Source organism: Sander vitreus, chromosome 3 (assembly GCF_031162955.1).
Source record: "Sander vitreus isolate 19-12246 chromosome 3, sanVit1, whole genome shotgun sequence".
NCBI lineage: Eukaryota > Metazoa > Chordata > Actinopteri > Perciformes > Percidae > Sander > Sander vitreus.
Genome location: NC_135857.1, coordinates 2,033,691 through 2,150,321, shown reverse-complemented (window position 1 = coordinate 2,150,321; position 116,631 = coordinate 2,033,691). Strand labels below are relative to the sequence as shown.

General features: G+C 39.9%; 5 protein-coding genes and 2 pseudogenes across 6 annotated transcripts; 2 read left to right on the top strand and 5 right to left on the bottom strand.

Annotated features, from left to right (window-relative positions):
* Window positions 1-14,305: 14,305 nt before the first annotated feature.
* LOC144513678 (cilia- and flagella-associated protein 337-like) lies at window positions 14,306-32,884 on the bottom strand (annotated as a pseudogene).
* Window positions 32,885-33,793: 909 nt separating this feature from the next.
* On the bottom strand, window positions 33,794-36,494 carry LOC144512364 (testis-expressed protein 26-like). The gene is made up of 7 exons (XM_078243075.1): window positions 35,710-36,494; window positions 35,290-35,374; window positions 35,024-35,186; window positions 34,761-34,917; window positions 34,421-34,606; window positions 34,164-34,313; window positions 33,794-34,055 (listed from the first exon to the last, which is right to left on the bottom strand). Exons 1-7 carry the CDS (start codon window positions 35,720-35,722, stop codon window positions 33,922-33,924), a joined length of 888 nt encoding a protein of 295 aa, XP_078099201.1. The 5' UTR covers window positions 35,723-36,494; the 3' UTR covers window positions 33,794-33,921.
* A 1,322-nt stretch (window positions 36,495-37,816) lies between these two features.
* Window positions 37,817-39,640, top strand: LOC144514760 (high mobility group protein B1-like). The gene is given in 6 exon segments (XM_078245632.1): window positions 37,817-37,837; window positions 38,148-38,303; window positions 38,420-38,431; window positions 38,433-38,566; window positions 38,663-38,837; window positions 38,971-39,640. Coding segments are annotated over 6 exon segments (600 nt in total). The 5' UTR covers window positions 37,817-37,831; the 3' UTR covers window positions 39,088-39,640.
* Window positions 39,641-50,195: 10,555 nt separating this feature from the next.
* On the bottom strand, window positions 50,196-68,739 carry LOC144513668 (cilia- and flagella-associated protein 337-like; annotated as a pseudogene).
* Window positions 68,740-69,550: 811 nt separating this feature from the next.
* LOC144512353 (testis-expressed protein 26-like) lies at window positions 69,551-71,881 on the bottom strand. Of its 2 annotated transcripts, none has more exons than XM_078243054.1 (7): window positions 71,525-71,881; window positions 71,120-71,204; window positions 70,854-71,016; window positions 70,591-70,747; window positions 70,251-70,436; window positions 69,994-70,143; window positions 69,551-69,885 (listed from the first exon to the last, which is right to left on the bottom strand). In XM_078243054.1, the coding sequence occupies exons 1-7, from the start codon at window positions 71,535-71,537 to the stop codon at window positions 69,752-69,754; spliced, it is 888 nt and encodes a 295-aa protein (XP_078099180.1). In that variant the 5' UTR covers window positions 71,538-71,881; the 3' UTR covers window positions 69,551-69,751. The 2 variants fall into 2 exon arrangements, with proteins under 2 accessions (XP_078099180.1, XP_078099189.1); XM_078243063.1 differs by having other exon boundaries at window positions 70,854-70,947.
* Window positions 71,882-72,633: 752 nt separating this feature from the next.
* LOC144514747 (high mobility group protein B1-like) lies at window positions 72,634-75,445 on the top strand. The gene is made up of 5 exons (XM_078245630.1): window positions 72,634-72,773; window positions 73,953-74,108; window positions 74,224-74,369; window positions 74,466-74,640; window positions 74,774-75,445. The coding sequence occupies exons 2-5, from the start codon at window positions 73,962-73,964 to the stop codon at window positions 74,888-74,890; spliced, it is 585 nt and encodes a 194-aa protein (XP_078101756.1). The 5' UTR covers window positions 72,634-72,773; window positions 73,953-73,961; the 3' UTR covers window positions 74,891-75,445.
* Window positions 75,446-104,977: 29,532 nt separating this feature from the next.
* On the bottom strand, window positions 104,978-105,940 carry LOC144512346 (olfactory receptor 52E8-like). Its single transcript, XM_078243042.1, has one exon. The coding sequence runs from the start codon at window positions 105,938-105,940 to the stop codon at window positions 104,978-104,980; it is 963 nt and encodes a 320-aa protein (XP_078099168.1).
* Window positions 105,941-116,631: the final 10,691 nt, after the last annotated feature.

Genomic DNA, 116,631 nt, shown 5'->3' with positions numbered 1-116,631 from the left:
TTTGATTAAGCAATACTGTCTGTAAGGATGCTTTACTTACAGTAGTTTATTGAAAACACCAGTGCGATGTGCAACAATTTAAGTTCCAACAAATACTGAAAATGAAAACATGGTCTAATTTTGATTGTATATAGTTGAAAGAATAGCATTAACTTAAGTGACCTCTGTGTTCTGAGCCCCATAAATGCCACATTTGGCAACATGGGCGTTCCACTTTCACAGCTTTTCTGTAATGTGCATTGTAGAAACAGCATCCTGATATCCTGGGAAGGCAGCATTTATTGAAATGCACTTTGACATATCTGTCCAGATTTGTGAGTATAAACAAGTCTCTCCCACAGCTAAAAACAAGAAAAGCAAGTCATCCTTGATTTTTGTCTCCAGAGAAAGTAAATGAAAGGGCACATTTGTGGACAGTGACGGTTACTTTATTTTACAGAAACACAGTCTGCTGGCAAAAGAAGAGATTGTGTCTGCAGTTCGCTGTCACTGAAGCAGCTATGTTTTGTCTGATGAAAGCCTCAACATGGATATGTAGAAAATTGTATGAAAGTTGAATAGTTTTAATGTCCTTTTCATTTTCACTTCAACATCACACTCTTTTTATAGCCTGGGTGTAACTAAAATGTGTGGATTTGTGGATAGCCGTGACCTATAATTAGGATGCTTCCCACTGTTGGAATTTATTCTAAAGTGTGACAGATGACCGGTCTGGCCCTAAAAAGGCCAGACTTAATCTGACTCCAATTGGTCTGTCCCTGGTATCCGCCCCGTGATCCACCTCTTTCTCTACCATGCCCGCAGAACTGATCCTGAGGAGGCTGATAAGCATATTGAGCTGGAGGCTCGTAAAGTGGGGGCTGATGTATTTGGGGAGCCTGCTGCTGAGAGGGAGGTTGCTTCTGAGGCTCCACTAGTGGGGCCTGAATATGTATATTTAGCGCTTTAAGTTTTTGCAGTAACTCATCCTGTTGCTCAGGAGTTTCAGCATTTAAAATGAGTGCGGTCAACATGTCCCAACCTCAAGTGTCTTGAGATAATTCTTGTTATGATTTGATAGTATAAATAAAACTGAATTTTTATTTTTTTTGCCAATTCAAGTTATTAAAAAAAATGATCGTGTGCTGAGCTTCACAGAGACAAAAGGCGTGCAGCAGGCTCCTCCTCGCTGCTGCACCAGTCTGTAATCTGATCCACTCACTCGTTAACTACTGCCTGACAAACTTCTTTCTCTCCAGGCAGCCCACTGTCTTAGATTGTCCCGTAAGCTTTTCACAGTCTTCCTATCTCTCTACACCTTACCAAAAATTGTCCTTCTGTTACAGCGACATATACTTTCTACCGCCAAGCAACCTGACTGACTAACTCACAACAGTCGTTTATTTTATTTATTTATTTATTATATGACAATATAATGTTTAAACGTTACATTATAATGTTTTTATAATGTAAAAACGCTTACTGAGGAATTCATACCAACAAAACACCCAAAAAATCAGCGAACCATGTCACTGAAGACTCTTGATCAGTGATATCGGTTTATTCGTCAATTGAGGCTATAGAAAACACCTTATTGAAGATATTTAACCGTACATTTAACTAAGGTGTCTTATGGCCGTAAAGGACATCTTTATAGCAGTGTTAAACAACGTCTACGGTGTTACCCGTATCACAATGATCATTAATGAGAGTCAGGTGTAAGAGTTATAGAAATGACACTTAGCAGCAGTCTAAAGTAAGTAGATTATTGTATTCTATTAACAGTCATATAGGTATTATTCTATTATATATAAAAATTTGATGATTCGATCAGTAGTGTACCGATCTGAGACGGGGAGTTATCAACCTCTCCCCGGAGTATCTCGTATGATATTATCTACTTAATATGCGCAGTTAACCCCAAACTACAAAACCTCACACGTACACAGAGAAACAGACAAAGACAACCAAAACAGCTCAACCACAATCAGCACATGCAAAACAATCAGATATCACACAAGCAAAACAGATTATAAAAATGACACACAAGAAGAAGCAAAACCGACAAACAGCGCCAGATATTACACAAAACACAGCAAACAACCATAAATCAACACACTGCCACCAGAAAAGGCGTTAGCACCTGGGTTTAGAGACAGGAGTGCCCAGAGCTCCGTTTATAGTTAATTCAACACTCGTACTAATCAATCTGAGTCCTTACTGCGTGTCCACAAATGTTTTTCATGCACTTTGCAAGGGAAAGAAAAAAGGGAAACTGAATGTTCTTGCACAATGTCTAAACACCAGGCACAACAGCAATGTCAGCAGTCATAATAAAAATACAAAGGACTAGAATTTCATTCCACCTAGAATGTCCAATTCCGACAACTAGGATGTTATTCCAGGTCACGGTGCCTAACAACACCTCTGTATTTCCACCTGATAACAGGCAATAGAGAAATCAGCATTGCAATATCAGTCACTGCACATGTTTTTGCTAAATTTGAAATGCTCAGATGATACACACTCACCCAGGTCCAAAAAAAAAAATTAGTGTGAGGGCCAAATATGAGAATTTTTAGCTATGTCAAGCAATAGGTAATTCTCTGACCTGTTTGTCATTTACTGTTTGGACCCTGAGAGGCGAGAGTCTGAGTGGTGGAGGCTGCCAAAAACGTCTGGACAGCTCCAAGAAGCCGATGATCCGATCTAGCCAGCACGTTCGGGGTCACCATGTTGGAATTTATTCTAAAATGTGACCGATGAAAAGCTAAAAAAGGCCAGACTTAATCTGACTCCAATTCTATGGTCACTATACTCTGAATGGTGTTTGTTTACTGGTAGATCAGAGAAATAAGACTCAGGATTCGTCCAGTTAAAGTTAATAACAAGCTTTAGTGAAAAATGATATTGCAAAATACAAGAGTGTATGCATACAGATCAGATACTATACAGGTCTACCTTTCACCTATTAGTCAGTCAAAGATTCCCCCAGCATCAGATGCCCTAACTTAAAATGCTCTCTTATTTATCCAATTCCATCCCATCCTCTGGTGGTGCTGTCATCAGTTGGATCCAGTCCAGATCTTCTGGCTCCAGCCGCCTCCTAACGATTCTGTAACACACTGTATGAAAAATGACCTTGACTTCTCCCATTCTCAGCTCAACAGAGACAAGTCGCTATTATTGGATTTGAACACCTGTGTGTTTTAATCTCCTGCAAACTTTAAGGAGTTTTCATGAGAGCCAGGTTATTTGCATACTTTGTGTCACAAATCCCGCGCTTGCAAAACGTTGACCATTGTTGCCTCGTTCCCTCCCCCGATCAGAGAAGATCTTTCTCACACTCCTTTTATAATATCTAATCACTGTAAAACTAAATGGCCTCTCATAACCCAGGGTGCATAAAAAGGCAGCAAGGTCAACACCATGAACTCTAAAACCTCTTCTTAACACTTTTCACAAAATATATTCTAACACCACTCAGAATATTTCTGTCCTACACTTTCAACATAACCGTTCTCTCCTTCCCTCTATAGATGCTTATATTCACTGAGCATTCCTGAATAATTCAGAGCTCCCACTTTTCTCTTTGAATCTATGAGCTTAATAAAGTTATAGGGTAGTGCTAATAGTTACTGTAATCAAAAAATACATGTGGTGTGTATAACCTACCCTGGGATACTTATTATTACACTTATTGTTTGTTAACATTAAATTGCACAGCTTCATACTTTGTAACTAAGATAAAGAGGGGTTCAGGTGTGTGTGTGTGTGTGTGTGTATGTGTGTGTGTGTGTGTGTGTGTGTGTGTGTGTGTGTGTGTGTGTGTGTGTGTTTGCTTCCTGCTTCTTACAGTCCAGACGCTTTGCTGCTTGCTCCTGCCTCTGCTTGCATATTTCTGCTGATAATCTTGCTTTTCCTCTGAGAGAAACTATGAGCAGCGGCTCTTGGATACTTATAAATCACTGGACTATACATTTTTAGTAGGCTATTGCCATATTTCAACATTTTTCTGCGTGAGCGTGGCCTACCAATAGCTCAAGCATATCCTAAAGTGACTGTAGCTAAAGCTAATTAGCAGCAAGATGCCTCCCTTCTCCATGGAGGACTACTACAAACTCCTTCAGAAGATTGCAGTTCTGGAAACCAAAATGTACCGGTTAGAAGTAAACGTGGAAGTGAACGGATCATGTGGAAATGACACCACTTTACCACTGACCCAAAACAATGGACAAAAGCGTGCCAACACACGGCTAACTAGCACCAGCAAGACTACAAACAAACAGCAGGGCTGTGGAATGGGTAATACATCAACAAGTGGTAGTCCTCCCTGGAACTCTTTTGGTGCAAAGCCTAAGAGTAAATCATTTTCCTGGGAAATGGGAGGACGACTAACAGGCAGGGCACAGCGCCCTGAGATTTGTGATCCGACCGGCTGGCCTGCATTATCATCCAGGCAGAGCGCCTCTTCAACCCCTGTACTCAGTAGGACACAGCCGTGGACAGATGCAAAAGGGAGAATTAGCAACAAAATGCCTCCCCAACAACTGAGTGTGCAGGTGGAGAACAGATTTGCTCCTCTGCTGCAGGACCCTGGACATGACCTGGATTGCGTCTCATCGTCACACAGCAGGGTAAGGACTGAGAGCAATTCAAAAAGTAAAAAGCTACAGGGAAAGCTAATGACTGGGCACCAAACTCTGATTGTGGGTGACTCTGCTGTAAAAGACATAAAAAGCAGCAAAAACACCAAAATACTCGGATATCGTGGCAGCACACCCAACTGTGAAGAACATTATACTGCATATAGGGTCACATGATGTTGTAAAGCAAGAGTCTGAAGTGCTGAATCGTGACTTTATGAATCTGCTGAACACAGTCAGCTCCCTAAACTCAGAGGTGTTTATCAGTGGCCCTATACCGCCAGTCAGAAGAGGAGCTGAGAGATTCAGCAGACTGTTGGCACTGAACAGATGGCTCTCAACTGCATGTACCGTCCACTCTCTGCGGTTCATTGACAATTTTAACATTTTCTGGGACCGCAGACATCTTTTTAAAGCAGATGGACTTTTTATTAACAAGCCAGGAGTAAAGCTGTTCACCTCTAGCCTACTTTACTTTCTACACCACACATCTACTCCCTCGGCCAAGGACACGAGACAAGATAAACAAACAAAACAAGAGGAAGACACAACAAAGTGCGGCAGTGATCCACCACAGCCCCCACCTGAGCAAAGATTTGACCATGGAGGATCACAGAACGGAGACGAGAAATCTCAACCCCCCTTTTCACCCATCCAACACTCCTCAAACCCCCTTACCAACACCGACGCCTTTGAGGATCCATCGCTCTCCCCATCCGCCTGGAGCAGCTGGTAGATGCTGGAATCAAGTTTGCCCCACTACCTTCTCCCATCATTCGCCCCCAGCATCAAACTGACCCTGTTTTGACTGAACCGCTAAAAGTAAAACGCCAGGCACCTCTGCCCCCTCAAGGACGGCAGCGAACTCCTTCTCACCAGACTGACAAGTATGCTTGTGTACAAAATGAAACAAGCTTTAACTGATATGTGCTGGGTCCAGGCTGCATGCCTAGTGGCACTCATGACTCTTTCCAGGACAAGCCTGGGCCCTGTGTATTCAATTCTTCGTCAATCAATGTTGTGATAGGTAATAGAAAAAGAATGGTGAATCCGCTAAGTAAGAAAAAGATCCATTCCTCGTCAGCCACAGCCTGTCCCAAAAAAACGAGACAGATAATTATTTTAACACAGTAACATTAGCCTTACTAAACGCCAGGTATTTGGCGGGTAAATCATTTTTAATCAATGATTTTATTATTAAGCACAATCTTGACCTTATGTTTTTAACTGAAACCTGGTTAGACTATAATAACAGTGATGCTGTTCTTATAGAGTCAGCTCCCCCTAACTTCAGTTTTATGAGTGAGAATAGAGTGAATAAGAAAGGAGGTAGAGTCGCCATTTTGTTTAATGACTCGTTCCAATGTACTCAAATATCTTATGGAAACTTTGCTTCTTTTGAATATGTGGCTCTTCAGCTAAGGTCCCCCTCTCGACCTATATTTCTAATTATCTACAGGCCACCTAAATACTGTGCATCCTTCTTTGACGACTTTAGTGAACTGCTGTCTATAATCTGTATTAACTTTGACTGTGTAGTTATTACTGGTGATTTCAACATTCATGTTGACAACCCCCAGGACAGAGGGACCAAAGAACTGTGTTGTATTTTTTGAGAACTATGGACTGACTCAGCATGTGACGGAGCCCACACACAACAACGGACCACACTCTGGACTTGATTATCTCGAAGGGTTTGAACATTTCCAAGGTTGAGGTGACTGATGCTGCTCTCTCTGATCATTCCTGTGTTTTCTTTAATGGCACTATCTCTGTGCACAAAAGTGTCCAAACAATGTTAATAAGAAAACGGTATATCACTGACAACACCAGTGAAACATTCATTCAGCTTTTCTCGTCCACACCCACCCTCTCAGGGGTCTCAGTCACTGAGCTTGTAGACAATTTCAATTGTAAAATTACAAATGTTATTGATGCCATTGCTCCCATTAAGGTAAAAACTGTCTCTGATAAGAACAGATCTCCATAGAGAAATGCCATATTGGTAAGAACAGAAAAAAAAGAGTGTCGAAAAGCAGAACGCAGGTGGTGAAAAACTAATCTCCAGGTCCACTACAACACCTATAAAGAGGGACTTCGCATTTATAATTTGGAACTGAGGAATGCAAGGCGGTCCTTCTTCTCGGACATTATTGCCAAAAACAATAATAACTCACGTGCTTTGTTTGCTACTGTCGATAGGTTAACAAACCCTCCAGTACCAATAGCATCTGAACTTTCATCCACCAAGGCCTGCAATGATTTTGCCACCTTCTTCAAAGACAACATTCTGAAAATTAGACAAACAATCAGTGCTTCCATATCGAGTACAGGGTATGTGTTGTCACAGTGTCCAGGCAAAACAAATTCCAATATGACCCAATTTCATATGATTAACTGTAAAAACCTGGAGGACATTATGAAAACCTCCTCCTGCTGCCTTGATATTCTACCAACGGGCCTTTTCAAAAATGTTTCGAATTGTTTGGCTACATATCTTCTACAGATTGTAAACACGTCTCTTCTCTCAGGTGTCTTCCCACAGGCCCTGAAAACTGCAGTCATTAAGCCACTCTTAAAAAAGAACAATCTAGACACGTCACTAATGAGCAACTATAGGCCGATATCAAACCTTCCATTTTTAAGTAAAATCATTGAAAAAACGGTTTTTCAACAACTCAACCTTTTCTTGTCACTAAACAACAGTTTTGATGCCTTCCAGTCGGGTTTTCGACCACACCACAGCACTGAGACAGCTCTTGTTAAAGTCTTTAATGACATCCACTTAAACACAGATAGTGGCAAAATTTCAGTCTTGGTATTACTTCATCTCAGTGCTGCATTTGATTCGGTCGACCATGACATATTACTAGACCGATTGGAAAACTGGGTTGGCATTTCTGGCTCAGTACTAAAGTGGTTTGAGTCTTATTTAAAGAATAGGAACTACTTTGTGTCTATAGGGAATTATACATCTGAGCATATAAATATGACGTTCCCCAAGGTTCCGTTCTGGGGCCTCTCCTGTTTAACATCTACATGTTTCCACTGGCTTAAATTATGGAAAACAATAAAATAAGTTACCATAGTTATGTGGATGACACACAAATTTATATGACCTTATCGCCAGGGGACTATAGTCCAATACAACAACTGACTAAGTGCATTGAACAAATTAACGACTGGATGTGCCAGAACTTTCTTAAATTAAATGATGAAAAAAACTGAGGTGGTTGTTTTTGGAGCAAAGGAGGAACGATTAAAAGTCAGCACTCAGCTTCAAACGATAATGTTAAAAACAACAGACAAAGCCAGAAATCTCGGTGTAGTCATGGACTCAGACCTGAATTTTAACAGCCACATTAAGACAATTACAAAGTCAGCCTATTACCACCTTAAAAATATATCAAGGGTTAAAGGACTTATGTCTCAGCAGGATTTGGAAAAACTTGTCCATGCTTTTATCTTCAGTAGACTTGACTACTGTAACGGTGTCTTCACAGGTCTCCCTAAAAAATCAATCAGACAGCTGCAGCTGATTCAGAACGCTGCTGCTCGAGTCCTCACTAAGACCAAGAGAGTGGATCACATCACTCCAGTTCTGAAGTCTCTACACTGGCTTCCAGTGCCTCAAAGAACTGATTTCAAAATACTTTTGCTGGTTTATAAATCACCAAACGGTTTAGGGCCAAAATACATTTCTGATCTGCTACTACACTATGAACCACCCAGACCTCTCAGGTTGTCTGGGACAGGTCTGCTTGTTGTCCCCAGAGTCAGAACTAAACAGGGGGAAACAGCATTTAGTTTTTATGCTCCACATATCTGGAACAAACTCCCAGAAAACTGCAGGTCTGCTGCAACTCTCAGTTCTTCTAAATCAAGGCTGAAGACCTTTCTTTTTGATGTTGCCTTTCTTTAAATAACTGTTCATTTCTTATACTGAGGCTGCATTGTTGACACTGTATAACAATCTATATAAGCATATAAAGAGAAATTCCTATTTTATCTGCTTTAATATATTAACTGTTTTAACTGCTCTTCAATGTTTAATTTCTTATACTGCACTGTAACTTTTTTTCTCGTATTTTATCTGTTTTTAATTTTTTTAATCTGTTTTCATCTAAAGCACTTTGAATTGCCCTGTTGCTGAAATGTGCTCTACAAATAAAGCTGCCTTGCCTTATGTGTGTGTGTGTGTGTGTGTGTGTGTGTGTGTGTGTGTGTGTGTGTGTGTGTGTGTGTAGATGATAAATTGCAGGTTTTTTGTGGGTTTGACTTCTATAAACGGTATCCCATCAAAATAAATGTATAAACATCAAAGTGAAAAATTACATGAGGGACTGCACAAAATGGAATTGTGTGCACGCACTGTACAATATGGCTCATTCCCTTTTTTTGTTATTTATGTCACAGTTTATTTGCTTGCACAAACAAGTCTGCACTCATACAGTATGGCTCACTCCCAACCAACTTATACCTAAAATGCACAGCTAAAAGCCTTGTTCTGTCACTATTTAGTATACACTCTCAATTACCACAAGATACTCTGTCCCTTTTATATATTGGTGTTTAATGTGGCACACTCCAGCCTCAGATAGAGCTCTCACTTCTTGAAAGTTATAAAACAGGTAGAGAATGGCTAAAACAATGGCATTACATAATGTATAAATGAAAAAAAATGTAAGGATGACAAATTTGAAAGTATGCAGACTTTTATTAATTATACAGTGTATGCCAGAGCACCTTCACAAGATCCTTGATGATACATTTAATACACGGATAATACATCATATCTCGAAGAAAAAGATGTATTATGCAAACTAGAAAAAGGATGTGATATGTTTTCTTTTTCCTCTAATTCTCTCATATTTTTCAGATTCAGGTCTAGACAGCTGGATCAGTAATGTTAAATATCTTTATCTCAGTTATTCTTCGATAACAAAAGTAAAAGTTAAAGAATTAATGAAAACAAAAGCTTTTCCGACATTGAAACCTGGGGCCTGTTGCACAAAACTAGAATGAAGAAATCCAGGATAACTGAAAAAGCTCAGCTTGACTTAGTGTGGTCCGCTCATCACAGCTTAATCGGTTGCACGTTTGCCGAGCCAGGATGAGAAGGTGAAGCTGTGTCAGCCAGGTGTAGATAGCTGGGATAAGTGCACGTTCACAGCTTTCTTAACTAGACCACGGTATCGATCACAGATTTACTGATGCAGAAATGGAGAAGACGCTTGCGGCATATCTTTAACCTGCTGAGCAGCAGCTTTTAATGGAAAATTACGAGGCGGTGAAACATTTAATATGCAAAAAGGGAAATACGGCTGTTGTTATCAGACAGAGAGAAAAAGCCCAACAGACAATAGCGGACCAACTGAATGCGTAAGGATTTAAAAAGATCTACTTACTAGTCACTCCACATTTTTACAAAGTTGTACACTGTGTTTTAATTGCTTTTATATATAATAATATATAATATGCCTGTTTTATGTGTTGGTTGTATTGCTGTATCTGTTTGTATGTGCTAAATGTGCTGGTTTTACTGTAAAGTGTCTTTGAGTAGCCTGTAAAGCACTATATAAATAAAATGTTTTATTATTTAGCCTACTTTGCCTTAAAAGTGAGCAGAGGGAGTTCATGTTCCTCGGGAAATTTACCCTATGGACGAGGTTTAATTTCAAACCCGTATTCACAATGCGAGAATATGTTTTACAACAATATGCACAAATCTCTATAAGCTATGTCTAATTCAAAATATCTTTCTACAATAAATGTTCATACAGAACAAACATGACTGGACAAAAACTAGAAAAAGAAGTGACTTCAAAACACATTGTAAGCATATCTGTAAAACAATATAGCCTATTATTATTATTATTATTATTATTATTATTATTATTATTCAGGGTTTTTTTCTCACTCCCAGATGCGTGACAGCACCAAAATAAAAAGATTAAGAAGTTTTGTGGCATTCCAACACATTCCCACTCCCATCTGGTAAAATACAGACGTTTGGTCAGTTGCCATTGACGCTAAAAGTCTCCTTTAGAGTCCGCTGCATGGTGTGGGAGGATCCCCCTGCCTCCCCCCGCCTCTCCACGTTGCATGGGGCAAATTTCATGGTGTCTCCGGTGCCAGTGCAACCATTTCTTACCATGTAAAGAACTGCAATAGTAGGATTTACATCAAACTTGTGACAGCAATAGTGACAAGTAATGCATGTTAATAAAAATAAAGCAGAACACATTCAGAAGACAACAGAATAACTGTTAAACACGTTTATTTCGGATCAGAGCGGCAGCTGATTTAACACATGAGACTCCAGAATTAATCTTAGCCTGGCTCTTAGCCTGGCTCTTAGCCTGGCTCTTAGCCTGTTCTGGAGCAGGCTAGCTGCAAAGAATAAATCTCCATGGTTACTGGGTGATTGCTGGGTTTAATTCAACCTGCTTTTGTGCAACCAAGTCAAAGCTAAATTCATCCAGGATAACTTGAATATCCCGGCTTAATCCCTTATCCTGGTTTTGTGCAACAGGCCCCTGCACTGAACCTGAACTGTTGTTATTGTTGTTGTTATATGTATATGTTTTTAACCACTAGGGGCAACTGAAACAAGATTTAAACAACACAGAAATATTATCATGTTAAAGTTGATACGGCTACATGTTAGCAAACCGTTGCCTATTTACAAATCCAGCAGGCATGGAGCAACATAATCATTTACTTGGAGTCTTGTTTATGTCCACCTGATGAATGAAAGTTCACCTTTTAACTCTGTTTTCGTCTCCACCCCCTCCTAAGGGAAATATATTTGGCTTTTCAGCTGCTAAATGCTCCACTATGTTCACCAGCTAGTCACCAACTTTGTCTGTCTGCTGTTTGGTGCTGAGCAGGTAGTGTGCAAAGGGGGTTTCAGAGATATTTTCACTTAATTTTGGTTTACTTAAAGTGCTCATATTATGCTCATTTTCAGGTTCATAATTGTATTTAGAGGTTGTACCAGAATAGGTTTACATGGTGTAATTTTACACCATATTTTTGTTGTACTGCACATTGCTGCAGCTCCTCTTTTCACCCTGTGTGTTGAGCTCTCTGTTTTAGCTACAGAGTGAGACATCTCACTTCTGTTCCATCTTTGTTGGGAGTCGCACATGCTCAGTACCTAGGTAAGGACTACTAGCCAGTCAGAAGCAGAGTATGAGGGCGTGCCCTGACAGTACCTAGGTAAGGACTACTAGCCAGTCAGAGAAGCAGAGTATGAGGGCGTGCCCTGACAGTACCTAGGTAAGGACTACTAGCCAGTCAGAAGCAGAGTATGAGGCGTGCCTGACAGTACCCTAGGTAAGGACTACTAGCCAGTCAGAAGCAGAGTATGAGGGCGTGCCCTGACAGTACCTAGGTAAGGACTACTGGCCAGTCAGAAGCAGAGTATGAGGCGTGCCCTGACAGTACCCTAGGTAAGGACTACTAGCCAGTCCAGAAAGCAGAGTATGAGGCGTGCCCTGACAGTACCTAGGTAAGGACTACTAGCCAGTCAGAAGCAGAGTATGAGGGCGTGCCCTGACAGTACCTAGGTAAGGACTACTAGCCAGTCAGAAGCAGAGTATCAGGGCGTGCCCTGACAGTACCTAGGTAAGGACTACTAGCCAGTCAGAAGCAGAGTATGAGGGCGTACCCTGACAGTACCTAGGTATGGACTACTAGCCAGTCAGAAGCAGAGTATGAGGGCGTGCCATGCTAGCAGCTAGGTGAGCATTATAACGTGTGTTCCAAAGTGACCACGTTTGTCTCTGAAGTAAAGGCTGGACTACAGTAGAGCTGTTTGGAGCAGTTTGTGAACAGTGTTTTCTGTTGGAGATGGTAAGTCCCTTTGGGGTGGACTTTGGGCTTTTTCACTTTGTAAACCTATAACATGCACAAAAAAGATATATAACACAATAAAGGAAAGGGGAAAAAGACAAAAAGCATAATATGAGCCTTAAAATCTCAGGAATACTGAGTAAAATGTACTTTTTTTCCTCACATTCTGAAGCCTTAATGACAAAGTTATTATTGATTTGTGTAAAAGCACTCTGAAAAAGCTATTTAAATGTCTTTAGTACTCAATTCAATAATTTTCCTCTTCTGTTCAAAGCCCCTTAATGTTGCAATCCACATTTTCACACATTCATTTCATCCATTGATTTACTTCACATGGTCTGTTGTTGAAAAGGACAGTTGGGAATGATTATATAAAGCCCTCATTCTCACTATTATCTCATTCTATCAAAATATTCCTTGCTCTGTCTTTATAAAAGTATATGCTGCAATGATCCAGTTCCCTAATTGTGATCAATACTGTTTCATGTTATTCAGTTGACTGCAGTTCCTCAGTGCTGCTTATAAGAGGCCAGGGGTCCGTTTCAGAAAGCAGGTTTAGTGAAAACTCTGAGTTAGTTAACCCTGAGATGAGGGAAACTCTGGGTTTTCTGTTTCAGAAAGAGAGGGAACTTAACCTCAGAGTCAGTTACTATGGTAACTGAGTCTGTGAACCTAACCTGGTCGGGAGCAGGTTTTCTTCAAGAAACTCGAGGTTTCTTCTCTCTCATTTCCTCATTCATTCATTCAGTCTGTATCAGGCGCATTTTAATGCAGTTTGTTATCTGCATGAATAAACACTTAATATATAAAATGTATTGTTAGGCAGATTATAAAACGTTTTTTTCTCAAACATGTCATGTCCTTTTGTTGACGATCCCGTTGATGAAAAAGCTGGATTACTTCACAGAGAGTTTACGTCGGGAGATTATAGTGAGTCCAGACTAAATGTATTTTCATTTCCACATTTTTTCACCGTCCATCAGCTATGTAGATATTTTATCGTCCTCATATCACTAACATCCACCATCGTGGACAGGCTTTAACATCCCAGCACATTCTTTGTGTCACATTACGTGTTTTGCAATTTTAACAAAATACATGTTCAAACTAGTTGTTTGTGAGTATTTCCATCGACCCGTTTGTTTGTGGTTTGTTACCATGGTGAATCGTAGTATCATGGCTCCATTCATACTGCCTTTTTATTGTGGTGGTGCATGCACGTGAACCTACTCGGAGTTGATTGAACCAACTCATATCAACTGTTCTGGAACCGAAAACTCAGAGTTCCATCTCAGGGTAAATCAACTCAGACATCAGGGTTAGACTCAGAGTTTGTTGAACCTCCTTCCTGAAATGGACCCCTGGTCTTACACCAGTGTTTGGTGGCTCCACAGCATAAAAGCCTTTCAGAGCACAGTGGTTCGATAGCTTGTTAGTATGCCTGACAGTTTCATGACAGAGCCTGAAATGCAAAAGAAGACACATTCACTCTAAATATAAATCTGTCACTTTTTTAAGATGAGTCTGGTGTAAGACTCATATAGAGTAGTCTTTGCTGATGTAATGGTTATAACTCAGCCAGTCTCTGGGTAAAATGTACTTTTAATCTTCTTCAGTGTGTTTTACTGATGGATGTTGGGGGGGGGGAAGTCTCAGCTTACTGTGTGTCTCTGACTGCAATAATGCTGCAAGAGGAGCAGGCAAACATCAGTTCAGTTCATTTTCATTTGGAGGGGGGTAGAGACAGAGAGAGAGGCATATATAATGTAGCTTACACTGCCCAGATAATGATTAGGGAAGAAATGCATCTCACCTTTAGTTCACCTCGTTAATCCCTCAGTCTTGTCAGGATTGATGGCATCAGAAAGATGTGTTTTTACATTCAGAATTTCATGATCAGGCATACTCAGAGGATCAATCAGAACCTGATAGGGGACAGCAGGATGTTTCCATGAAGAGGGGATGTGGACGCTCCAGCTCTCAGGCTGCCCAAAGGTCCCTGGGGACAAAGACCAGCATTTTCCTTTTTCAATGTTTTTCCAAATTGCACGGCATGGTGCTGAAGGAATGTGACAGAGTCAAAGCTGTGGCTTCATAAAATGTCACAATGTCTGAATCCATTTGAAATCATGTATCTGCAGTGCCCTGCAGCACACCTCCTACAGACACACAGGGACACTGAAGCTTTATTTTCAAAGTGTTATGAATCAGTTGAAAAAATAAATGTCAAATTATTATTTTCATTTTAAGATTATTATTATAGCTGGTGGTTATTGTCAGATACAGTCCACATTGGTACATAAAAACAATCTTATTTTTTCCATTTTCGCCAAATAAATATGAATGGCATTTCCTTACATGCAACTATTTCTTAAAAAGGTGTTAAAATATCTAGATAGATGTGAATCTTACTTTTATTCTTCCTGTCTACTTTCTGTCAGTGGGAAAAGCTGAAGATCACTGACTTCTACAAAAAACTGATCATTACTGTACAAAGAAAATAATGTCATACACAAATTTAAATGATCTGCTTTGTGCCCATCTATCTTGTAGAAGCTATGGATGCAGTTTTTCAAAAAGTGGATGTCTCGAAATGGGCTCACACTCTTCCCTTGGCTATTAAAAGGCATTTAGAGAAGAGTTGTAGTGGATGTACGACAAGGCTGGATTACCAACGAGACAGTGACAGCTGATTTAAGGAATAGTTTAACATTTTGGGAAATACAAGAGTTAGATGAGAAGATTGATACCGCTCTCGTTGTGCATTAAATATGAAGCTACAGCCAGCAGCCAGTTAGCTTAGCTTAGCACAAACAGCTGGGCACAGTGGAACTTCCTGTTGAACTATACGGCTCCTGAAATCCCCAGGTTTGCTGTGTCATTGGGTTAGTGGTAATTATTTTAAATGTTTTTTTTGTTTGTTGCTTGCAATGTTACATTTAGCATTTAGGTAGATCCTGCATCACTACCTGATTGAATGGCCTCTTTAAAAAATCTAATCTTAATACATTTACTTATTTATGTAATATTGTGCTTACAATGTCTATATTCCTAACTTTATTTGTGTGATTACCAAAATGTAACTGCCACACTGTAAACCTGGAGCCAGGACGTATAGTAACGTATGAGTAAATGTTTGTTTACCAGCTCTCTAGGCAAATATAACGAAGCTGTAGTCTGCTGTGTGCACTTGTAGCCTACTTGATGGACACTTAAAGGTGACAGGGCACATACACAATGCAGAGTGGGAGGAAGGGGGGTACCATAAGGGGCCCTCAGCGCATTTTTACCCCAGGCCCCTTAGTGAGTTAATCCAGCCATGTGTACCGTCACACTGGAATGAGCATGCCCACAAATAACAGCATTTCCACCTTTAGCACTGCACCATACTCAAGTTAATGTGGTTTGCATGAACATTATTAATGGCTAGAAAGACAGGATTGACAGATGCAAAAATGACACCAACCAATGAATTCTCCATGTGCACTCCAAAGGCGCACAGTGTAGTCTGCGGATGAAGTAAGCACCACTTGATCATTGTCAACAATCTGCAGGCTGGACCAGAATAAAGAGACATGAGATGAAATGAGAGAAGGCATTTCTGGCAGAGAACTCTAAATCATCCACTCCGTTGATATGTCTGATGGCAGATGCACCCCGGGCAGCATCTCGCCTATACTGATCGTCTGTTTAAGACCTTCCCACACACAGTTTCTACTATACTTTGTTTGTCTATATTGCAGCAGAAGGACGTTGTGCTGCTCCTGCTGCCCCGACACCTCAGACTGAGAATGATTGGTTCCACTAAGGAGGTCTTTTAAGTACTATACAAAGCTAAAAGTTAAGGACACAACCCAAAGTCTAATTGCTGTTTGACTGCAGTTACAATTTGAAACTTAAAACAAGATGAATTTGTGACTGTTGTGTATTTTACATACCCAGTAATTCTGCTGGTGTGGGCACGCCAAAAGTGTTCAACTGAATGAATGTGAAAAAAAACAAACAGGACATGTCATTTTGCATGTTCTGATGGCAGTATCTATTCATATATTCTTCATATTTCAGTCAATGGAAAGAAAATAATGTAGCTAACCTCTAGGTGATTTTTGCTCAGGGGCAAACTTCTCCATGTTGTAAATATAGATGTAACCAATACGGTCAGCAGCGTACAGCAGCATGTCCTTGTCTGTTTTAGCCAGTTTTGTAATCTTCTGTTGGTATCGAGACTGCAAAATGAATAATAAATAAATGAAAAAAAATGTTTAAGTGCTTTTCAGTCATAGCACTGATAGTTAACTATTTATATTCATTATTTGGCTATGGCTGACAAACTGCTACCCTCCTGCAGACAGACTTAATACATATCCCCAGATTACACTCCATATAAAATATGTCTGGCAAACAAACTGTAGAAACTAATCATCAAGGAACAATAATACATGAACATAAAAGCACCTTGAAATGGTTAAGAGTCATTGTTGCTAGGTAACAAAACACAAGTGGGTTATAATAGCAAAGCAAAAATGTTGTTTTAAAGGTTTTTTTGTGAAAAATTGAAAAACATTTTATGTTTGATAGCCTCAAAACACAATTATTGCTTTCTTTAGGAGGATTTCAGCACATTTTACAGTATTTCAGCTCATGCCCCCATGTTCACCCACCTCCCAATATTAAGAGTCCCTGCTTTGCATTATGTAGCTGCAAGGAAGGTACCTGCTAGTTGTTAAAAAAAACTAGAACAAAGTAAAGAAACAGTGCGCCACACATTATACTGTTTAATCAGCTATTTTGAAGGTAAAAGTAAGAACAGGGAAACTGGAGTGTTATGCCTTAATATCCAAAAGTGAAACCAAGAAATGTTGTTGAGTTAAATATCTTACAGCTTTGAAGCTGCCCACAAATTTTCCTCCACTGAGCACATTCCAGAGATTTATGCAACCTTAAAAAGAGAAAACATATAATTAACAGTGTACTGAAAGACATTGTGAAAGGTTGTAAAATGCAATCATACGCTGTAATCAGTGCTGTTATTAACACTGACCCATGGCTCCAGACGACAGCAGAGCTGTAGCCGAGGAAAAAGTGCTGTAACTTGGAGTTCTTTAGGAAAATGATGCTTGGAACACTTGTATCCAGTCCTGTGTAACAGACAAAAAAACATCAAACAAATGCAATGTTCTGAACACATCAGAGTTTTTATTGACTATATTCGTCTTTCGCTTTGCTCCAAAAATCACCTTTAACATTTTGGTGTTCAGCTAGAAGAGGGCTGACAAACCGACACTGTATACGTCCAGACACCACATTCCACACTATTATCTCTCCATCATAGCTGCTGGTGGCGATGAGAGATGGAGGACTCTGCGCCACACAAAGGATGTCATCCTTATGGCCATTTTTCTGAGGACAGACAAAGTGTGAGTCTCTCTAAACAACAGAATAAGAAGTTCAATAGTTCAACCACAGTAGTTGTATGTCCATTAACTTCCAATTTATGGAAGATTGTTGTCTTTGTTTTTTATGTAAAAAAGATATAGTGTATTACATGTCTTATCACTTCAGCATGTTTTTAACCAACCGTAGAAATGTGTTCAAAGCTTCAAAGATGACACTGGCAAGGAAAGTGCAAAGTTTCATAACCAAATAGTATTTTCTAACAGATAAAGCCTGATATGGAACTAATGGTACAGAACCTTAAATAAATACTAGATATCTTGTTTCTTTGGTCTCTGGAAAAAGGGAAGTGAAAGCGAAATATCGCATATTTCCCACTATTTTAACCATACCAATTAAAGAAATGATCAAGGAGTTTGCACAACACACAGAATAAGTAAGAAGAGGTGTGCACCAAAACTTCAAAGAGATGTCTATAAAGAGCCAAGGAGTCTTATTCAACAGTTGAGAGATTGGTGGGTGAACAATGTTATGACTGTGTATGAATGTCAAAGAGGTTTCATTGAAGTCTTGCTTTTTCTTACAGCACTGGCAAAGTGTGTCACACATTTTGAATCGACTGATTTGATGTCAAACCCTTGAGCAAACAAGCCAAACATGACTCCTGCCACTGTATTTCACATCGACACAAAGCAATCCATCTTGTGCTTTACAGTATGCGCTTCTTTCACTGAACTCAACAGGAATATGTTACACGGAGCGATGCTGCCAACAAGAAACTGTACACGAATCAGGAAAAGCAGATGGCAATTTTGACATAGGCACTGATAAGTGAAATTACTGTACAATATATTCAAAGACCAGGCACAATATTTAGCTGAACTGGGATGTTTTAAAATATTAATGAGATGCAACACAACACTGACCATCTGGAGAAACAAAAAAAATCACAAAGACACAAATATCTACAGAACAACCCATTGATCTTCCTCCTGCAGGCCATTAATGAAAAAAACAATTCCAAGAGAGGGCTCTGTAGATAATCAAAGGCGTCACGTTTCTTTCTGGCCTCTGTAATGCATTATTTCTGCTCTGTTAATGGGCCTCTTTGGGGGGTGAGTGTACCCTCCAGCCATAATGACAGAGATGGAAGGGGACTCACCTCCTACAATGGATCATACAGCAGTACTTAGAATGAATGTTCCCTCCTACAGCTCATGTAGAGAGAGAACTGCCCTGCTGTCAGAGGTAGTCGGACCACTTTATACTGGTAAAATCAGATAAAGGCACTCTAGTCTGTGTGATATTATTGAGGACTAAAGGGACAGTGTTGAGAGCATTAAGCTGCATTCATTATTGTAGTTGGTGATTTTACCTGAAAGTGTGTTTAGAATAGTAGAAATGTTTAGGAAAATTAGTTTAGTTATTTGTAAAATATCCTAACAATTACTTGATTGATTGCCATGTAATTCGGTCCAGATATCCATGGTGCTCGGACGATAAATCCACATGATTTTTGGTGATCCCCTGACATTTCGACTAGCGCCACCATTAGGACAACATGTTCATTTGTCCCATACTTTGTTCCGTGACCAAGTACCTGCAAAACTAATGACACCCATCTACCTCAGCTGCACTTTATGTTTAGTGATAATGAGCAAATGTTAAAGCTAATGTTAAATGCTAACAACGCTAAACTAAGATGGTAAGTTTTGTAAACATTATACCAGCTAAACGCCAGCATGCTAATGCAGATTAGCATTTAGCTCGAAAGCACCACTGCCTTAGTACAACAAATTGCTGGAGAGTCTTGCTTATTGATACAGCATAGTTGTTATATATATTATAAAATATAATATAATAGTAGTCTAAAGGTTGGGCATTCACATTAAATGAGTGGTTTCTTTCACAATTTACCAAATATAGATCCTCAATGATGAGAAATAGAATGGTGTTAGCAGCTATCTAACGTGCCTTGGATTACTAAACTGTGACATTTTAGAGGCTCTAATCATTTGTATTTATTAAGGTGCTGTTTGAGAAACGTGTGTTGCTTTTTGAATAGACAATAATCATGAGCCTACACTTTTGTTCTGAAACTAATCCTGATATAATTTTAAAAGTGTGCAAGAAAAAACTGCAGGGGATAAAATATTGAGCTAACCCTATAAGACACTGTGGTGGGAGTGCATAGGGCACACCTTGTGTTCTAACTGAGTCAGTGATGAAAGCGTCTTTATATTTCAGTGAGAGCTCAGACTCTCTGGAGCAGAGCCTGCACAAACGACAGGTATACTGACAGGCCAAAGCTCGGCTGCACTGGGAATTAGACAAAGCAAAAAACTATGTGACGTGAGGACATCACCAATGATGTGTTGGGGAAAAGATTCTATATTAAACTATATATATATATATATATATATATATATATATATATATATATATATACACAACATGGGTACAGGAAGATGGCAAGAAATTAAAACATTTCAGTTTGTAATAGAAATTCTGAAAACCGAGAGAAATGGGACACAGGGAGAATAAAAGGGATGGGGTAACTTGCTTGAGTTGAAAAAAAAGGAAATCTGCAGGCGATGCTTCACTGTAGGGCAGAGATCAAGGAGGCTTTGTTACCCATCTCGCTCTGAGATTTCTAGCAAGTCAGCAAAAAGGAATCTTAGGACCAAAGACTACAGTGTCCTCCGTGGGTCTGTGTAATATGAACACGCAGCGGGCAGGCAAGCTTTATCATTACAGGCCTGAAGGTGCACCAGTGACTGAGGCAGAGCCAGAAAGAACTGGTCAAGCACCTCTATATAATACACAATGATGAGCGTTTAAATGGTGTACTGCAGAGCTTTGTTAATTATTTTATATACTACTGGCTTTATAAATGTAGAAATATGGATCCTTGTAACCACTGCTGTCATAAAAATTTAATGGAGTAACAAGCATAATATTTGTCTCTGAAATGTAGTGGAGAGGAACTACAAAGTGACATAAAATGGTAATACTCAGGTGAAGTACCTGAAATACCTCAAAGTTGTACTTAAGTCAAAATACGTCATTATTTTCCATCACTAGCAGATTTTCTAAAAGTATTTTTATAAATAAAAAATACAGAGTAGCAACCAAATGAGATGAATGCAGTGGTAATTGAATAACAGAGCTCTCTTGCCTGATGTGTGTGTGATCATGCATTCAGTTCACAACAAAAACACCCCATTTGTCCTCTTGTCACTTTAAACACGGAGAGCTGTGCTTTTTAGAAATGGAAGAATAACAATTGGATCCATACAATGTTCCTACCGCTGTTATCTCGTCCGCCTGAAATAAATGGCACAGGGGGAATACTAACTCTCAGTAGGAACCCATTGAACTACAGTGGCCTACCTTATTATTTTGGTCTGCCTAAATATCTATTCTCAAAGTTATCATCAAGACAATTGTCTGTTCATTAATCACCAGATCATCCTGCCATGAAGGCTGCGGCCTCTGGACGTGATGAAGGTCCTCAGGTATGTCCTGACAAAATACAGATGCACAGTCAGAAAACATCTCAATATTAATACATTATGTTATGTTTGGATGAGAAACATTGCTGGTAGAAAATCCTCATAGCACATTAAAATTCCTATTAACCAGACAATGACAAGAAGTGTCATGCAGCAAAAAAATGTGCACACTACTCTCTGGTTCTATAATGAAATTCAAAACAGGCTATATACAGCATGAACTCTCAGTAGATTTTTTTTGCTATTTCAGAATGGAGTTCAGCTGGTAATGACAATGTAAACAAATGCAAATGGTATGCAATACGATGGAGGGATGGAGGAATTGGAGAAATAATTGGAATGGGATTTCTGACACACAACTGACAAATAAAACCTAGCAGAACTCATGTCTTTTGTACTCACTGGGTAAATGTCAATCATCCGGTCCCGGCCGACAGACATCACATAGCTTCAAAAAAAGAATTTGCACAAGCTCAACTTGAATTAAAATGTATACTGAGCCAAGAACACTTGGCAAATATCACATCATTACTCACACATTCCTGTGAACTTGCAGAAAGATGCAGTCGCACACTTCGTGACATTCACCATCTACAGGAAAGATTGAAATATTTTTTCACAATTATTAGATAGTATAGTATTTCCAACTTTTTGTTTTGAGGAAGTAATGAAAATGTACAATACATACCCTTCTTTAGTGTCTTTAGGCACTGACCATTGTTGAAGTTCCAGATCTTTAAAGAGCCATCTCTTCCACCTGTGACGAGTCTGCAAACACAAGAACATACTGTAGTGTGATGAAGTAGTGGCTAAATATTATATTCACAAGCTGCTTCATGTACTGTACCTCCTCCCTTTGGGGTCAAAAGTCATGCATGTGATGGCAGAAAGGTTGTGTGTGCCTCCAAACTCGAAAACCTGACGCCCAGTGTCAAAATCCCAGACTTTTACAACCTGAGACAAGGAACGTTTTGAGTTAATTGTACAGTTGTTACACATCAGATAAATATGATTATGTTCCTGTTTTAACGCAGGCTGGATTCATTTTGTCAGTGGAAATGTGAAGTTGGGTCATCTATCTGCGTGTGTGATGTTGTAAAGCACATATTTACTCACAGATCCCTCAGTGCAGCTGACAACTTGACGGAACTCCTCATTGTAGCCACAGCACATTACAGTCTCATTATGTGAAACAGTCAGACGGCTGTGAAGCCGTGACCTTACAGAGGCAAGAGATAATAAAATGAATAAAAGGGAGATGAATGTTGAACTGCTGCAGTCATCTCTGAAGAAACAAAAATCTTAGTTGTTGTATCTTTTGGGTGAAAGTGAGATGTTAATCCCTCAATAGGAAATCTTCAAATGCATCAGCTGTTTTTTTTGTTTTAGAACATCACAAACCATCATTCTTAAATTAGTTCAGTTGAGGAATATGTTTTCAAAATATCTTCAGAGTACATTGGGTTATATGATGAATAAAGCACAAAGGCACGACAGCCAACCTTATCTTCAGGGAGAGCACAGCCATACAGTCTGCTGCAATGTAAAAGGATTCCAGAGCAGAGGAGTACGAGCATGCAGATATGTCACCATGAATCCCGCTGGCTTTGGGGTCTGCTGTAAACAGGCAACACTGATCTTGAATATCCCAAATCTGAAATTGGAACAGTGAACAGCGATAGAAGAAGTATTCACATAATTCACCTAAGCAAAAGCAATACCAAACTATATTACAAGTAGAGGTACAGAAGCATTAGCCATAATGGGTACTTAAAGTATCAAAATACTAAACTTATCATGCAGAATGGCTCCTGTCTGTGTTATATTATACTACGGCATCATTATAATTAACATACGTAAGCAGCATTTCAACAGGTTGGGGTGGAGCTAATTTATTCTGTAGTTTAATCTTCAATTTAAGGTCCTATGACATGCTGCTTTTTGGATGCTTTTATATAGGCCTTAGTGGTCCCCTAACACTGTATCTGAAGTCTCTTTTATATAGACCTTAGTGGTCCCCTAATACTGTATCTGAAGTCTCTTTTATATAGGCCTTAGTGGTCCCCTAATACTGTATCTGAAGTCTCTTTTATATAGACCTTAGTAGTCCCCCTAATACTGTATCTGAAGTCTCTTTTATATAGGCCTTAGTGAGTCCCCCTAATACTGTATCTGAAGTCTCTTTTATATAGGCCTTAGTGGTCCCCTAATACTGTATCTGAAGTCTCTTTTATATAGGCCTTAGTAGTCCCCTAATACTGTATCTGAAGTCTCTTTTATATAGACCTTAGTGGTCCCCTAATACTGTATCTGAAGTCTCTTTTATATAGACCTTAGTGGTCCCCCTAATACTGTATCTGAAGTATCTTTTATATAGGCCTTAGTGGTCCCCTAATACTGTATCTGAAGTCTCTTTTATATAGGCCTTAGTGGTCCCCCTAATACTGTATCTGAAGTCTCTTTTATATAGACCTTAGTGGTCCCCTAATACTGTATCTGAAGTCTCTTTTATATAGGCCTTAGTGGTCCCCTAATACTGTATCTGAAGTCTCTTTTATATAGACCTTAGTGGTCCCCTAATACTGTATCTGAAGTCTCTTTTATATAGACCTTAGTGGTCCCCTAATACTGTATCTGAAGTCTCTTTTATATAGACCTTAGTGGTCCCCTAATACTGTATCTGAAGTCTCTTTTATATAGACCTTAGTGGTCCCCCTAATACTGTATCTGAAGTCTCTTTTATATAGACCTTAGTGGTCCCCTAATACTGTATCTGAAGTCTCTTTCCCCAAAATTCAGCCTTGGTGCAGAATTACAGCCACTAGAGCCAGTCCCACAATGAGCTTTCCTTAGGATGTGCCATTTCTGTGTCTGTAGCTTTAAATACTATTGAGGAGGAGAGGGGGGGGCAAGGTGGAGGATGGGGGTGTGGCCTTGACCAACTGCCATGCTTCACTCGTTTGCAAGCCATGATGTCTCTCTCTTTCTCATGGGTGGGCCAAATTCTCTGGGTGGGCAAAGCAGAGAAAGAGGAGGAAACCTTTCCCCTTATGACGTCATAAAGGGAAGATTCAGATCGGCCCATCTGAGCTTTCATTTTCTCAAAGGCAGAGCAGGATACCCAGGGCTCGGTTTACACCTATCACCATTTCTAGCCACTGGGGGACCATAGGCAGGCTGAGGGGAACTCATGTTAATGTTACAAAACCTCATAAAGTGAAATGTTCATGCCATGGGACCTTCAAACATCAGGTTTTATAAACTGATTATACATGTCTGGGTAAAACCTTAATCTTAAAAGTAACTAATAACTTTAGCCGTCATAGTGGAATGTAAAATGTAAAAACTCAAGTACTGTAAACTCAAACTTGTGTCTCAAACTTTTACTGAAGTACAAAACTTGTGTATGTATTTCCACCACAGCAGTTCAGTAATATAAATGCTGTACTTCTTTGGATCATTTAGAACAGCGATTCCCAAAGTGTGGTGCGCACACCCCTTGGGGTGCTTGAGGTGCCTCTAGGGGGTGGACGAGAGGAAAAATGTAATGGTGTAATAACTACACCAATACTTTTTAGTGGGATTTTTCATGAAATAAAAAGCTAAAATTGAAAACATTGCTTTATAAATTTTGAATTAAAAACTTACATTTTAATAAATAAATACTGTAAATGTACCCAAAATGCACTTCAGTTCCTGCCAGTCAGGCTGTCTTTACATAATGTACGTGTAGGGTAACATTGCTAGCTTTAACGTTGTATGTATGCCTACTAGCTAGCCTACTAGCTGAAATAGTTTATTTACGCAAATATGCACAACTGGCTAAAATCAGGGAAAACTGTAAGGTGGGACATCTAAAGTTATAAGTCATGAAAGAGGAGCTAGAAAGAGAGAGACTGAGGAATCGGAGACGAGAGAAACGGGGAGATGCGTTGGGCCGAAAGGACCGGGACCGGGAGAAGAAACTGAGTGGGAGACAGAGAAAGATGAGATGAGGGAGACTGAAAAGGAGGATCGGAGAGCACAGGCAAATCAAGAGGACATATGCTCATCATCCAGGCAAGTAGGGAAAAGAGGCAATGAGACTGGGCATCAGACTGGAAGAAAACAAAGGAAATATGATGAAACTTATTTGGGTCTGGGCTTCACTTGGACTGGCGATGCAGATTGCCCAAAGCCACAGTGTGTGGTGTGTATGAAGCCCTTATCTACGTTGACCGCCTGAACACAAAGCATGCCAATGTAAGTCAAAAGCCCCTTAATTTAATTTGGCCATAAAAAGAAAAAGATCAGTGGTGCATCAACCCAGTCAGGATGCAGAAGGGGGTGCGTTGCCTAAAAAGTTTGGGAACCGCTGATTTAGAACATACAAAATCAGCAAAACACAAAAAATGAGTCATGAATTACTTTCACGGTTCTGTCTATGGAGACAGAGAAGATCTGACTGTCCTCTGAGAAGATGCAGAGGTAGGTGATGGGAGCAGAGTGTCCTTTCAAAACGCTGGTTGGTTTCCTGAAAAAATAAAAACAGAATCAGGAGGAGAGGCCTTTAAATGTCATGTTAATTGTCTTGAAGAAAGACCACTGACATCTGGCTCCTCACCCCGAAAAATGTGGGTTCCACATGCGTATGAGTCTGTCCATGCCTCCAGTGACCAGCAAGCTGTGCTTCTGACAAAGGTCAAAGGTCTTGACACCTTTGTAGATGGTGAAAACGGTCTGGTCACATGCTGCCCGGAGCTGTGGAGTCCAGCTCAGTTGGACCTTCTTGGTCTTACCTTCATAGCAGGCCTCTCTGATCTCACCCAGCTGCTGCTCAGCATCTGTTAGAGGCAGCACACGGCCTCAAGAAGAAGAAAAAAAAGCATTTTATTGCCAGGCCATGTGTGTAAGCATCCATCAAACATGCTTTGTGGGGAAAGGGTAAGCTATTATCTGAACAAATTACAAAACTGGCAAGTGGACATGGCAAACCACACACACACACACACACACACACACACACACACACACACACACACACACACACACACACACACACACACGTGCTGGCATTGATTGGTGAATTTGTGATAGATGAGTCATCATGAGTCATCCCCCCCAGCTCTCCTACCAGGCTGAGTAATGTTCAACACCCAGTTTAATTAATGCACACTGTAGAGTTAAAGGACTAAATGCCTTTTTTAATCATCATTTTCAATATTCATCACTTTTTATCGGAATCTTAAATCAGTCACGGAGAATATGCATATGTGAGAACAGACATAAGTTTGTGTTTTAGGTCTATTAATTTACCTATAACGAGGGAGGACGATTCTTCATTTGATGAGGAGACAACAGCTTGAAAACCTTGAAAATATTTTGCCTGCAGTTAGAGAGAAGAGTTAGTTGCTTGCTAGTCTGTTTAAGGATGTTAAACGCCACACCATTGAACACAACTTGGTACACAACTTCTGCAGATATTGTAATATGTCATTTGGCTGAACTTAAATTAATTTCTTTGTAAGGGAAGTGGAAAGGTAAAATGTCACCTGTGTTACCCAGTCCTGATGAACCTTCCATCTGACAAATGTCACATTCGGGGAAAGCACTGCATTGTCAACCGCTATGTTGGGCATATTTTCAATCTTAGGTAATTTATTCCATAATCTATAAAAAGAGAAGTTGAGATGTGCAATCAGGCCTGAAACTGTGTCACATTTTCTGAGACACAAAGCCTGTGCAATACATATCATTTATTTGATTGTCGGGGGACATACAGGAAGCAAAGGTATTATTTTCCACCACATTTGGAAGTTCCTGTGATAGTCGACTGCCTACCTGGCTTTCAGTAGTTCACAGAGTCCATAGACTCAGTTATCTACTTTAACCAGAAACAGTGCACAATCCCTACTGTCAAAAACACTCCATCTATCAATCTCACATACATGTGCTTTTATCGGGAATACATTGAAATGTGCCACATTTAACTGAAAAAAGAGAAATACAAAATAGCTTTTTAAATGGAATTGGCCATGATACTGGTGCAATTCAATGACCTACCAGTCAATGAAGTATACTGATTCATTGGAACAACTAATATACTGCATGACACATTCCCAAAGGTTTGTACAGTATAGCCTGGGGGAATTATAAAATCCAATGCATTTTCTTTAATGAAATTTAAAGAAATATGAATTTCACAGCTACAAATCTAATATACAGCGGAATACATTATCTCAGTAATAGCTACTTAATAAATTAACAATATTCTTACTGAATTGGAGACATTTTAGTACTCAATGTGATTGAAGGCAAAAAACATATTTCCTTATACTGCTCCAGAAATCTGCCTATCAAAGCTCAATATTTCATATTTTTTGTGATTTGATCAATACATTGTTATATTTTCAAGAAAACATGACAATTGCATTAGGGAATTCAACGTTGGTGTGATGGCTAATTGAATAAGTGAAATAAGAGTGCATGTGTGTAGTAAGTATTTAGAAAAGCATAAATACCTGAGGGTATCTCCAACAGAGGATATTAAAATGATAGTCACACATCCCTGAAAGAAGTAACCCCCGCCAGTATTAATCTAGTGGAATATAATAAATGATTCTTGTTTGAGAATTGGATCAGGTCTGAACAAAAGGACCTACCTCCATGTCTCCATACAGAACACAACATTTATCAGGGCCAGTGTAGCTATTGAGAAAAAAAAACAAACCATTAATGTGACTTATTGTGACATTTGGAACAAATGTTAACATGCAGTTATGTTGCTCACCCGTAATCTAATGTCAAAGGCACTGTGTCTAGTGCATTGATCTGGCAATAAGGCTCCAGAGTGGAAAGCTCATAAAGTTGGATCTCTCTGTCCCTGGAAGATAACGAAGACACACACACACACACACACACACACACACAATAAACAAAGCTAGAATAGTCTGGAACCTGCAGTAAGAGTAAGCCTAATCAATGTACGCAATAAATCCTTTGGTCTTTAAGTCATTTTTATTTTTCATATTACCCCGTTCCGATCATCAGCTTGTTGAACTCTGTCATCAGAGTAAAATCACTTGCCCACTTTGACTTCCTGTTTGCAGGTCCTTCCTTCTGTAAGATATGAACAAATCAATATGTCACAAACGTCCCACGTTTCATAGGTAGAGGTAGATTTGATGCAATACGATAGAATAGACTATATAGAATATTTGTGAAGATACAGCTGTAGGTTGCCAATTAATATAGTATATAATATAGTATGCTTACTGAATATAGTGAAAAGTGTTATGATCTTTTGTCCTCACTATACATACAGAAGAGTGACAAAATAACACAATCATCATAAACCTTCTATACATATGGACAATATTAGAGGCAAAGTCTGGTTTGGCCTATAGACCTCCATTGTTCCATGTATCAGCTAATTTAAATAGCTCACGCTATTGTATTGTGTCAACAGTTAACCTAATTTAATTTTGTATGTGGCATTTTCTTTTGCGGGGTGCAAATGTTCCACCAAAACAACTTCCTTCCCGAGACTATTTTGCAGAGCCACCGTCACTGTGCCCAAAACGATTGTGATTGGTTTAAAGACCAAGCCAGAGCGTTTTCTTTTCTCCTATCCCAGAATGTGTCTGTGGTGTAGCCAGACATTACTCCACATCGCTGTGGAGATAGGTCTGGCAATGCTAGACTAGGGATTGTTAACAATAAGAAAAATATAGAATGACACCAGACTTATCTTTAAAGTGTTCAGGTAAATGTACAAAAGTTAAAACATACAAACATGTTTTTTGGTCTTCAGGGGTTTAAGTTCAGGGTTCCAGTAGCAAACAACCCCGTCTTCTCGCACTGTTACAACGGTCCCATCATGGGTGGGGTGGATGTTGACGATGGGGATGCCATGACCCAACGCCTTCATAGTGGCTGGCAGGGTGAAAGCCACCTGCTTACTGCGTCTTTCAGTTTCCTGCTTCTCTTTGTACTCCTGCATCATGTGTGTGCTGAACTCGCCCTGCGTCACATGAAAAACAGGTAATGTTCAGGTTGACTATCCTGCATGATGATAGTCAAAACATTTTATCATGGTTAAATGTGCAAGGGTGTTAGGTTTAGTAAAGTACGGGCAACACAAAAGGCTTCAAAAAATAAAATAAAAAATGAAAGCGTGTAGATGATGATATAATTTCCTACATTTTAACTATGCATATCAATCTAGAAATGATCACAACATGCTTTTCAAATTAATAGTAGTCATATAGAAATGGTGGTGACATCAGGGATCATGTTGGAGATAAGTGTTTACACACACTTTTGATTGTCTTCTATAGCCATAGATAAATTCTATCAATCAAAAATAGAAATTCTGTGTAATTGCTGTAGGCTTTTATTAATTTACTAGCCTTATTTAAAGTCAGATTTTTTGTTTTTGTTGAGACCTCATACTTTATGACAGATAGGTCCTTCAGTGTCTTATATTTAATATGTGATTGATGTTCAATTATTGCATAAAAATAGGATTTTAATAAGTGAGGCGGACTATCACCAGGGAAAAAATACACCCTTGCGAGTGCAGTTGTAAAATTAACGATTTTACTCTGCAAATTAAAAAAACAAACCATACTCCAGTGTTACACCAGAGAACTGGAAATATCTTCCAGTCACTTCTTTAAAATTTGCAAACCAGGACATTATGTTTCTGCTTTACAATCCATAAAACCTGTTAAATCGACAAATTATCCAGTTGAAGAAAAAAACACTGACAAGATCATTAAGTTAAGAGTCAAGAGTGAATACAGTGCAGACTATCACTTGGGAAACAATCTCCTTTGAGTCAACACAAGACAAATGTGTTATTGCACCGTCAACTTGGCATTAGAAAAGCTGATGAGTTCCAGTGAGTTCCAGTTAACCTGCTACAAATCCTTACTGCATTACAGTTGTCAAAATAACCCTGTCACATCATAGTGGTCTATTGCAAATTCCTGGTTTTAGCATGCATGAGAAGTGTCATAACTAAGGCAATCTCTTTAATAAAAGGCTGCATGCTCCATAAGAAACAAATACGAATTTCATCTCACCCATGAAATCCTTCCTTGGCCTGAATAATCAATCTTCTTAAATAACCCTTGCATCTGTGCATTGCTCTGTGAAATTCAAAGAACAAAAGAATAAAGAACAATAACATTTATTGTCAATTATTCAGGTAAGCTTGTTGTCAATTGCAAAGAAGTGAGACACAGAGAACGCAGAGATGTGAGAATCTGAGAGAGAGAGAGAGTAAGATATAAAGAGAAATGTCACACTGTCTTACTGTCTTCGGCAAACCCAAACACTTCTTTACTATACGGCCAAAATTCTTCGCATCAATGGATCTCAAGCCACCCGTTTCAAAATCCTTTACAGGGAAAAAATACAATCAAATCTTCCAGAAATGAATAGTCAGACTGTCAGTGTGGTTTTAAAAAGATGTAGTTTATACAGTACCTCAAATGCTAGTTTCAATTTCTGGAGGTTGTCGAGTGATATTGTCTCATCAATCTTATTGGAAAGGAAGAATGGGGACATTATATGATGATGACATCAGCCAATTAATATTACAGGTTGATAATGAATATTCTAAGAAAATAGCACAATAATACCAGTAATAAAGTTTTACTGGCAACAATGCTCCTTCCAATTTTTTTTCAGTCTACTCACCAGGCAGTTCACACAGTCTGAGTGCTAGAGAGGAGATATTAAGACTATGTAATTACCAACACACATGATTAGGGCTCCACCTCTGAGTATTAATAATTATCTGTAAAGGTCACTGCAAGCCATCACCGGCTATGATATGTCTCTGAGATGCTTGATCAAGGCCTGATGATGAGCCATGCTCTCATGGTGTTAATGGCCTCTCTACAATTTGCCCCGGTTTCCTAGCAACGGGTCCTTGATCCATGACACTCTTCAAACTAGACTATCATTAATAAATAACAGGGATAAACAGCCTACTTCCTCACGGATGTAACTAGAGTCAAGGGTTCCCTATGTATCTCTGCTGAATTGCAGAGATAATTATTTTATCAGTCAAAGAGATGGAAGTGCTGAAAGTGTTCACATCACCTTGACTGCTTTCCAAATCCCTTTATTAGAACTGCATAACTCCTGAGCCTGTTCTGTTTAATCTGTCATGGCACATTGCTCATTACATTAAGCAGGAGTGTGACTGACATCTGCAACTGAAACTCCAGCCTCCTATAACAGTCCATCATTCCTGTCAGCTTGAAAGCTTGAATTTGAATATACAGGGGGTCCTTTTAAGTAGTTGGCCCAGCAACTATGTTTGTTTTACTTTGGCCTGAAACATGGGACAGATTGTCCTGCCGGATGCACTGTCATGTAAATTGATCATCAACTTGATTTAAAATGGCACTTTTGACATTACCTTACATTTATTCTGCAGTTCACCTTGTGAGTGAGATATGCTTCAGCTGTAGTTGAGTTTAAGCACTTTGGAGTCTGTAAAATGGTGAGTGTACTAATGTAGCACTCTAGTGACACCTTGAGGCTAAAAGCAGCAACTTTAACAATGTTGACTCAATGGGAAGGGGTTAAAATCCATGGCAGTGAAATAATCCAAATTTACCACAACTTTTCAGATGCAGAGATAGGTTGAAATATTTCACATTTACTTTTCTGATTTCACATTTAAATATATGTTGTATACCTTGAGGCTGCAGAGTCTGAGAGTTAGGTCAATACTGTGTTGTCGTCTAATGATTTGAACCTCATCTCCAAGTGTGACAGAGTGTCTCCGCCTGCTCTGTCTCAGCAGCTCTCGAACCAACCATTCAGGCTGTTCTTGTCTGTCCTCGCTGACACCCCCTCGTCTTGGTGCTGAGCAGTCATCTGTGACTTTCTCACCCCGACAGCCTGGCCCAGAAGTGCTTCTAGTCCTCCCCCCTGCACTCCACAGTTCAGAGAGATGCTGGAGGATTTGAGATGTTTTGATGAAATGCATGCACTGTTCCTATAGTGCATTGTTATTATGGGTAAACATTGTTTCGGCACTTATTAAATGTATATCGGAAGATCATTATTGTTGATCATTATTATTACTTGACGCTAGGGTAGCCAACATGGTTACAGACTACTTTAAAGTGTAAACTATTCATCAATCTATTTCATCTTAGGAGTGAAAGTTCCAGGTAACCAGACTTCCTGTACTACTATGGGAACTGCTCAGTGTTGCCACGGATGCAACTCAAGCACCATGACAACAGTAAACATTGTCTGAATATGACAAGGAAAGGCCTCAACCTATGGTCCCATTATCCCTTATCCAGACATTAAAACTCTAGAAATAAAGATAAAACTGGTACTAACAAAACTCAACAAAGACGTTTGATTTTATACTGGTGGTAAGGAGAGCAACAAAGCAGCAGATTACCTGGTCACATGTTGGGTTTCTAATCTTCCTGAAGCTGAAGAAGAGCGGGTCTTTTTGCCAAATGGCATCCTTGTTAGATGGTGTATCTTAAATGTATCTTGATGTGATGTAAACAGCAGACTTTAGTGCAGCACATTTCCTAGACAGAGCTCACATTAGTCTACCTGACACTCGCTCTAACATTACACCTGAGCAGAGCAGGTGGCCCCATAGTAACTAAGATACCAAGAGTGACATGTGAGACTACAAAACTAAAGACAGAAGGCTGCACGTACAAAGAGAGAAATAGCTTCGTTAAAGCCATATTCAATCTTGTTTAAAATAAAAAAAATAAATTGCACTGTTTACATTATACTTATATTATATTATGTATATTATGTATACATTATACTACATTTATAAAAGGAAGTAGTCCATTCTGATAGATATGTCCTACCTGTTGAGCTACCCTACTTTAAACTACATTTATGGATGAAGTAGTGCATTCTGATGGATATTCCCTACCTGACAGAATGAGCTACTCTACCTTTAACTACATTTATAGAGGAAGTAGTCCATTCTGATAGATATTTCCTACTTACATAATGAGCTACCCTACTTGTAGCAATCTTCAGGTAATCATCGTTTAATTCATCTCATTAATGTTGACACATGTTACATTTGAATTGCAACTACCAAGAGCATGAATACATTATACAAAAAATATAATATTCCTTTCGGAAGGACTTGCAAAACAGTATTTTACAAAGCAAAAGATAACTACGTTTTACTGTTTGTCATATTCTGTGCAGATAGAACCCATTAAATCAATTTGTCTGTCTTGGAAACATACTGCATAATGTCAGATAGCAGAAAAAAACGGGGAGGGGTGAAACATGGCAGACAAATATTTTTTCATCAGGCAGAGATGTTTAATTATCACAACGCACAAGTTCCACAAAAAATGACAGCAATCTAATTCTGCAAGACACTGTTAATTTACATATATTGGTTATATTATGTCATGTTATTTATTACAGTTTTACCCCTACCATGAAAATAAATGACATAAAAACACACAAAATACAAAGACAGATAAAGAAACAACTAATATAAGCCATGAGGCTCAGAGAGGTCCTGGCCAGCTTGATATCCTCTCTGGTGAGCAGGACTTAAGCACAACCGCTGGGAGTTTATACACTTTCTCATTGTTGTTTGGGTACACATCTTTACTCAAAACTGTTCTTACAGCCTCCTTTTCTGCAAAGCCGAAAGACACAAAACATGAACTAGCTGCATGTCCAAATAAAAATCAGTAAGCAACCTGTCAAAATGCTTAAACATTCAAAGGCATTAGTTGATGCTAACCCTCCTCAGGTAGAATTCTGTGTAATTGCTGCAGCTCCTGGGGCAGCAGAGACTTTATCACACATGTGACATCAGTGACTCTCTTTCCACAGTCGTAGTTGGTCAAATCTGATCTTTTCTGCTGAGTGTGCCTTTGCACAACAGTTGGAACTGCAACACACAGAGGATAAGCAATTGATAGAAAGCATTAGGCTTGGTGAATTGCAAGCACTCTTAACTGTGTTTACATCAGTATTTCATTTTTTAGAATACAGTACCTATACCACGACAGGCCATGTTAGGATGTGTGCTGCAGCTGTAGTGTGAGTAGTTGCCCAGCAGTTCAGGTTTTTGCTTTGGCTGGCGGTAATTGTCCCTCATCTCTGTATCAGTAGACAGCGGCATTTCACGCCTGCTGTGCAGAGGTGTAAGTCTTCTTTCTGCTTGTTTAATATGACCATGTCCTGTCAAAGAAGTTCCACAACAAAAGGAAAATGAGCTGTAGAGAGAAATATTATTATTGTTTCATTTGGACACACCTGAGTGCTTGAATGTCAGCAGTTCAGCTGTTCTGACATGCTTTCATATACACAAGACTGAACCAACAGACTTGTCTACCTTGAGGCATACCCATGTAGTCACATCTGTAGATGGAGCTGTACTGTGCTGTCAAGGCCTTACGGATGTTCTCCTCAGATGGGGGACAGTTCCAAGGAAAGCTGACATACTCAGAGCTTTGTGTGGCGTCCCTAGGCAGCCTCCACATGATGAAAGACTTGGGGAAAATAGCTTGACTTAAAGGTTACGATACACTGTGAGAGGTCAAGCATGGCATTCAACTATGAATGTAAAATTGAGGCTAACACAGCCTAAATACCAACCTGACTAGGATGTGGGTTGTTTCTCCTCTGCCTTGAGGCGGTTCCTGTGCGAATGCATTCAGGTTTGCAGGCTGGCTTCCAGCAAAACTCCTTGCTGTACACAGTTGAACCAAAAGGTATAGACTGTGAATTGGAGTCTATAAATGAAGTTGACGTTGGGCACCTAAATATGCATAAACAGAGACATAAAATTACACATACACAGAAACAAGCAAATTCTGCATGCATATTCAGAACTTTATCAGAAGCCCATGAATAGAACTTACAGCAGAATCTCTGCAGCTGAGTTTGGACGGTAGACAAATTGTCTTCTATGAGATGTTTCATATGGATCCCACCACGGTTTTCCCTCTAGAAGAAAATGACTATTAGATTGCAACCCTGAATTCTTGATATGTAGTATTCAACAGTTACTCTGGGCTACAGGTAATCTCACATTGCCAGCCATAAATTCACAGCGCTGTGGCTACAGTCAATGAGCAGGGTGCACAATGAAGTAAAAAAAACTATATCAATCGAGCAAATATCAAATTATGCAAAGATACGTAAACCTCTGTATTGTGACCAAATATAACTTGTTTTGCAATTCAAAACTAAGTTGAATTACTTTTTAAGTTACAAAAATTAAGTTACTTTCAAGTTAGGTAACACATTTCAATCTTTACATATCCTTGGTTTAACATTACCTTTGGTTGTCATTGGTGACCACCTGGCGCTACAGTAGTTGTTCTCGGTGTAATGAAAACCTTTCCATTTCCAGGTGACAGTTCACCTCATTGATGGCTTGCTAAAAAAACGTAATTTACCACTGTGGATCCTAAATGTAAGCCTGTGTGTGTATAAAAATTAGAACGTCTGGCTTCCAGGTTTTGTTCTCATGTGCAGAAGCAGAGCTGATCCCTGATGCAGGCTGTTTCTAGGTGCTGTGGTTATGGAGACCTACAACATTTGAATGGCCACTGTCAGCTCAGTAGGGGAGATGTTGCATTCAAAATTAAACACTGCCCAATATGGTTGACATCGGTTACTGACAGTGCACTACAATTTGATTCTATGCTATAATCTTCAACTCTGGCCATTTCAGAGAGAAATACTGTACATTTACAGCTATACTTTACTGGTTACACTACAAACATCAAATATAAAATATATCATACAATGACGGATTGTATACAGCAGCCTACTTCACATTATTGCACTCAATCTGCTTCTTTATTTCAGGAAACACATCTTTTTGCAATTCATGAAATAAATATCTTACGTTTATATGTACGTTTCTACAAATACATTTTAGAGAAGGCACATTTCACTCCTGACTTACTCTTACTACATAACTAAATAATCTTAATCTTTAAACCTGTCAAAATAAATATAAATCCTAAATTAAAATAAAATAAAATAAGATCCATCTTAACCAGCTACAGCTGCTTATGTTGATTATCCGGTAATATATCATATAGGCCTATAACACTCTAAATTAGTTAGGCCTATGTATATTTGATACTTTACGAGGTAACGTGTGGGTTAATTGCACATTATATATTGTATATTGTAGTATAACTTTTAAGTTAACAATGGGTATTTATTCCACAACACAAGTCTTCACTTGTTTAACGTACCACCTCAATTTGAATATACTTGCTATATACCTGCATAACGTTACGTTAAATCTTTCCCAGGCGCTGGCTATTTGATATTCAAGTTTAGCGCCACCGCCCCGTCGTGTTTTGGACAACCAACTGTACTACTTGCAACAAGCAGGACTGAGCCAGCGAGTGTCCAATAAGGTACTCCAAGGAGTTGACGGCAGCCAATGTTCAACAGCCGGAGCCCGACACACAAGACAAACATAGAGGCATCCTCACAGCCGAGAGACCGCGCACCGACGGACGGTGCTTCTTCTTCCATTGTTTGATACGTACCGACGTAAAGCTGGCTTCAGGGGGTAAGCATAATACATGTTTAACGCTAACGTCACTTATTAACAACGCGACTAGTATGTACTTGTTATGAATGAAGCCGTGGGCTGTGATAAGATTTGCACAGTATACAACGGCGTTGTAACCTTAACGTGCATAAGTTGCATGACTGAGCTGGATAAGATGCTAACATGGTATCAAGCTCTTGCTGATGTTTAACACTATCTTGCTAACGTAGCTGCGTAGTTACCTAACCCTGACATTAGCTTCCAAAAACAAGGTGCGATACAGTAACCCAATGACCAAGTCAACGACTACGCTCGGGTTAGCGTAACGTCCGCTAATGTGTTATGAGCTAGCCGACATAGCTAGCCTGCTATATGTTAGCATGGTAATGGGGGGCTGGTTGGTCTGGCCGTGTTGCTATCATAAAAGCTAACGCTAGCTAGAAGGTGAACGTAGGTTAATACCGCTGACTGGTGCTGAGGCAGTCCGCCGGGTGCAGTGATGCAGGCGGAGCATCTTTCTCCGCCGCCATCGCCACTTTTATTGAAACTTTAAATCATTTAAACTGCATTATCCAGGCAGGCCATTGAGGTTAAATATGAGGCCTGTTAAGAGGCGGGTGGGGTGTGATAGCTGTCCGCTAGCCATTGTTTGCAATCAAATCAGCCATTTTAATAATCGTCTCATGAAATGAGCACTGTGTCACGCCAGCTCGATAAAGCTAGCTAGTCTAGCTAAAAGGCTAACGCGAAAATCAAGAGGACACACAGCAACAGCGGAGCCACAATGGCTAACAGCTAGCGAACAATCAAAGGCGGCGGAAGCTAATTCTTTTTGTATTTATCTACATGGTATTTAAATGGGAGGGTAACGTTACTAAATAATGGAGGTAACGTTAACGCACTGTTTTCACTAACGGTAACTCTGTAATATATCACCATGAATTCATGCTGGAAGTAAAGTACCAGTAAACTAATGTGTTATTGAGTGTAGCTAGTATTAAAGGAAGCATCATGTTGGCCTCTACATACAATAGCTTATTAGTCATCCCGGACACCCCCCCTTCAAACAATAGATGGAACTGACAAAGCAAGACGCATCCAATGGACTAGGGAGATATTTAAATATCGCCAATGCTGCTGTATGATTAGACTTGGAGACATTGATCTCAAAACGTGTTTTCTCTCTTCTCTATTTAGCGATCCAAGATGGGAAAGGATCTGAGGAAGCCGAAAGGCAAAATGTCCTCATATGCCTACTTTGTGCAAACATGCAGAGAGGAGCATAAGAAGAAACATCCTGAAGCATCTGTCAACTTTGCAGAGTTCTCCAAGAAATGCTCTGAGCGATGGAAGGTAAAATAAATAACTCAATATCTGAATCTTCATTTTTTTATTCTCTGAATCATATATTTTCTTTCAAGAAGTGTATGTCTTCAAGATTGTTTGAAACTGTTTTCGTCTTCCCAAAGACAATGTCACAGAAAAGAAAGAGGCAATTTTGAAGATATGGCCAAACAAGACAAGGTGCGTTATGAGAGGGAAATGAAGAATTATGATCCCCCCAAAGGGCCAGAAGAGAAGCGATTCAAGGACCCCAATGCCCCCAAGAGACCACCGTATGTATCATAATCAACTTGCTCCACACCATTTTTTCATGACACTTAAGTGTCAAGTAGATTATGATATCTTATCTGAAACATTTTTCCCCACAGGTCTGCATTCTTCATATTCTGTGCAGACTTTCGCCCCAAGGTAAAAAGTGAGCATCCTGGACTTACGATTGGGGACACGGCAAAGAAGTTGGGAGAGATGTGGAACAGCTCATCAGCAGAGAACAAGCAGCCGTATGAGAGGAAGGCTGCCAAGTTGAAGGAGAAATACGACAAGGTAAATAGACAAAGCTGTTTTTGTAAACATGTAAAAATCACATTTTTTTGTTTTCAAGGTTTTATTTTACGTTGAAGCATGTAAAAGAGTAGGTCTCTCTATTGCTAAAAACACTTTGTTGGGCTCTCTACAGGATATTGTTGCTTACCGTACTAAGGGCACAGTGGAAACGGCATCTGCTGCTGCAGCAGACGATGATGACGACGACGATGAAGAGGAAGATGACGACGATGATGACGACGATGAATAGATTGCCTAGGCATGGGACCTGAAGTTTTGTTTATGCCATATAACCCTAATATACTCCATACACCATCTTGAAATATGAGTCAGACCGACAACAACATGTGTATATTTAATGTTTTTAAGATGTACAGTGTTATTTTTCTTTTTTTGTAAAGTTAACACTACATATCTTAAGTTTGAGATTTTCTAGTGGTAGTTCTTTATCCCCTGCCATATTAGGAGGACTAAACATCGAAATGAAAGAAACTAGTCTTTAGGTGTTACAACTCAAAAATGAGATTTCTGAGTTGGTAGTGTATTTTTCTTCATTTGAAAAATATTTTTTTATGTGCTGTACCAATGTCTTTTTATTGTTCTTTGAATACCACTCTAATATCAAAAACAGCTGTTGACATTTAAGAATGTCTTCAATAAAGGTCGTTTTTTTTTTTTAAGAAGTTTGTTTTTTCTTCTAATTTTAGTTATCTTAACATCTCCCAAGGCTACCTGTCAATTATCAAAGACCCAATGTGTAGAGCATGTAGCTGTTCAAGTCAACACATAAATAATTCAAACACTCTGGGGGTTGAGATTTTTCATTTGAAAATAATAGCTGGTGGCTGCACAAGTGAATAAGTGCAGCACAATACGCAACTGCTTCCTGTTCTCATTTCTGCTGTCATATTACAGTATACTTCAACAGTATAGTAGAAAAGCTATTCTAAACTGGAAATGAGGACTAAATGGTAACCCGATTTTTACTCAGTTTCTGATTCGTTGTCTGAAATGAAGCTGCCTTTGGATTAACATATAGTTGGACTCGGGTAATGGCCAGCAGCAACATATGAACTCAAACTTCGTACTACAACGATGAGCTTTTACGTAGTTTATTAGTTCCAAAAACGGCCTCATGTCTGATTTCGATAAGTGTGCCAAGTAGGTTTTCACATAGAAATTTACCTTGGTGTTTTGCAGCATAACAATAAACAGAGAAAATAAAAAGCAAGGACTGCAAACAAACAGCAGGGCTGTGGAATGGGTAATACATCAACAAGTGGTAGTCCTCCCTGGAACTCTTTTGGTGCAAAGCCTAAGAGTAAATCATTTTCCTGGAAATGGGAGGACGACTAACAGGGCAGGGCACAGCGCCCTGAGATTTGTGATACGACCGGCTGGCCTGCATTATCATCCAGGCAGAGCGCCTCTTCAACCCCTGTACTCAGTAGGACACAGCCGTGGACAGCTGCAAAAGGGAGAATTAGCAACAAAATGCCTCCCCAACAACTGAGTGTGCAGGTGGAGAACAGATTTGCTCCTCTGCTGCAGGACCCTGGACATGACCTGGATTGCGTCTCATCGTCCCACAGCAGGGTAAGGACTGAGAGCAATTCATAAAGTAAAAAGCTACAGGGAAAGCTAACGACTGGGCACCAAACTCTGATTGTGGGTGACTCTGCTGTAAAAGACATAAAAAGCAATAAAAACACCAAAATACTCCGTTTTCCCAAAGACATGGTGTCTGACTTGGCCGAAAGAATCCCAGATATCGTGGTAGCACACCCAACTGTGAAGAACATTATACTGCATGTAGGGTCACATGATGTTGTAAAGCAAGAGTCTGAAGTGCTGAATCGTGACTTCATGAATCTGCTGAACTCAGTCAGCTCCCTAAACTCGGAGGTGTTTATCAGTGGCCCTGTACCGCCAGTCAGAAGAGGAGCTGAGAGATTCAGCAGACTGTTGGCACTGAACAGATGGCTTTCAACTGCATGTACCGTCCACTCTCTGCGGTTCATTGACAATTTTAACATTTTCTGGGACCGCAGACATCTTTTTAAAGCAGATGGACTTTTCCTTAACAAGCCAGGAGTAAAGCTGTTCACCTCTAGCCTACTTTACTTTCTACACCACACATCTACTCCCTCGGCCAAGGACACGAGACAAGATAAACAAACAAAACAAGAGGAAGACACAACAAAGTGCGGCAGTGATCCACCACAGCCCCCACCTGAGCAAAGATTTGACCATGGAGGATCACAGAACGGAGACGAGAAATCTCAACCCCCCTTTTCACCCATCCAACACTCCTCAAACCCCCTTACCAACACCGACGCCTTTGAGGATCCATCGCTCTCCCCATCCGCCTGGAGCAGCTGGTAGATGCTGGAATCAAGTTTGCCCCACTACCTTCTCCCATCATTCGCCCCCAGCATCAAACTGACCCTGTTTTGACTGAACCGCTAAAAGTAAAACGCCAGGCACCTCTGCCCCCTCAAGGACGACAGCGAACTCCTTCTCACCAGACTGACAAGTATGCTTGTGTACAAAATGAAACAAGCTTTAACTGATATGTGCTGGGTCCAGGCTGCATGCCTAGTGGCACTCATGACTCTTTCCAGGACAAGCCTGGGCCCTGTGTATTCAATTCTTCGTCAATCAATGTTGTAATAGGTAATAGAAAAAGAATGGTGAATCAGCTAAGTAAGAAAAAAGATCCATTCCTCGTCAGCCACAGCCTGTCCCAAAAAAACGAGACAGATAATTATTTTAACACAGTAACATTAGCCTTACTAAACGCCAGGTATTTGGCGGGTAAATCATTTTTAATCAATGATTTTATTATTAAGCACAATCTTGACCTTATGTTTTTTAACTGAAACCTGGTTAGACTATAATAACAGTGATGCTGTTCTTATAGAGTCAGCTCCCCCTAACTTCAGTTTTATGAGTGAGAATAGAGTGAATAAGAAAGGAGGTAGAGTACGCCATTTTGTTTAATGACTCGTTCCAATGTACTCAAATATCTTATGGAAACTTTGCTTCTTTTGAATATGTGGCTCTTCAGCTAAGGTCCCCCTCTCGACCTATATTTCTAATTATCTACAGGCCACCTAAATACTGTGCATCCTTCTTTGACGACTTTAGTGAACTGCTGTCTATAATCTGTATTAACTTTGACTGTGTAGTTATTGCTGGTGATTTCAACATTCATGTTGACAACCCCCAGGATAGAGGGACCAAAGAACTGTGTTGTATTTTTTGAGAACTATGGACTGACTCAGCATGTGACGGAGCCCACACACAACAAGGGGCACACTCTGGACTTGATTATCTCGAAGGGTTTGAACATTTCCAAGGTTGTGGTGACTGATGCTGCTCTCTCTGATCATTCCTGTGTTTTCTTTAATGGCACTATCTCTGTGCACAAAAGTGTCCAAACAAAGTTAATAAGAAAACGGTATATCACTGACAACACCAGTGAAACATTCATTCAGCTTTTCTCGTCCACACCCACCCTCTCAGGGGTCTCAGTCACTGAGCTTGTAGACAATTTCAATTGTAAAATTACAAATGTTATTGATGCCATTGCTCCCATTAAGGTAAAAACTGTCTCTGATAAGAAAAGATCTCCATGGAGAAATGCCATACTGGTAAGAACAGAAAAAAAGAGTGTCGAAAAGCAGAACGCAGGTGGCGAAAAAACTAATCTCCAGGTCCACTACAACACCTATAAAGAGAGACTTCGCATTTATAATTTGGAACTGAGGAATGCAAGGCGGTCCTTCTTCTCGGACATTATTGCCAAAAACAATAATAACTCACGTGCTTTGTTTGCTACTGTCGATAGGTTAACAAACCCTCCAGTACCAGTAGCATCTGAACTTTTATCCACCAAGGCCTGCAATGATTTTGCCACCTTCTTCAAAGACAAAATTCTGAAAATTAGACAAACAATCAGTGCTTCCATATCGAGTACAGGGTATGTGTTGTCACAGTGTCCAGGCAAAACAAATTCCAATATGACCCAATTTCATATGATTAACCGTAAAAACCTGGAGGACATTATACAACATCTGAAAACCTCCTCCTGCTGCCTTGATATTCTACCAACGGGCCTTTTCAAAAAATGTTTCGAATTGTTTGGCTACAGATCTTCTACAGATTGTAAACACGTCTCTTCTCTCAGGTATCTTCCCACAGGCCCTGAAAACTGCAGTCATTAAGCCACTCTTAAAAAAAGAACAATCTAGACACGTCACTAATGAGCAACTATAGGCCGATATCAAACCTTCCATTTTTAAGTAAAATCATTGAAAAAAACGGTTTCTCAACAACTCAACCTTTTCTTGTCACTAAACAACAGTTTTGATGCCTTCCAGTCGGGTTTTCGACCACACCACAGCACTGAGACAGCTCTTGTTAAAGTCTTTAATGACATCCACTTAAACACAGATAGTGGCAAAATTTCAGTCTTGGTATTACTTGATCTCAGTGCTGCATTTGATACGGTCGACCATGACATATTACTAGACCGATTGGAAAACTGGGTTGGCATTTCTGGCTCAGTACTAAAGTGGTTTGAGTCTTATTTAAAGAATAGGGACTACTTTGTGTCTATAGGGAATTATACATCTGAGCATACAAATATGACGTGCGGAGTTCCCCAAGGCTCCGTTCTGGGGCCTCTCCTGTTTAACATCTACATGTTTCCACTGGCTCAAATTATGGAAAACAATAAAATAAGTTACCATAGTTATGCGGATGACACACAAATTTATATAACCTTATCGCCAGGGGACTATAGTCCAATACAACAACTGACTAAGTGCATTGAACAAATTAACGACTGGATGTGCCAGAACTTTCTTAAATTAAATGATGAAAAAAAACTGAGGTGGTTGTTTTTTGGAGCAAAGGAGGAACGATTAAAAGTCAGCACTCAGCTTCAAACGATAATGTTAAAAACAACAGACAAAGCCAGAAATCTTGGTGTAGTCATGGACTCAGACCTGAATTTTAACAGCCACATTAAGACAATTACAAAGTCAGCCTATTACCACCTTAAAAAATATATCAAGGGTTAAAGGACTTATGTCTCAGCAGGATTTGGAAAAACTTGTCCATGCTTTTATCTTCAGTAGACTTGACTACTGTAACGGTGTCTTTACAGGTCTCCCTAAAAAAATCAATCAGACAGCTGCAGCTGATTCAGAACGCTGCTGCTCGAGTCCTCACTAAGACCAAGAGAGTGGATCACATCACTCCAGTTCTGAAGTCTCTACACTGGCTTCCAGTGCCTCAAAGAATTGATTTCAAAATACTTTTGCTGGTTTATAAATCACTAAACGGTTTAGGGCCAAAATACATTTCTGATCTGCTACTACACTATGAACCACCCAGACCTCTCAGGTCGTCTGGGACAGGTCTGCTTGTTGTCCCCAGAGTCAGAACTAAACAGGGGGAAACAGCATTTAGTTTTTATGCTCCACATATCTGGAACAAACTCCCAGAAAACTGCAGGTCTGCTGCAACTCTCAGTTCTTCTAAATCAAGGCTGAAGACCTTTCTTTTTGATGTTGCCTTTCTTTAAATAACTGTTCATTTCTTATACTGAGGCTGCATTGTTGACACTGTATAACAATCTATATAAGCATATAAAGAGAAATTCCTATTTTATCTGCTTTAATATATTAACTGTTTTAACTGCTCTTCAATGTTTAATTTCTTATACTGCACTGTAACTTTTTTTCTCGTATTTTATCTGTTTTTAATTTTTTAATCTGTTTTCATCTAAAGCACTTTGAATTGCCCTGTTGCTGAAATGTGCTCTACAAATAAAGCTGCCTTGCCTTATGTGTGTGTGTGTGTGTGTGTGTGTGTGTGTGTGTGTGTGTGTGTGTGTGTGTGTGTGTGTAGATGATAAATTGCAGGTTTTTTGTGGGTTTGACTTCTATAAACGGTATCCCATCAAAATAAATGTATAAACATCAAAGTGAAAAATTACATGAGGGACTGCACAAAATGGAATTGTGTGCACGCACTGTACAATATGGCTCATTCCCTTTTTTTGTTATTTATGTCACAGTTTATTTGCTTGCACAAACAAGTCTGCACTCATACAGTATGGCTCACTCCCAACCAACTTATACCTAAAATGCACAGCTAAAAGCCTTGTTCTGTCACTATTTAGTATACACTCTCAATTACCACAAGATACTCTGTCCCTTTTATATATTGGTGTTTAATGTGGCAAACTCCAGCCTCAGATAGAGCTCTCACTTCTTGAAAGTTATAAAACAGGTAGAGAATGGCTAAAACAATGGCATTACATAATGTATAAATGAAAAAAATGTAAGGATGACAAATTTGAAAGTATGCAGACTTTTATTAATTATACAGTGTATGCCAGAGCACCTTCACAAGATCCTTGATGATACATTTAATACACGGATATTACATCATATCTCGAAGAAAAAGATGTATTATGCAAACTAGAAAAGGATGTGATATGTTTTCTTTTTCCTCTAATTCTCTCATATTTTCAGATTCAGGTCTAGACAGCTGGATCAGTAATGTTAAATATCTTTATTTCAGTTATTCTTCGATAACAAAAGTAAAAGTTAAAGAATTAATGAAAACAAAAGCTTTTCCGACATTGAAACCTGGGGCCTGTTGCACAAAACTAGAATGAAGAAATCCAGGATAACTGAAAAAGCGCAGCTTGACTTAGTGTGGTCCGCTCATCACAGCTTAATCGGTTGCACGTTTGCCGAGCCAGGATGAGAAGGTGAAGCTATGTCAGCCAGGTGTAGATAGCTGGGATAGGTGCACGTTCACAGCTTTCTTAACTAGACCACGGTATCGATCACAGATTTACTGATGCAGAAATGGAGAAGACGCTTGCGGCATATCTTTAACCTGCTGAGCAGCAGCTTTTAATGGAAAATTACGAGGCGGTGAAACATTTAATATGCAAAAAGGGAAATACGGCTGTTGTTATCAGACAGAGAGAAAAAGCCCAACAGACAATAGCGGACCAACTGAATGCGTAAGGATTTAAAAAGATCTACTTACTAGTCACTCCACATTTTTACAAAGTTGTACACTGTGTTTTAATTGCTTTTATATATAATAATATATAATATGCCTGTTTTATGTGTTGGTTGTATTGCTGTATCTGTTTGTATGTGCTAAATGTGCTGGTTTTACTGTAAAGTGTCTTTGAGTAGCCTGTAAAGCACTATATAAATAAAAATGTTTTATTATTTAGCCTACTTTGCCTTAAAAGTGAGCAGAGGGAGTTCATGTTCCTCGGGAAATTTACCCTATGGACGAGGTTTAATTTCAAACCCGTATTCACAATGCGAGAATATGTTTTACAACAATATGCACAAATCTCTATAAGCTATGTCTAATTCAAAATATCTTTCTACAATAAATGTTCATACAGAACAAACATGACTGGACAAAAACTAGAAAAAGAAGTGACTTCAAAACACATTGTAAGCATATCTGTAAAACAATATAGCCTATTATTATTATTATTATTATTACTCAGGGTTTTTTCTCACTCCCAGATGCGTGACAGCACCAAAATAAAAAAGATTAAGAAGTTTTGTGGCATTCCAACACATTCCCACTCCCATCTGGTAAAAATACAGACGTTTGGTCAGTTGCCATTGGCGCTTTTTTGCAAAAAGTCTCCTTTAGAGTCCGCTGCATGGTGTGGGAGGATCCCCCTGCCTCCCCCCGCCTCTCCACGTTGCATGGGGCAAATTTCATGGTGTCTCCGGTGCCAGTGCAACCATTTCTTACCATGTAAAGAACTGCAATAGTAGGATTTACATCAAACTTGTGACAGCAATAGTGACAAGTAATGCATGTTAATAAAAATAAAGCAGAACACATTCAGAAGACAACAGAATAACTGTTAAACACGTTTATTTCGGATCAGAGCGGCAGCTGATTTAACACATGAGACTCCAGAATTAATCTTAGCCTGGCTCTTAGCCTGGCTCTTAGCCTGGCTCTTAGCCTGGCTGTTAGCCTGGCTCTTAGCCTGTTCTGGAGCAGGCTAGCTGCAAAGAATAAATCTCCATGGTTACTGGGTGATTGCTGGGTTTAATTCAACCTGCTTTTGTGCAACCAAGTCAAAGCTAAATTCATCCAGGATAACTTGAATATCCCGGCTTAATCCCTTATCCTGGTTTTGTGCAACAGGCCCCTGCACTGAACCTGAACTGTTGTTATTGTTGTTGTTATATGTATATGTTTTTAACCACTAGGGGCAACTGAAACAAGATTTAAACAACACAGAAATATTATCATGTTAAAGTTGATACGGCTACATGTTAGCAAACCGTTGCCTATTTACAAATCCAGCAGGCATGGAGCAACATAATCATTTACTTGGAGTCTTGTTTATGTCCACCTGATGAATGAAAGTTCACCTTTTAACTCTGTTTTCGCCTCCACCCCCTCCTAAGGGAAATATATTTGGCTTTTCAGCTGCTAAATGCTCCACTATGTTCACCAGCTAGTCACCAACTTTGTCTGTATGCTGTTTGGTGCTGAGCAGGTAGTGTGCAAAGGGGTTTCAGAGATATTTTCACTTAATTTTGGTTTACTTAAAGTGCTCATATTATGCTCATTTTCAGGTTCATAATTGTATTTAGAGGTTGTACCAGAATAGGTTTACATGGTGTAATTTAAAAAAAAAAACACCATATTTTTGTTGTACTGCACATTGCTGCAGCTCCTCTTTTCACCCTGTGTGTTGAGCTCTCTGTTTTAGCTACAGAGTGAGACATCTCACTTCTGTTCCATCTTTGTTGGGAGTTGCACATGCTCAGTACCTAGGTAAGGACTACTAGCCAGTCAGAAGCAGAGTATGAGGGCGTGCCCTGACAGTACCTAGGTAAGGACTACTAGCCAGTCAGAGAAGCAGAGTATGAGGGCGTGCCCTGACAGTACCTAGGTAAGGACTACTAGCCAGTCAGAAGCAGAGTATGAGGCGTGCCTGACAGTACCTAGGTAAGGACTACTAGCCAGTCAGAAGCAGAGTATGAGGGCGTGCCCTGACAGTACCTAGGTAAGGACTACTAGCCAGTCAGAAGCAGAGTATGAGGCGTGCCCTGACAGTACCCTAGGTAAGGACTACTAGCCAGTCCAGAAGCAGAGTATGAGGGCGTGCCCTGACAGTACCTAGGTAAGGACTACTAGCCAGTCAGAAGCAGAGTATGAGGGCGTGCCCTGACAGTACCCTAGGTAAGGACTACTAGCCAGTCAGAAGCAGAGTATCAGGGCGTGCCCTGACAGTACCTAGGTAAGGACTACTAGCCAGTCAGAAGCAGAGTATGAGGGCGTGCCCTGACAGTACCTAGGTAAGGACTACTAGCCAGTCAGAAGCAGAGTATGAGGGCGTGCCATGCTAGCAGCTAGGTGAGCATTATAACGTGTGTTCCAAAGTGACCACGTTTGTCTCTGAAGTAAAGGCTGGACTACAATAGAGCTGTTTGGAGCAGTTTGTGAACAGTGTTTTCTGTTGGAGATGGTAAGTCCCTTTAGGGGGGGACTTTGGGCTTTTTCACTTTGTAAACCTATAACATGCACAAAAAAGATATATAACACAATAAAGGAAAGGGGAAAAAAGACAAAAAGCATAATATGAGCCTTAAATCTCAGGAATACTGAGTAAAATGTACTTTTTTCCCTCACATTCTGAAGCCTTAATGACAAAGTTATTATTGATTTGTGTAAAAGCACTCTGAAAAAGCTATTTAAATGTCTTTAGTACTCAATTCAATAATTTTTCCTCTTCTGTTCAAAGCCCCTTAATGTTGCAATCCACATTTTCACACATTCATTTCATCCATTGATTTACTTCACATGGTCTGTTGTTGAAAAGGACAGTTGGGAATGATTATATAAAGCCCTCATTCTCACTATTATCTCATTCTATCAAAATATTCCTTGCTCTGTCTTTATAAAAGTATATGCTGCAATGATCCAGTTCCCTAATTGTGATCAATACTGTTTCATGTTATTCAGTTGACTGCAGTTCCTCAGTGCTGCTTATAAGAGGCCAGGGGTCCGTTTCAGAAAGCAGGTTTAGTGAAAACTCTGAGTTAGTTAACCCTGAGATGAGGGAAACTCTGGGTTTTCTGTTTCAGAAAGAGAGGGAACTTAACCTCAGAGTCAGTTACTATGGTAACTGAGTCTGTGAACCTAACCTGGTCGGGAGCAGGTTTTCTTCAAGAAACTCGAGGTTTCTTCTCTCTCATTTCCTCATTCATTCATTCAGTCTGTATCAGGCGCATTTTAATGCAGTTTGTTATCTGCATGAATAAACACTTAATAAATAAAACGTATTGTTAGGCAGATTATAAAACGTTTTTTTCTCAAACATGTCATGTCCTTTTGTCGACGATCCCGTTGATGAAAAAAGCTGGATTACTTCACAGAGAGTTTACGTCGGGAGATTATAGTGAGACATTTTTTCACCGTCCATCAGCTATGTAGATATTTTATCGTCCTCATATCACTAACATCCACCATCGTGGACAGGCTTTAACATCCCAGCACATTCTTTGTGGTCAGATTACGTGTTTTGCAATTTTAACAAAATACATGTTCAAACTAGTTGTTTGTGAGTATTTCCATCGACCCGTTTGTTTGTGGTTTGTTACCATGGTGAATCGTAGTATCATGGCTCCATTCATACTGCCTTTTTATTGTGGTGGTGCATGCACGTGAACCTACTCGGAGTTGATTGAACCAACTCATATCAACTGTTCTGGAACCGAAAACTCAGAGTTCCATCTCAGGGTAAATCAACTCAGACATCAGGGTTAGACTCAGAGTTTGTTGAACCTCCTTCCTGAAACGGACCCCTGGTCTTACACCAGTGTTTGGCGGCTCCACAGCATAAAAGCCTTTCAGAGCACAGTGGTTCGATAGCTTGTTAGTATGCCTGACAGTTTCATGACAGAGCCTGAAATGCAAAAGAAGACACATTCACTCTAAATATAAATCTGTCACTTTTTAAGATGAGTCTGGTGTAAGACTCATATAGAGTAGTCTTTGCTGATGTAATGGTTATAACTCAGCCAGTCTCTGGGTAAAATGTACTTTTAATCTTCTTCAGTGTGTTTTACTGATGGATGTTGGGGGAAGTCTCAGCTTACTGTGTGTCTCTGACTGCAATAATGCTGCAAGAGGAGCAGGCAAACATCAGTTCAGTTCATTTTCATTTGGAGGGGGTAGAGACAGAGAGAGAGGCATATATAATGTAGCTTACACTGCCCAGATAATGATTAGGGAAGAAATGCATCTCACCTTTAGTTCACCTCGTTAACCCTCAGTCTTGTCAGGATTGATGGCATCAGAAAGATGTGTTTTTACATTCAGAATTTCATGATCAGGCATACTCAGAGGATCAATCAGAACCTGATAGGGGACAGCAGGATGTTTCCATGAAGAGGGGATGTGGACGCTCCAGCTCTCAGGCTGCCCAAAGGTCCCTGGGGACAAAGACCAGCATTTTCCTTTTCAATGTTTTTCCAAATTGCACGGCATGGTGCTGAAGGAATGTGACAGAGTCAAAGCTGTGGCTTCATAAAATGTCACAATGTCTGAATCCATTTGAAATCATGTATCTGCAGTGCCCTGCAGCACACCTCCTACAGACACACAGGGACACTGAAGCTTTATTTTCAAAGTGTTATGAATCAGTTGAAAAATAAATGTCAAATTATTATTTTATTTTAAGATTATTATTATAGCTGGTGGTTATTGTCAGATACAGTCCACATTGGTACATAAAAACAATCTTATTTTTCCATTTTCGCCAAATAAATATGAATGGCATTTCCTTACATGCAACTATTTCTTAAAAAGGTGTTAAAATATCTAGATAGATGTGAATCTTACTTTTATTCTTCCTGTCTACTTTCTGTCAGTGGGAAAAGCTGAAGATCACTGACTTCTACAAAAAACTGATCATTACTGTACAAAGAAAATAATGTCATACACAAATTTAAATGATCTGCTTTGTGCCCATCTATCTTGTAGAAGCTATGGATGCAGTTTTTCAAAAAGTGGATGTCTCGAAATGGGCTCACACTCTTCCCTTGGCTATTAAAAGGCATTTAGAGAAGAGTTGTAGTGGATGTACGACAAGGCTGGATTACCAACGAGACAGTGACAGCTGATTTAAGGAATAGTTTAACATTTTGGGAAATACAAGAGTTAGATGAGAAGATTGATACCGCTCTCGTTGTGCATTAAATATGAAGCTACAGCCAGCAGCCAGTTAGCTTAGCTTAGCACAAACAGCTGGGCACAGTGGAACTTCCTGTTGAACTATACGGCTCCTGAAATCCCCAGGTTTGCTGTGTCATTGGGTTAGTGGTAATTATTTTAAATGTTTTTTGTTTGTTGCTTGCAATGTTACATTTAGCATTTAGGTAGATCCTGCATCACTACCTGATTGAATGGCCTCTTTAAAAATCTAATCTTAATACATTTACTTATTTATGTAATATTGTGCTTACATTGTCCATATTCCTAACTTTATTTGTGTGATTACCAAAATGTAACTGCCACACTGTAAACCTGGAGCCAGGACGTATAGTAACGTATGAGTAAATGTTTGTTTACCAGCTCTCTAGGCAAATATAACGAAGCTGTAGTCTGCTGTGTGCACTTGTAGCCTACTTGATGGACACTTAAAGGTGACAGGGCACATACACAATGCAGAGTGGGAGGAAGGGGGTACCATAAGGGCCCTCAGCGCATTTTTACCCCATGCCCCTTAGTGAGTTAATCCAGCCATGTGTACCGTCACACTGGAATGAGCATGCCCACAAATAACAGCATTTCCACCTTTAGCACTGCACCATACTCAAGTTAATGTGGTTTGCATGAACATTATTAATGGCTAGAAAGACAGGATTGACAGATGCAAAATGACACCAACCAATGAATTCTCCATGTGCACTCCAAAGGCGCACAGTGTAGTCTGCGGATGAAGTAAGCACCACTTGATCATTGTCAACAATCTGCAGGCTGGACCAGAATAAAGAGACATGAGATGAAATGAGAGAAGGCATTTCTGGCAGAGAACTCTAAATCATCCACTCCGTTGATATGTCTGATGGCAGATGCACCCCGGGCAGCATCTCGCCTATACTGATCGTCTGTTTAAGACCTTCCCACACACAGTTTCTACTATACTTTGTTTGTCTATATTGCAGCAGAAGGACGTTGTGCTGCTCCTGCTGCCCCGACACCTCAGACTGAGAATGATTGGTCCCACTAAGGAGGTCTTTTAAGTACTATACAAAGCTAAAAGTTAAGGACACAACCCAAAGTCTAATTGCTGTTTGACTGCAGTTACAATTTGAAACTTAAAACAAGATGAATTTGTGACTGTTGTGTATTTTACATACCCAGTAATTCTGCTGGTGTGGGCACGCCAAAAGTGTTCAACTGAATGAATGTGAAAAAAAACAAACAGGACATGTCATTTTGCATGTTCTGATGGCAGTATCTATTCATATATTCTTCATATTTCAGTCAATGGAAAGAAAATAATGTAGCTAACCTCTAGGTGATTTTTGCTCAGGGGCAAACTTCTCCATGTTGTAAATATAGATGTAACCAATACGGTCAGCAGCGTACAGCAGCATGTCCTTGTCTGTTTTAGCCAGTTTTGTAATCTTCTGTTGGTATCGAGACTGCAAAATGAATAATAAATAAATGAAAAAAAATGTTTAAGTGCTTTTCAGTCATAGCACTGATAGTTAACTATTTATATTCATTATTTGGCTATGGCTGACAAACTGCTACCCTCCTGCAGACAGACTTAATACATATCCCCAGATTACACTCCATATAAAATATGTCTGGCAAACAAACTGTAGAAACTAATCATCAAGGAACAATAATACATGAACATAAAAGCACCTTGAAATGGTTAAGAGTCATTGTTGCTAGGTAACAAAACACAAGTGGGTTATAATAGCAAAGCAAAAATGTTGTTTTAAAGGTTTTTTTGTGAAAAATTGAAAAACATTTTATGTTTGATAGCCTCAAAACACAATTATTGCTTTCTTTAGGAGGATTTCAGCACATTTTACAGTATTTCAGCTCATGCCCCCATGTTCACCCACCTCCCAATATTAAGAGTCCCTGCTTTGCATTATGTAGCTGCAAGGAAGGTACCTGCTAGTTGTTAAAAAAAACTAGAACAAAGTAAAGAAACAGTGCGCCACACATTATACTGTTTAATCAGCTATTTTGAAGGTAAAAGTAAGAACAGGGAAACTGGAGTGTTATGCCTTAATATCCAAAAGTGAAACCAAGAAATGTTGTTGAGTTAAATATCTTACAGCTTTGAAGCTGCCCACAAATTTTCCTCCACTGAGCACATTCCAGAGATTTATGCAACCTTAAAAAGAGAAAACATATAATTAACAGTGTACTGAAAGACATTGTGAAAGGTTGTAAAATGCAATCATACGCTGTAATCAGTGCTGTTATTAACACTGACCCATGGCTCCAGACGACAGCAGAGCTGTAGCCGAGGAAAAAGTGCTGTAACTTGGAGTTCTTTAGGAAAATGATGCTTGGAACACTTGTATCCAGTCCTGTGTAACAGACAAAAAAACATCAAACAAATGCAATGTTCTGAACACATCAGAGTTTTTATTGACTATATTCGTCTTTCGCTTTGCTCCAAAAATCACCTTTAACATTTTGGTGTTCAGCTAGAAGAGGGCTGACAAACCGACACTGTATACGTCCAGACACCACATTCCACACTATTATCTCTCCATCATAGCTGCTGGTGGCGATGAGAGATGGAGGACTCTGCGCCACACAAAGGATGTCATCCTTATGGCCATTTTTCTGAGGACAGACAAAGTGTGAGTCTCTCTAAACAACAGAATAAGAAGTTCAATAGTTCAACCACAGTAGTTGTATGTCCATTAACTTCCAATTTATGGAAGATTGTTGTCTTTGTTTTTTATGTAAAAAAGATATAGTGTATTACATGTCTTATCACTTCAGCATGTTTTTAACCAACCGTAGAAATGTGTTCAAAGCTTCAAAGATGACACTGGCAAGGAAAGTGCAAAGTTTCATAACCAAATAGTATTTTCTAACAGATAAAGCCTGATATGGAACTAATGGTACAGAACCTTAAATAAATACTAGATATCTTGTTTCTTTGGTCTCTGGAAAAAGGGAAGTGAAAGCGAAATATCGCATATTTCCCACTATTTTAACCATACCAATTAAAGAAATGATCAAGGAGTTTGCACAACACACAGAATAAGTAAGAAGAGGTGTGCACCAAAACTTCAAAGAGATGTCTATAAAGAGCCAAGGAGTCTTATTCAACAGTTGAGAGATTGGTGGGTGAACAATGTTATGACTGTGTATGAATGTCAAAGAGGTTTCATTGAAGTCTTGCTTTTTCTTACAGCACTGGCAAAGTGTGTCACACATTTTGAATCGACTGATTTGATGTCAAACCCTTGAGCAAACAAGCCAAACATGACTCCTGCCACTGTATTTCACATCGACACAAAGCAATCCATCTTGTGCTTTACAGTATGCGCTTCTTTCACTGAACTCAACAGGAATATGTTACACGGAGCGATGCTGCCAACAAGAAACTGTACACGAATCAGGAAAAGCAGATGGCAATTTTGACATAGGCACTGATAAGTGAAATTACTGTACAATATATTCAAAGACCAGGCACAATATTTAGCTGAACTGGGATGTTTTAAAATATTAATGAGATGCAACACAACACTGACCATCTGGAGAAACAAAAAAAATCACAAAGACACAAATATCTACAGAACAACCCATTGATCTTCCTCCTGCAGGCCATTAATGAAAAAAACAATTCCAAGAGAGGGCTCTGTAGATAATCAAAGGCGTCACGTTTCTTTCTGGCCTCTGTAATGCATTATTTCTGCTCTGTTAATGGGCCTCTTTGGGGGGTGAGTGTACCCTCCAGCCATAATGACAGAGATGGAAGGGGACTCACCTCCTACAATGGATCATACAGCAGTACTTAGAATGAATGTTCCCTCCTACAGCTCATGTAGAGAGAGAACTGCCCTGCTGTCAGAGGTAGTCGGACCACTTTATACTGGTAAAATCAGATAAAGGCACTCTAGTCTGTGTGATATTATTGAGGACTAAAGGGACAGTGTTGAGAGCATTAAGCTGCATTCATTATTGTAGTTGGTGATTTTACCTGAAAGTGTGTTTAGAATAGTAGAAATGTTTAGGAAAATTAGTTTAGTTATTTGTAAAATATCCTAACAATTACTTGATTGATTGCCATGTAATTCGGTCCAGATATCCATGGTGCTCGGACGATAAATCCACATGATTTTTGGTGATCCCCTGACATTTCGACTAGCGCCACCATTAGGACAACATGTTCATTTGTCCCATACTTTGTTCCGTGACCAAGTACCTGCAAAACTAATGACACCCATCTACCTCAGCTGCACTTTATGTTTAGTGATAATGAGCAAATGTTAAAGCTAATGTTAAATGCTAACAACGCTAAACTAAGATGGTAAGTTTTGTAAACATTATACCAGCTAAACGCCAGCATGCTAATGCAGATTAGCATTTAGCTCGAAGCACCACTGCCTTAGTACAACAAATTGCTGGAGAGTCTTGCTTATTGATACAGCATAGTTGTTATATATATTATAAAATATAATATAATAGTAGTCTAAAGGTTGGGCATTCACATTAAATGAGTGGTTTCTTTCACAATTTACCAAATATAGATCCTCAATGATGAGAAATAGAATGGTGTTAGCAGCTATCTAACGTGCCTTGGATTACTAAACTGTGACATTTTAGAGGCTCTAATCATTTGTATTTATTAAGGTGCTGTTTGAGAAACGTGTGTTGCTTTTTGAATAGACAATAATCATGAGCCTACACTTTTGTTCTGAAACTAATCCTGATATAATTTTAAAAGTGTGCAAGAAAAAAACTGCAGGGGATAAAATATTGAGCTAACCCTATAAGACACTGTGGTGGGAGTGCATAGGGCACACCTTGTGTTCTAACTGAGTCAGTGATGAAAGCGTCTTTATATTTCAGTGAGAGCTCAGACTCTCTGGAGCAGAGCCTGCACAAACGACAGGTATACTGACAGGCCAAAGCTCGGCTGCACTGGGAATTAGACAAAGCAAAAAACTATGTGACGTGAGGACATCACCAATGATGTGTTGGGAAAAGATTCTATATTAAACTATATATATATATATATATATATATATATATATATATATATATATATACACAACATGGGTACAGGAAGATGGCAAGAAATTAAAACATTTCAGTTTGTAATAGAAATTCTGAAAACCGAGAGAAATGGGACACAGGGAGAATAAAAGGGATGGGGTAACTTGCTTGAGTTGAAAAAAAAGGAAATCTGCAGGCGATGCTTCACTGTAGGGCAGAGATCAAGGAGGCTTTGTTACCCATCTCGCTCTGAGATTTCTAGCAAGTCAGCAAAAAGGAATCTTAGGACCAAAGACTACAGTGTCCTCCGTGGGTCTGTGTAATATGAACACGCAGCGGGCAGGCAAGCTTTATCATTACAGGCCTGAAGGTGCACCAGTGACTGAGGCAGAGCCAGAAAGAACTGGTCAAGCACCTCTATATAATACACAATGATGAGCGTTTAAATGGTGTACTGCAGAGCTTTGTTAATTATTTTATATACTACTGGCTTTATAAATGTAGAAATATGGATCCTTGTAACCACTGCTGTCATAAAAATTTAATGGAGTAACAAGCATAATATTTGTCTCTGAAATGTAGTGGAGAGGAACTACAAAGTGACATAAAATGGTAATACTCAGGTGAAGTACCTGAAATACCTCAAAGTTGTACTTAAGTCAAAATACGTCATTATTTTCCATCACTAGCAGATTTTCTAAAAGTATTTTTATAAATAAAAAATACAGAGTAGCAACCAAATGAGATGAATGCAGTGGTAATTGAATAACAGAGCTCTCTTGCCTGATGTGTGTGTGATCATGCATTCAGTTCACAACAAAAACACCCCATTTGTCCTCTTGTCACTTTAAACACGGAGAGCTGTGCTTTTTAGAAATGGAAGAATAACAATTGGATCCATACAATGTTCCTACCGCTGTTATCTCGTCCGCCTGAAATAAATGGCACAGGGGGAATACTAACTCTCAGTAGGAACCCATTGAACTACAGTGGCCTACCTTATTATTTTGGTCTGCCTAAATATCTATTCTCAAAGTTATCATCAAGACAATTGTCTGTTCATTAATCACCAGATCATCCTGCCATGAAGGCTGCGGCCTCTGGACGTGATGAAGGTCCTCAGGTATGTCCTGACAAAATACAGATGCACAGTCAGAAAACATCTCAATATTAATACATTATGTTATGTTTGGATGAGAAACATTGCTGGTAGAAAATCCTCATAGCACATTAAAATTCCTATTAACCAGACAATGACAAGAAGTGTCATGCAGCAAAAAAATGTGCACACTACTCTCTGGTTCTATAATGAAATTCAAAACAGGCTATATACAGCATGAACTCTCAGTAGATTTTTTTTGCTATTTCAGAATGGAGTTCAGCTGGTAATGACAATGTAAACAAATGCAAATGGTATGCAATACGATGGAGGGATGGAGGAATTGGAGAAATAATTGGAATGGGATTTCTGACACACAACTGACAAATAAAACCTAGCAGAACTCATGTCTTTTGTACTCACTGGGTAAATGTCAATCATCCGGTCCCGGCCGACAGACATCACATAGCTTCAAAAAAAGAATTTGCACAAGCTCAACTTGAATTAAAATGTATACTGAGCCAAGAACACTTGGCAAATATCACATCATTACTCACACATTCCTGTGAACTTGCAGAAAGATGCAGTCGCACACTTCGTGACATTCACCATCTACAGGAAAGATTGAAATATTTTTTCACAATTATTAGATAGTATAGTATTTCCAACTTTTTGTTTTGAGGAAGTAATGAAAATGTACAATACATACCCTTCTTTAGTGTCTTTAGGCACTGACCATTGTTGAAGTTCCAGATCTTTAAAGAGCCATCTCTTCCACCTGTGACGAGTCTGCAAACACAAGAACATACTGTAGTGTGATGAAGTAGTGGCTAAATATTATATTCACAAGCTGCTTCATGTACTGTACCTCCTCCCTTTGGGGTCAAAAGTCATGCATGTGATGGCAGAAAGGTTGTGTGTGCCTCCAAACTCGAAAACCTGACGCCCAGTGTCAAAATCCCAGACTTTTACAACCTGAGACAAGGAACGTTTTGAGTTAATTGTACAGTTGTTACACATCAGATAAATATGATTATGTTCCTGTTTTAACGCAGGCTGGATTCATTTTGTCAGTGGAAATGTGAAGTTGGGTCATCTATCTGCGTGTGTGATGTTGTAAAGCACATATTTACTCACAGATCCCTCAGTGCAGCTGACAACTTGACGGAACTCCTCATTGTAGCCACAGCACATTACAGTCTCATTATGTGAAACAGTCAGACGGCTGTGAAGCCGTGACCTTACAGAGGCAAGAGATAATAAAATGAATAAAAGGGAGATGAATATTGAACTGCTGCAGTCATCTCTGAAGAAACAAAAATCTTAGTTGTTGTATCTTTTGGGTGAAAGTGAGATGTTAATCCCTCAATAGGAAATCTTCAAATGCATCAGCTGTTTTTTTGTTTTAGAATATCACAAACCATCATTCTTAAATTAGTTCAGTTGAGGAATATGTTTTCAAAATATCTTCAGAGTACATTGGGTTATATGATGAATAAAGCACAAAGGCACGACAGCCAACCTTATCTTCAGGGAGAGCACAGCCATACAGTCTGCTGCAATGTAAAAGGATTCCAGAGCAGAGGAGTACGAGCATGCAGATATGTCACCATGAATCCCGCTGGCTTTGGGGTCTGCTGTAAACAGGCAACACTGATCTTGAATATCCCAAATCTGAAATTGGAACAGTGAACAGCGATAGAAGAAGTATTCACATAATTCACCTAAGCAAAAGCAATACCAAACTATATTACAAGTAGAGGTACAGAAGCATTAGCCATAATGGGTACTTAAAGTATCAAAATACTAAACTTATCATGCAGAATGGCTCCTGTCTGTGTTATATTATACTACGGCATCATTATAATTAACATACGTAAGCAGCATTTCAACAGGTTGGGGTGGAGCTAATTTATTCTGTAGTTTAATCTTCAATTTAAGGTCCTATGACATGCTGCTTTTTGGATGCTTTTATATAGGCCTTAGTGGTCCCCTAACACTGTATCTGAAGTCTCTTTTATATAGACCTTAGTGGTCCCCTAATACTGTATCTGAAGTATCTTTTATATAGGCCTTAGTAGTCCCCTAATACTGTATCTGAAGTCTCTTTTATATAGACCTTAGTAGTCCCCTAATACTGTATCTGAAGTCTCTTTTATATAGGCCTTAGTAGTCCCCTAATACTGTATCTGAAGTCTCTTTTATATAGGCCTTAGTGGTCCCCTAATACTGTATCTGAAGTCTCTTTTATATAGGCCTTAGTAGTCCCCTAATACTGTATCTGAAGTCTCTTTTATATAGACCTTAGTGGTCCCCTAATACTGTATCTGAAGTCTCTTTTATATAGACCTTAGTGGTCCCCCTAATACTGTATCTGAAGTATCTTTTATATAGGCCTTAGTGGTCCCCTAATACTGTATCTGAAGTCTCTTTTATATAGGCCTTAGTGGTCCCCTAATACTGTATCTGAAGTCTCTTTTATATAGACCTTAGTGGTCCCCTAATACTGTATCTGAAGTCTCTTTTATATAGGCCTTAGTGGTCCCCTAATACTGTATCTGAAGTCTCTTTTATATAGACCTTAGTGGTCCCCTAATACTGTATCTGAAGTCTCTTTTATATAGACCTTAGTGGTCCCCTAATACTGTATCTGAAGTCTCTTTTATATAGACCTTAGTGGTCCCCTAATACTGTATCTGAAGTCTCTTTTATATAGACCTTAGTGGTCCCCTAATACTGTATCTGAAGTCTCTTTTATATAGACCTTAGTGGTCCCCTAATACTGTATCTGAAGTCTCTTTCCCCAAATTCAGCCTTGGTGCAGAATTACAGCCACTAGAGCCAGTCCCACAATGAGCTTTCCTAAGGATGTGCCATTTCTGTGTCTGTAGCTTTAAATACTATTGAGGAGGAGAGAGGGGGGGGCAAGGTGGAGGATGGGGGTGTGGCCTTGACCAACTGCCATGCTTCACTCGTTTGCAAGCCATGATGTCTCTCTCTTTCTCATGGGTGGGCCAAATTCTCTGGGTGGGCAAAGCAGAGAAAGAGGAGGAAACCTTTCCCCTTATGACGTCATAAAGGGAAGATTCCAGATCGGCCCATCTGAGCTTTCATTTTCTCAAAGGCAGAGCAGGATACCCAGGGCTCGGTTTACACCTATCACCATTTCTAGCCACTGGGGGACCATAGGCAGGCTGGGGGAACTCATGTTAATGTTACAAAACCTCATAAAGTGAAATGTTCATGCCATGGGACCTTCAAACATCAGGTTTTATAAACTGATTATACATGTCTGGGTAAAACCTTAATCTTAAAAGTAACTAATAACTTTAGCCGTCATAGTGGAATGTAAAATGTAAAAAACTCAAGTACTGTAAACTCAAACTTGTGTCTCAAACTTTTACTGAAGTACAAAACTTGTGTATGTATTTCCACCACAGCAGTTCAGTAATATAAATGCTGTACTTCTTTGGATCATTTAGAACAGCGATTCCCAAAGTGTGGTGCGCACACCCCTTGGGGTGCTTGAGGTGCCTCTAGGGGGTGGACGAGAGGAAAAATGTAATGGTGTAATAACTACACCAATACTTTTTAGTGGGATTTTTCATGAAATAAAAAGCTAAAATTGAAAACATTGCTTTATAAATTTTGAATTAAAAACTTACATTTTAATAAATAAATACTGTAAATGTACCCAAAATGCACTTCAGTTCCTGCCAGTCAGGCTGTCTTTACATAATGTACGTGTAGGGTAACATTGCTAGCTTTAACGTTGTATGTATGCCTACTAGCTAGCCTACTAGCTGAAATAGTTTATTTACGCAAATATGCACAACTGGCTAAAATCAGGGAAAACTGTAAGGTGGGACATCTAAAGTTATAAGTCATGAAAGAGGAGCTAGAAAGAGAGAGACTGAGGAATCGGAGACGAGAGAAACGGGGAGATGCGTTGGGCCGAAAGGACCGGGACCGGGAGAAGAAACTGAGTGGGAGACAGAGAAAGATGAGATGAGGGAGACTGAAAAGGAGGATCGGAGAGCACAGGCAAATCAAGAGGACATATGCTCATCATCCAGGCAAGTAGGGAAAAGAGGCAATGAGACTGGGCATCAGACTGGAAGAAAACAAAGGAAATATGATGAAACTTATTTGGGTCTGGGCTTCACTTGGACTGGCGATGCAGATTGCCCAAAGCCACAGTGTGTGGTGTGTATGAAGCCCTTATCTACGTTGACCGCCTGAACACAAAGCATGCCAATGTAAGTCAAAAGCCCCTTAATTTAATTTGGCCATAAAAAGAAAAGATCAGTGGTGCATCAACCCAGTCAGGATGCAGAAGGGGGTGCGTTGCCTAAAAAGTTTGGGAACCGCTGATTTAGAACATACAAAATCAGCAAAACACAAAAATGAGTCATGAATTACTTTCACGGTTCTGTCTATGGAGACAGAGAAGATCTGACTGTCCTCTGAGAAGATGCAGAGGTAGGTGATGGGAGCAGAGTGTCCTTTCAAAACGCTGGTTGGTTTCCTGAAAAAATAAAAACAGAATCAGGAGGAGGAGGCCTTTAAATGTCATGTTAATTGTCTTGAAGAAAGACCACTGACATCTGGCTCCTCACCCCGAAAAATGTGGGTTCCACATGCGTATGAGTCTGTCCATGCCTCCAGTGACCAGCAAGCTGTGCTTCTGACAAAGGTCAAAGGTCTTGACACCTTTGTAGATGGTGAAAACGGTCTGGTCACATGCTGCCCGGAGCTGTGGAGTCCAGCTCAGTTGGACCTTCTTGGTCTTACCTTCATAGCAGGCCTCTCTGATCTCACCCAGCTGCTGCTCAGCATCTGTTAGAGGCAGCACACGGCCTCAAGAAGAAGAAAAAAAAGCATTTTATTGCCAGGCCATGTGTGTAAGCATCCATCAAACATGCTTTGTGGAGAAAGGGTAAGCTATTATCTGAACAAATTACAAAACTGGCAAGTGGACATGGCAAACCACACACACACACACACACACACACACACACACACACACACACACACACACACACACACACACACACACGCGTGCTGGCATTGATTGGTGAATTTGTGATAGATGAGTCATCATGAGTCATCCCCCCCCAGCTCTCCTACCAGGCTGAGTAATGTTCAACACCCAGTTTAATTAATGCACACTGTAGAGTTAAAGGACTAAATGCCTTTTTTAATCATCATTTTCAATATTCATCACTTTTTATCGGAATCTTAAATCAGTCACGGAGAATATGCATATGTAAGAACAGACATAAGTTTGTGTTTTAGGTCTATTAATTTACCTATAACGAGGGAGGACGATTCTTCATTTGATGAGGAGACAACAGCTTGAAAACCTTGAAAATATTTTGCCTGCAGTTAGAGAGAAGAGTTAGTTGCTTGCTAGTCTGTTTCAGGATGTTAAACGCCACACCATTGAACACAACTTGGTACACAACTTCTGCAGATATTGTAATATGTCATTTGGCTGAACTTAAATTAATTTCTTTGTAAGGGAAGTGGAAAGGTAAAATGTCACCTGTGTTACCCAGTCCTGATGAACCTTCCATCTGACAAATGTCACATTCGGGGAAAGCACTGCATTGTCAACCGCTATGTTGGGCATATTTTCAATCTTAGGTAATTTATTCCATAATCTATAAAAAGAGAAGTTGAGATGTGCAATCAGGCCTGAAACTGTGTCACATTTTCTGAGACACAAAGCCTGTGCAATACATATCATTTATTTGATTGTCGGGGGGACATACAGGAAGCAAAGGTATTATTTTCCACCACATTTGGAAGTTCCTGTGATAGTCGACTGCCTACCTGGCTTTCAGTAGTTCACAGAGTCCATAGACTCAGTTATCTACTTTAACCAGAAACAGTGCACAATCCCTACTGTCAAAAAACACTCCATCTATCAATCTCACATACATGTGCTTTTATCGGGAATACATTGAAATGTGCCACATTTAACTGAAAAAAGAGAAATACAAAATAGCTTTTTAAATGGAATTGGCCATGATACTGGTGCAATTCAATGACCTACCAGTCAATGAAGTATACTGATTCATTGGAACAACTAATATACTGCATGACACATTCCCAAAGGTTTGTACAGTATAGCCTGGGGGAATTATAAAATCCAATGCATTTTCTTTAATGAAATTTAAAGAAATATGAATTTCACAGCTACAAATCTAATATACAGCGGAATACATTATCTCAGTAATAGCTACTTAATAAATTAACAATATTCTTACTGAATTGGAGACATTTTAGTACTCAATGTGATTGAAGGCAAAAACATATTTCCTTATACTGCTCCAGAAATCTGCCTATCAAAGCTCAATATTTCATATTTTTGTGATTTGATCAATACATTGTTATATTTTCAAGAAAACATGACAATTGCATTAGGGAATTCAACGTTGGTGTGATGGCTAATTGAATAAGTGAAATAAGAGTGCATGTGTGTAGTAAGTATTTAGAAAAGCATAATTACCTGAGGGTATCTCCAACAGAGGATATTAAAATGATAGTCACACATCCCTGAAAGAAGTAACCCCCGCCAGTATTAATCTAGTGGAATATAATAAATGATTCTTGTTTGAGAATTGGATCAGGTCTGAACAAAAGGACCTACCTCCATGTCTCCATACAGAACACAACATTTATCAGGGCCAGTGTAGCTATTGAGGGGAAAAAACAAACCATTAATGTGACTTATTGTGACATTTGGAACAAATGTTAACATGCAGTTATGTTGCTCACCCGTAATCTAATGTCAAAGGCACTGTGTCTAGTGCATTGATCTGGCAATAAGGCTCCAGAGTGGAAAGCTCATAAAGTTGGATCTCTCTGTCCCTGGAAGATAACGAAGACACACACACACACACACACACAATAAACAAAGCTAGAATAGTCTGGAACCTGCAGTAAGAGTAAGCCTAATCAATGTACGCAATAAATCCTTTGGTCTTTAAGTCGTTTTTATTTTTCATATTACCCCGTTCCGATCATCAGCTTGTTGAACTCTGTCATCAGAGTAAAATCACTTGCCCACTTTGACTTCCTGTTTGCAGGTCCTTCCTTCTGTAAGATATGAACAAATCAATATGTCACAAACGTCCACGTTTCATAGGTAGAGGTAGATTTGATGCAATACGATAGAATAGACTATATAGAATATTTGTGAAGATACAGCTGTAGGTTGCCAATTAATATAGTATATAATATAGTATGCTTACTGAATATAGTGAAAAGTGTTATGATCTTTTGTCCTCACTATACATACAGAAGAGTGACAAAATAACACAATCATCATAAACCTTCTATACATATGGACAATATTAGAGGCAAAGTCTGGTTTGGCCTATAGACCTCCATTGTTCCATGTATCAGCTAATTTAAATAGCTCACGTTATTGTATTGTGTCAACAGTTAACCTAATTTAATTTTGTATGTGGCATTTTCTTTTGCGGGGTGCAAATGTTCCACCAAAACAACTTCCTTCCCGAGACTATTTTGCAGAGCCACCGTCACTGTGCCCAAAATGATTGTGATTGGTTTAAAGACCAAGCCAGAGCGTTTTCTTTTCTCCTATCCCAGAATGTGTCTGTGGTGTAGCCAGACATTACTCCACATCGCTGTGGAGATAGGTCTGGCAATGCTAGACTAGGGATTGTTAACAATAAGAAAAATATAGAATGACACCAGACTTATCTTTAAAGTGTTCAGGTAAATGTACAAAAGTTAAAACATACAAACATGTTTTTTGGTCTTCAGGGGTTTAAGTTCAGGGTTCCAGTAGCAAACAACCCCGTCTTCTCGCACTGTTACAACGGTCCCATCATGGGTGGGGTGGATGTTGACGATGGGGATGCCATGACCCAACGCCTTCATAGTGGCTGGCAGGGTGAAAGCCACCTGCTTACTGCGTCTTTCAGTTTCCTGCTTCTCTTTGTACTCCTGCATCATGTGTGTGCTGAACTCGCCCTGCGTCACATGAAAAACAGGTAATGTTCAGGTTGACTATCCTGCATGATGATAGTCAAAACATTTTATCATGGTTAAATGTGCAAGGGTGTTAGGTTTAGTAAAGTACGGGCAACACAAAAGGCTTCAAAAAATAAAATAAAAAATGAAAGCGTGTAGATGATGATATAATTTCCTACATTTTAACTATGCATATCAATCTAGAAATGATCACAACATGCTTTTCAAATTAATAGTAGTCATATAGAAATGGTGGTGACATCAGGGATCATGTTGGAGATAAGTGTTTACACACACTTTTGATTGTCTTCTATAGCCATAGATAAATTCTATCAATCAAAAATAGAAATTCTGTGTAATTGCTGTAGGCTTTTATTAATTTACTAGCCTTATTTAAAGTCAGATTTTTTGTTTTTGTTGAGACCTCATACTTTATGACAGATAGGTCCTTCAGTGTCTTATATTTAATATGTGATTGATGTTCAATTATTGCATAAAAATAGGATTTTAATAAGTGAGGCGGACTATCACCAGGGAAAAAATACACCCTTGCGAGTGCAGTTGTAAAATTAACGATTTTACTCTGCAAATTAAAAAAACAAACCATACTCCAGTGTTACACCAGAGAACTGGAAATATCTTCCAGTCACTTCTTTAAAATTTGCAAACCAGGACATTATGTTTCTGCTTTACAATCCATAAAACCTGTTAAATCGACAAATTATCCAGTTGAAGAAAAAAACACTGACAAGATCATTAAGTTAAGAGTCAAGAGTGAATACAGTGCAGACTATCACTTGGGAAACAATCTCCTTTGAGTCAACACAAGACAAATGTGTTATTGCACCGTCAACTTGGCATTAGAAAAGCTGATGAGTTCCAGTGAGTTCCAGTTAACCTGCTACAAATCCTTACTGCATTACAGTTGTCAAAATAACCCTGTCACATCATAGTGGTCTATTGCAAATTCCTGGTTTTAGCATGCATGAGAAGTGTCATAACTAAGGCAATCTCTTTAATAAAAGGCTGCATGCTCCATAAGAAACAAATACGAATTTCATCTCACCCATGAAATCCTTCCTTGGCCTGAATAATCAATCTTCTTAAATAACCCTTGCATCTGTGCATTGCTCTGTGAAATTCAAAGAACAAAAGAATAAAGAACAATAACATTTATTGTCAATTATTCAGGTAAGCTTGTTGTCAATTGCAAAGAAGTGAGACACAGAGAACGCAGAGATGTGAGAATCTGAGAGAGAGAGAGAGAGTAAGATATAAAGAGAAATGTCACACTGTCTTACTGTCTTCGGCAAACCCAAACACTTCTTTACTATACGGCCAAAATTCTTCGCATCAATGGATCTCAAGCCACCCGTTTCAAAATCCTTTACAGGGAAAAATACAATCAAATCTTCCAGAAATGAATAGTCAGACTGTCAGTGTGATTTTAAAAAGATGTAGTTTATACAGTACCTCAAATGCTAGTTTCAATTTCTGGAGGTTGTCGAGTGATATCGTCTCATCAATCTTATTGGAAAGGAAGAATGGGGACATTATATGATGATGACATGAGCCAATTAATATTACAGGTTGATAATGAATATTCTAAGAAAATAGCACAATAATACCAGTAATAAAGTTTTACTGGCAACAATGCTCCTTCTAATTTTTTTCAGTCTACTCACCAGGCAGTTCACACAGTCTGAGTGCTAGAGAGGAGATATTAAGACTATGTAATTACCAACACACATGATTAGGGCTCCACCTCTGAGTATTAATAACTATCTGTAAAGGTCACTGCAAGCCATCACCGGCTATGATATGTCTCTGAGATGCTTGATCAAGGCCTGATGATGAGCCATGCTCTCATGGTGTTAATGGCCTCTCTACAATTTGCCACGGTTTCCTAGCAACGGGTCCTTGATCCATGACACTCTTCAAACTAGACTATCATTAATAAATAACAGGGATAAACAGCCTACTTCCTCACGGATGTAACTAGAGTCAAGGGTTCCCTGCGGTATCTCTGCTGAATTGCAGAGATAATTATTTTATCAGTCAAAGAGATGGAAGTGCTGAAAGTGTTCACATCACCTTGACTGCTTTCCAAATCCCTTTATTAGAACTGCATAACTCCTGAGCCTGTTCTGTTTAATCTGTCATGGCACATTGCTCATTACATTAAGCAGGAGTGTGACTGACATCTGCAACTGAAACTCCAGCCTCCTATAACAGTCCATCATTCCTGTCAGCTTGAAAGCTTGAATTTGAATATACAGGGGTCCTTTTAAGTAGTTGGCCCAGCAACTATGTTTGTTTTACTTTAGCCTGAAACATGGGACAGATTGTCCTGCCGGATGCACTGTCATGTAAATTGATCATCAACTTGATTTAAAATGGCACTTTTGACATTACCTTACATTTATTCTGCAGTTCACCTTGTGAGTGAGATATGCTTCAGCTGTAGTTGAGTTTAAGCACTTTGGAGTCTGTAAAATGGTGAGTGTACTAATGTAGCACTCTAGTGACACCTTGAGGCTAAAAGCAGCAACTTTAACAATGTTGACTCAATGGGAAGGGGTTAAAATCCATGGCAGTGAAATAATCCAAATTTACAAACTTTTCAGATGCAGAGATAGGTTGAAATATTTCACATTTACTTTTCTGATTTCACATTTAAATATATGTTGTATACCTTGAGGCTGCAGAGTCTGAGAGTTAGGTCAATACTGTGTTGTCGTCTAATGATTTGAACCTCATCTCCAAGTGTGACAGAGTGTCTCCGCCTGCTCTGTTTCAGCAGCTCTCGAACCAACCATTCAGGCTGTTCTTGTCTGTCCTCGCTGACACCCCCTCGTCTTGGTGCTGAGCAGTCATCTGTGACTTTCTCACCCCGACAGCCTGGCCCAGAAGTGCTTCTAGTCCTCCCCCCTGCACTCCACAGTTCAGAGAGGATGCTGGAGGATTTGAGATGTTTTGATGAAATGCATGCACTGTTCCTATAGTGCATTGTTATTATGGGTAAACATTGTTTCGGCACTCATTAAATGTATATCGGAAGATCATTATTGTTGATCATTATTATTACTTGACGCAGGGTAGCCAACATGGTTACAGACTACTTTAAAGTGTAAACTATTCATCAATCTATTTCATCTTAGGAGTGAAAGTTCCAGGTAACCAGACTTCCTGTACTACTATGGGAACTGCTCAGTGTTGCCACGGATGCAACTCAAGCACCATGACAACAGTAAACATTGTCTGAATATGACAAGGAAAGGCCTCAACCTATGGTCCCATTATCCCTTATCCAGACATTAAAACTCTAGAAATAAAGATAAAACTGGTACTAACAAAACTCAACAAAGACGTGTGATTTTATACTGGTGGTAAGGAGAGCAACAAAGCAGCAGATTACCTGGTCACATGTTGGGTTTCTAATCTTCCTGAAGCTGAAGAAGAGCGGGTCTTTTTGCCAAATGGCATCCTTGTTAGATGGTGTATCTTAAATGTATCTTGATGTGATGTAAACAGCAGACTTTAGTGCAGCACATTTCCTAGACAGAGCTCACATTAGTCTACCTGACACTCGCTCTAACATTACACCTGAGCAGAGCAGGTGGCCCCATAGTAACTAAGATACCAAGAGTGACATGTGAGACTACAAAACTAAAGACAGAAGGCTGCACGTACAAAGAGAGAAATAGCTTCGTTAAAGCCATATTCAATCTTGTTTAAAATAAAAAATAAATTGCACTGTTTACATTATACTTGAATACATTAACTACATTTATAAAAGGAAGTAGTCCATTCTGATAGATATGTCCTACCTGTTGAGCTACCCTACTTTAAACTACATTTATGGATGAAGTAGTGCATTCTGATGGATATTCCCTACCTGACAGAATGAGCTACTCTACCTTTAACTACATTTATAGAGGAAGTAGTCCATTCTGATAGATATTTCCTACTTACATAATGAGCTACCCTACTTGTAGCAATCTTCAGGTAATCATCGTTTAATTCATCTCATTAATGTTGACACATGTTACATTTGAATTGCAACTACCAAGAGCATGAATACATTATACAAAAATATAATATTCCTTTCGGAAGGACTTGCAAAACAGTATTTTACAAAGCAAAAGATAACTACGTTTTACTGTTTGTCATATTCTGTGCAGATAGAACCCATTAAATCAATTTGTCTGTCTTGGAAACATACTGCATAATGTCAGATAGCAGAAAAAACGGGGAGGGGTGAAACATGGCAGACAAATATTTTTTCATCAGGCAGAGATGTTTAATTATCACAACGCACAAGTTCCACACAAAAATAACAGCAATCTAATTCTGCAAGACACTGTTAATTTACATATATTGGTTATATTATGTCATGTTATTTATTACAGTTTTACCCCTACCATGAAAATAAATAACATAAAAACACACAAAATACAAAGACAGATAAAGAAACAACTAATATAAGCCATGAGGCTCAGAGAGGTCCTGGCCAGCTTGATATCCTCTCTGGTGAGCAGGACTTAAGCACAACCGCTGGGAGTTTATACACTTTCTCATTGTTGTTTGGGTACACATCTTTACTCAAAACTGTTCTTACAGCCTCCTTTTCTGCAAAGCCGAAAGACACAAAACATGAACTAGCTGCATGTCCAAATAAAAATCAGTAAGCAACCTGTCAAAATGCTTAAACATTCAAAGGCATTAGTTGATGCTAACCCTCCTCAGGTAGAATTCTGTGTAATTGCTGCAGCTCCTGGGGCAGCAGAGACTTTATCACACATGTGACATCAGTGACTCTCTTTCCACAGTCGTAGTTGGTCAAATCTGATCTTTTCTGCTGAGTGTGCCTTTGCACAACAGTTGGAACTGCAACACACAGAGGATAAGCAATTGATAGAAAGCATTAGGCTTGGTGAATTGCAAGCACTCTTAACTGTGTTTACATCAGTATTTCATTTTTTAGAATACAGTACCTATACCACGACAGGCCATGTTAGGATGTGTGCTGCAGCTGTAGTGTGAGTAGTTGCCCAGCAGTTCAGGTTTTTGCTTTGGCTGGCGGTAATTGTCCCTCATCTCTGTATCAGTAGACAGCGGCATTTCACGCCTGCTGTGCAGAGGTGTAAGTCTTCTTTCTGCTTGTTTAATATGACCATGTCCTGTCAAAGAAGTTCCACAACAAAAGGAAAATGAGCTGTAGAGAGAAATATTATTATTGTTTCATTTGGACACACCTGAGTGCTTGAATGTCAGCAGTTCAGCTGTTCTGACATGCTTTCATATACACAAGACTGAACCAACAGACTTGTCTACCTTGAGGCATACCCATGTAGTCACATCTGTAGATGGAGCTGTACTGTGCTGTCAAGGCCTTACGGATGTTCTCCTCAGATGGGGGACAGTTCCAAGGAAAGCTGACATACTCAGAGCTTTGTGTGGCGTCCCTAGGCAGCCTCCACATGATGAAAGACTTGGGGAAAATAGCTTGACTTAAAGGTTACGATACACTGTGAGAGGTCAAGCATGGCATTCAACTATGAATGTAAAATTGAGGCTAACACAGCCTAAATACCAACCTGACTAGGATGTGGGTTGTTTCTCCTCTGCCTTGAGGCGGTTCCTGTGCGAATGCATTCAGGTTTGCAGGCTGGCTTCCAGCAAAACTCCTTGCTGTACACAGTTGAACCAAAAGGTATAGACTGTGAATTGGAGTCTATAAATGAAGTTGACGTTGGGCACCTAAATATGCATAAACAGAGACATAAAATTACACATACACAGAAACAAGCAAATTCTGCATGCATATTCAGAACTTTATCAGAAGCCCATGAATAGAACTTACAGCAGAATCTCTGCAGCTGAGTTTGGACGGTAGACAAATTGTCTTCTATGAGATGTTTCATATGGATCCCACCACGGTTTTCCCTCTAGAAGAAAATGACTATTAGATTGCAACCCTGAATTCTTGATATGTAGTATTCAACAGTTACTCTGGGCTACAGGTAATCTCACATTGCCAGCCATAAATTCACAGCGCTGTGGCTACAGTCAATGAGCAGGGTGCACAATGAAGTAAAAAAAACTATATCAATCGAGCAAATATCAAATTATGCAAAGATACGTAAACCTCTGTATTGTGACCAAATATAACTTGTTTTGCAATTCAAAACTTTTAAGTTACAAAATTAAGTTACTTTCAAGTTAGGTAACACATTTCAATCTTTACATATCCTTGGTTTAACATTACCTTTGGTTGTCATTGGTGACCACCTGGCGCTACAGTAGTTGTTCTCGGTGTAATGAAAACCTTTCCATTTCCAGGTGACAGTTCACCTCATTGATGGCTTGCTAAAAAACGTAATTTACCACTGTGGATCCTAAATGTAAGCCTGTATGTGTATAAAAATTAGAACGTCTGGCTTCCAGGTTTTGTTCTCATGTGCAGAAGCAGAGCTGATCCCTGATGCAGGCTGTTTCTAGGTGCTGTGGTTATGGAGACCTACAACATTTGAATGGCCACTGTCAGCTCAGTAGGGGAGATGTTGCATTCAAAATTAAACACTGCCCAATATGGTTGACATCGGTTACTGACAGTGCATTACAATTTGATTCTATGCTATAATCTTCAACTCTGGCCATTTCAGAGAGAAATACTGTACATTTACAGCTATACTTTACTGGTTACTCTACAAACATAAAATATATCATACAAACACAGATTGTATACAGCAGCCTACTTCACATTATTGCACTCAATCTGCTTCTTTATTTCAGGAAACACATCTTTTTGCAATTCATGAAATAAATATCTTACGTTTATATGTACGTTTCTACAAATACATTTTAGAGAAGGCACATTTCACTCCTGACTTACTCTTACTACATAACTAAATAATCTTAATCTTTAAACCTGTCAAAATAAATATAAATCCTAAATTAAAATAAAATAAAATAAGATCCATCTTAACCAGCTACAGCTGCTTATGTTGATTATCCGGTAATATATCATATAGGCCTATAACACTCTAAATTAGTTAGGCCTATGTATATTTGATACTTTACGGGTAACGTGTGGGTTAATTGCACATTATATATTGTATATTGTAGTATAACTTTTAAGTTAACAATGGGTATTTATTCCACAACACAAGTCTTCACTTGTTTAACGTACCACCTCAATTTGAATATACTTGCTATATACCTGCATAACGTTACGTTAAATCTTTCCCAGGCGCTGGCTATTTGATATTCAAGTTTAGCGCCACCGCCCCGTCGTGTTTTGGACAACCAACTGTACTACTTGCAACAAGCAGGGCTGAGCCAGCGAGTGTCCAATAAGGTACTCCAAGGAGTTGACGGCAGCCAATGTTCAACAGCCGGAGCCCGACACACAAGACAAACATAGAGGCATCCTCACAGCCGAGAGACCGCGCACCGACGGACGGTGCTTCTTCTTCCATTGTTTGATACGTACCGACGTAAAGCTGGCTTCAGGGGTAAGCATAATACATGTTTAACGCTAACGTCACTTATTAACAACGCGACTAGTATGTACTTGTTATGAATGAAGCCGTGGGCTGTGATAAGATTTGCACAGTATACAACGGCGTTGTAACCTTAACGTGCATAAGTTGCATGACTGAGCTGGATAAGATGCTAACATGGTATCAAGCTCTTGCTGATGTTTAACACTATCTTGCTAACGTAGCTGCGTAGTTACCTAACCCTGACATTAGCTTCCAAAAACAAGGTGCGATACAGTAACCCAATGACCAAGTCAACGACTACGCTCGGGTTAGCGTAACGTCCGCTAATGTGTTATGAGCTAGCCGACATAGCTAGCCTGCTATATGTTAGCATGGTAATGGGGGGCTGGTTGGTCTGGCCGTGTTGCTATCATAAAAGCTAACGCTAGCTAGAAGGTGAACGTAGGTTAATACCGCTGACTGGTGCTGAGGCAGTCCGCCGGGTGCAGTGATGCAGGCGGAGCATCTTTCTCCGCCGCCATCGCCACTTTTATTGAAACTTTAAATCATTTAAACTGCATTATCCAGGCAGGCCATTGAGGTTAAATATGAGGCCTGTTAAGAGGCGGGTGGGGTGTGATAGCTGTCCGCTAGCCATTGTTTGCAATCAAATCAGCCATTTTAATAATCGTCTCATGAAATGAGCACTGTGTCACGCCAGCTCGATAAAGCTAGCTAGTCTAGCTAAAAGGCTAACGCGAAAATCAAGAGGACACACAGCAACAGCGGAGCCACAATGGCTAACAGCTAGCGAACAATCAAAGGCGGCGGAAGCTAATTCTTTTTGTATTTATCTACATGGTATTTAAATGGGAGGGTAACGTTACTAAATAATGGAGGTAACGTTAACGCACTGTTTTCACTAACGGTAACTCTGTAATATATCACCATGAATTCATGCTGGAAGTAAAGTACCAGTAAACTAATGTGTTATTGAGTGTAGCTAGTATTAAAGGAAGCATCATGTTGGCCTCTACATACAATAGCTTATTAGTCATCCCGGACACCCCCCCTTCAAACAATAGATGGAACTGACAAAGCAAGACGCATCCAATGGACTAGGGAGATATTTAAATATCGCCAATGCTGCTGTATGATTAGACTTGGAGACATTGATCTCAAAACGTGTTTTCTCTCTTCTCTATTTAGCGATCCAAGATGGGAAAGGATCTGAGGAAGCCGAAAGGCAAAATGTCCTCATATGCCTACTTTGTGCAAACATGCAGAGAGGAGCATAAGAAGAAACATCCTGAAGCATCTGTCAACTTTGCAGAGTTCTCCAAGAAATGCTCTGAGCGATGGAAGGTAAAATAAATAACTCAATATCTGAATCTTCATTTTTTATTCTCTGAATCATATATTTTCTTTCAAGAAGTGTATGTCTTCAAGATTGTTTGAAACTGTTTTCGTCTTCCCAAAGACAATGTCACAGAAAGAAAGAGGCAATTTTGAAGATATGGCCAAACAAGACAAGGTGCGTTATGAGAGGGAAATGAAGAATTATGATCCCCCCAAGGGCCAGAAGAGGAAGCGATTCAAGGACCCCAATGCCCCCAAGAGACCACCGTATGTATCATAATCAACTTGCTCCACACCATTTTTTCATGACACTTAAGTGTCAAGTAGATTATGATATCTTATCTGAAACATTTTTCCCCACAGGTCTGCATTCTTCATATTCTGTGCAGACTTTCGCCCCAAGGTAAAAAGTGAGCATCCTGGACTTACGATTGGGGACACGGCAAAGAAGTTGGGAGAGATGTGGAACAGCTCATCAGCAGAGAACAAGCAGCCGTATGAGAGGAAGGCTGCCAAGTTGAAGGAGAAATACGACAAGGTAAATAGACAAAGCTGTTTTTGTAAACATGTAAAAATCACATTTTTTTGTTTTCAAGGTTTTATTTTACGTTGAAGCATGTAAAAGAGTAGGTCTCTCTATTGCTAAAAACACTTTGTTGGGCTCTCTACAGGATATTGTTGCTTACCGTACTAAGGGCACAGTGGAAACGGCATCTGCTGCTGCAGCAGACGATGATGACGGCGACGATGAAGAGGAAGATGGCGACGATGATGGCGACGATGAATAGATTGCCTAGGCATGGGACCTGAAGTTTTGTTTATGCCATATAACCCTAATATACTCCATACACCATCTTGAAATATGAGTCAGACCGACAACAACATGTGTATATTTAATGTTTTTAAGATGTACAGTGTTATTTTTTCTTTTTTTTGTAAAGTTAACACTACATATCTTAAGTTTGAGATTTTCTAGTGGTAGTTCTTTATCCCCTGCCATATTAGGAGGACTAAACATCGAAATGAAAGAAACTAGTCTTTAGGTGTTACAACTCAAAAATGAGATTTCTGAGTTGGTAGTGTATTTTTTCTTCATTTGAAAAATATTTTTTTTATGTGCTGTACCGATGTCTTTTTATTGTTCTTTGAATACCACTCTAATATCAAAAAACAGCTGTTGACATTTAAGAATGTCTTCAATAAAGGTCGTTTTTTTTTAAGAAGTTTGTTTTTTCTTCTAATTTTAGTTATCTTAACATCTCCCAAGGCTACCTGTCAATTATCAAAGATCCAATGTGTAGAGCATGTAGCTGTTCACGTCAACACATAAATAATTCAAACACTCTGGGGGGTTGAGATTTTTCATTTGAAAATAATAGCTGGTGGCTGCACAAGTGAATAAGTGCAGCACAATACGCAACTGCTTCCTGTTCTCATTTCTGCTGTCATATTACAGTATACTTCAACAGTATAGTAGAAAAGCTATTCTAAACTGGAAATGAGGACTAAATGGTAACCCGATTTTTACTCAGTTTCTGATTCGTTGTCTGAAATGAAGCTGCCTTTGGATTAACATATAGTTGGACTCGGGTAATGGCCAGCAGCAACATATGAACTCAAACTTCGTACTACAACGATGAGCTTTTACGTAGTTTATTAGTTCCAAAAACGGCCTCATGTCTGATTTCGATAAGTGTGCCAAGTAGGTTTTCACATAGAAATTTACCTTGGTGTTTTGCAGCATAACAATAAACAGAGAAAATAAAAAGCAAGGACTGCAAAGGTCAAGAAACAAATATAAAATAGAATAACGTACAATCAAAATGTGACAACATATTTATATTAAAAAAACTGCAATATATTTTGCAGTTTTATTATATTAAAGCTCTAAATCAGGGGTGTCAAACATACGGTCTGTGGGCCGGAACTGGCCCGCCAAAGCATCCAATCAGGCCCCCTGGATGTTTTTGCAAAGTGTGAAAATTGCAGAGATGTAATTAATTCCAATTCCAAATTTACCACTTAAATCTCAGAGAATATCCGAGTTCTTTTTTTGTAAATTTACAGCTTTAATCTTCGAAATTCTATGCTTTTTCTCAGAATAATACCCGTCTCTCCCGGCTCCGTAACATTATTTCTTTTCTTACAATGACCTTAGAACGCTGTCGTAGCAGAAGCAACTTGTGTTTGCCAAAATCAAGCTGACAAGAAACTCAGTGACAGATGAAGTTTCTGATCTTTCTGGAGTGGTTTACTGGTCTGACCCACTTGAGATCAAATTAGGGGTATGTGGCCCATGATCTAAAATTAGTTTGACACCCCTGCTCTAAATGTTTTGGGAATGTGCAGAAGTTAACAGTACAGGTGCTGGTCATATAATTAGAATATCATGAAAAAGTTGATTTATTTCAGTAATTCCATTAAAAACGTGAAACTTGTATAATGTATACATTCATTCCACACAGACTGATATATTTCAAGTGTTTATTTCTTTTAATTTTGATGATTAGAACTGACAACTAATGAAAACCCAAATTCAGTATCTCAGAAAATTAGAATATTGTGACAAGGTTCAATATTGAAGACACCTGGTACCACACTCTAATCAGCTGATTAACTCAAAACACCTGCAAAGGCATTTAAATGGTCCCTCAGTCTAGTTCTGTAGGCTACACAATCATGGGGAAGACTGTTGACTGGACAGCTGTCCAAAAGACAGCCATTGACACCTTGCACAAGGAAGGCAAGACACAAAAGGTCATTGCTAAAGAGGCTGGCTGTTCACAGAGCTCTGTGTCCAAGCACATTAATAGAGAGGTGAAGGGAAGGAAAAGATGTGGTAGAAATAAAGTGTACAAGCAATAGGGATAACCGCATCCTGGAGAGGATGGTGAAACAAAACCCATTCAGAAATGTGGGGAGATAAACAAAGAGTGGACTGCAGCTGGAGTCAGTGCTTCAAGAACCATCACGCACAGACGGATGCAAGACCTGGGTTTCAGCTGTCGCATTCCTTGTGTCAAGCCACTCTTGAACAAGACACAGCGTCAGAAAGCGTCTCGCCTGGGCTAAAGACAAAAAGGGACTGGACTGCTGCTGAGTGGTCCAACGTTATGTTCTCTGATGAAAGTACATTTTGCATTTCCTTTGGAAATCAAGGTCCCAGAGTCTGGAGGAAGAGAGGAGAGGCACATAATCCACGTTGCTTGAAGTCCAGTGTAAAGTTTCCACAGTCAGTGATGGTTTGGGGTGCCATGTCATCTGCTGGTGTTGGTCCACTGTGTTTTCTGAGGTCCAGGATCAACGCAGCCGTCTACCAGGAAGTTTTAGAGCACTTCATGCTTCCTGCTGCTGACCAACTTTATGGAGATGCAGATTTCATTTTCCAACAGGACTTGGCACCTGCACACAGTGCCAAAGCTACCAGTACCTGGTTTAAGGACCATGGTATCCCTGTTCTTAATCGGCCAGCAAACTTGCCTGATCTTAACCCTGTAGAAAATCTATGGGGTATTGTGAAGAGGATGATGCAATACGCCAGACCCAACAATGCAGAAGAGCTGAAGGCCACTATCAGAGCAACCTGGGCTCTCATAACACCTGAGCAGTGCCACAGACTGATCCACTCCATGCCACGCCGCATTGCTACAGTCATTCAGGCAAAAGGAGCCCCAACTAAGTATTGAGTGCTGTATATTCTCATACTTTTCATGTTCATACTTTTCAGTTGGCCAACATTTCTAAAAATCCTTTTTTGTATTGGTCTTAAGTAATCTAATTTTCGGCGATACTGAATTTGGGATTTTCATTAGTTGTCAGTTATCATCACAATTAAAAGAAATAAACATTTGAAATGTATCACACTGTGTGTGATGAATGAATATGATATACAAATTTCACTTTTTGAATGGAATTACTGAAATAAATCAACTTTTTCATGATATTCTAATTATATGACCAGCACCTGTATGAGGTACAAAGAATATGTGTGTTATTCAACTGCCTGATTTGTATCCTATCTTGTGCTAGGCTTCGACGGTTGAGACCTTTTTCACGGCAGACATGTTGACATGTCATAGTAGGAAAAGCACAGGTGTATTCAAAACCATTAATGATGGCTGCATTCCACTTAGGAGAGGCCCTGGTATTGGGCATGCTGACTCACTGAAATAGCTCACTGGGACACTTGATGGAACTGAGCCATTGTTAAGGTTATCAATTTCAGCTGTGCTTTTCTTACTATGACAAGTCAAAATGTCTGCTGTGAAAAAGGTCCATAGCCTTAAAAAGTGAGTGTAATCTCTGGTTGTTTATTGTACTGTGGTTTGTAGAACCTTAAGGTGGCCACCAGAAGGTGGCGCCACAATTAAGTAAACTGTACAGTATAGGCAGTTAAAAGTTTAAACTATAGGTATTGTGTCACATGTAGTGGCCAGCCCACATGGACTTATAGGACACACACAAAGAAGTGTTGCAGTGGTGAGACAGTGGTCAGACATGAACATACCTTCATACCGTACATTGTAAAACAAAGAACTTTGTCTTGGCATGAAATCAGCCAAACAAAAGGTTGCCTTCCAAAACCGCTCACATTTCTTAAAATCATTCATCATAGACTTATTTTCTACAGTCTGTCATTCATCCAGAAGAACCAAACAGAAACTAAGGACAATTTACTAAAGCAAATAGGCTATAAATAATATTATAATGAGCAATAAAACATGAAATTGACTCACCTAAATCATTCAGCAGACAAAGTATTTTCTTTTCAGCGAGACCAATACACCTGCCTGTTTCTATGGCTCATGTACTGTACCTGAACTGTTGGCTAAATACGGCTTCACATGAGCTTCTACTAGTTCTTTTTCATTTCACAATTTAGGTTTGTCCCAAACCAGTGTTGTAATGTAACAAAGTACAAATACTTGTTAGTGTACTGTACATTCACAATTTTTAAAAGCACATTGTTATCCTTGATGGTGAGGCTAGCAGATGATAGAAAATGTCAGGACAGACTCTGAAGAAAAGCTCTGTAGAACAAAGTCATTCATGTTTCCTGAGTGCAAAGAGTCTTTGTTGGCCTCTCTTGCACACTGAAACAGTGCTCAGTTCGAATTTAAGCCGGTTGTCAATCAAGGTGCCCAGATATTTGTAATATGGCACCATGTCTATGTCCTGGCCCTTGATAACACTACTACAGGGGACATTGGGATGACGTCTGAGATCAATGGACATATCCTTAGTTTTTGTAATGTTTAGATGAAGGAAAGCATTCTCACACCAGGCAACAAAATCATCAATCACTGGACCATGGTCATTGTCATGTGCACTGAGAAGGCTGACAATAACTGAGTTGTCTGAGTTGTGCGTATCCTAGTCTCACCGGTGTCTAGAGAAAAGCTCTTTTTGTGGTTTTTGTGTGCACTACCCCAGTCAGTCCAGGCAGGGACCTTTTGTGATCCTTTACTGGGATAGAGTTTCCTCTGCGTGTAATTGGAGACTGTCTCACAGTCACAGTGGCCTCACAGTCACTTAAAGGGGGTTCACATGTCCATTTATCAGACTTTTCTCAGCACTGTTGACCTTTGCCATACAAAGAACTGTCCTCTCACAAGTGTTTGCAAATATTAATGAAGCCACAGTGGTTTCCTTTTAGCGGCTCTTACACAGAAACAGGCTTTTAGCCTCTGTGTTCCTGCATTTAGTTAACATTAAGATTACAACAGTTGTTTGTATTGAGGGGGAAAGCAGTGATGATAGTGGTCCTGTTCCCCGGTGTACCAGTTATATTATGAGTTATAGTAACAGTAGTTCAGTAAACCATAAATGCAATCCCATAAGATGCAGTGAGTTCAGTTTGAAAATCAAAGAGAAACTGTTTTGGCAATGCTAGTCACATACTCTAATTAATTATGTACAATTGCTCCAGGAAACCGTTATAGTTATGTTGGTACACTAACAATCTGTTAATATAAGTTCAGCTTTAACATTCTGTGCCACAGTGTCATGTCAGCTCTCTTTTCAAACCTGTGTTTTAGAGCAGCAGTTTTCTTTTCTCTCCACTCCTTTCACGCATTGAATGGATGCTTTGCAGTCTTTGAATGAATTCCCTGTCAGACAGACAGAAAGAAAGGCTCCCTCTAGGTTACTTTAGAGGAGACAACTGTTCAAAGAGTGCATTTCATCTCCACATCCAGGAACTTCAATAGCAAAATCCATGGAGAGAATATAAAACAGACTGATTCAGTAATGCATGGTAATGTATCTTTTATTTTTTTACTCCACAAAATTCATTTTATAAAGAAAGCAAGGACATGTGGACTAATTTATTTAAATATTGCCTGGCATGCTTCTTTTGATATACATATAACAACAACAAACTTTCAATCTGCTGCATTTTGGAGCTTTAAAATTGTTGTTTTTTTCCCCTTCAGGATTTGCATAGAGTGATGTCAAAGGGGTGTGTCAGTCAGGATTACAAGATCAGAAGATTGAGTAATCACTATGGATACAGCTTTTATAGTTTTCCATTTGTTGGTCTTGTGTGAAAGCAATGCTGTGCCGTTTCCAGGAGTTTTGTTTTGCTTAGGATCTTCTTTTCTCACTCCATTTTGCAAATATGAGGACTGCACTTAGGAAGCAAACTTTATGATGGACTCTACTCGACACTGCAGAAAATATACAATTTTATTGTTTCATTTTCTGGTAAGTTGGCCTGTTAGCTCATATGTTGCACCAGTGAGAGACAACTGATTAAAACTTGTGTTTAAACAAATTAATCGCATTTGATATTTTAATAATTTACCAGCTCATAGTGCATTTAAATGTGTGTAATTTGTACAGACTGTAAAAACAAATCTCCCTCTGGAACAATAACGTATCTCTGGCTATCATTTAAGTTGTATGCACATTTCATTTAGACAAGAAAATAAGACTTAACATGCTCAACTCACATTGAAACTTAGAAGACTTTGAAGACTCAAGTAAGCAAGAGTGATTTATTTCTTTTTCCCATGGTTCCTCAGGTGTTTAATACTACATCCTCTCATGCACCTTTATCTGGAAATACAGAGAATAGGAGCATCGAGGGACAGTTTGCAGATATCGTCTTAGGTCCCTCCTGGTATTATACATCTATTAATGCTGTGCCCAAGCATGGCACAGTTGGCTTACACTCCCAGAACAGATGGGGAACACAGATGGCTTTCTCCAAAACGGTTTATTCATTTGAAGTGAAAGAAGACACACTACCAGGTTAGTTCTCTGTGCAGTGAGGCCTTTCCCCATGTAAATTAGGCACAAATACATAATGTTAATTAACTTAATTTTTAACAGACTATTACATGACACTTTTTTTTTTAAATATTCTGTAATTATTTGACTTGTGATTGTACATACTATCCTCATTTTTAATATTTAGGATAGTTTAGGTCCTTCTGTTTTTGACAATAATGTTGCCAAATGTATTCTTTTCATTTTACAGTCACTAGATCATTCAGTGATTGTGCATTATCCGTGTGTTGACAGGAACAGTCGTGGGAAAGGTGGAAACAGTGTTTGACAGTCTCACGCCTATCACATACTCAGTGCAGGAGGATGACGGAGAGAACCTGTTCCTCCTCAGCCCCTTCTCAGGGGAGTTCCTATTGTCCCGCAGCCTGGATTTCGAAGCACAAAGATTCTACATACTCACTGTGGTGGTGCAGCAGGGGGATTCACAGGTTTCCAGTGTCAGGGTGTACTTCAATGTGTTAGATGTAAACGACAACCCCCCTGTTTTCAGTCAGGATGCCTTTTCTGCGTCATTGCTGGAAGACGCACGGGTTGGCACTTGCTTCCTGTTTTTAAATGTGTCAGATAAAGATGATGGTAAGTGCAAAAGTTCAATTGAAATATAACATTTACCCAACATTCAGCAGATGTCACATTTGTATGGCCTTTGTGGCATTTAAAGGCAGAGTAGAATCCACACACTGTTCTTTGCTCCCACAATGTTTGTTTTTTATTCAGTGCTGCTGTGCATCATTTCAATCAATCAGAATCTGATGTTCTTTAGACACAAAGCAGCACCAACAAACATCACAATCTTAAAATGATGGCTATCTGCAGCAGGTGACCAAACTGAACAGCCATTGGCTGCATGCATACATATACTGTACATATATGCGACCATAAATGCATCTTCAGAAAACAAGGAAATTATCATTGATCAAAGGTGTCAACAACATGCAATGCCAAACATAATTAACAGTCAAAAAGAAAACCTAAAAGGATCAACATTTTGCACAGCAACAGTGATTAAAAAACATTGTTGTAAAAAAGAAATATTTGTCGATGGCTAGGAAAAAGTTTTGGATATGCAGATATGTAGTTTGCAAAGTTTTCTAATGTCCAGGTGAGTTTTGTTTGTCTCATACAGTAGGAACCAAGTAGTCAGTGTTTGCCAATGACTCCCTCTAGCGGCCATGACTGAGAAACTGGCCTCCCATCTGGTACAGGTCTGTCTGTGCCACAGGCTGTTTAATGCACCTTACCTATCTAAAACAGCATCTACATGTTCAATAAGCATTGTTGGGGAAATAATTCACTATGTAGAATTTAAATACAGCTAAAAGCACCTTTTAATACGGGTACGTTGGTACTAAGTCATGCCCTACTGATCTGTGTGTACAGCAAGTCTTTTTTGCCAAATCCAATTAGGATACTGAATGCACAGCTTACTTTGATCCAGCCCTTTTTCCATTTTATTTTATTTTACTTCCTCTTTCTTTTCTTTTTACCGTATTCATTTGTTGATACTTTGTCCCGGTTGCTTGCCCTCATCAGTGCCCTTGTTGTTTAGTCTTTTGTGGTGAAGCCAACAACATGAACAATAGTTTAGCTGACATGTCACATTTGGGAAGTCCAATCAAAAAATATTTATCTTTGTGTTTGTTTGTTTATTTATTTATTTATTTGATTGTGAAAATGCCTGAAAATCTAAATCTTAAGTTTAGTTGGAGGCTAAAGTCTGCACCTTTAAAAAAGAAAAAGTCCTTACTTCAAAAACATCTGCCAGTGGTCTGTTGGCAGAGCCTTTCTTTCACACTTGCCAGTTAATTCCTATTCTTAGCCTCTTTTTCTTTTATAGCAAATGAGTAGTTGATTAAAGTATATTCTTAGCATGCTTAGCAGCAAATAGGTGTTTCGGTGTGTCATGTACAAAGTGCAACGTTTTGTTCCCTGATTTATATGTAGTACACCAAGCCATTATGAGAAGGACATTCCATAATTTGTGATAACGTCATGTATTATCTTTTCCTCTCTGCCAGGGGACAATGGAGACTTGAAGCTAAGAGTGGCCGGTGGAGATAAAGAGGAAGTTTTCTTCATAAACACAGCTGGTAGTTTATGCCTGAACACAGAGTTAGACAGAGAGAGACAACCCTTGTACAATCTGACTGTGACAGCCAATGACTGTGTCCAGCCTGTGTCTTTACAGATCACCGGCACAGCGCATGTCAGTGTGGTGGTTGATGATGTCAATGACAATGCTCCATTGTTTGTGTCAGGAAAAATAGTCAGTATACCAGAGGACACTGCACTTCATTCTGTTATAATGACTGTTCATGCTGTGGATGAAGACACTGGATCCAACGGGGAAGTTTTATATTATTTAAACAACACTTCTGGTGGTGTGTTTAGCATTGATAACAGGAGTGGCAAAATATACCTGGAGGAGGAATTGGACAGGGAACAGGTAGACACCCTGACTATTACTGTAACAGCCACTGATAAAGGCTCACCCAGGATGGCTACCATTATGAATCTCACGGTGCACGTTGAGGATACTAATGACCATGACCCTGAGTTCTCTCAAAGCACCTACAGCTTGACAATCAGTGAGGATATCCCCAGAGGAACGAGTCTGTGTCAGGTTCAGGCTCTTGATCGAGACATTGGGACAAATGGACAAGTGCGATACATATTGACCCAGACCAGACCTTTTGTGGTAGATGCAGTTCGAGGTGTCATCACAGTCATGGACAAACTGGACAGGGAGAGAGATTCAAACTATACCTTAACCCTAACAGCTGTGGATCAGGGGAATAAACACAGATCTGCTACTGCTGCTATCAGCGTCACAGTGTTGGATGTCAACGACTTTGCACCCCTCTTTACTCCACAAACACTGACCATACATGTAATGGAGAATGAGGAGGACCCCGCTCAGCTACCACTCCAGGTGCTACTGGCTCTTTATTAACCGAAGACTTCAGTGAATGTTGACTACAGAATATTTTTATGTTATTTCTCGATTGTTTGTCTTTTTCAACCAGGTATCAGCTTTGGATGAAGATTTAGGCGTCAACAGCCAGCTTACCTATTTCATACAGAAAGAAAATAGTGATGGTTTGTTCTCCATCACTCCCAGTGGCATGTTCCAAATTTTACACAGTCTGGACAGAGAGAGGGAATCATTGTACTTGGTTACCATCATTGCTGTTGATTCAGGTGATTCAGGCCAAAGCTAAATATGATCGCTTTACAATATGATATTCTGTAATCGTTTTACTGTCAGTGTAATGTCACTTCAAACTGTTTGATTAACCACTATTTACTTTGTCATTTGCAGGATTGCCGCCTCTAACAGGAACTCTAACCATACATGTCATAGTAGATGATGTCAATGATAACCGTCCAGAGTTTACTGAGGTAGTCTACAACACCATAGTGTCTGAGGACAGTCCCACAGGCACTGTGTTTGCCATGATAACGGCATCTGACAATGATGAGGGTGTCAGCGGGGAAATAAGGTAAAATGTCACTCAAAATTGAGAGCAATGTCAAGAAGTACTGTCTATAATCATATCATTTCTTACACATTTGTCTTTATTCTGTATTTGCTGAAAATGCTGCATAAGAGCAACTTGGATTCTATATAGATTATGTTCATTCATACTTTATCGTTGTTTAGGTATTCCATGGAGAACCTTGATGTGCCTTTCGCCATTGAAGAAACATCTGGAGAGCTGTTTACAACCGATGTCCTGGACAGGGAGACAGTAGCCATTTACAGGTTGATAGTGATTGGCAGTGATGAGCATCCCACTCAGCCTCTGTCAAGCTCAGTGCTTGTTACTGTTCTCATTGGAGATATTAACGACCACTGGCCCCAGTTTATGAACAGCCCCTATGTGGCCTATGTGCCCACTGAGATGGCTCCAGGTGAGACCATTTACTTCCACTTGATAGTTAAAGGAACACGGCGACTTATTGGGACTTTAGCTTATTCACCGTAACCCCCAGATTTAGATTAGTCCATACATACCCTTCTCATCTCCATGCGCGTTGTAGCTCTTTCTGACGGCTCCTCCGGTAGCTTAGCCTAGCACGGATCCTGAAGGTGATTGGTTCCAACTAGCCTACTGCTCCCAATAAGTGAGGAGCCGTCGGAAAGAGTTACGACACGCACGGAGATGAGAAGGGTATGTATGGACTTATCTAACTCTGGGGGTTACGGTGAATAAGCTAAAGTCCAAATAAGTCGCCGTGTTCCTTTAAATATTTCATCCTGGATAACATGGACGATAGGATTGAGAGTTTTATTTTGTTTTTGTTCCTACAGGTTCAGTCGTTTGTGTAGTAAGCGCAACAGATGGAGATACTGAGATGAACGCAGAACTGCATTATTCGCTATATGGACAAAGTTCAGCTCTGTTTTCCATCCATCCAGACAGCGGCACTGTATTCGCTTCAAGTGCTCTTCAGGGAATGAAAGATATCATTGTCAATGTACATGTGGAAGATGCTGGAGAAAATCCTAAATTTGACATCACTACGATCAGTATCCGGTTTCAGAACTTCTCTGAGTTTCCAGAGATGAATGTGGATGTTCTGAGTGATTCCCTCTCTGAGGATGAGCCAGTGGGAACATTAGTGGCAGTTGTCTCCGCAGCGAGCATCAGGGCTGAACCTGTCTCTTTTTATTTAGCTTCTGGAAACTTTGAAGACATGTTTCATGTGGAGCAATTGAGTGGAGTGTTGACAGTGGAGAACCCTCTGGATTATGAGAACAAAAAGGAGTTTACTTTGTTGATAGAAGCCAGAGATTCTGGCTCGCCTCCTTTCTCATCATTTGCAGAAATTCACATAAACATCAGTGATGTAAATGATCACTTCCCTCAGTTCACCCAAGCTGATTACAGGTGTGAGGTGTTTGAGAACTCCCCGCCATCCTGGGTTTGTGATGTTCTCGCCATTGACGCTGATTCAGGCAGCTATGGCACAGTGCAGTACAATATAACAGAAGGAAACACTGATAGGTTTTTCACAATTGACCCTGAGAATGGTTTATTGAGCACCACTGCAAGTTTAGACAGAGAAAATAGTCCTGAATATAATTTAACAATTGAAGCTGCAGAGCTAAATAACCCTCTTCATAAAGACACAGCAACCATTATTGTAGTTGTTTTAGACAGAAATGACAACGCACCTCGTTTTTCACAGATTTTCCTTACAGAGGTAGCTGAGGATTCCCCTGTTGGACACACGGTTATACAAGTCACCGTAACTGATGATGATACTGGTGCCAATGCAGTAATTAATTACTCCATACTTGACCAAATTGATGAAATGCCATTTAATATTGACTTCACCACTGGCTGCATCATGGTTGGAAGACTTCTGGACAGAGAGATGCAGGATCATTATATCTTGAAAGTAAATGCAAACGATTCAGCATGGAGCATCAGCACCGACGTTACTATAGTCATAGCAGATGTCAATGATAATAGACCAGTATTTTCTGATCATTTTTACAGCGTTGTCCTCCCTGAAACAAAAGATAAAGAGGTGTTTGTTCTGCAGGTTCTTGCTACAGATGCAGACATGGGGCAAAACCGTGAGATTTTGTATGTTATTGAACCTCCAAATGAGCAGTTTTGGGTGAACGGTTCCTCTGGTGAGATCTATACGAAGCAGCCACTGCTGTTACATAATCCTGCATTTGAAATCTACCAGTTTACAGTCATTGCATTTGATTGTGGCAGTGTTCCTCTGTACAGTGAAACCACTGTCACAGTAAGATTAGAACCATATAACTACCACCCACCAAAGTTTTTACCTCTCCAGCCTCTGATTGCTATCCCCTATCACATGGCTGTTGGTACTGAGGTAGTCCAGTTTACAGCAATAGATCAGGATGTCAGTAACATCAGCGTTGGTATTGAATATGTTGTGAATGGAGGTAATGCATCTGATTTCTTCTGGATCCAAACAGACAATGGAAAAGTAATGTTAACTCAAAGTTTGGTGGAGAGCATACATTTGTTTTTCACTTTATTAGTTCTTGCAAAAGATCAGGGCTTCCCCCCTTTGTCATCACAGACTGAAATCACTTTTGAAATAACTGGGAGGAATCAATTTTCTCCAAGCTTTAGAGAGCCGGATGTCATTTTCTCTGTCCCCGAGGACTTGCCGGTAGGATCTGTTATTGGGAGAATTCAAGCAGAAGATAGGGATTATGGTCCCAACGGTGCCATTGTGTACCGCATTACCGCAGAAAATCAATATTTACCATTCTCTGTAGGAGATAAATCTGGGCTACTAACACTGATCAAAGAGCTTGACTTTGAAAAAGAAATGAATTATCATGTCCAAATCAAAGCCCTGGATGGAGGCTGGGTCTCTAAAACTGGCATGTTAAATGTTTCAGTGGTAGTTATGGATGTAAATGACAATCCTCCAGTCTTTTCATCCTCAGAATACACCACGTCAGTGCCTGAAAACTCAGAAATTGGAACAAACGTTCTAGTTGTGAAGGCTGCAGATGCTGATTCAGGTGCACAAATATCCTATTCTCTCATTGCTGGCCATGTGGATAAATTTGCAATTGATTCAAGAAATGGCACTATCACCACATTGGATGTGTTTGATTATGAGCGAGAGCAGATCTTTGATATTACAATCAAAGCTTCAAACATTGGTGGCCATACTTTATTTAGTTTGGCACACATTGTCATCCAAATCTTAGATGTCAACGAGTTCACACCTACATTCAGGAAAAAAGAATTTAACTTTTCTGTATTTAAAAATGTACCTGTTGGAACTAGGATTGGAAAAGTAATAGCTACAGATTATGACCAAGGCTCTGAAGGTCAGGTGTTTTACCTGATGTTTGGTCAGAACAAATATATGGGGTTTGAAATTGACAAACTTTCTGGAGAAATATACACAACAGTCAGTTTGAGAAAACAAGGCAACAGTCACATAGTTTTAAAAGTTTTGGCGAAGAACTCTGGCGTTATCACTGGCATGGATGTGGACGAGACCTTGGTCCACATCAGGGTGATTGACACGAACGATGCACCTGTTTTCACTTATGCACTTTATTTGGCCAATGTTGCAGAAGACAGCCCCGTTGGGACAACTGTGGTAACTGTTAGTGCTCTGGATGAGGACTCCATCTTGGACTGGAATCGTTTCTTCTTCAGTATTACAAATGGAAACACAAACTTCTCTTTTGCCATTGATCCATCCAGTGGTGTTATTTCAGTACATTCTCCACTTGACAGAGAACTGTGGCCAGTTTATAATCTGACTGTTACAGCCACTGATAATGGCTTTCCACCAGCCACTGGGACTACTAATGTCATAGTGGTTATTGGCGACGTTAACGACATCGTTCCCAAACTCACAATTACTGAGGCTCAAGTGAAGGAAAATCAGCCTCAAGGCACAATGGTTGCCAGATTAAATGCATCTGATTCTGATTTGCCTCCAAACCAGGGCCCTTTTACTTACTGGTTGGTAAATCCTTCAAAAGGTAGTGTTTTTTTACTGACTCCTGATGGAGTTTTATTCACCACACAGACTATTGACCGGGAACAAATCTCTGCATATCGAGTCCTGGTGGCTGTCAGGGATGCAGGGATCCCTCCGCTGTCATCCACAACAATGATCCACATCAAGATTGTGGATGAAAACGATAACCCTTCACAGCCTAGAAATATCTTCATTGAGGTGAAATACTTTGGCAGTTCCTTCCAAGGAGGCATGATTGGAAATGTCCATCCTGAGGATCAGGATGAGTTGGATACATTCAGCTGCGCCATCAAAAGTGGACCACTTAATATGTTTACAATATCTAATGGCACATGTGAGCTGTGGTCGTCTCCTTTTCAAGGCGAGGCTACAATCAACATCACTATCGAAGCTACAGACCAGCTTCACTTCCCAGTCAACAACAGCATCTATGTAACCTACAAAGGTTTCACGAATGCTTCTATAGACAGCTGCATATTGTTCTATGTGTCATCATCGTCAATGGAGGAGTTTATGTCTAATAAGTATTTGCGGTTTGTGAAAGCTCTGGACAGTCTGTTTAACCTACAGGCCTCTAAGACTCATGTATTTGGAATCAAACATATTGGTAGTGAAATCCTTCTATTGGCTGCGGTGAAAAACTACAACGGTCAATATCTTAGCAAAGAGGTGGCCATTGGTATCTCTGCAGGCCATAAGAAATTACTGGAGGCTCAGAGCAATGTGACGATTTCTCACATCACGAGTGATCCATGTCTCACCAGCCCTTGTCGAAATGGGGCGACGTGCAACAAAAACACTTACATCAGTCAGGATGTAGCTGTCCTGGAAAGCTCGGCGGTCATCTTTGTGTCACCGCAGAAAGAGATTTTTAATTGTACCTGTCTTGCCGGCTTCACCGGGACACTGTGTGAAGACGACATTGACGAATGTGAGGTGAATCCCTGCGAGAATAAAGGCACATGTGTGAATGCTCCAGGAAGTTTCTACTGTCACTGTCAGAGTGGCTTCTCTGGCTCTTTCTGCTCTGCTGATGTAGATGAATGCCTGAAGGTGAAGTGCCAAAACGGAGGAACATGTATTCCCACTCAGGATGGATATCACTGTCACTGTGTGCCTGGATTTGAGGGTAGAATTTGGTGTATTTAAAAAAAATGATGGTAACACTTCGTATAATAATGGTACATGAATTATCATGAATTCATGCATGACTTCATGCATGAAAAAGCATGAATTAATTCATGTAGTACATGAAATATTAGTAATGTACAAGGATTAATAGTATCTTATGCATGACTCAATGCAGGAACAATACGTTAATGAATGCATCAATTAAGGTGTTAGAGTCATCATGATTTTTTATTTATTAATGATGGTCATGTCTTCTTTAAAAAAAACTGACTAGTCACATCAGTGCACATATGTTCTGAAGAATTGTAGTGTTGTAATCATGATTAACTAAACCTTACTTCTTTATTACTTCATTGTGTTTGTGGCCCTTCAAATAAAGTGCTGACCTGGTCCATCTTTCCCATTGATAAATAAGATATGATTAATGGTGGCATGAAATTAAATGTATTAAGAATTAAAGGAGTGGGTTGGCAAAATGATACTGAGGTCACTACATTGACACAAAATACAGTATACTGCAGAGACACTTAAACAGTAATGCATGAGAACAATGCTCACTCAAGTAGGATATTTATGAATTTTACTTTTTACTAACTTCCAAGTGTCTGAACACCAGAAATGTCTTGACATTTTTTTAATTTGAGGGGTCACAAAGGTGATTGCTGCATATGCCACCATTAATCATCTTATTTTTTTTATGTTAAAGATGGACCAGGTCAGCACTTTATTTGAAGGGCCACAAACATGATGAAGTAATGAAGGAGTAATGTTTAGTTAATCATGATTACAACACTACAATTCAGTTTCTTTAGCCTAAAATACCTTAATTGATGCATGGATTAATCTATATTTCCTGCATTAAGTCATGAATGAGATACAATTAATCATTGTACATTACTGATAGTTCATGAAGTACATGACTGAATTCATGCTTTTCATGCATGAAGTCATGCATGAATTCTTGATGATTCATGTACTTTTATTATAAAGTGTTACCAAAATTACATTATTACACTGATGAATAGATTCCAGAATCTCTTCAAAGTCTGGTCTTTATCTGTTTGTTTTTTCTAGGGCAAATGTGTGAGCAGTTCATAGACCACTGTAAATCGACCCCTTGTGCTCAGGGCAGCTGCATCAATTCACAGACAGGCTTCTCTTGTCATTGTCCCTTTGGTAAGAATAATGCATAAAGAAGGAGCTTTAAAGCAAAAGTTTATGTTTATTTGCGGAAAGTTAGATAAGAAGATTGATACCACTCTCATATCTGTCAGCAACTGGTTAGGTTAGCTTAGCACAAAGAGTTGAAATGGGAAAACCGCTGGCCTGACTCTGTTCTAAGGTAACAAAATCAAACAAAATCATAAAGCCTGTTATTAATCCGTTATATTTTGTTTATGTGCCAGATTCTTTTTTTGCCCTGGAGCCTTTGCTAGGCAACATGTGGAGACAGTATACTCCTTTAGAAGTGATTGTCAGATGGTTGAATAGCTTTACCGAGGTCTCTTTTTTCATTCTTTCCACACGATTTCTATCACTTTTCACTATGAGTGCATTCCAAGAGATAATGTCTGAAATTGAACTCCTTTTTCCACACATTTAAACACACCCTCCGCACAAAACAACCTCTCATACAAACTAGCTCTCTTCTACCTGTGCCTGTCCAAGAAATAGTCCAGCACATAACCCCCTGTAAAATTACACATTGTCAATTTTGCACTTCCGTTGTAATTAATAACCTTTAAGGTGCTGCTGATTGATTTTGTTGTCTTTTGGACGGAGCCAGCTTAGCTGCTGCTTCATCTAACCTTCTGCAAGTAATGAGTGTAATTGCAAAATGTTTAAATTACTCCTTTACATTTCATGAACTATACTCTAACTTTTCCAAGCTACAAATGAGAACAACTTACTTATTAAAATGTACAAACACTATATTTCTATATTGTTGTTTTTTAGGAGTGAGTGGAGCCCACTGTGAGGAGCACAGTTACGGCTTTGAGGAGCTGTCGTTCATGGAGTTTCCCCCGTTGGATCGCAGGATTAATTTAATCTCTCTAGAGTTTGCAACAGTACAGAGAAACTCCCTGCTTTTGTACAACCCTGGAGGATCCTCCAGCAGGGAGTTCTTCGCACTGGAGATATTGAATGGGGCCATGCATCTCTCCTTTGACCTGGGCTCAGGACCTGTGAGGCTGCAGACAAACAAGCATGTGGCAGATGGATATTTCCACAGTGTCACTGCCAGGAGGATTGGGAATGTGAGTTGGAACTATGTCAGCACATACAGAAGGTTAATGAGATGGCATTTTTTAATTGGAAATGAGAGAAGTCAATCTGAAAAAAACTAATGTGCACTATTTGCATTTAACAGATGGGTTCTTTACATGTGGACAACTGCACAGATGATGAGAACAATGGATTTTGTTTTTCACAGAGTGATGGCAGTAGCTTAAAGAGGTAGCAGTGATATAATAATCACTACTTACCCACGGTTCATAATTTCAGTTTTTGACCTTGTGTTTAATCTTTGTCTATTAATTACCTCTCTCTGTATTCATCTACAATCAGAACACTAGATGTTGGCAGTAATATGACATTTGGAGGAACAAGGACATTTGAATCTATTTTACTGCATCCGGCTCAGATAAAAACCCATGACTTTGTTGGATGTATTCGTAACATTCATGTAAATGGTATCCTGCTGAGACCTTCAATGGCCCTTGCAAAATATAACATCCTTGATAGGTAAGCATTTAATATAGCCTACACAATTCACTTTCCCAATATAATAATAAACTGTGAGGTTAAACTATATAATCAGGGCGTCTTGATCAGGGTCTGAAGTTACCTTTTGAGCCACCAGCCAACGTGGCAGGTGGATTTTAAAAATCCACTAGCCACACAGGCTTTTTATTAGATTCTTTGTTTGCCTCATGAAGGTGAAATACAGGAAATGCACAAACATTTTGTTAAGAATACACATTCAAGTGCTGTCAAGTTATTAACGAAATTAATATAATTAATGACTTGAATGAATAATTTTAGGTTTTTAGTCCTGATTACAAAAGGATTTACTTCCTTTTCTTTGAGCCATACACACGGCAGTCACTGCAGTACATTTGTGACCTGGATGCCAGCCAAACTTAGTCCCGCCCACAACATTTGAGGTCGGGAAGTTCGGTCTGGACTTGATCCGTTGTGGAGCAACTATGCTCGAACCAGAGCTGTTTGGACCAATCAAATTGTCAGGGCGGGCTTTATACGATGATGGACAGATGATCAACAGTAACGGAATCAACCACGTCACCAAAGAGCGCACCCTGAAGTCACACCCTGAAGAAGGCTGTCTGTGCCGCTACGCGTGGGTTGCTTCTCCATATGTCTTTTAAAGTTTCTATTATGAAATAGGCGGTAAAATAAAGGCTTTTTAAATAATTTTGAAGAAGAGTGCCTTGGATTTTCCTTTTTTTCATTTACAACTCCGTTGCTCTGATTGGTTGTAGGTCTATCCAATTGAGTGCAGAGGCATTTTCTTTCCTGGTTCAGTTGAAACACGCCCCACAATCACAGCCCAATGGAGCAGAATCAGACTCTGACTAGAATCTGAGTATGACCACGTCAGGCTAGTACATTTGTCCTTCATTTTAGAACTTTGCCATTGTCTCCAATTGTCCACTTGGTATTAAAACATCTATTTTTATTATTATATTTTTGTTGCTTGCTTGCTTCAGCCGGCCTCTTAACCCCAGTAATGTGCCACCACAATTTTGAGCTCAAATCCAAGGAAATGGCAGACTTGGTTGAAATGAGTGTCAAAAACTAGTGAATCACTCAATTTTCAACTGCCAATGGCAAAATTCAGGCCCTGGTCTTGGTGGTGTAGGGGTTTTCGATGCTGACCTCATGGTCACAGCGTCCCTGTTTCGAGTCATGCAAGGGACCTTAGTTTCATGTCACATACCCCCTCTCTCCCAACTCATTGGCCCTCACCTCTCTACTGCCCCCATCTAATAAAAAACATAAAAAGAATGTTATAAAACTACATTATCAACTTATTTGCATAATACAGAAAACAAATCTCTGTTACTTTTGTCTGTCTACATTTGATAAATTTGTCTTAGTAACTCATTTTTGTTTTATAAAGGTGTCCTCGGACAACACCATCCCCATGTCATAGCAACCCATGTAAGAACGGCGGCGTGTGCCATGACCTTTGGTCTGACTACCTTTGCGAGTGCAAAAGCCATTTTACTGGAAGCAACTGTGCTGAAGGTAAAGATACCTTTGAATACACAGGAGTGATTTTTGTTTGATTTTCATCTTAACTTTAATACATTTGTTTTCATGCTCTGTCTTTTTTGAATAGAAATGTCAGAGAAGCTTGTGTTGCGATTTAATGGGAATGACTACATTGAGTATGTCATCAAGGAGCGATTCAAGAGAGACTACCTGTTACAAGACTTGCTGGATGATGAAAAAAAGGGAAACACCAGAGACCAAAAAGTGATTGACATCAAGTTCAAGACCCAAGATAATGGAGTTTTATTGTTTGTTGTTGGAGAGACAGGATACACTATGCTAAAGGTTGGTATGGAATGCCTTCATCCACATATTTACTCGTCTTGGTTTCATGTTTGAAGTGTGAAATTGCTTGTTCTTTCTGTCTAATTCAGATAAAAGACAGAAAGCCAGTGTACATTTCCAAAGACGCACTGTCAGGACAGCAGACAGAGTTCACTGTGGACTCTCCTGTGGCTGACGGGGTCTGGCATGTTCTCTCCTTGTTCAGCAACGGACTGATTACCTTTCTGCTTCTGGATAGTAAATCAGTCTTGAACGTCACTGACAGCAGTATGGATCTCAATCCTGTCAGTGTGGAAAAGATTATTTTTGGTGCACTTCTGACAGGTGATTTAAAACTCCAACAGTCAGGTAAATATACAGTAATCATTGTTGACAAACCAGGTGTTAATGTGTGAACCAGATATAAAAATACCTACAAAATGTTTGAATCTAGATAATTAGTCAAAATGACAGTGTATTATTTTCAGTCAGCAATGAATACATCCTGGACACATAACTACAGTACAGTACATGCAAGATCACCAAGGCCAAGATTACACTACATGTGTATGTGTAGAGGGATGTGGACAGATACAGTATAGAAGCAATATCTGAAAAAAGGGAATCTTTGCAGCATATACACCAGAGTAAAACAATTTCAGAGGGTCAACCTCAGCTGATAACATGGCTCTAACATGGCAACATATTGCCTTATTACCCTTCATACATGATGTTTCATCAGGTTGGATTATTTGTTTTGTGTGGGAATAGAGCATGAGTGTGTGCTATATTCAATTCTTTCTCTTTAAATCTATAATAAACTTGTAACAAATTGCTTAAATAAGGGGCCAAACCCAAGTTTTCCTTGCTCTTTAAAGGAGAATTCCGGTCAATTTCAACACGTAGCTCTGTTGTTTGGAAATTTGGAGTGCTGTCGGTAGCAAAAAAACCCCAAAACAATCGGTGCTGCCTACGCCGTGTTATCCTCCTGCTAGCGTTAGCACCCAACAGGCTTAAACAGGGCAAGTTTTAAATGTGTTTTAAGCCTCTAAACATGCTCAAAATGTCATTACAAGTGCCTACCCATCTGCAGTGATTCCTTTGGAGGGAACACAGCGAATCTGACTGCAGTAGATGTGACAGAAAGACATAAAAGTTGTGTTAATCCAGCCAGTGCACATAGCTCTGTTTATTTCCCGTTTTCCGGTCAAGTCCACACTAGTCGATTGTCGAACTCATACAATCTAATATTCCAGTCAGATTCGCTGTGTTCCCTCTGAAGGAATCACTGCACATGGGTAGGGACTTTTAATGACATTTTGAACATGTTAAGATGTTAAAAACACGTTTAAAACTTGACCTGTTAAAGCCTGTTGGGTGCTAACGCTAGCAGGAGGATAACACGGTGTAGGCAGCATCGATTTTTAGTTTTTCTTGCTACTGACAGCACTCCAAATTTACAAACAACAGAGCTACGTGTTGAAATCGACCGGAATTCTCCTTTAAGTAGATCACTCTAAGTACAAGTACAAGTATAAATGAAATGGTCGGCTGACATGTTTTTTTAGCCCTTTGAGTAACACCGATGAAACTGTTTTCATTCTTTTTATGGCAGGGTTCACTGGATGTGTGCAGTATCTCAATGTGAGCGGATACACTCTGCCTGTCAGTGGACTCAGTGTGATGGTGGACGTCTGGCCGAGCTCGACCCTTGTTCAGTCGAGCTGCAGCTCTCCGGGTGTCTGCCTCCCCTCGCTCTGCTTTGAGGAGGACACAGCCAGGAGGCGTTGTCTCTCTGGACCTGCTGTACACAACAGGTCCTGCATCTGTTTACATAATGTTTCTGAGCATGCCTGTGATATCTGCATCTCTAAGACAGAGAGCCGTAATCAATGCTCTCAGGCGCCGGGCAGCGCTCCTCTGTGGCTCATAGCTGTGATTCTTCCTCTATTCTCCATCCTGGTGATAGGAGTCTGTGTTGCCCTTTACAGAGTGAGGCGGCAGAATGCAAAGTGTCAGAGAGATAGCTCCCCACAGAAAACAGAGCAAGGGACAGACAATGTAGCGTTTTGCTTTGATGACAAGAGAACACTCACAGATGCTGAGTATGCAGAAATAGAGAAACAACACGACCCGATGAGTACTGATCAGCAGAGGTTAAGTGTGGAGTTTTATGGTGATGCCAGTCTGTCAAGTGTTCAGCAGGTGCCAAACAGTGAGCTGGAGTATTATGAAATCGGCAGCATCTGTAGTGCACTTCATTCAGACACTGCCTCACTGACGCTCAGCTGGCACAAACATCTGTACAGCCCAAAATGTGTGAAAGCTGATCCTAAACGGTGGGGAGATTTGAGGATGCTGTTAGCAGGATTTAAGAAAGAATGCTTCAGTGAAGAGAGGTTAAAAAGTCCTACAAAGCCTCAAGATTCTTCTTCTTTCTTAAACAAGCAGTTGTTGACTAAGATTGATGCAGAGCAGTCCCAGCACACACCGCCTCGTTACCAGAAAAGGTTCATCCAACCAAAGTTCCTGGAATCGGCCCAATGTCTCACATTTGAGGAAATTGGTAAACTATTCACTCCTCGGGAGAAAACAACGTCGCATCCAGCATCCCCGAGGTTTGGACCTGACAAGTCCACCACGATGATCGGTGCCTCATCTGACAGTGAAACAGGCAGCACATTCACCTGCTCGGAGTCTGAGTGCGGACGGTTTTCTACCATCAGCGCCAGGACATATATACATGACCTGTCATCCCTGTCAGCATGCAGCTTCAGACAACAAGGCATCTTGCCTGTCAGCTCATTAAAACACTCCTATCACTCTGCTGCAGGTCAGCACAAAGCTGAGAGTGCTCCCTCAAGTATGTTTGAGCAATGGGGAAGTCTTTTAAATATGCATCTTCCTTTCAGCAGCTATGCTCCCGTGTTTGAGGATATAGCATGTCTACCCTCTGACCCCAGTCATAGCTTTGATAGTCAAAGTGACATGGAGGAAATTATTTGATGGCCATTATATACGTCGCAAGACATAAGTGTCAGGTGGGAAAATTGTAAATATGCAGTCGGTTACTTATTTGAAATTATTTTGATATATCAAAACTCAACAACAATGTAAAAGAATGACATGAAAATCCAAACTTTTAGTTGCGACTGGACCCGCTCCTTTTCAGAATTCCCTTGACCTGTTTTCCCCCCTGGAAACCTGCTGGACTTGCCAATAAAACTGTTTAATTCACACTCCTGGCTCTGCGTCTGTCTGCATTTGGGTTCTGATTATCATTCAAACGTAACAGGGACTTTGACCAGGTTCTGAACAGGCAGTAAAAATATGTTTTACTTAAACCAAAACTCTTGATCTTTTCATGTTCACTTGGTTACTTTATCATGTGTTTTTGTTTTGTTTCTGGTGATGATGCTTAAATGTATAAAACCACATTTAAAGTTAATGTCATTCATAATCATATGTCACTAGCTGTTCTATATGGCCAGTCTTGTCTGTTTCTTAAGTAACCTGTGCATTATTTCAGACATGAATATTCAGGATGCTGTTTGCAGATCAGTTTCTTGTACATTATAGGATGGCACTTGTCACAACATATTCATTTTAGAAAAGGCATTTTCCTGAAGACCTACAGAGTGGCTGTGTTCTTTGTGTTAATTTACATTTACAGCAATTGCAGACTTACAGAACTTTCAAATTCAAGTTATGTTTAAGCGTTATGTGTGTTTGTGGAGTGTGAATGGACACAAATATGATTATTTTGATGCTAATAGAAAATGTGTTTATTTTATAATATTTAGAAAAATTGAAATACATTTTATTTATGAGTACCTTTTTTACCTTTTTTAACACAACACAATTTGATGCTAAGCTTTCAATTTATTTTACCAATGGCTGGTGATTTCTTATATCCTTATTCAGCTGTTGCTCAGATGTATCATCTCTTTTAATTGTTAGTCTGGTTAAACCATTGTACAGCTTTTTATTCTCCATGTACAAAACATTTCTAAAAAAAAAAACTTAAATCAAAATAACATCTATTTGTAAAGAAGACTTTCTACAACCTAAAAGCCTTCTGACCATATTCTAAATTAAAGTAAATGGGCAGCTACTTATCTAATGGACAATGTAATGGCTAACATTTGAGCACTTTGTCATTTTGATAAAGATAAAACAATGAAAAGTGAAGTGGAATATACCTATATTCAATTTACTACAATGCATATCGCCAGTATTTTAGCCCAAACGTGGGTGCCATGTAAAAACATTGACTGTAAAACTAATGGACGAAGCTTTCAGATCTGAAAAGTAAAGCCAATGCACGAGTGCCTTAAACCTGCATTCTAGGGATGTAACGATGCACTCACCTCACGGTTCGATACGATTCCAGATTTTAGGTTCACGATACGATATTCCTCTATCTATATAAACAGCAGATGTGTCCTCTTATCAAAAGTGTGACTGAAATAGTATTTTATCTTTAATAACAAAACAAATTCAAGATTAAAGTAAGGCTTGTTTATTGCTAAGGCCATATGGTTAAACTTAAAAGATTTATTTAAAATGTACTAACAATAACTTACAACAACAATTTATTTTCCAGTCATTTGCCAGACTCACCAGACTGATAAGTATGCTTGTGTACAAAATGAAACAAGCTTTAACTGATATGTGCTGGGCCCAGGCTGCATGCCTAGTGGCACTCATGACTCTTTCCACTCTTGCCCTGTGTATTCAATTCTTCGTCAATCAATGTTGTGATAGGTAATAGAAAAAGAATGGTGAATCCGCTAAGCAAGAAAAAGAAGCACTTAACTGTCAACTTAGCAAATTTAGCATCCATTCCTCGTCAGCCACAGCCTGTCCCAACAAAACGAGACAGATAATTATTTTAACACAGTAACATTAGCCTTACTAAACGTCAGGTCTTTGGCGGGTAAATCATTTTTAATCAATGATTTTATTATTAAGCACAATCTTGACCTTATGTTTTTAACTGAAACCTGGTTAGACCATAATAACAGTGATGCTGTTCTTATAGAGTCAGCTCCCCCTAACTTCAGTTTTATGAGTGAGAATAGAGTGAATAAGAAAGGAGGTGGAGTCGCCATTTTGTTTAATGACTTGTTCCAATGTACTCAAATATCTTATGGAAACTTTGCTTTTTTTGAATATGTGGCTCTTCAGCTAAGGTCCCCCTCTCGACCTATATTTCTAATTATCTACAGGCCACCTAAATACTGTGCATCCTTCTTTGACGACTTTAGTGAACTGCTGTCTATAATCTGTATTAACTTTGACTGTGTAGTTATTACTGGTGATTTCAACATTCATGTTGACAACCCCCAGGATAGAGGGACCAAAGAACTGTGCTGTATTTTTGAGAACTATGGACTGACTCAGCATGTGACGGAGCCCACACACAACAACGGACCACACTCTGGACTTGATTATCTCGAAGGGTTTGAACATTTCCAAGGTTGAGGTGACTGATGCTGCTCTCTCTGATCATTCCTATGTTTTCTTTAATGACACTATCTCTGTGCACAAAAGTGTCCAAACAATGTTAATAAGAAAACGGTATATCACTGACAACACCAGTGAAACATTCATTCAGCTTTTCTCGTCCACACCCACCCTCTCAGGGGTCTCAGTCACTGAGCTTGTAGACAATTTCAATTGTAAAATTATAAATGTTATTGATGCCATTGCTCCCATTAAGGTAAAAACTGTCTCTGATAAGAACAGATCTCCATAGAGAAATGCCATACTGGTAAGAACAGAAAAAAGAGAGTGTCGAAAAGCAGAACGCAGGTGGTGAAAAACTAATCTCCAGGTCCACTACAACACCTATAAAGAGGGACTTCGCATTTATAATTTGGAACTGAGGAATGCAAGGCAGTCCTTCTTCTCAGACATTATTGCCAAAAACAATAATAACTCACGTGCTTTGTTTGCTACTGTCGATAGGTTAACAAACCCTCCAGTACCAGTAACATCTGAACTTTTATCCACCAAGGTCTGCAATGATTTTGCCACCTTCTTCAAAGACGAAATTCAGAAAATGTGTTGTCACAGTGTCCAGGCAAAACAAATTCCAATATGACCCAATTTCATATGATTAACCGTAAAAACCTGGAGGACATTATACAATATCTGAAAACCTCCTCCTGCTGCCTTGATATTCTACCAACGGACCTTTTCAAAAATGTTTCGAATTGTTTGGCTACAGATCTTGTAAACACGTCTCTTCTCTCAGGTGTCTTTCCACAGGCCCTGAAAACTGCAGTCATTAAGCCACTCTTAAAAAAGAACAATCTAGACACGTCACTAATGAGCAACTATAGGCCGATATCAAACCTTCCATTTTTAAGTAAAATCATTGAAAAAACGGTTTCTCAACAACTCAACCTTTTCTTGTCACTAAACAACAGTTTTGATGCCTTCCAGTCAGGTTTTCGACCACACCACAGCACTGAGACAGCTCTTGTTAAAGTCTTTAATGACATCCACTTAAACACAGATAGTGGCAAAATTTCAGTCTTGGTATTACTTCATCTCAGTGCTGCATTTGATTCGGTCGACCATGACATATTACTAGACCGATTGGAAAACTGGGTTGGCATTTCTGGCTCAGTACTAAAGTGGTTTGAGTCTTATTTAAAGAATAGGGACTACTTTGTGTCTATAGGGAATTTTACATCTGAGCATACAAATATGACGTGCGGAGTTCCCCAAGGCTCCGTTCTGGGGCCTCTCCTGTTTAACATCTACATGTTTCCACTGGCTCAAATTATGGAAAACAATAAAATAAGTTACCATAGTTATGCGGATGACACACAAATTTATATAACCTTATCGCCAGGGGACTATAGTCCAATACAACAACTGACTAAGTGCATTGAACAAATTAACGACTGGATGTGCCAGAACTTTCTTAAATTAAATGATGAAAAAACTGAGGTGGTTGTTTTTGGAGCAAAGGTGGAACGATTAAAAGTCAGCACTCAGCTTCAAACGATAATGTTAAAAACAACAGACAAAGCCAGAAATGTTGGTGTAGTCATGGACTCAGACCTGAATTTTAACAGCCACATTAAGACAATTACAAAGTCAGCCTATTACCACCTTAAAAATATATCAAGAGTTAAAGGACTTATGTCTCAGCAGGATTTGGAAAAACTTGTCTATGCTTTTATCTTCAGTAGACTTGACTACTGTAACGGTGTCTTCACAGGTCTCCCTAAAAAATCAATCAGACAGCTGCAGCTGATTTAGAACGCTGCTGCTCGAGTCCTCACTAAGACCAAGAGAGTGGATCACATCACTCCAGTTCTGAAGTCTCTACACTGGCTTCCAGTGCCTCAAAGAATTGATTTCAAAATACTTTTGCTGGTTTATAAATCACTAAACGGTTTAGGGCCAAAATACATTTCTGATCTGCTACTACACTATGAACCACCCAGACCTCTCAGGTCGTCTGCGACAGGCCTGCTTGTTGTCCCCAGAGTCAGAACTAAACAGGGGGAAACAGCATTTGGTTTTTATGCTCCACATATCTGGAACAAACTCCCAGAAAACTGCAGGTCTGCTGCAACTCTCAGTTCTTTTAAATCAAGGCTGAAAACCTATCTTTTTGATGTTGCCTTTCTTTAAATAACTGTTCATTTCTTATACTGAAGCTGAATTGTTGTCACTGTATAACAATCTATATAAGCATATAAAGAGAAATTCCTAAAACAAATAATAGAATTGAATTTATGATTATTCCGGTGACATTCTTTTGCAGAAACGGACATATCTCTGATTATTTCTCTGATGCAGGCATGACAATAGTTGACAGAAGAGACAGACATTGGGCTGGTCAAAAAGTTAGTTGAAGTAACTAACTAATTTAGGCAGAAGGCCTAAAAAGAAAAAAATAGTCTATAAACACTCTGAGCGAGTTCTTGACTATTTAGAGACAGACTGCAGAAGAAATAAAATAGTTTAAGAACACGTTCTGGACTATTAAGAGATTTTTGTATGCAGGGCTGTACTGGGTTTTGCAAGGTTTGCCGAAGAAAAGAACTAAGCTTTGCGGTGACGACCACATCGAAAATGATAAGAGTATACTCAAGGAAAAGCTTTTGTAACTATGGGGAATGAAACCTCAAAGCCGTACGACGCATCTGGACCCATAGTGGGTGAGATATCTGTCATATTGGTCAAAAAGCTTTGGCTTTCCAAAAAATGGATCACTGAGTCCAGGAAAGTTATTTTATCTGCTTTTATATATTTAACTGTCTTAACTGCTCTTCAATGTTTAATTTCTTATACTGCACTGTAACTTTGTTTTCCTCGTATTTTATCTGTTTTTAATTTTTTATCTGTTTTCATGTAAAGCACTTTGAATTGCCCTGTTGCTGAAATGTGCTCTACAAATAAAGCTGCCTTGCCTTGCCTTGCCTTCCAATGTTTGAACAATGGGGAAATCTTTTAAATATGTATCTACCAGAGATGGGGACTAGAGTTTGAGACTCGAACTCGAGTTGCACTTAAGTCGCACACACACTTAACTTGAGACTCGTCCTCAACAGACTTCAGACTTGATTCTAACTCGAGATGCAGGACTTGTGAACAATCTTTATTTTTAGGAAACGTCTGATGAGCTGAAGGTTATTTCCCTCCCTGTGAAACCTATTCCTACCTGTGTAATATGTAACCTATCTGCTGCGCGCGGCTCCACGTGAGAGAGGACAACAAATGCACCGGCAGCTGCTGTGCCATTCTCAGAAGCTTTGGCTCTAAAAACTTCATACCAGAAGGCCCAAACAAAAGAAGCGCTGAATGCAAAGCAATGGTATGTTCCTGTAGTGCAGCCTTTTGCAGCGTCATGCTTCTCAAAATACCTGGTATCAAGACAAAGGATTCTGGATCAACCACATCTAATTTTATCAGGCACCTGACACCGCACCCTGATAGGTTAGCAAACATGTTTAGCTCAGCATTGGCCATCTAACGTTAGCTTGCTTCTTGCTTTAGCTGCGACCTATGGGAAGTTAACTCCAACTGACGTTCGCTAGATGTTGTGAAAAGATGAATAAGTGTTTTTAAATATCTATGCAGTGTTCTACGCAGCAGGTGATACACTCATAACTGCGAGAGACTTGAGACTTGACTATGGACTCTAGTTCAAAGGCTTGAGACTTGACTTGGACTACAGCTCAGAGACTTGTCAGCATTTCTGGCATCTACATTTCAGCAGCTATAGCATGTCTACCCTCTGACCCCAGTCATAGCTTTGATATTCAAAGTGACATGGAGGAAATTATTTGATGGCCATTATATATATGTTGCTAAAGGGTGAGGTGGAATGATTGTAAATATTTATACAGTTTGTTACTTTATTAAAATAATTTTGATATATCAAAACTCAATAACAATGTTAAAGAATGACATGAAAATCCAAACTTTTAGTTTGGACTTTGACCAGGTTCTGAGCAGGCAGTAAAAAGATATTTTACTTAAACCAAAACTCTTTATCTTTTCATGTTTCATAATCATATGTCACTAGCTGTTCTATATGGCCAGTCTTGTCTGTTTCTTAAGTAACCTGTGCATCATTTCAGACATGAATATTCAGGATGCTGTTGGCAGTTCAAGGTTTTGTACATTATAGGATGTGCCATGTCACAACATATCATTTTAGAAAAGGCACTTTCCCGAAGACCTACACAGTGGCTGTGTTCTTTGTGTTAATTTACATTTACAGTCTTAAAGAACTGTCAAAATGTAAGTTATGTTTAAGCGTATGTATGTATGTTCTGTGTCCTTGTGGAGTGTGAATGGAGAATTAAAAAATTTGATTATTTTGATGATAATAGAAAAAGTCGCAATTGCAATACATTTTATTTATGCACTTATGAAACAAAGGTACAACTTACTTTACAGTAAAACAACAGAGTACCTTAGAAAGAAACAACACAAATGTGCAAACAACGTATGAGTTAACAAGACATGAAAATATAAAAGTAGAAAACAGAATAAAACAATAAATAAAACATTAAGAACATTAGGCTGGTAATAAAAAAGCCTTCCAGTACAAGTGAGTTTTAAGACGTGGTATAAAGTGATTCTGATCTGGTCCTTGCCAAGAAGAAAAGCCTCAGGAAACTTCTAACATAGCGTTTTTGTTGGAACAATCAGGAGACCCCTGCTTGAGGATCTCAGGCTGCGTTGGGCTCATAGAGGATTTCATTATGTATAATTAATATAGGAGCATGCAGTGTTTTAATAGTGAAAGCAAAGTATCAAAATTGATTCTAAAGCTCACAGGAAAGTGACATATTTAAAGCAGCAAAAGTAACTTATCACTTGATTGATGATGTATGTTATCCAGTTGTGCTGCTATTAATTTTCCTAGTAACTAATTTCTTTTTTAAGTGTTCTTTGATATCCTTGGTTTTGAAACAGTATATTAATGGGTTAATAGCAGCAGGTAAAATACTGTACAGCATTACAACAACTATGCGAACTGGGACACTGAATGTAAATCCCACAAAATGTGCAAGGTACACGAAGCATCTTGGCATGTAATAGAGAAATGTGATGATAATCTGTGGCAAGCAGGTAGACAGAGCCAACATGCGGCTGCTATTAGAACTGGTCATTCTCATAACTGCAACAACGATGACAAAATAAGAGAAGATGATAAAACCCAGAGGCAACATCAAACTGAACATGGCCCCACCTAATGCCAATGCCAGATTTTCTCGTACGTTCTCACATCCAAGCACCGTTATTGCTATATAGTCACAATAACACTGTGTAATTATGTTTGAATTACAGAAAGGCAATCTCAGAGTATTTAAAACTATACCCACCATCCATGACATTGGCAAAATCCATGATATTCCACAGAGCACAGAAACAGTGTTGTTTGTGAAAAGAGCTGTGTAACGCAGTGGAGCACAAATTGCAATAAAGCGATCAAGGGCCATCACCATCAGGATGAAAGAATGAGACGCCCCTAAAAAATGAACAAAGTACATTTGTACAAAGCATCCATAAAATGAAATAATACTGTCATCAATCCAATATTTTGATATAATCTTTGGCAGAGTAACAGTCCCAAACGTTAAGTCAGTTAGTGCCAAGTGGCAAAATATCAGATATGTGGGTTTGTGAAGAGACCTCTCACATTTAACAAACACTAAAATAAAAATATTTCCTACAGCTATAGCCAAGAAGAGAACCAAAAGCAGGGCTGACACAGGTCCATAGTACTCCTGTGAAAGTCCAGGAAATCCCAGGATGAAGAAATTTGTAATCCTTGTTACATTAGTGTAGAACATAATCGCTTGAATTAACAGTAACAACCTATCAAAAGGAAACACATTGAAATAGTTATTAGATGTGACACGTTCAGAAAAATCTGAAATTGGAGCATTAACAATAGACCTAACTACTTAAAATCTAACAATTATGCAAACAAAAGTGTTAGTCACTACATTGTAATTTCATGTTTTCTGTGGAGGATCTAAAGTGTAAATCTTACCTTGTAAAAGTTACAATAGATCTGCCTCCATGGAAGTACTGACACATCTCACTGTAGTGCCACCTAATATGTGATTAGCATCTTGTTTGAAACGAATATCAATGTTTACTTTCGTAAACAAGTAGATCCCAAATGGTCATGTTCTCTAATGAGTTCCACCCATCTGTGTTAACATGACACAAAGAGTACAGTAAATATTAGTCAGTTTCCAATCAGGCGCTTTCAGCCATGAAAAATAGTTCATGCTGTAGCCTATGCTTCCAACTACAGGGAACAAAGTATAACTATTGCAATGCGATGCGAGGGTAGTTTTAATTCTAACATTATTCTATCAACAGACATTTACATCGATAGTCTGGCGTTATAATTTATTTGCCTCGCGTGTACTGTGGAGTGTGTAAGACTGCTTTTAATGGCAGGCTAGCAGATACTGTTGACTTGCACTAGCCTAGCACCAGCGAACTCTGCAACTGGAAGGACTAGATGAAAAGTGTTGAAAACTGTCTCCACTGATAAATAACACACTGGCTAACTTGGAAATGAGGTCCTATGTCCAAAATTCTGAACCACCCCTTTAAGGCCTGCAGTCTGAACGTAGCATAAGATGAAAACACGGATAACACCCAAAACAAACTAAGCTCTCAAAGTGCTAACTCTAGACTAACCTATTTCTATTTTGAAGTTGTGAAAATTTGCTTTGCTAAAGCAACACACCTGTTACTGTTATTCCAGCTTGTCACAGGCATTATTGTGCACTTAATTTAAATAAAAAAATGAACACAATTTGATGCTAAGCTTTCAATTTATTTTACCAATGGCTGGGGATTTCTTATATCCTTATTCAGCTGTTGCTCAGATGTATCATCTCTTTTAATTGTTAGTCTGGTTAAACCATTGTACAGCTTTTTATTCTCCATGTACAAAACATTTCTAAAAAAAAAAAACTTAAATCAAAATAACATCTATTTGTAAAGAAGACTTTCTACAACCTAAAAGCCTTCTGACCATATTCTAAATTAAAGTAAATGGGCAGCTACTTATCTAATGGACAATGTAATGGCTAACATTTGAGCACTTTGTCATTTTGATAAAGATAAAACAATGAAAAGTGAAGTGGAATATACCTATATTCAATTTACTACAATGCATATTGCCAGTATTTTAGCCCAAACGTGGGTGCCATGTAAAAACATTGACTGTAAAACTAATGGACGAAGCTTTCAGATCTGAAAAGTAAAGCCCATGCCCACCCTCCCATCAAAACTCGTCAGCACCGGTTTCAGAAAACCCAGATGGCGACTGCCAAATTGCCAAACTTTAGGCACCAAAACGGCAGTTCACAAACCAATGGGTGACGTCACTGCCATCGGCGTCGCCAGTTCATTTTTCAGGGGCTTCATCCTTGAGTGTTTTTACTGTAGCCCTGAATGTAATTTTAAATGTAGACAATGTGTGTATGGCAGACTCGCCTGAAAGTAGATCAAGGGGCGTAGCTGGAAGATCTACCTCTCCGTACAGCTGCGGGCGCTCCCACTGATTCTTACCTGCGCAGCTGTAACTAATTCCACTATCAACCTGGCAGTATTTATTCCTGGGCATGGCTCTCCATCGGCGCCAGATCGTTGCGCCTACCAGTGCGGTAACTAGGCTCCCAAGTTGCAGTTAGCTAAGTCGTTTGTTTTGTCTCCTTGTTATTATCTCTTGCTCCTGCTAACGTGCTTTATTTTTGCTCCGCTCAGACCCACACCACTCAACCAGCTGCCGTGGCGCTCCGTGTCTCCAGCTCTTTCACCTTCAGTTTTCCACCACCTCGTTTGGATTCCTGCAAAAGAAACGTCTGGATATTCCACTGCCTGCCCGCCTCAGTCCCTCTCCAGTCCGGAGCCGACCTACTTAGTATTTTCATTTTTTCGTTACCTGATGAAATGAACTTTCATTAAAATCACTTTTGTTTATCTACACTCTGAGTCCGTGGTTGTTTTCTCTGTGTGCTGGGTTTGAACCATAGCCTAACAGAACGATCTGGCCATGGACCCGACAGAGAAACAACACGAGGCGAACGAGGAAAGTTTCCAGCGAGCTATCCAGGCTCAAGGAAATTTTGCTGGGACAACATGACCAATTGATTCGGACGTTATTGGAAAACAACCACCAACTGCTTAATCAGGTGACTCAGCTAACTGCTCAAGTTTCAAAGTTGTCTGTCGTCAGTTCTCCATCTCTCTCTGATCCCCAGTTTGTCGCACCCCAATTGGTTACCTCGGACATGGCGCAGACTTTTCTGCCAAATTGAAGACTGTTTTTGACCATCCTGACCATGTGGGAAATTCTTCCAAAAGATTATTTAATCTGAAGCAGGTCCCTAACAGTGTGGCGGAGTACTCAATTGAGTTTTGGACGTTGGCAGTGGATTCCAAGTGGAACGAAGAGGCGCTTCAAGGGGCATTCCTAAACGGTTTGAATGAATCAATTAAGGATGAACTGGTTACCCGTGACGAGCCAGCTGACTTACATTCTCGCATTTCCCTGTCCATTAAGCTTGACAACAGGTTGCGGGAAAGGCGTCGGGAGAGGCGGTCGGCCACACCTCGGAGGACGAGTTTCCCAGCCTTCAACCTCCCAAGCCTCACCGAACCGAACTCGGCTGCCTCCTGTTCCAGGCCCCATCCCCAGGACGGGGGAAGAACCAATGCAAGTGGGTCGAACTCGGCAACGTCCTACAGTGCGGCAACACCTCCAGGCGGGTGAGTGCCTATACTGTGGGGACGCCACACACATTCTGGCAACATGCCCTAAGAGACCAAAAGACAAGGCTCGCTCGTAAAGGTGGGTCTACTTGCGAGCCCTGAATTGGATCCTGAACCCACCATTCCCCGGTTACTTTAAGTTCCAGTTACTTTACGTTTCCAGAATCAGTTCCTGCCACTCTCAGCTCTCATAGATTCAGGTGCAGAGAACAACTTCATTAGTCACCAGTTGATTACACAAGCTGAAATCCCCGTTGAGCCACTACCAACCCCCCTTCGTGTCACAGCCCTTGATGGGCGCCTCCTTGTGGAGATAACTCATCAAACCACTCCTGTTTCCTTAGTGATTTCTGGCCACCACTGTGAAAGCATTCAGTTATGAGTCATGTCCGACTCAGCTACCCCCATAATCCTTGGCTACCCCTGGCTGGCTTTTCACAACCCACAAATTGACTGGACTCATCACTCCATTCTCAGTTGGAGCACTCAAGGCCATTCGGATTGTCTTAGATCAACTGTTCCACCCACTAAAAATAACCCAACTCATCCCATTGCTCCTCCCGATCTGTCATCTGTCCCCAAGGTATACCATGACCTAGCTGAGGTCTTCAGTAAGGACAAGGCGCTGTCTCTACCACCTCATAGACCCTATGATTGCCCCATAGAATTGCTTCCTGGTGCTCCCTTGCCCTCTATCCGTTTATACAATCTGTCCCGACCTGAAAGAGGCTATGGAGCAGTCCACTCCACTGGGACATTTTGAGTACATAGTCATGCCTTTTGGGCTCTCTAACACCCCTGCCGTTTTCCAAGCCATGGTGAACGATGAGCAACTTCAACGGTTTTTGGGCTTGCAAATTTTTACCGTAGGTTCATTAAGAGTTTTAGCAAAGTGGTGGCACCTTTAACTAGACTCACGTCCCCTAAAGTCCCTTTCCTATGGTCCCCTGAAGCAGAGCAGGCGGTTGGAGTGTTGAAGGAACTGTTTTCTACCTCCCCCGTGTTGCTGCAGTTTATTGTGGAGGTGGACGCATCAGATTCAGGTGTGGAAGCAGTCCTCTCCCAGCGCTCCCCCACTGACCAAAAGCTTCACCCTTATGCTTTTTTTTTTTTTTTTTTTCCAAGAAGTTGTCTCCCACAGAAACTACGACGTTGGAAACTGGGAGCTACTGGCGGTCAAACTTTCCCTAGAAGAATGGCAGCACTGGCTGGAGCTGAACAGCCGTTCGTGGTCTGGACTGACCACAAAAACTTGGCATACATCCAAGCCACAAAGAGACTCAACTCTCGCCAAGCCAGATGGGCCCTATTCTTTAGTAGGTTTAACTTTATTTTAACATACAGACCGGGGCCAAGAAATGTTAAACCTGATGCTCTGTCCCGCCAGTTTGCTGACCCCTCGGAGACCGGGGAGCCTGAGGCAGTCCTACCTTCTTCGTGCGTTGTGGCGGCTGTACAGTGGGAAATCGAGTGCCTAGTGAAGGCTGCACTCGCCACAGACCCTGGACCGGGTAATGGACCTCCCAACCTACTCTTTGTTCCTGAGACGGTCCGGTCTCAGGTGTTACAGTGGATCCACACCTCCCGCTTTGCGTGTCACCCTGGGATGAGACGCACGTTTTCCACCACCTCGTTTGGATTCCTGCAAAAGAAACGTCTGGATATTCCACTGCCTGCCTGCCTCAGTCCCTCTCCAGTCCAGAGCCGACCTACTTAGTATTTTCATTTTTTTTTTCGTTACCTGATAAGAATAATATGCAAATAGAATACATATTCTAAATAGCACAAATCCTTCATTACACAAATGTGAAAACACACTAAAGACACTTCTGTGCACAAGTAGGCTACGTCTCGCTGCAGCCCACGGGAAGGCGGGGCTTGACATCCGCCTTCTCGCTGATGCTCCTCTTTCAGCAAGCAGGGCGCCTGCAGCTGCGGGGGGCGCCGATTTGCCAATTCCCCACACAGTGAAATGATAGATACCAGAAAACCGCTTTGCGGCGCAGAGGATTATTTTTGTTTTTTTTTAAGTTCTTGTGCCGCCCCCCATGTGTCATGAAAAAATGCCGCCCCGGGCATCTGCCCGGTTCGCCCGTGCCAGAAACCGCTATGACAACACGACCCAATGAGTGCTGATCAGCAGAGGTTAAGTGTGGAGTTTTATGGTGATGCCAGTCTGTCAAGTGTTCAGCAGGTGCCAAACAGTGAGCTGGAGTATTATGAAATCGGCAGCATCAGTAGTGCACTTCATTCAGACACTGCCTCACTGACGCTCAGCTGGCACGAACATCTGTACAGCCCAAAATGTGTGAAAGCTGATCCTAAACGGTGGGGAGATTTGAAGATGCTGTTAGCAGGATTTAAAGAAAGAATGCTTCAGTGAAGAGAGGTTAAAAAGTCCTACAAAGCCTCAAGATTCTTCTTCTTTCTTAAACAAGCAGTTGTTGACTAAGATTGATGCAGAGCAGTCCCAGCATACACCGCCTCGTTACCAGAAAAGGTTCATCCAACCAAAGTTCCTGGAATCGGCCCAATGTCTCACGTTTGAGGAAATTGGTAAACTATTCACTCCTCGGGAGAAAACAACGTCACATCCAGCATCCCCGAGGTTTGGACCTGACAAGTCCACCACGATGATCGGTGCCTCATCTGACAGTGAAACAGGCAGCACATTCACCTGCTCGGAGTCTGAGTGCGGACGGTTTTCTACCATCAGCGCCAGGACATATATACATGACCTGTCATCCCTGTCAGCGTGCAGCTTCAGACAACAAGGCATCTTGCCTGTCAGCTCATTCTTAAAACACTCCTGTCACTCTGCTGCAGGTCAGCACAAAGCTGAGCGTGCTCCTTCCAATGTTTGAACAATGGGGAAATCTTTTAAATATGTATCTACCAGAGATGGGGACTAAAATTTGAGACTCGAACTCGAGTTGCACTTAAGTCGCACACACACTTAACTTGAGACTCGTCCTCAACAGACTTCAGACTTGATTCTAACTCGAGATGCAGGACTTGTGAACAATCTTTATTTTTAGGAAACATCTGATGAGCTGAAGGTTATTTCCCTCCCTGTGAAACCTATTCCTACCTGTGTAATATGTAACCTATCTGCTGCGCGCGGCTCCACGTGAGAGAGGACAACAAATGCACCGGCAGCTGCTGTGCCATTCTCAGAAGCTTTGGCTCTAAAAACTTCATACCAGAAGGCCCAAACAAAAGAAGCGCTGAATGCAAAGCAATGGTATGTTCCTGTAGTGCAGCCTTCGGTACTGCAGCGTCATGCTTCTCAAAATACCTGGTATCAAGACAAAGGATTCTGGATCAACCACATCTAATTTTATCAGGCACCTGACACCGCACCCTGATAGGTTAGCAAACATGTTTAGCTCAGCATTGGCCATCTAACGTTAGCTTGCTTCTTGCTTTAGCTGCGACCTATGGGAAGTTAACTCCAACTGACGTTCGCTAGATGTTGTGAAAAGATGAATAAGTGTTTTTAAATATCTATGCAGTGTTCTACGCAGCAGGTGATACACTCATAACTGCGAGAGACTTGAGACTTGACTATGGACTCTAGTTCAAAGGCTTGAGACTTGACTTGGACTACAGCTCAGAGACTTGTGAGCATTTCTGGCATCTACATTTCAGCAGCTATAGCATGTCTACCCTCTGACCCCAGTCATAGCTTTGATATTCAAAGTGACATGGAGGAAATTATTTGATGGCCATTATATATATGTTGCTAAAGGGTGAGGTGGAATGATTGTAAATATTTATACAGTTTGTTACTTTATTAAAATAATTTTGATATATCAAAACTCAATAACAATGTTAAAGAATGACATGAAAATCCAAACTTTTAGTTTGGACTTTGACCAGGTTCTGAGCAGGCAGTAAAAAGATATTTTACTTACCAAAACTCTTTATCTTTTCATATTTCATTATCATATGTCACTAGCTTGTAGAAGTAAATTTGAAATGTCCGCGGCTCAAGGCCAGATAACGGCGTGGACTCCAACGTTTGCTGTAACTTCGCGATTGCTCTCCTTTTTTGTTTAAAGAAGGTAACTCAGTGTGAGAGTGTAGAGGGAGAGAAGACAGACGGAGGAAAACTGTATTATTTCGAGAAAAATGTTGTACTAGTTGCTTAGTTTTTTGTTTCTTATTAGCCTCCTGGTAGCTTTTAGTCTCTAGAAAGAGCCAGCATCTACCCAAATCTATGTACCTGTGCGTGGAGGACTGCACATTTTCTACGAGTAGTAAACATTAGCTTCAGGCTAACGCCAGCTCCATGGCTACCTCCACACCTGGCGAGTACCCATTTCCCCACAGGATTTCCTCGTTGCTTGAAAATGCAAACAAAGAACTTTCTGACCTTAGGGAAGAAGTTCGTCGGCTCTCAGAGGACTTATAAACCACAGATGCCTTGTTAACAGCCTACCTGGACGTTGCTCAAAATCAATCGCTCCAAATCACAACTCTCTCGGCGGCTGTCCAGGATACTGTGCTTTGGGACCCATCCGCCTGCCCACATCCATCCTCTTGCTCAACACCGACCATCAGGCCATCCTGGACTAAAGTGGTTTGTGGCCGAAAGAGAGCCTCGGGTAGGGCTCCATCGCCTCTTGCCCTCAGCCTCTCCAGTCGCTTCAATGCCCTGTCGAAGCCGAATGTTCCCCCGGTAACGGCCGATGTGGTTACCCAGGCTCGCCCCGCTTCAAAGCCGACTGACCAGCTGTCGTCACGGGAGAGGACTGCTGCCATATTGCAATATTATTAGGAAACACTCAATTAACTTTCACTGTTATGCGGATGAAACCCAATTATACTTATCAGTCAAGCCAGACGAAACCAGTCAGTTAGCCAAACTTCAAGTATGCATTAGAGATATCAAATCATGGATGATCTACAATTTCCTGATGTTAAACTCAAACAAAACTGAAGTTATTGTGCTGGGCCCTAAACACCTCCGAACATCATTATTCCAAGATATAATTACTCTAGATGGCATTGCCATGGCCTCCAGCACTACTGTCAGAAATCTAGGAGTTATTTTTGATCAGGATATATCCTTTAACATCCACTTAAAACAAACCTCTAGAACAGCCTTTTTTCACCTTTGTAACATTGCCAAAATTAGGAACATCCTGTCTCAAAACAATGCTGAAAAACTAGTCCATGCATTTGTTACTTCCAGGCTGGACTATTGTAATTCCCTATTATCAGGATGCCCAAATAAAACTCTTAGGACTCTCAAGCTGATCCAGAATGCTGCAGCGCGTGTTCTGATAAGAACTAAGAGGGGAGATCATATTTCTCCTGTGTTGGCTTCTCTGCATTGGCTTTCTGTAAAATCCAGGATTGAATTTAAAATCTTTCTCCTGACCTACAAAGCTCTAAATGTTCAAGCACCATCATATCTTGAAGAGCTCATAGTACCTTATTGTCCCACTAGAGCACTGCGCTCCCAGAATGCAGAGTTACTTGTGGTTCCTAGAGTCTCTAAAAGTAGAATGGGAGCCAGAGCATTTAGCTATCAGGCTCCTCTCCTGTGGAACCAGCTCCCAGTCTGGGTTCGGTGGGAAGACACCGTCACCACCTTTAAGAGTAAACTTAAAACTCTCCTCTTCGATAAAGCATGTAGTTAGGGAGTGAGGAGTTGCACCGTTTGCCTAGACCGGCGAGGGAAGGTGTGTAGCCACAGTCATGACGCACTGCCTCCCTATCTCGGCTTCTCTTCATAGAAAGCTTACTATGTTTAGGGTATGAGGAGTTGCAGCGTTCGCCTAGACCGGCGGGGATGGGTGTGTAGCCACAGTTATGGCGCACCCCCACCCTATCTCTGCTTCTCCCCATAGAAAGCTTACATATACTTAGGGAGTAATGAGTCGCAGCGTTAACCTAGACTGGCGGGGGAAGGTGTGTAGCCACAATCACGAAACACAGCCTCCCTATCTCCCCTTCTCTGTAGCTCTTAGTTATGCGGTTCTAGACTACCGGGGTACCTCCTTGGACACACTGAGCTTCTCTCTCCTCTCTCATTCCATCTGTGTGTATTCGTGTCACAGAAATGCTTGTTACTAACATAGCTCCGGGGAGCTTATTCCCCGGAGTCCTTATGTTCTTTTTCCGCCCAGCATCATCATCTTGGATCATGATGGCACCTACATCATGGTGGCAGCTGTTGCCGTGGTCATGCCCGGCTTCGACTTGCTATGTCCGGCCAACGCCCTGCCACACCCTGTTATGCCCTGCTGTGCTCTACGACACCATGAACTATTATAACTATTACAATATCTTTATTGTGACTATTATTGCCATTGTTCATCATACCCCCAACCGGCACCGTCCGACACCGCCTACCAAGAGCCTGGGTCTGTCCGAGGTTTCTTCCTAAAAGGAGTTTTTCCTTGCCACTGTCGCACTTACGCATTCATGCATGCTCTTGGGGGAATCACTGGAATTGTTGGGTCCTTGTAAATTATAGAGTGTGGTCTAGACCTACTCTATCTGTAAAGTGTCCTGAGATAATTCTTGTTATGATTTGACACTATAAACAAAATTGAATTGAATTGAAAATACAACAAGATTAAAAAAGTCGTAAAAGGATATACACAGAAGTTGACGGAGTCAGATGAGAAAAAGAGCTTTAATGTGCACGAAAGTAAATCAACACACAGGAAAGCCCGAACAAGGTCTGGACATATCTTGCTAAAGATTTCTTCGTTCTGCAGCGTCTTATATTATGCCAAGACAGACTATCCCAGAAAAACCTTCCAATGACCACCTTCAGGAAATGCGGTGTAACAATTCAATTGGCTACCTTTGAGTCCAAGACCCTCTTATTTTGGGGAATTTCCACTTGTTGAAGTCATAGTGCTGATTTAGCTTATTTTTAGCTGAGATTGCGGTCTCTGAAGTTCATGCTTAAGGCATGGGCTGCAAAAGTGGGGAAGAGTCTATGTGTAGCCGGCAGCCGTGGGAAGTATCGTGAGAGAGAAAGTCTGTGACTCCCACCAGGCAGACACATTGACGTCTCCTATCTAAATGACATTGATACATGTTGTATATGTCCCCATAATTCAGTTAAAAACCAGATTTATATTTTGCCACAACAAGCTGTTCTATATGTCCAGTCTTGTCTGTTTCTTAAGTAACCTGTGCCTCATTTCAGACATGAATATTCAGGATGCTGTTGGCAGTTCAAGGTTTTGTACATTATAGGATGTGCCATGTCACAACATATCATTTTAGAAAAGGCACTTTCCCGAAGACCTACACAGTGGCTGTGTTCTTTGTGTTAATTTACATTTACAGTCTTAAAGAACTGTCAAAATGTAAGTTATGTTTAAGCGTATGTATGTATGTTCTGTGTCCTTGTGGAGTGTGAATGGAGAATTAAAAAAATGTGATTTTGATAATAGAAAGTCTTTATTTTAAAATATTGAAAATTGCAATACATTTTATTTTGCACACAACAAAAGGTACAACTTACTTTACAGTAAAACAACAGAGTACCTTAGAAAGAAACAACACAAATGTGCAAACAAAGTGAGTTAACAAGACATGAAAATATAAAAGTAGAAAACAGAATAAACAAAAAAAACATTAAGAACATTAGGCTGGTAATAAAAAAGCCTTCCAGTACAAGTGAGTTTTAAGACGTGGTATAAAGTGATTCTGATCTGGTCCTTGCCAAGAAGAAAAGCCTCAGGAAACTTCTAACATAGCGTTTTTG

Coding starts and splice junctions, on each gene's coding strand:
- LOC144512364 (XM_078243075.1), bottom strand. Junction 34,918..35,023: donor ACAACCCACATCCTAGTCAG/GTTGGTATTTAG, acceptor ATTTTCCCCAAG/TCTTTCATCATGTGGAGGCT. Junction 34,314..34,420: donor CATGGCCTGTCGTGGTATAG/GTACTGTATTCT, acceptor TGTGTGTTGCAG/TTCCAACTGTTGTGCAAAGG.
- LOC144512353 (XM_078243054.1), bottom strand. Junction 70,144..70,250: donor CATGGCCTGTCGTGGTATAG/GTACTGTATTCT, acceptor TGTGTGTTGCAG/TTCCAACTGTTGTGCAAAGG. Junction 69,886..69,993: donor CAGAATTCTACCTGAGGAGG/GTTAGCATCAAC, acceptor TCGGCTTTGCAG/AAAAGGAGGCTGTAAGAACA.
- LOC144514747 (XM_078245630.1), top strand. CDS start 73,962: ATGGGAAAGGATCTGAGGAAGCCGAAAGGCAAAATGTCCTCATATGCC. Junction 74,109..74,223: donor AATGCTCTGAGCGATGGAAG/GTAAAATAAATA, acceptor GTCTTCCCAAAG/ACAATGTCACAGAAAGAAAG. Junction 74,641..74,773: donor TGAAGGAGAAATACGACAAG/GTAAATAGACAA, acceptor GGCTCTCTACAG/GATATTGTTGCTTACCGTAC.
- LOC144512346 (XM_078243042.1), bottom strand. CDS start 105,940: ATGTTCTACACTAATGTAACAAGGATTACAAATTTCTTCATCCTGGGA.